The sequence below is a fragment of the Ptiloglossa arizonensis genome, chromosome 11, assembly GCF_051014685.1.
Source record: "Ptiloglossa arizonensis isolate GNS036 chromosome 11, iyPtiAriz1_principal, whole genome shotgun sequence".
Classification (NCBI taxonomy): domain Eukaryota; kingdom Metazoa; phylum Arthropoda; class Insecta; order Hymenoptera; family Colletidae; genus Ptiloglossa; species Ptiloglossa arizonensis.
The window spans coordinates 11701559-11845737 of NC_135058.1; the positions used below are offsets into that span (position 1 = coordinate 11701559).

At 41.5% G+C, this 144179-nt stretch overlaps 1 protein-coding gene across 1 annotated transcript; it reads right to left on the bottom strand.

The window, feature by feature from the left end:
* Positions 1-3391: 3391 nt before the first annotated feature.
* On the bottom strand, positions 3392-119724 carry Gycalpha99b (guanylate cyclase 1 soluble subunit alpha 2). The gene is made up of 12 exons (XM_076323028.1): positions 119316-119724; positions 118483-119245; positions 76667-76740; positions 75360-75442; positions 10275-10620; positions 7487-7868; positions 6184-6363; positions 5571-5709; positions 5274-5440; positions 4668-4811; positions 4204-4358; positions 3392-3840 (listed from the first exon to the last, which is right to left on the bottom strand). The coding sequence occupies exons 2-12, from the start codon at positions 118714-118716 to the stop codon at positions 3642-3644; spliced, it is 2103 nt and encodes a 700-aa protein (XP_076179143.1). The 5' UTR covers positions 118717-119245; positions 119316-119724; the 3' UTR covers positions 3392-3641.
* Positions 119725-144179: the final 24455 nt, after the last annotated feature.

A 144179-nucleotide genomic window follows, 5' to 3' on the forward strand; every position in this document is an offset into this window, starting at 1 on the left:
CCACGATGGATCGAAAGATTCCAGAGATCTCGAATCCATGATATTTTCTTTTCTAGAATCTTCTGGCTCGCCATAAAATAATTTTTTGTACGCGTTAATATTATTGACCGTAGAAGAAATTATTTCTATCGTAAAATTGTCGCCTTCAAATTATTCTCGAACGGATTGAATTCAATTCTAATCAATTCTTCGATGGTTTAAATTTAACCACCGTTGAGATATTCTCCCTAATGCCAGCTTCGACCCAAGAATTATCTTCCAGTTGGAATTTAATGGTTTTACGATTGTACGACGAACACTATTCATCTTTAATTATTAAGGCTCGACGATAGATCTTGATTCGAACGAAATGCAAATTCAGTTTCCAATCAAGAGAATGTGAATTTCTCGTTGAAGGAAAGAAGAAAATAATATCGTCGAACAAGACGCGTTCCCTGGGCAATACGCTTCTTTAATTTACGAATTCCATAATATCAATATTGAAGGGAATGAAGCTCGCAATATCAGCGATTTAATATAATTAATATTTACGGGTGAATGTAACGACGTCGGGAGAGTTCGCTCGAAGAAGACTTTAGAAATGAATAGAATCTGTATTTTCGTTCCTAAAGTAACATTTATTACGGAAGATTCCTTGGAGAGGTGAAAATAATATAAAAATCTATATATTATAATAATACAGGATGTACCGTCAACTTCTGATGTAACTTCTTACCAATATTTGGCCATAACGTTCCTTATAATTCATCAAATTTTCTTCTACTCTACAAGTGATCCACGTATGTTCGTAGAAACGTACAAGTATTAATTCCATTGCAAATAATCGGAATAGAAAATCTTATTTTACTCGAATTCTCTCGCAACGCACCAAAATCGTTGAATACACAAATAAATCCTCGAAGGAATTTATTTCGATAATTTTTGCGCGCTAACATCGCTCTCGAGGTTACGTGTACACATTTTACGAAACGCTCCGTATAATCGAGGAAACGTAATTACATCCTGGAGGTACATCGCGAGAGACAGTTGCTTTCGATCGATTACAAAACCAAAGGTGTGTTCATAATTCATTTCTAGAAAGCGAAGCTAACTGCAAAGACAGAGCGGCAGGAAGAGGAGAGATATTTTCCACTTTTTCAAAGTTCGAACGTCTCGGTGTAACCGGGTACTTTGGCTCGGTGGCGCGTGTTTTCTTCTTTCATTTCTTCCTTTCCGTGGCGGGGCTTACGCAAACGAAGCGGTGTCCTCAACGCCATGGCTAAACAGCAGAAATCAAGGAAAATTGCCCCAGCGGGTGGAAAGCGGAACGGACGTGTTCACGGGAATATAACGTTCCCTGGTAAATAAGTAATGTCGCGAAGAAAGTGCACCGATGGAGTTTCATTTCAGCCACGGGGACGAAGAAAAAGCAAGCCGGACAACGCTCGCTGAAGCTGTAACGATTGCCAGGTGCAGTTCGGTAAAGAATACAAATAGTTCTATTATTTCGCGAACAAAGACCAGCTGGGTATGAGATTCGTATCTGGAACGAGCCTTATCAAAAATAAAAGCTGCCGGCCGGCCGGCTTCAAAGAGCCGCGGGAAACTAAGGAACTGGGGAAAGAATGACGCTGTATAGACTCGTGGTAACCACTTCGAGATATTAATGTGCCTCGTGTTTCCTTCCCGGAATGGAATTTTTACTAGCGCAAAGCAATTATCAGGAGGGAACTGCGAACCCGTGACAACGGCCGCGCGAATTGTTTAATTTTTCAAACAGGACCCGTCGATGGAAACGTTAAAGAGGATTATCGACGCGCTGACCCCTACGATGGTCACGTGGATATTTGGGACGTTTATTTACAATCTTTACGTGGAATAATTACTACAATGTCTCCTAAACATTTGACTTACTGTCGTTAGTAACGTTGTTAAATGTAGTACCGTTTTAACGTATCGAATACTTTTGTTTTACATTGTAATTTGAACAGACGATGTCGAGGATACGATCCTCTGGATAAAGTAGACTGACTCACGAGTAAACGTGTTAAACATGGATTTGAAAATTATTCGCGACTGCCAAGAAGATTTCGCGACTTACAATGATTTTGTAAAATTTCTAAGGAAATTAATAAAATGGCTTTGAATTTAATAATCTTGTAGTTATGTGAACGATTTCTTTGTTCAGTTTCTAGTTCTTGAAAGCTTTCTCATTGTGTTGCAAAGTGTACTCGTGTATCTATCGGTATCCAAAGACTTTGTTGAATATCGCTTAGAGAATTTGGTCAACAGTTCATCGGTTGATACATCAGGATAATTGAAATAGAGAATTTAATGTTCTTGACGAGAAATAAGAAGAAGATGCTGTACTCTGTATAGAGTACTTAAATAGTACCCTATATTTTGAATTTATTAAACATGTTCACGAAAGAATTGAAATTTATTCACATTGATTTATTTTTAGCTAACGTAGTAGCTCATTGTCTAAGAAATATAATTTTTACCAAATCGATACAATTTACAAAGTTTGCTTCGTAGATTATGATAAATTATAATAAATCTTCCGATCGAAGCTTTCTCTCGCTCGTTGTTACAGGTACGGTTATTTCTGATAAAGTTTTCATCTCATAACCTGATTTGTGGTACATGTAGGAAATGACTTTATCTAAAGGCGACTACAAGGAGATCTTTTCCTTCGGATTAGTAATGCGTCTTAGTCTTTCGAAAAAACGTAAAAATTTGTAACCAAAGCGTAGGAAATAATATTTACCGATATTTCTTCGCACAGAGTGATTCGCAGTGAACAATACGATCAAGAAGAAAATGATTCCGTATGTAAAAAGAAATCGAAAACGTGTAATAAGATTTTCTTATCCGGGATTTCATTTTCTGAGAAAGTACTCGTGATTTCACATCAGAATTCGATACTCTCAATATTCCTCGTCTTTCGTGTTCGTAAAATGTACAAAGTTAGTCACGAGGAAATATGGATTACAAGAAAATTTTTAGTTACAAATTACTGCTCTTCCATATTGCGCGCGAACAGGTCGGCCATCTGTAGAGTGATTTATGAAACTGAATTTTGATTAAATATACCTCGAGCAATTTCGAAATTAATTTTCTCAAAAACGAAACATCGAGCAAAATTTCATTCTACGTTTTTTGTTTAATTTCTTCCAAAGATGTCTTCTAATTCAGAAATGCACGATTTTCAGATCCACGTTTACGCTAAAGCTCTTTCTATTAACGTTGTTGAGCTACAACACGTCCCTAACATTCGACAGAGTATTTTCCATACTTTGTACAATAAAAACGTATTGTTGCTGATATCGGAACGTCAGTTGGAAGAATTAAATGCACGTGTACGTCGCAATGTGACAGGTAGACCGTGGAATAAATGTAAGAAATACGATACTTTATCATACAGATTTATTTGCTCATATGGTCATAAGTATATAATAATTGTAATCTAAAACTCTGCGTATAAATATTATCGGCTCGCGGGTCGCCGTCAGGCTGGTAGAATTAGCGTCGTTACACGGTGCCGGTTGGTGAATTCATACAATGTTGCCGAAATTATTGTGATTACGGACAGTAGCAATTGGTACAGCGACAATTCACGAACGACGCGCACTTCATCGGTATAGTTTCGTATCGAATATCTACATGGTGGTACCGAGTCCGCATTGCCTGATCGCGCTCTGTATGTGTAGATCAAGAGGGAGGCTTGCATCGACGTCCTTGTGCTTGTAATCATTGAGAAAGTACGAGGGTCCTTCTGTGTTAGCTAAAAACTCCTTTGGTAAGACATCTTTGCTTCGTGGTTCCAATTCGAATCCTGATATGGGATATTTCAGTAAACTGCAATAAACAGACGTCGATGTTAGCAACGTGAAGTACATGTACAATATATAAATATATATATGACAATAGATAACAATAATAAAACACCGAGTGAAAATGTTTGCATTGTGTCGAGACAAGTGTGTCCTCTACTATTGGTGAACACACTAGTGCGACATTGAAGCAAAATTTTGACTCGTTGATACACGAATACAAGAATGCCCGCTTTCAAGCGACAGACCGTTAAGTTACTAGAAAGCGGGGAACAATTCCATCGATCGAATCCAGTGTAGAAATTGTTACTCGAAAGCGGGGATCAATTGTATTATCGGCACAAGATTAATTGTTCTATTATCAGTGTTAAGAATAACGGTTACTTACTCATACGTCGTTGGACTAACATGGATACGAAGTGGTTCGCTTAAAGATTCGAATTTGTTCGCTAAGGTAACATTGTGCCCGAACAGACAGTACCTCGGCATTTTCTTCCCGACAACCCCTGCCAGCACCATTCCAGTATGAATACCAATGCGCATCTGATAAATTGATACACAGTGCATGAACAATTGAACTAGTAACTTGAAACTTAATAATCATCTTTTTGATAATTTACGAACGACGAGATTTTGTTTTGACACTAATGAAAAAGAAGATAGGAAAAGTTTTATGGACCTTCTTCAGGATCTTTAAATTTATATTACAAGTTTATAAGTAGAGTATCAAATCTAAAAAGATTTTAAATTCTCGTATGAGTTTTTATAAATGGTCGCGAGTGTAATTGATCAAATATTTGATAATATGCAACACAAATATTATTAACGACTTAAACGCAAATATTTCCTTACCCTTATTGGTTTGCCCTTATGGGTCAAATGATGCGAGCATGCTTGTATCATTTTCAGAGCCATCCAAGCTATTTGTTGCGCATGTATGTATGTATCACGATGTAGGCCACATGCAACGCAATAGGCATCTCCGATTGTTTCCACCTGAAATGTTCATTTTCATTAATTAGTAATAATACGACCAGTTAACAAGTATAGAACAGATCATCGTCAAACTTACAATTTATTTCATACCCAAAACACGAAAATGTAACTTGTTGAGTAAATTTTATGACTCTTTTCATACTAATGTATTCTATCTCCTTAATAAAACGTTGTTTCAAAAGTATGGAAGTATGCATTTTACATTTTACATTTTACATTCTACATTTTACATTTTATATTTTACATTTTACATTTTACATTTTACATTTTACATTTTACATTCTACATTCTACATTTTACATTTTACATTTTACATTTTACATTTTACATTTTGCATACTGCATATTGTATATTGCATTTACAGTTAAATCTCGTTAGTTTCCCATTTCTCGTTTAATATCAGCAGTACTTCAAAGTTTTACGAGGATTACACGTACGTAAAGAATACTCAAAAATGTTCACCTTGTAAACGTCCAATTGGCCACAGAACGAGTCGAATTGCTCGTAAAGGTTTTGAAGCATATTGATGACCATCATTGGTGTCGCGGTGGAACAAATTTCCGTGAAACCGACGATATCGCTGAAAAGCATCGTCACCTCGGGATAGGTTTTCGCCTCGATAGTTTCTCCTGAAATCGTACATTTCGATTACTTCGTCGAGTACCATTCTCGTTTGTAAAAATTTAAATACAAAATGTAAGAAATGTAAAACGCGAGAAGTAAATTGTACTCTCGTTGAATTAAGGTTGCATAACTTACCTAACCACAGGCGTTTCGCTATATCTGGAGGGAATATAAGATGAAGCAAGCTGACATTCTTTTCCCTTTCCGCGGATACCGCAAGATTTGCTTCCTCTATGGAACTCTTTAGTTTGTCCATTCGCCTTCTCAAACCGTCCTGTATCGGAAGGATATCGTTATCGCAACCGTTTGAAAGAGAGAATATAAAAAATAATTAAAAAAACGAAACAATTCGTAATCCGTTGACTCGTAGGAACGATCGTATCGATATAGTTTGATTCTGACCGCCGTTTCGTAAGATGGCGCCATCTGGAGTACCGACTCCGTAAGCTGGCGCCCTCTAGGTTGGAGAAACGAGCTCGGGAAACGTGGACATATTCTTCAAAATGTATGACGTTCAACGGATTAAAACTTGAAACCCTCGATGAATATTTGAACAGACACATTAAAATTTTCGCAATCGAATCACCATGGGGAAACGAAACTGCCCAATTAGAGTCTATCCGGCGTCGTATCGATCCGTGTACACGGAATATATCATTCGGCGGAGTACACGACGGATAGTCAATTTGTATGAATTTTATAAACATAAATGTAACGATATTCTAATAGAATGCAAATTTGATTATACCTGCGCTCTGGCTTGTTCTCCCACTAAAATCACGTCCCTCGTAGCGTCGTGTAATGGAATATCGGATATAAAAAGTCCTCTGCCAGTCAGCCCTTCCAGACCGTTCAGGAATGGCGAGCTCACGAATAGGATGGAATCCGATTCGGGACAATGGACCATTTGACCTTTCATCTCTAAGCCCTGGAATGATTGAAATCCTATCGGTATAAAAATTCAGAAAACGTCGTCCGATAAGGATAATGTATATACTATTCGAGCGAGGACCTCAAACAAGTATTTCAAAACTACATTCAACGAAATGTGATATTCGTATATCGATGGAATTAAATTTGCATCAATTTTCCGAATAATGACTCTCAACGGAGTACAATTGCATTCGATCGTTGCGACACAATTATATTAATTTCACGAACTTACGTAGATTACATACGAGGAACGTATTATTATTGTTATTCACATTTCACTCGATGTACGCGCATATTCTAACAAATCCGTGTTAATTTTGTATTTTTTTTTCGACAGATTTCACCACCTTACCAGATACAAAGACGTCCATTTAATCATAGATGATCCTTACAATTAATACACCGGCCGCGACGATTAAAGGACTGCTTACCTTAATCCCACGGTCTGGCGCCTCTAAACGCTTCAACATGCTATGTAAGTCAGACGTTTAATTTCAATATTACTGTATTAAATATATTAAACATTTCCTTAATCCTTGATATTCGATTCAGTCCCAAGTTACCTAGAAACATGATTTCCCAATTGGTTCGAGCTGCGTAATATACGTGAATTGAATTTCATTCTACGATACCAGTGTACGAACGGTACAGTACCTTGTTTCATGAGAAATTAGCTACCATAAATTAAAGAGAATCACTAGGCTCGCGAAGACGGTGATCTTTATTAAAATCGAGACTCCTTGGTAACAAGTTTCTTTCGTTACGTTTACAGGTACCTTTAATTTCATAAATGTTTGCGCAAACAATTTCGAAGTTTCGTCCTGCTCGTCAATAAGGGTTTGTCGACGAAACTACAACGTATCGAAAAGTATGCAAAAAAAAAAAATTGTTACTCGTCTCGATTTCGATAAAAATCACGATCTATGAATCCAAACCGTGTCACCTCGGCTCGGTTCGTAATTTTTGAACACACGGTGTTTGTAAAATTCTATTTAAATTTCAAATTAGCCACCGTACAGAAATACATGTTTGCAGGAGTACTTATGAGCGCCATCTGTTCGCCGCGAACGTAACGGTAAAATATTTCCGATCTCTGTACGAATAACGTATTCATTTACCTCGGCCGGGTATTTATCGACGTCCTGCGGTCTCTGTAGGGTCAGCACGAAAGGTGTGTTCGCGCGTTTAAGTATCTCGTGAAAGGTCAGAGTAACCCCACGTGGTCGTGTAAAAACGAAGTACGTCGATATCTCTCGCCCCAATCGGTTCAGATGGTGCCCGAAAATCCTCATGAATCCGACCCCGAGCTGCACGAGCTCCAATTGTCGATCGACGACGAAGTGCCATGGAAACGCTTTGCAGAAACTCGCGACCCCCATACGAAGATCCGCGGCCTCGGTCGAGAGTGGACGGAAAGGAGACGTGACGGTATCGAGGTTGTTGTCGATCTCCGAATCGACGACCAAGTTCCCGCTGTAACGTTCAGGTGTGATGAGATACCTGTGAAAACAACACGTTTTCGTCATCGAGACTAACGCCGGGTGAACGAGTGTTCGTACAAGGGAAATTTCGAACAATCGAATTGTTAACACTGGGCTATTATTGTTCGTATATTTAATAGAGTTGGGACAATTTTTACGACAATTATATCGCTCCAAAATGAACGAGTTGGGTATCGTTGGAAAAATCGTTGCTCAAAGTGCCTTTTCAAGATATTAAGCTTTGTCTCTTGATAAGATAGCATTTTTTTAAATTCTAACGTTTCAATTTTTTTTTCCAAAGCTACAACAGCTTCGAAAACAGAATCTTCGATCTCCCTCCTCGAAGTGATCGATCTCGTGGATCGTTCGAACAATTAAAAAAATTTTTTCGAAAACAGCGTCGGATATTCTTCTTTCGAATCCGCTGCGCAAGAAGGGAGAGTGCAACGTTGCAGAAAGAAGTATATTATTCGAACAGTAAAACGTTTGGACGAGACGTAATGGAGCTTCTATTGTATTTCACAACGACGGTGCTTTATTCGTATAACCGAGAACTCGAACAGTGGATCGGTCGGATAAGGGACGATTCTACCGTAATTCAATCGTATAACGAGCGTGTCGCGACTCTATTTTGTCATTTATCCGCATTACGTCGCTATCAAAGTTACGTAGCTTTTCTTTTTCCATTTGCTGGAACTACAAACAGGTTACTCGACTTGCCACCAGCCCACGCACACTCGACTCGAAAGACTCTCTTTCGGCGAACTTTTAATTGAATCGGACCGTGTACCAATTACGAAACTTGCGTCGAAATACTTTCCCCGTTGATACTACGGCAGACGTAAATAGAGGGAAATCTGCACTCGAATGTACGCTCCTATCCGCGCGAACGTATAATGAGACGACGTGAATCGGCAGGGCATAGTGTGTTCGATGCAAATTCTCGACGAACATCGACGATCAATATTTGTTCACTTTATAGTCTCACGATCCTCTCGGAACTTTTTCCGTGTCCGTGTCAATTGAATTCCTCTTGTGTAACAGGATGTCGGCGCATACGGTATCGATCGCCGGTGCAAACACTAAATATTGTTCTTTTCGGAGTAACATCAAAGTGCAGTAACACGTATTATACGGTACCGTGGGGATCGATGGTCAAAGAATCGACAATGGCAGTCGGTGCAGTGATTTCGAACGTGCGTATTATTGTTGGTAAAATAACATCGAGCCACCTTTTTGCATCGAATTTCGTTGTTCTACGTTTCGTGTATTCGGGGCGTATCGCGAGTCCCGCGTAAATAAAAGGATAGCGTTGAAAGCGAAATAGCGAAACTGCACTCGAACCGTAAAGGGTACTACGCAAAATATAAACGCATAAATCCGTGTGTCGTCGTGACAATTTTTTACCGAGAGCGTATTCGATCGAACGTTTGCGATCATCTTCCGAACGACAAACCCATAATTCTTCAGGATACGGGAAAAGTATGCGTCAATTTCGTTGGTATATGAAAAAACGTAGTTCACGTTTGATATTTTTCGGTATTTTCCTATACACGTTAAACAATTCAAGATGTTTCAATTTTTCGCGCACTTGCAATACGGTACGTACCTCTCTTCATTTTTAAAAAAGAGAAATTTTACTATTTTCGTCGAATATTTATTTGAATAAACGGCACACTATTTCACTACAATATACGCAATTTTATCGACGCGCTTACAACGTTACACAAGCCACTCTCCATTCTCAGAAAAGAGTAATTTCAATATTTCTTCGAAGAATTTATTTTAATAAGCCGTGTACCATTTTATTCTATTGCACACAATTTCACCCGTAGATGCGTATTATGTGGGCCATGACTAATGCTATTAGTATGGCACGCGCGCGAGGAGATTGTGTCTGGAGTTATGGCGCGTCCTATTCGTTCAGGTGCTATCTCTTCAGGCGTGTACGAATAGGATCTGTCATAACTCTAAACGCAATCTCCTCGTGTACCATACTTATATATTTTATGCTCCGATTTGACTTATTCCCATTTATGCTTCGAATCGACCCTTCGTAAGTCGTCTACTTCGATCCACAATGTTTACTTCCCTTCGATCGAACATCTCTACCCGATGGTTCCTTTAAATATATTTAAATCGCTCACCACGACCAGAACCACGCTTCGTGAATATTAATACCTCGAGTCTTATTTCCAGAGATACCCATTCGTTTCGTCGAAATAAAAGACAAGTAACAAAGTTCAATTATTATTCAACCAGTGACGAACAGAAGATTCTCTTTTCGTCTCTCTTTCGTTGCTCGAGACTTTCGTTCGTATAAAAATTGTCCATTTTCCGTTTATTCTCCATAAAAAAAAAAAAAGAAGAAATAAGTACTATTGCCTCGAATGGAACGAAGTCAGCGAAATCGTTCACGACTTACCTAAAAAATTTCGGATTGTAAGGGTCGCGTAGAATGTACACTTTCGCATTGTTGTTATAAAACTTCCTCGCGATGCCCTTCAAGCTGCCAACCAGCAAATAGGCGACAGACGGGCGGTCGGTTGTAAAGTGCAGTTCTATCGCTTCCGGCGTAGCGATGCACACGAACTCTGCCTCTGCTTCTGATCCGGACTGGTGTTGTACGACGTCGTTTACGCCGTCGAGAGTGGTCAGGAAGGCTGTCAGATCGTTCCCGAGGCAACGAAATGCTCGCTCGAGAATACCCACGCAGACGTTGTAGATCAGCTCCTGGCCGAGGTGATCGAGAAACCAAGTCTCGGTCACGTCTGAAAAAGTTACAACGAATTAGTTTGCGTCCCACTCTGATGTAAATTGCATCGAATTGCACACTCGTAGCGAGCGCACTCCGTGAAATTGATTTTCTCCGAGTAAAATGTTTAAAGGAACTTTCAAAATTTGCAAATTAATTTCAAAGGTCCTCGAGTTACGTTACTTCGGAACACTGATCCACAATGGAGTTTCAACGTACGTGAAAAGTGTTGGATGAAAGATTCGTGAGTAGGGAGGTGAAAATGTACAGTACGCGCGCGAGAAGATTGCACTTGGAGTTACGGCAGGTCCTACTCGTTCAGGGGCCATTCATCGAAAAGGATTTGGCTTGTGTGGAAAGTCATTTCCTTTTCCAAAATGGAGAATATATTAATTTGATAAAATGTTTATACACTCTGAAAAAATCGTATTCCATTTTCACCAAAAAAAAACGAAATGACTCTTCGAACAATATTTATCTGTTTACTCTTCTGGAAAGTTAGGTCTTCAATGGAACCTGTCGCAATTTCGTGTGTAATTTTTTAGGTACTGTGGATAAAGACGAGGACGAAGAGATTCTAGAGTAGTTTAATCGTCAGTAGTCAGCCGTGGCTCGTACATAAATGAAACGGTAGCTTCTTGAATTTAGTGTTTCGCGAAAGAAGCTTACGATCGAGGCGAGTGAGTTGGGCACGAGATTACGTATAAAATTTAAACCAGGATAATCGGATCCTGGAATATTATAACTGTCCAACAACCGGCCATTTTACACGCGAATTAAAAAATTAATTACACCCTCCCGACTTTTTACGATTGAAACCGTAACGTTCCGTTGTAAGCATATCAGACCCGTGAAAGTATTTATATATTATCGACAGTCCAGGTGCGAGAAAGAATCGACAAAAATTTTAATAAACGTTGACCCAACATCGATTCTGTCGATAAATTTTTTAATCCGATATCGGAAACGACCAATCTAGTTCTATTTACGATAGGTTTCACGGAAACCAAGATTATCACGAATAGTTATTTTTACCTTTACGAGCGATGCTTCAACCGTTGTTGTGCTATTTCGTTTCGCACAACAGTATTACCAACAACTGCTCTTTATCTACACGCAACAAGTCGTAAATAGAAAAGGGGTAGTTGTTTGCGATGTTGGAACGGATTATCCTAATTTACTCCGACAGGGTTGGTTCGCGAACCTATGTTAATTAAGCACATTTAGCGAGCACTGTACGATTCTGTACTCTCGATCTGTCCCTTAACCTTCTTTCCAGCACAGATTGAAAAGTATTATTGTTATCCAGTTGGTGACGTAACCGAAAAACATCCACTTCTTCTCAATTTTTTACCAAAGAAACCACTAGACCTTTCGGCACGGGGGTTCCTCGAGCGTATTGGTCTACATTTTGGGTAGGTCCACGATTTTTTACAAATGAAAATAATAAAAATCACCGGAGCTGTGGAATCTTATCTGAAGAGTGGTAAGAGTTTTGGTGACCTAACCGAAAAGCATCCACTTCTTCTCGATTTTTTTCCAAAGAAACCACTAGACCTTTCGGCACGGGGGTTCCTCGATCGTATCGGTCCACATTTTGGGTAGGTCCACGATTTTTTACAAATGAAAATAATAAAAATCACCGGAGCTGTGCGATCTTATATGAAGGGTGGGAAGAGTTTTGGTGACCTAACCGAAAAGCATCCACTTCTTCTGGATTTTTTTCCAAAGAAACCACTAGACCTTTCGGCACGGGGGTTCCTCGAGCGTATGGGTCCACATTTTGGGTAGGTCCACGATTTTTTACAAATGAAAATACTAAAAATCACCGGAGCTGTGGAATCTTACCTGAAGAGTGGGAAGAGTTTTGGTGACGTAACCGAAAAGCATCCACTTCTTCTCGATTTTTTTCCAAAGAAACCACTGGACCTTTCGGCACGGGGGTTCCTCGATCGTATCGGTCCACATTTTGGGTAGGTCCACGATTTTTTACAAATGAAAATAATAAAAATCACCGGAGCTGTGCGATCTTATATGAAGAGTGGGAAGAGTTTTGGTGACCCAACCGAAAAGCATCCACTTTTTCTCGATTTTTTTCCAAAGAAACCACTAGACCTTTCGGCACGGGGGTTCCTCGAGCGTATCGGTCCACATTTTGGGTAGGTCCACGATTTTTTACAAATGAAAATACTAAAAATCACCGGAGCTGTGGAATCTTAGCTGAAGAGTGGGAAGAGTTTTGGTGACGTAACCGAAAAGCATCCACTTCTTCTCGATTTTTTTCCAAAGAAACCACTGGACCTTTCGGCACGGCGGTTCCTCGAGAGTGTCGGTCCACATTTTGGGTAGGTCCACGATTTTTTAAAAATGAAAATACTAAAAATCACCGGAGCTGTGGAATCTTATCTGAAGAGTGGGAAGAGTTTTGGTGACGTAACCGAAAAGCATCCACTCCTTCTCGATTTTTTTCCAAAGAAACCACAGGACCTTTCGGCACGGGGGTTCCTCGATCGTATCGGTCCACATTTTGGGTAGGTCCACGATTTTTTACAAATGAAAATAATAAAAATCACCGGAGCTGTGCGATCTTATATGAAGAGTGGGAAGAGTTTTGGTGACGTAACCGAAAAGCATCCACTTCTTCTCGATTTTTTTCCAAAGAAACCACTAGACCTTTCGGCACGGGGGTTCCTCGAGCGTATCGGTCCACATTTTGGGTAGGTCCACGATTTTTTACAAATGAAAATAATAAAAATCACCGGAGCTGTGGAATCTTATCTGAAGAGTGGGAAGAGTTTTGGTGACGTAACCGAAAAGCATCCACTTCTTCTCGATTTTTTTCCAAAGAAACCACTGGACCTTTCGGCACGTGGGTTCCTCGATCGTATCGGTCCACATTTTGGGTAGGTCCACGATTTTTTACAAATGAAAATAATAAAAATCACCGGAGCTGTGCGATCTTATATGAAGAGTGGGAAGAGTTTTGGTGACCCAACCGAAAAGCATCCACTTTTTCTCGATTTTTTTCCAAAGAAACCACTAGACATTTCGGCACGGGGGTTCCTCGAGCGTATGGGTCCACATTTTGGGTAGGTCCACGATTTTTTACAAATGAAAATAATAAAAATCACCGGAGCTGTGCGATCTTATACGAAGGGTGGGAAGAGTTTTGGTGACCTAACCGAAAAGCATCCACTTCTTCTGGATTTTTTTCCAAAGAAACCACTAGACCTTTCGGCACGGGGGTTCCTCAAGCATATGGGTCCACATTTTGGGTAGGTCCACGATTTTTTACAAATGAAAATACTAAAAATCACCGTAGCTGTGGAATCTTATCTGAAGAGTGGAAAGAGTTTTGGTGACGTAACCGAAAAGCATCCACTACTTCTCGATTTTTTTCCAAAGAAACCAATGGACCTTTCGGCACGTGGGTTCCTCGATCGTATCGGTCCACATTTTGGGTAGGTCCACGATTTTTTACAAATGAAAATAATAAAAATCACCGGAGCTGTGCGATCTTATATGAAGAGTGGGAAGAGTTTTGGTGACCCAACCGAAAAGCATCCACTTTTTCTCGATTTTTTTCCAAAGAAACCACTAGACATTTCGGCACGGGGGTTCCTCGAGCGTATCGGTCCACATTTTGGGTTGGTCCACGATTTTTTACAAATGAAAATAATAAAAATCACCGGAGCTGTGCGATCTTATATGAAGAGTGGGAAGAGTTTTGGTGACCTAACCGAAAAACATCCACTCCTTCTCGATTTTTTTCCAAAGAAACCACTAGACCTTTCGGCACGGGGGTTCCTCGAGCGTATCGGTCCACATTTTGGGTAGGCCCACGATTTTTTACAAATGAAAATACTAAAAATCACCGGAGATGTGGAATCTTATCTGAAGAGTGGGAAGAGTTTTGGTGACGTAACCGAAAAGCATCCACTTCTTCTCGATTTTTTTCCAAAGAAACCACTGGACCTTTCGGCACGGGGGTTCCTCGAGCGTGTCGGTCCACATTTTGGGTAGGTCCACGATTTTTTACAAATGAAAATAATAAAAATCACCGGAGCTGTGGAATCTTATCTGAAGAGTGGGAAGAGTTTTGGTGACCTAAACGAAAAACATCCACTCCTTCTCGATTTTTTTCCAAAGAAACCACTAGACCTTTCGGCACGGGGGTTCCTCGAGCGTATCGGTCCACATTTTGGGTAGGCCCACGATTTTTTACAAATGAAAATACTAAAAATCACCGGAGATGTGGAATCTTATCTGAAGAGTGGGAAGAGTTTTGGTGACGTAACCGAAAAGCATCCACTTCTTCTCGATTTTTTTCCAAAGAAACCACTGGACCTTTCGGCACGGGGGTTCCTCGAGCGTGTCGGTCCACATTTTGGGTAGGTCCACGATTTTTTACAAATGAAAATAATAAAAATCACCGGAGCTGTGGAATCTTATCTGAAGAGCGGGAAGAGTTTTGGTGACGTTACCGAAAAGCATCTACTTCTTCTGGATTTTTTTCCAAAGAAACCACTAGACCTTTCGGCACGGGGGTTCGTCGAGCGTATGGGTCCACATTTTGGGTAGGTCCACGATTTTTTACAAATGAAAATAATAAAAATCAGCGGAGCTGTGGAATCTTATCTGAAGAGTGGGAAGAGTTTTGGTGACCCAAGCGAAAAGCATCCACTTTTTCTCGATTTTTTTCCAAAGAAACCACCAGACCTTTCGGCACCGGGGTTCCTCGAGCGTATCGGTCCTCATTTTGGGTAGGTCCACGATTTTTTACAAATGAAAATAATAAAAATCACCGGAGCTGTGGAATCTTATCTGAAGAGTGGGAAGAGTTTTGGTGACCCAACCGAAAAGCATCCACTTCTTCTCGATTTTTTTCCTAAGAAACCACTAGACCTTTCGGCACGGGGGTTCCTCGAGCGTATCGGTCCACATTTTGGGTAGGTCCACGATTTTTTACAATTGAAAATAATAAAAATCAGCGGAGCTGTGGAATCTTATCTGAAGAGTGGGAAGAGTTTTGGTGACGTAACCGAAAAGCATCCACTTCTTCTCGATTTTTTTCCAAAGAAACCACTAGACCTTTCGGCACGGGGGTTCCTCGAGCGTATGGGTCCACATTTTGGGTAGGTCCACGATTTTTTGCAAATGAAAATAATAAAAATCAGCGGAGCTGTGGAATCTTATCTGAAGAGTGGGAAGAGTTTTGGTGACCCAACCGAAAAGCATCCACTTCTTCTCGATTTTTTTCCAAAGAAACCACTAGACCTTTCGGCACGGGGGTTCCTCGAGCGTATCGGTCCTCATTTTGGGTAGGTCCACGATTTTTTACAAATGAAAATACTAAAAATCACCGGAGCTGTGGAATCTTATCTGAAGAGTGGGAAGAGTTTTGGTGACGTAACCGAAAAGCATCCACTTTTTCTCGATTTTTTTCCAAAGAAACCACTAGACCTTTCGGCACGGGGGTTCCTCGAGCGTGTCGGTCCACATTTTGGGTAGGTCCACGATTTTTTACAAATGAAAATAATAAAAATCACCGGAGCTGTGGAATCTTATCTGAAGAGTGGGAAGAGTTTTGGTGACCTAAACGAAAAACATCCACTCCTTCTCGATTTTTTTCCAAAGAAACCACTAGACCTTTCGGCACGGGGGTTCCTCGAGCGTATCGGTCCACATTTTGGGTAGGCCCACGATTTTTTACAAATGAAAATACTAAAAATCACCGGAGATGTGGAATCTTATCTGAAGAGTGGGAAGAGTTTTGGTGACGTAACCGAAAAGCATCCACTTCTTCTCGATTTTTTTCCAAAGAAACCACTGGACCTTTCGGCACGGGGGTTCCTCGAGCGTGTCGGTCCACATTTTGGGTAGGTCCACGATTTTTTACAAATGAAAATAATAAAAATCACCGGAGCTGTGGAATCTTATCTGAAGAGCGGGAAGAGTTTTGGTGACGTTACCGAAAAGCATCTACTTCTTCTGGATTTTTTTCCAAAGAAACCACTAGACCTTTCGGCACGGGGGTTCGTCGAGCGTATGGGTCCACATTTTGGGTAGGTCCACGATTTTTTACAAATGAAAATAATAAAAATCAGCGGAGCTGTGGAATCTTATCTGAAGAGTGGGAAGAGTTTTGGTGACCCAAGCGAAAAGCATCCACTTTTTCTCGATTTTTTTCCAAAGAAACCACCAGACCTTTCGGCACCGGGGTTCCTCGAGCGTATCGGTCCTCATTTTGGGTAGGTCCACGATTTTTTACAAATGAAAATAATAAAAATCACCGGAGCTGTGGAATCTTATCTGAAGAGTGGGAAGAGTTTTGGTGACCCAACCGAAAAGCATCCACTTCTTCTCGATTTTTTTCCTAAGAAACCACTAGACCTTTCGGCACGGGGGTTCCTCGAGCGTATCGGTCCACATTTTGGGTAGGTCCACGATTTTTTACAATTGAAAATAATAAAAATCAGCGGAGCTGTGGAATCTTATCTGAAGAGTGGGAAGAGTTTTGGTGACGTAACCGAAAAGCATCCACTTCTTCTCGATTTTTTTCCAAAGAAACCACTAGACCTTTCGGCACGGGGGTTCCTCGAGCGTATGGGTCCACATTTTGGGTAGGTCCACGATTTTTTGCAAATGAAAATAATAAAAATCAGCGGAGCTGTGGAATCTTATCTGAAGAGTGGGAAGAGTTTTGGTGACCCAACCGAAAAGCATCCACTTCTTCTCGATTTTTTTCCAAAGAAACCACTAGACCTTTCGGCACGGGGGTTCCTCGAGCGTATCGGTCCTCATTTTGGGTAGGTCCACGATTTTTTACAAATGAAAATACTAAAAATCACCGGAGCTGTGGAATCTTATCTGAAGAGTGGGAAGAGTTTTGGTGACGTAACCGAAAAGCATCCACTTTTTCTCGATTTTTTTCCAAAGAAACCACTAGACCTTTCGGCACGGGGGTTCCTCGAGCGTATCGGTCCACATTTTGGGTAGGTCCACGATTTTTTACAATTGAAAATAATAAAAATCAGCGGAGCTGTGGAATCTTATCTGAAGAGTGGGAAGAGTTTTGGTGACGTAACCGAAAAGCATCCACTTCTTCTCGATTTTTTTCCAAAGAAATCACTAGACCTTTCGGCACGGGGGTTCCTCGAGCGAATGGGTCCACATTTTGGGTAGGTCCACGATTTTTTGCAAATGAAAATAATAAAAATCAGCGGAGCTGTGGAATCTTATCTGAAGAGTGGGAAGAGTTTTGGTGACCCAACCGAAAAGCATCCACTTCTTCTCGATTTTTTTCCAAAGAAACCACTAGACCTTTCGGCACGGGGGTTCCTCGAGCGTATCGGTCCACATTTTGGGTAGGTCCACGATTTTTTACAAATGCAAATAATAAAAATCAGCGGAGCTGTGGAATCTTATCTGAAGAGTGGGAAGAGTTTTGGTGACGTAACCGAAAAGCATCCACTTCTTCTCGATTTTTTTCCAAAGAAACCACCAGACCTTTCGGCACCGGGGTTCCTCGAGCGTATCGGTCCACATTTTGGGTAGGTCCACGATTTTTTACAAATGAAAATAATAAAAATCACCGGAGCTGTGGAATCTTATCTGAAGAGTGGGAAGAGTTTTGGTAACGTAACCGAAAAGCATCCACTTTTTCTCGATTTTTTTCCAAAGAAACCACCAGACCTTTCGGCACCGGGGTTCCTCGAGCGTATCGGTCCTCATTTTGGGTAGGTCCACGATTTTTTACAAATGAAAATAATAAAAATCACCGGAGCTGTGGAATCTTATCTGAAGAGTGGGAAGAGTTTTGGTGACCCAACCGAAAAGCATCCACTTTTTCTCGATTTTTTTCCAAAGAAACCACCAGACCTTTCGGCACGGGGGTTCCTCGAGCGTATCGGTCCACATTTTGGGTAGGTCCACGATTTTTTACAAATGAAAATAATAAAAATCACCGGAGCTGTGGAATCTTATATGAAGGGTGGGAAGAGTTTTGGTAACCTAACCGAAAAGCATCCACTTCTTCTCGATTTTTTTCCAGAGAAACCACTGTACGTTTCGGCACGGGGGTTCCTCGAGCGTATCGGTCCACATTTTGGGTAGGTCCACGATTTTTTACAATTGAAAATAATAAAAATCACCGGAGCTGTGGAATCTTATCTGAAGAGTGGGAAGAGTTTTGGTGACCCAACCGAAAAGCATCCACTTTTTCTCGATTTTTTTCCAGCGAAACCACTAGACCTTTCGGCACGGTGGTTCCTCGAGCGTATCGGTCCACATTTTGGGTAGGTCCACGATTTTTTACAAATGAAAATAATAAAAATCACCGGAGCTGTGGAATCTTATCTGAAGAGTGGGAAGAGTTTTGGTGACCCAACCGAAAAGCATCCACTTCTTCTCGATTTTTTTCCAAAGAAACCACTAGACCTTTCGGCACGGGGGTTCCTCGAGCGTATGGGTCCACATTTTGGGTAGGTCCACGATTTTTTACAAATGCAAATACTAAAAATCACCTGAGCTGTGGAATCTTATCTGAAGAGTGGGAAGAGTTTTGGTGACGTAGCCGAAAAGCATCCACTTCTTCTCGATTTTTTTCCAAAGAAACCACTAAACCTTTCGGCACGGGGGTTCCTCGAGCGTATCGGTCCACATTTTGGGTAGGTCCACGATTTTTTACAAATGAAAATAATAAAAATCACCTGAGCTGTGGAATCTTATCTGAAGAGTGGGAAGAGTTTTGGTAACCTAACCGAAAAGCATCCACTTCTTCTCGATTTTTTTCCAGAGAAACCACTGGACCTTTCGGCACGGTGGTTCCTCGAGCGTATCGGTCCACACTTTGGGTAGGTCCACGATTTTTTACAAATGAAAATAATAAAAATCACCGGAGCTGTGGAATCTTATCTGAAGAGTGGGAAGAGTTTTGGTGACCAAACCGAAAAGCATCCACTTCTTCTCGATTTTTTTCCAAAGAAACCACTAGACCTTTCGGCACGGGGGTTCCTCGAGCGTATGGGTCCACATTTTGGGTAGGTCCACGATTTTTTACAAATGTAAATACTAAAAATCACCGGAGCTGTGGAATCTTATCTGAAGAGTGGGAAGAGTTTTGGTGACGTAACCGAAAAGCATCCACTTCTTCTCGATTTTTTTCCAAAGAAACCACTAGACCTTTCGGCACGGGGGTTCCTCGAGCGTATCGGTCCACATTTTGGGTAGGTCCACGATTTTTTACAAATGAAAATAATAAAAATCACCGGAGCTGTGGAATCTTATCTGAAGAGTGGGAAGAGTTTTGGTGACGTAACCGAAAAGCATCCACTTCTTCTCGATTTTTTTCCAAAGAAACCACTGGAACTTTCGGCACGGGGGTTCGTCGAGCGTATGGGTCCACATTTTGGGTAGGTCCACGATTTTTTACGAATGAAAATAATAAAAATCACCGGAGCTGTGGAATCTTATCTGAAGAGTGGGAAGAGTTTTGGTGACGTAACCGAAAAGCATCCACTTTTTCTCGATTTTTTTCCAAAGAAACCACCAGACCTTTCGGCACCGGGGTTCCTCGAGCGTATCGGTCCACATTTTGGGTAGGTCCACGATTTTTTACAAATGAAAATAATAAAAATCACCGGAGCAGTGGAATCTTATCCGAAGAGTGGGATGAGTTTTGGTGGCCTAACCGAAAAACATCCACTTCTTCTCGATTTTTTTCCTAAGAAACCACTAGAGCTTTCGGGACGGGGGTTCCTCGAGCGTATCGGTCCACATTTTGGGTAGGTCCATGGATTTTTACAAATGAAAATACTAAAAATCACCGGAGCTGTGGAATCTTATCTGAAGAGTGGGAAGAGTTTTGGTGACGTAACCGAAAAGCATCCACTTCTTCTCGATTTTTTTCCAAAGAAACCACTAGACCTTTCGGCACGGGGGTTCCTCGAGCGTATGGGTCCACATTTTGGGTAGGTCCACGATTTTTTACAAATGAAAATAATAAAAATCACCTGCGCTGTGGAATCTTATCTGAAGAGTGGGAAGAGTTTTGGTAACCTAACCGAAAAGCATCCACTTCTTCTCGATTTTTTTCCAGAGAAACCACTGGACCTTTCGGCACGGTGGTTCCTCGAGCGTATCGGTCCACACTTTGGGTAGGTCCACGATTTTTTACAAATGAAAATAATAAAAATCACCGGAGCTGTGGAATCTTATCTGAAGAGTGGGAAGAGTTTTGGTGACCAAACCGAAAAGCATCCACTTCTTCTCGATTTTTTTCCAAAGAAACCACTAGACCTTTCGGCACGGGGGTTCCTCGAGCGTATGGGTCCACATTTTGGGTAGGTCCACGATTTTTTACAAATGTAAATACTAAAAATCACCGGAGCTGTGGAATCTTATCTGAAGAGTGGGAAGAGTTTTGGTGACGTAACCGAAAAGCATCCACTTCTTCTCGATTTTTTTCCAAAGAAACCACTAGACCTTTCGGCACGGGGGTTCCTCGAGCGTATCGGTCCACATTTTGGGTAGGTCCACGATTTTTTACAAATGAAAATAATAAAAATCACCGGAGCTGTGGAATCTTATCTGAAGAGTGGGAAGAGTTTTGGTGACGTAACCGAAAAGCATCCACTTCTTCTCGATTTTTTTCCAAAGAAACCACTGGAACTTTCGGCACGGGGGTTCGTCGAGCGTATGGGTCCACATTTTGGGTAGGTCCACGATTTTTTACGAATGAAAATAATAAAAATCACCGGAGCTGTGGAATCTTATCTGAAGAGTGGGATGAGTTTTGGTGACGTAACCGAAAAGCATCCACTTTTTCTCGATTTTTTTCCAAAGAAACCACCAGACCTTTCGGCACCGGGGTTCCTCGAGCGTATCGGTCCACATTTTGGGTAGGTCCACGATTTTTTACAAATGAAAATAATAAAAATCACCGGAGCAGTGGAATCTTATCCGAAGAGTGGGATGAGTTTTGGTGGCCTAACCGAAAAACATCCACTTCTTCTCGATTTTTTTCCTAAGAAACCACTAGAGCTTTCGGGACGGGGGTTCCTCGAGCGTATCGGTCCACATTTTGGGTAGGTCCATGGATTTTTACAAATGAAAATACTAAAAATCACCGGAGCTGTGGAATCTTATCTGAAGAGTGGGAAGAGTTTTGGTGACGTAACCGAAAAGCATCCACTTCTTCTCGATTTTTTTCCAAAGAAACCACTAGACCTTTCGGCACGGGGGTTCCTCGAGCGTATGGGTCCACATTTTGGGTAGGTCCACGATTTTTTGCAAATGAAAATAATAAAAATCAGCGGAGCTGTGGAATCTTATCTGAAGAGTGGGAAGAGTTTTGGTGACCCAACCGAAAAGCATCCACTTTTTCTCGATTTTTTTCCAAAGAAACCACTAGACCTTTCGGCACGGGGGTTCCTCGAGCGTATCGGTCCACATTTTGGGTTGGTCCACGATTTTTTACAAATGAAAATAATAAAAATCACCGGAGCTGTGCGATCTTATATGAAGAGTGGGAAGAGTTTTGGTGACCTAACCGAAAAACATCCACTCCTTCTCGATTTTTTTCCAAAGAAACCACTAGACCTTTCGGCACGGGGGTTCCTCGAGCGTATCGGTCCACATTTTGGGTAGGTCCACGATTTTTTACAATTGAAAATAATAAAAATCAGCGGAGCTGTGGAATCTTATCTGAAGAGTGGGAAGAGTTTTGGTGACGTAACCGAAAAGCATCCACTTCTTCTCGATTTTTTTCCAAAGAAACCACTAGACCTTTCGGCACGGGGGTTCCTCGAGCGTATCTATCCACATTTTGGGTAGGTCCACGATTTTTTACAAATGAAAATAATAAAAATCACCGGAGCTGTGCGATCTTATATGAAGAGTGGGAAGAGTTTTGGTGACCTAACCGAAAAACATCCACTTCTTCTCCATTTTTTTCCAATGAAACCACCAGACCTTTCGGCACGGGGGTTCCTCGAGCGTATCGGTCCACATTTTGGGTAGGTCCACGATTTTTTACAAATGAAAATACTAAAAATCACCGGAGCTGTGGAATCTTATCTGAAGAGTGGGAAGAGTTTTGGTGACGTAGCCGAAAAGCATCCACTTCTTCTCGATTTTTTTCCAAAGAAACCACTAAACCTTTCGGCACGGGGGTTCCTCGAGCGTATCGGTCCACATTTTGGGTAGGTCCACGATTTTTTACAAATGAAAATACTAAAAATCACTGTAGCTGTGGAATCTTATCTGAAGAGTGGAAAGAGTTTTGGTGACGTAACCGAAAAGCATCCACTTCTTCTCGATTTTTTTCCAAAGAAACCACTGGACCTTTCGGCACGGGGGTTCCTCGAGCGTGTCGGTCCACATTTTGGGTAGGTCCACGATTTTTTACAAATGAAAATAATAAAAATCACCGGAGCTGTGGAATCTTATCTGAAGAGTGGGAAGAGTTTTGGTGACGTAACCGAAAAGCATCTACTTCTTCTGGATTTTTTTCCAAAGAAACCACTAGACCTTTCGGCACGGGGGTTCGTCGAGCGTATGGGTCCACATTTTGGGTAGGTCCACGATTTTTTACAAATGAAAATAATAAAAATCAGCGGAGCTGTGGAATCTTATATGAAGAGTGGGAAGAGTCTTGGTGACCCAACCGAAAAGCATCCACTTTTTCTCGATTTTTTTCCAAAGAAACCACGAGACCTTTCGGCACGGGGGTTCCTCGAGCGTATCGGTCCACATTTTGGGTAGGTCCACGATTTTTTACAAATGAAAATAATAAAAATCACCGGAGCTGTGCGATCTTATATGAAGAGTGGGAAGAGTCCTGGTGACCCAACCGAAAAGCATCCACTTTTTCTCGATTTTTTTCCAAAGAAACCACGAGACCTTTCGGCACGGGGGTTCCTCGAGCGTATCGGTCCACATTTTGGGTAGGTCCACGATTTTTTACAAATGAAAATAATAAAAATCACCGGAGCTGTGCGATCTTATATGAAGAGTGGGAAGAGTTTTGGTGACCTAACCGAAAAACATCCACTCTTTCTCGATTTTTTTCCAAAGAAACCACTAGACCTTTCGGCACGGGGGTTCCTCGAGCGTATCGGTCCACATTTTGGGTAGGTCCACGATTTTTTACAAATGAAAATACTAAAAATCACCGGAGCTGTGGAATCTTATATGAAGAGTGGGAAGAGTTTTGGTGACCCAACCGAAAAGCATCCACTTTTTCTCGATTTTTTTCCAAAGAAACCACTAGACCTTTCGGCACGGGGGTTCCTCGAGCGTATCGGTCCACATTTTGGGTTGGTCCACGATTTTTTACAAATGAAAATAATAAAAATCACCGGAGCTGTGCGATCTTATATGAAGAGTGGGAAGAGTTTTGGTGACCTAACCGAAAAACATCCACTCCTTCTCGATTTTTTTCCAAAGAAACCACTAGACCTTTCGGCACGGGTGTTCCTCGAGCGTATCGGTCCACATTTTGGGTAGGTCCACGATTTTTTACAAATGAAAATACTAAAAATCACCGGAGCAGTGGAATCTTATCCGAAGAGTGGGATGAGTTTTGGTGGCCTAACCGAAAAACATCCACTTCTTCTCGATTTTTTTCCTAAGAAACCACTAGACCTTTCGGCACGGGGGTTCCTCGAGCGTATCGGTCCACATTTTGGGTAGGTCCACGATTTTTTACAATTGAAAATAATAAAAATCAGCGGAGCTGTGGAATCTTATCTGAAGAGTGGGAAGAGTTTTGGTGACGTAACCGAAAAGCATCCACTTCTTCTCGATTTTTTTCCAAAGAAACCACTAGACCTTTCGGCACGGGGGTTCCTCGAGCGTAGCTATCCACATTTTGGGTAGGTCCACGATTTTTTACAAATGAAAATAATAAAAATCACCGGAGCTGTGCGATCTTATATGAAGAGTGGGAAGAGTTTTGGTGACCTAACCGAAAAACATCCACTTCTTCTCCATTTTTTTCCAATGAAACCACCAGACCTTTCGGCACCGGGGTTCCTCGAGCGTATCGGTCCACATTTTGGGTAGGTCCACAATTTTTTACAAATGAAAATACTAAAAATCACCGGAGCTGTGGAATCTTATCTGAAGAGTGGGAAGAGTTTTGGTGACGTAACCGAAAAGCATCCACTTTTTCTCGATTTTTTTCCAAAGAAACCACTAGACCTTTCGGCACGGGGGTTCCTCGAGCGTATCGGTCCGCATTTTGGGTAGGTCCACGATTTTTTACAAATGAAAATAATAAAAATCAGCGGAGCTGTGGAATCTTATCCGAAGAGTGGGATGAGTTTTGGTGACCTAACCGAAAAACATCCACTTCTTCTCGATTTTTTTCCAAAGAAACCACTGGGACCTTTCGGCACGGGCGTTCCTCGAGCGTATGGGTCCACATTTTGGGTAGGTCCACGATTTTTTACAAATGAAAATACTAAAAATCACCGGAGCTGTGCGATCTTATATGAAGAGTGGGAAGAGTTTTGGTGACCTAACCGAAAAACATCCACTTCTTCTCGATTTTTTTCCAAAGAAACCACTAGACCTTTCGGCACGGGGGTTCCTCGAGCGTATCGGTCCTCATTTTGGGTAGGTCCACGATTTTTTACAAATGAAAATAATAAAAATCACCGGAGCTGTGGAATCTTATCTGAAGAGTGGGAAGAGTTTTGGTGACCCAACCGAAAAGCATCCACTTTTTCTCGATTTTTTTCCAAAGAAACCACCAGACCTTTCGGCACGGGGGTTCCTCGAGCGTATCGGTCCACATTTTGGGTAGGTCCACGATTTTTTACAAATGAAAATAATAAAAATCACCGGAGCTGTGGAATCTTATATGAAGGGTGGGAAGAGTTTTGGTGACCTAACCGAAAAACATCCACTCCTTCTCGATTTTTTTCCAGAGAAACCACTGGACGTTTCGGCACGGGGGTTCCTCGAGCGTATCGGTCCACATTTTGGGTAGGTCCACGATTTTTTACAATTGAAAATAATAAAAATCACCGGAGCTGTGGAATCTTATCTGAAGAGTGGGAAGAGTTTTGGTGACCCAACCGAAAAGCATCCACTTTTTCTCGATTTTTTTCCAGAGAAACCACTAGACCTTTCGGCACGGTGGTTCCTCGAGCGTATCGGTCCACATTTTGGGTAGGTCCACGATTTTTTACAAATGAAAATAATAAAAATCACCGGAGCTGTGGAATCTTATCTGAAGAGTGGGAAGAGTTTTGGTGACCCAACCGAAAAGCATCCACTTCTTCTCGATTTTTTTCCAAAGAAACCACTAGACCTTTCGGCACGTGGGTTCCTCGAGCGTATCGGTCCAAATTTTGGGTAGGTCCACGATTTTTTACAAATGAAAATAATAAAAATCACCGGAGCTGTGGAATCTTATCTGAAGAGTGGGAAGAGTTTTGGTGACGTAACCGAAAAGCATCCACTTTTTCTCGATTTTTTTCCAAAGAAACCACCAGACCTTTCGGCACCGGGGTTCCTCGAGCGTATCGGTCCTCATTTTGGGTAGGTCCACGATTTTTTACAAATGAAAATAATAAAAATCACCGGAGCTGTGGAATCTTATCTGAAGAGTGGGAAGAGTTTTGGTGACCCAACCGAAAAGCATCCACTTTTTCTCGATTTTTTTCCAAAGAAACCACCAGACCTTTCGGCACGGGGGTTCCTCGAGCGTATCGGTCCACATTTTGGGTAGGTCCACGATTTTTTACAAATGAAAATAATAAAAATCACCGGAGCTGTGGAATCTTATATGAAGGGTGGGAAGAGTTTTGGTAACCTAACCGAAAAGCATCCACTTCTTCTCGATTTTTTTCCAAAGAAACCACTAAACCTTTCGGCACGGGGGTTCCTCGGGCGTATCGGTCCACATTTTGGGTAGGTCCACGATTTTTTACAAATGAAAATAGTAAAAATCACCGGAGCTGTGGAATCTTATCTGAAGAGTGGGAAGAGTTTTGGTGACGTAACCGAAAAGCATCCACTTTTTCTCGATTTTTTTCCAAAGAAACCACTAGACCTTTCGGCACGGGGGTTCCTCGAGCGTATCGGTCCACATTTTGGGTTGGTCCACGATTTTTTACAAATGAAAATAATAAAAATCACCGGAGCTGTGCGATCTTATATGAAGAGTGGGAAGAGTTTTGGTGACCTAACCGAAAAACATCCACTCCTTCTCGATTTTTTTCCAAAGAAACCACTAGACCTTTCGGCACGGGGGTTCCTCGAGCGTATCGGACCACATTTTGGGTAGGTCCACGATTTTTTACAAATGAAAATACTAAAAATCACCGGAGCTGTGGAATCTTATATGAAGAGTGGGAAGAGTTTTGGTGACCCAACCGAAAAGCATCCACTTTTTCTCGATTTTTTTCCAAAGAAACCACTAGACCTTTCGGCACGGGGGTTCCTCGAGCGTATCGGTCCACATTTTGGGTTGGTCCACGATTTTTTACAAATGAAAATAATAAAAATCACCGGAGCTGTGCGATCTTATATGAAGAGTGGGAAGAGTTTTGGTGACCTAACCGAAAAACATCCACTCCTTCTCGATTTTTTTCCAAAGAAACCACTAGACCTTTCGGCACGGGGGTTCCTCGAGCGTATCGGTCCACATTTTGGGTAGGTCCACGATTTTTTACAATTGAAAATAATAAAAATCAGCGGAGCTGTGGAATCTTATCTGAAGAGTGGGAAGAGTTTTGGTGACGTAACCGAAAAGCATCCACTTCTTCTCGATTTTTTTCCAAAGAAACCACTAGACCTTTCGGCACGGGGGTTCCTCGAGCGTATCTATCCACATTTTGGGTAGGTCCACGATTTTTTACAAATGAAAATAATAAAAATCACCGGAGCTGTGCGATCTTATATGAAGAGTGGGAAGAGTTTTGGTGACCTAACCGAAAAACATCCACTTCTTCTCCATTTTTTTCCAATGAAACCACCAGACCTTTCGGCACGGGGGTTCCTCGAGCGTATCGGTCCACATTTTGGGTAGGTCCACGATTTTTTACAAATGAAAATACTAAAAATCACCGGAGCTGTGGAATCTTATCTGAAGAGTGGGAAGAGTTTTGGTGACGTAGCCGAAAAGCATCCACTTCTTCTCGATTTTTTTCCAAAGAAACCACTAAACCTTTCGGCACGGGGGTTCCTCGAGCGTATCGGTCCACATTTTGGGTAGGTCCACGATTTTTTACAAATGAAAATACTAAAAATCACTGTAGCTGTGGAATCTTATCTGAAGAGTGGAAAGAGTTTTGGTGACGTAACCGAAAAGCATCCACTTCTTCTCGATTTTTTTCCAAAGAAACCACTGGACCTTTCGGCACGGGGGTTCCTCGAGCGTGTCGGTCCACATTTTGGGTAGGTCCACGATTTTTTACAAATGAAAATAATAAAAATCACCGGAGCTGTGGAATCTTATCTGAAGAGTGGGAAGAGTTTTGGTGACGTAACCGAAAAGCATCTACTTCTTCTGGATTTTTTTCCAAAGAAACCACTAGACCTTTCGGCACGGGGGTTCGTCGAGCGTATGGGTCCACATTTTGGGTAGGTCCACGATTTTTTACAAATGAAAATAATAAAAATCAGCGGAGCTGTGGAATCTTATATGAAGAGTGGGAAGAGTCTTGGTGACCCAACCGAAAAGCATCCACTTTTTCTCGATTTTTTTCCAAAGAAACCACGAGACCTTTCGGCACGGGGGTTCCTCGAGCGTATCGGTCCACATTTTGGGTAGGTCCACGATTTTTTACAAATGAAAATAATAAAAATCACCGGAGCTGTGCGATCTTATATGAAGAGTGGGAAGAGTCCTGGTGACCCAACCGAAAAGCATCCACTTTTTCTCGATTTTTTTCCAAAGAAACCACGAGACCTTTCGGCACGGGGGTTCCTCGAGCGTATCGGTCCACATTTTGGGTAGGTCCACGATTTTTTACAAATGAAAATAATAAAAATCACCGGAGCTGTGCGATCTTATATGAAGAGTGGGAAGAGTTTTGGTGACCTAACCGAAAAACATCCACTCTTTCTCGATTTTTTTCCAAAGAAACCACTAGACCTTTCGGCACGGGGGTTCCTCGAGCGTATCGGTCCACATTTTGGGTAGGTCCACGATTTTTTACAAATGAAAATACTAAAAATCACCGGAGCTGTGGAATCTTATATGAAGAGTGGGAAGAGTTTTGGTGACCCAACCGAAAAGCATCCACTTTTTCTCGATTTTTTTCCAAAGAAACCACTAGACCTTTCGGCACGGGGGTTCCTCGAGCGTATCGGTCCACATTTTGGGTTGGTCCACGATTTTTTACAAATGAAAATAATAAAAATCACCGGAGCTGTGCGATCTTATATGAAGAGTGGGAAGAGTTTTGGTGACCTAACCGAAAAACATCCACTCCTTCTCGATTTTTTTCCAAAGAAACCACTAGACCTTTCGGCACGGGTGTTCCTCGAGCGTATCGGTCCACATTTTGGGTAGGTCCACGATTTTTTACAAATGAAAATACTAAAAATCACCGGAGCAGTGGAATCTTATCCGAAGAGTGGGATGAGTTTTGGTGGCCTAACCGAAAAACATCCACTTCTTCTCGATTTTTTTCCTAAGAAACCACTAGACCTTTCGGCACGGGGGTTCCTCGAGCGTATCGGTCCACATTTTGGGTAGGTCCACGATTTTTTACAATTGAAAATAATAAAAATCAGCGGAGCTGTGGAATCTTATCTGAAGAGTGGGAAGAGTTTTGGTGACGTAACCGAAAAGCATCCACTTCTTCTCGATTTTTTTCCAAAGAAACCACTAGACCTTTCGGCACGGGGGTTCCTCGAGCGTAGCTATCCACATTTTGGGTAGGTCCACGATTTTTTACAAATGAAAATAATAAAAATCACCGGAGCTGTGCGATCTTATATGAAGAGTGGGAAGAGTTTTGGTGACCTAACCGAAAAACATCCACTTCTTCTCCATTTTTTTCCAATGAAACCACCAGACCTTTCGGCACCGGGGTTCCTCGAGCGTATCGGTCCACATTTTGGGTAGGTCCACAATTTTTTACAAATGAAAATACTAAAAATCACCGGAGCTGTGGAATCTTATCTGAAGAGTGGGAAGAGTTTTGGTGACGTAACCGAAAAGCATCCACTTTTTCTCGATTTTTTTCCAAAGAAACCACTAGACCTTTCGGCACGGGGGTTCCTCGAGCGTATCGGTCCGCATTTTGGGTAGGTCCACGATTTTTTACAAATGAAAATAATAAAAATCAGCGGAGCTGTGGAATCTTATCCGAAGAGTGGGATGAGTTTTGGTGACCTAACCGAAAAACATCCACTTCTTCTCGATTTTTTTCCAAAGAAACCACTGGGACCTTTCGGCACGGGCGTTCCTCGAGCGTATGGGTCCACATTTTGGGTAGGTCCACGATTTTTTACAAATGAAAATACTAAAAATCACCGGAGCTGTGCGATCTTATATGAAGAGTGGGAAGAGTTTTGGTGACCTAACCGAAAAACATCCACTTCTTCTCGATTTTTTTCCAAAGAAACCACTAGACCTTTCGGCACGGGGGTTCCTCGAGCGTATCGGTCCTCATTTTGGGTAGGTCCACGATTTTTTACAAATGAAAATAATAAAAATCACCGGAGCTGTGGAATCTTATCTGAAGAGTGGGAAGAGTTTTGGTGACCCAACCGAAAAGCATCCACTTTTTCTCGATTTTTTTCCAAAGAAACCACCAGACCTTTCGGCACGGGGGTTCCTCGAGCGTATCGGTCCACATTTTGGGTAGGTCCACGATTTTTTACAAATGAAAATAATAAAAATCACCGGAGCTGTGGAATCTTATATGAAGGGTGGGAAGAGTTTTGGTGACCTAACCGAAAAACATCCACTCCTTCTCGATTTTTTTCCAGAGAAACCACTGGACGTTTCGGCACGGGGGTTCCTCGAGCGTATCGGTCCACATTTTGGGTAGGTCCACGATTTTTTACAATTGAAAATAATAAAAATCACCGGAGCTGTGGAATCTTATCTGAAGAGTGGGAAGAGTTTTGGTGACCCAACCGAAAAGCATCCACTTTTTCTCGATTTTTTTCCAGAGAAACCACTAGACCTTTCGGCACGGTGGTTCCTCGAGCGTATCGGTCCACATTTTGGGTAGGTCCACGATTTTTTACAAATGAAAATAATAAAAATCACCGGAGCTGTGGAATCTTATCTGAAGAGTGGGAAGAGTTTTGGTGACCCAACCGAAAAGCATCCACTTCTTCTCGATTTTTTTCCAAAGAAACCACTAGACCTTTCGGCACGTGGGTTCCTCGAGCGTATCGGTCCAAATTTTGGGTAGGTCCACGATTTTTTACAAATGAAAATAATAAAAATCACCGGAGCTGTGGAATCTTATCTGAAGAGTGGGAAGAGTTTTGGTGACGTAACCGAAAAGCATCCACTTTTTCTCGATTTTTTTCCAAAGAAACCACCAGACCTTTCGGCACCGGGGTTCCTCGAGCGTATCGGTCCTCATTTTGGGTAGGTCCACGATTTTTTACAAATGAAAATAATAAAAATCACCGGAGCTGTGGAATCTTATCTGAAGAGTGGGAAGAGTTTTGGTGACCCAACCGAAAAGCATCCACTTTTTCTCGATTTTTTTCCAAAGAAACCACCAGACCTTTCGGCACGGGGGTTCCTCGAGCGTATCGGTCCACATTTTGGGTAGGTCCACGATTTTTTACAAATGAAAATAATAAAAATCACCGGAGCTGTGGAATCTTATATGAAGGGTGGGAAGAGTTTTGGTAACCTAACCGAAAAGCATCCACTTCTTCTCGATTTTTTTCCAAAGAAACCACTAAACCTTTCGGCACGGGGGTTCCTCGGGCGTATCGGTCCACATTTTGGGTAGGTCCACGATTTTTTACAAATGAAAATAGTAAAAATCACCGGAGCTGTGGAATCTTATCTGAAGAGTGGGAAGAGTTTTGGTGACGTAACCGAAAAGCATCCACTTCTTCTCGATTTTTTTCCAAAGAAACCACTGGACCTTTCGGCACGGGGGTTCCTCGAGCGTATCGGTCCACACTTTGGGTAGGTCCACGATTTTTTACAAATGAAAATAATAAAAATCACCGGAGCTGTGGAATCTTATCTGAAGAGTGGGAAGAGTTTTGGTGACGTAACCGAAAAGCATCCACTTTTTCTCGATTTTTTTCCAAAGAAACCACCAGACCTTTCGGCACCGGGGTTCCTCGAGCGTATCGGTCCACATTTTGGGTAGGTCCACGATTTTTTACAAATGAAAATAATAAAAATCACCGGAGCAGTGGAATCTTATCCGAAGAGTGGGATGAGTTTTGGTGGCCTAACCGAAAAACATCCACTTCTTCTCGATTTTTTTCCTAAGAAACCACTAGACCTTTCGGCACGGGGGTTCCTCGAGCGTATCGGTCCACATTTTGGGTAGGTCCACGATTTTTTACAAATGAAAATACTAAAAATCACCGGAGCTGTGGAATCTTATCTGAAGAGTGGGAAGAGTTTTGGTGACGTAACCGAAAAGCATCCACTTCTTCTCGATTTTTTTCCAGAGAAACCACTGGACGTTTCGGCACGGGGGTTCCTCGAGCGTATCGGTCCACATTTTGGGTAGGTCCACGATTTTTTACAATTGAAAATAATAAAAATCACCGGAGCTGTGGAATCTTATCTGAAGAGTGGGAAGAGTTTTGGTGACCCAACCGAAAAGCATCCACTTTTTCTCGATTTTTTTCCAGAGAAACCACTAGACCTTTCGGCACGGTGGTTCCTCGAGCGTATCGGTCCACATTTTGGGTAGGTCCACGATTTTTTACAAATGAAAATAATAAAAATCACCGGAGCTGTGGAATCTTATCTGAAGAGTGGGAAGAGTTTTGGTGACCCAACCGAAAAGCATCCACTTCTTCTCGATTTTTTTCCAAAGAAACCACTAGACCTTTCGGCACGGGGGTTCCTCGAGCGTATCGGTCCAAATTTTGGGTAGGTCCACGATTTTTTACAAATGAAAATAATAAAAATCACCGGAGCTGTGGAATCTTATCTGAAGAGTGGGAAGAGTTTTGGTGACGTAACCGAAAAGCATCCACTTATTCTCGATTTTTTTCCAAAGAAACCACCAGACCTTTCGGCACCGGGGTTCCTCGAGCGTATCGGTCCTCATTTTGGGTAGGTCCACGATTTTTTACAAATGAAAATAATAAAAATCACCGGAGCTGTGGAATCTTATCTGAAGAGTGGGAAGAGTTTTGGTGACCCAACCGAAAAGCATCCACTTTTTCTCGATTTTTTTCCAAAGAAACCACCAGACCCTTCGGCACGGGGGTTCCTCGAGCGTATCGGTCCACATTTTGGGTAGGTCCACGATTTTTTACAAATGAAAATAATAAAAATCACCGGAGCTGTGGAATCTTATATGAAGGGTGGGAAGAGTTTTGGTAACCTAACCGAAAAGCATCCACTTCTTCTCGATTTTTTTCCAGAGAAACCACTGGACGTTTCGGCACGGGGGTTCCTCGAGCGTATCGGTCCACATTTTGGGTAGGTCCACGATTTTTTACAATTGAAAATAATAAAAATCACCGGAGCTGTGGAATCTTATCTGAAGAGTGGGAAGAGTTTTGGTGACGTAGCCGAAAAGCATCCACTTCTTCTCGATTTTTTTCCAAAGAAACCACTAAACCTTTCGGCACGGGGGTTCCTCGAGCGTATCGGTCCACATTTTGGGTAGGTCCACGATTTTTTACAAATGAAAATAATAAAAATCACCGGAGCAGTGGAATCTTATCCGAAGAGTGGGATGAGTTTTGGTGGCCTAACCGAAAAACATCCACTTCTTCTCGATTTTTTTCCTAAGAAACCACTAGACCTTTCGGCACGGGGGTTCCTCGAGCGTATCGGTCCACATTTTGGGTAGGTCCACGATTTTTTACAAATGAAAATACTAAAAATCACCGGAGCTGTGGAATCTTATCTGAAGAGTGGGAAGAGTTTTGGTGACGTAACCGAAAAGCATCCACTTCTTCTCGATTTTTTTCCAGAGAAACCACTGGACGTTTCGGCACGGGGGTTCCTCGAGCGTATCGGTCCACATTTTGGGTAGGTCCACGATTTTTTACAATTGAAAATAATAAAAATCACCGGAGCTGTGGAATCTTATCTGAAGAGTGGGAAGAGTTTTGGTGACCCAACCGAAAAGCATCCACTTTTTCTCGATTTTTTTCCAGAGAAACCACTAGACCTTTCGGCACGGTGGTTCCTCGAGCGTATCGGTCCACATTTTGGGTAGGTCCACGATTTTTTACAAATGAAAATAATAAAAATCACCGGAGCTGTGGAATCTTATCTGAAGAGTGGGAAGAGTTTTGGTGACCCAACCGAAAAGCATCCACTTCTTCTCGATTTTTTTCCAAAGAAACCACTAGACCTTTCGGCACGGGGGTTCCTCGAGCGTATCGGTCCAAATTTTGGGTAGGTCCACGATTTTTTACAAATGAAAATAATAAAAATCACCGGAGCTGTGGAATCTTATCTGAAGAGTGGGAAGAGTTTTGGTGACGTAACCGAAAAGCATCCACTTTTTCTCGATTTTTTTCCAAAGAAACCACCAGACCTTTCGGCACCGGGGTTCCTCGAGCGTATCGGTCCTCATTTTGGGTAGGTCCACGATTTTTTACAAATGAAAATAATAAAAATCACCGGAGCTGTGGAATCTTATCTGAAGAGTGGGAAGAGTTTTGGTGACCCAACCGAAAAGCATCCACTTTTTCTCGATTTTTTTCCAAAGAAACCACCAGACCCTTCGGCACGGGGGTTCCTCGAGCGTATCGGTCCACATTTTGGGTAGGTCCACGATTTTTTACAAATGAAAATAATAAAAATCACCGGAGCTGTGGAATCTTATATGAAGGGTGGGAAGAGTTTTGGTAACCTAACCGAAAAGCATCCACTTCTTCTCGATTTTTTTCCAGAGAAACCACTGGACGTTTCGGCACGGGGGTTCCTCGAGCGTATCGGTCCACATTTTGGGTAGGACCACGATTTTTTACAATTGAAAATAATAAAAATCACCGGAGCTGTGGAATCTTATCTGAAGAGTGGGAAGAGTTTTGGTGACGTAGCCGAAAAGCATCCACTTCTTCTCGATTTTTTTCCAAAGAAACCACTAAACCTTTCGGCACGGGGGTTCCTCGAGCGTATCGGTCCACATTTTGGGTAGGTCCACGATTTTTTACAAATGAAAATAATAAAAATCACCGGAGCAGTGGAATCTTATCCGAAGAGTGGGATGAGTTTTGGTGGCCTAACCGAAAAACATCCACTTCTTCTCGATTTTTTTCCTAAGAAACCACTAGACCTTTCGGCACGGGGGTTCCTCGAGCGTATCGGTCCACATTTTGGGTAGGTCCACGATTTTTTACAAATGAAAATACTAAAAATCACCGGAGCTGTGGAATCTTATCTGAAGAGTGGGAAGAGTTTTGGTGACGTAACCGAAAAGCATCCACTTCTTCTCGATTTTTTTCCAAAGAAACCACCGGACCTTTCGGCACCGGGGTTCCTCGAGCGTATCGGTCCTCATTTTGGGTAGGTCCACGATTTTTTACAAATGAAAATAATAAAAATCACCGGAGCTGTGGAATCTTATCTGAAGAGTGGGAAGAGTTTTGGTGACCCAACCGAAAAGCATCCACTTTTTCTCGATTTTTTTTCATGAAACCACAAGACCTTTCGGCACGGGGGTTCCTCGATCGTATCGGTCCACATTTTGGGTAGGTCCACGATTTTTTACAAATGAAAATAATAAAAATCACCGGAGCTGTGCGATCTTATATGAAGGGTGGGAAGAGTTTTGGTAACCTAACCGAAAAGCATCCACTTCTTCTCGATTTTTTTCCAGAGAAACCACTGGAGCTTTCGGCACGGGGGTTCCTCGAGCGTATCGGTCCACATTTTGGGTAGGTCCACGATTTTTTACAAATGAAAATAATAAAAATCACCGGAGCTGTGGAATCTTATCTGAAGAGTGGGAAGAGTTTTGGTGACGTAACCGAAAAGCATCCACTTCTTCTCGATTTTTTTCCAAAGAAACCACCGGACCTTTCGGCACCGGGGTTCCTCGAGCGTATCGGTCCTCATTTTGGGTAGGTCCACGATTTTTTACAAATGAAAATAATAAAAATCACCGGAGCTGTGGAATCTTATCTGAAGAGTGGGAAGAGTTTTGGTGACCCAACCGAAAAGCATCCACTTTTTCTCGATTTTTTTCCAAAGAAACCACTAGACCTTTCGGCACGGGGGTTCCTCGAGCGTATCGGTCCACGTATTGGGTAGGTCCACGATTTTTACAAATGAAAATAATAAAAATCACCGGAGCTGTGCGATCTTATATGAAGGGTGGGAAGAGTTTTGGTGACCTAACCGAAAAGCATCCACTTCTTCTCGATTTTTTTCCAGAGAAACCACTAGACCTTTCGGCACGGTGGTTCCTCGAGCGTATCGGTCCACATTTTGGGTAGGTCCACGATTTTTTACAAATGAAAATAATAAAAATCACCGGAGCTGTGGAATCTTATCTGAAGAGTGGGAAGAGTTTTGGTGACCCAACCGAAAAGCATCCACTTCTTCTCGATTTTTTTCCAAAGAAACCACTAAACCTTTCGGCACGGGGGTTCCTCGAGCGTATGGGTCCACATTTTGGGTAGATCCACGATTTTTTACAAATGTAAATACTAAAAATCACCGGAGCTGTGGAATCTTATCTGAAGAGTGGGAAGAGTTTTGGTGACCCAACCGAAAAGCATCCACTTCTTCTCGATTTTTTTCCAAAGAAACCACTAAACCTTTCGGCACGGGGGTTCCTCGAGCGTATGGGTCCACATTTTGGGTAGATCCACGATTTTTTACAAATGTAAATACTAAAAATCACCGGAGCTGTGGAATCTTATCTGAAGAGTGGGAAGAGTTTTGGTGACGTAACCGAAAAGCATCCACTTCTTCTCGATTTTTTTCCAAAGAAACCACTGGAAATTTCGGCACGGGGGTTCGTCGAGCGTATGGGTCCACATTTTGGGTAGGTCCACGATTTTTTACGAATGAAAATAATAAAAATCACCGGAGCTGTGGAATCTTATCTGAAGAGTGGGAAGAGTTTTGGTGACGTAACCGAAAAGCATCCACTTTTTCTCGATTCTTTTCCAAAGAAACCACCAGACCTTTCGGCACCGTGGTTCCTCGAGCGTATCGGTCCACATTTTGGGTAGGTCCACGATTTTTTACAAATGAAAATAATAAAAATCACCGGAGCAGTGGAATCTTATCCGAAGAGTGGGATGAGTTTTGGTGGCCTAACCGAAAAACATCCACTTCTTCTCGATTTTTTTCCTAAGAAACCACTAGACCTTTCGGCACGGGGGTTCGTCGAGCGTATCGGTCCACATTTTGGGTAGGTCCACGATTTTTTACAAATGAAAATAATAAAAATCACCGGAGCAGTGGAATCTTATCCGAAGAGTGGGATGAGTTTTGGTGGCCTAACCGAAAAACATCCACTTCTTCTCGATTTTTTTCCTAAGAAACCACTAGACCTTTCGGCACGGGGGTTCCTCGAGCGTATCGGTCCACATTTTGGGTAGGTCCACGATTTTTTACAAATGAAAATACTAAAAATCACCGGAGCTGTGGAATCTTATCTGAAGAGTGGGAAGAGTTTTGGTGACGTAACCGAAAAGCATCCACTTCTTCTCGATTTTTTTCCAAAGAAACCACTAGACCTTTCGGCACGGGGGTTCCTCGAGCGTATCGGTCCACATTTTGGGTAGGTCCACGATTTTTTACAATTGAAAATAATAAAAATCAGCGGAGCTGTGGAATCTTATCTGAAGAGTGGGAAGAGTTTTGGTGACGTAACCGAAAAGCATCCACTTCTTCTCGATTTTTTTCCAAAGAAACCACTAGACCTTTCGGCACGGGGGTTCCTCGAGCGTATCGGTCCACATTTTGGGTAGGTCCACGATTTTTTACAAATGAAAATAATAAAAATCACCGGAGCTGTGGAATCTTATCTGAAGAGTGGGAAGAGTTTTGGTGACGTAACCGAAAAGCATCCACTTCTTCTCGATTTTTTTCCAAAGAAACCACCGGACCTTTCGGCACCGGGGTTCCTCGAGCGTATCGGTCCTCATTTTGGGTAGGTCCACGATTTTTTACAAATGAAAATAATAAAAATCACCGGAGCTGTGGAATCTTATCTGAAGAGTGGGAAGAGTTTTGGTGACCCAACCGAAAAGCATCCACTTTTTCTCGATTTTTTTCCAAAGAAACCACTAGACCTTTCGGCACGGGGGTTCCTCGAGCGTATCGGTCCACGTATTGGGTAGGTCCACGATTTTTACAAATGAAAATAATAAAAATCACCGGAGCTGTGCGATCTTATATGAAGGGTGGGAAGAGTTTTGGTGACCTAACCGAAAAGCATCCACTTCTTCTCGATTTTTTTCCAGAGAAACCACTAGACCTTTCGGCACGGTGGTTCCTCGAGCGTATCGGTCCACATTTTGGGTAGGTCCACGATTTTTTACAAATGAAAATAATAAAAATCACCGGAGCTGTGGAATCTTATCTGAAGAGTGGGAAGAGTTTTGGTGACCCAACCGAAAAGCATCCACTTCTTCTCGATTTTTTTCCAAAGAAACCACTAAACCTTTCGGCACGGGGGTTCCTCGAGCGTATGGGTCCACATTTTGGGTAGATCCACGATTTTTTACAAATGTAAATACTAAAAATCACCGGAGCTGTGGAATCTTATCTGAAGAGTGGGAAGAGTTTTGGTGACGTAACCGAAAAGCATCCACTTCTTCTCGATTTTTTTCCAAAGAAACCACTGGAAATTTCGGCACGGGGGTTCGTCGAGCGTATGGGTCCACATTTTGGGTAGGTCCACGATTTTTTACGAATGAAAATAATAAAAATCACCGGAGCTGTGGAATCTTATCTGAAGAGTGGGAAGAGTTTTGGTGACGTAACCGAAAAGCATCCACTTTTTCTCGATTCTTTTCCAAAGAAACCACCAGACCTTTCGGCACCGGGGTTCCTCGAGCGTATCGGTCCACATTTTGGGTAGGTCCACGATTTTTTACAAATGAAAATAATAAAAATCACCGGAGCAGTGGAATCTTATCCGAAGAGTGGGATGAGTTTTGGTGGCCTAACCGAAAAACATCCACTTCTTCTCGATTTTTTTCCTAAGAAACCACTAGACCTTTCGGCACGGGGGTTCGTCGAGCGTATCGGTCCACATTTTGGGTAGGTCCACGATTTTTTACAAATGAAAATAATAAAAATCACCGGAGCAGTGGAATCTTATCCGAAGAGTGGGATGAGTTTTGGTGGCCTAACCGAAAAACATCCACTTCTTCTCGATTTTTTTCCTAAGAAACCACTAGACCTTTCGGCACGGGGGTTCCTCGAGCGTATCGGTCCACATTTTGGGTAGGTCCACGATTTTTTACAAATGAAAATACTAAAAATCACCGGAGCTGTGGAATCTTATCTGAAGAGTGGGAAGAGTTTTGGTGACGTAACCGAAAAGCATCCACTTCTTCTCGATTTTTTTCCAAAGAAACCACTAGACCTTTCGGCACGGGGGTTCCTCGAGCGTATCGGTCCACATTTTGGGTAGGTCCACGATTTTTTACAATTGAAAATAATAAAAATCAGCGGAGCTGTGGAATCTTATCTGAAGAGTGGGAAGAGTTTTGGTGACGTAACCGAAAAGCATCCACTTCTTCTCGATTTTTTTCCAAAGAAACCACTAGACCTTTCGGCACGGGGGTTCCTCGAGCGTATCGGTCCACATTTTGGGTAGGTCCACGATTTTTTACAAATGAAAATAATAAAAATCACCGGAGCTGTGGAATCTTATCTGAAGAGTGGGAAGAGTTTTGGTGACGTAACCGAAAAGCATCCACTTCTTCTCGATTTTTTTCCAAAGAAACCACCGGACCTTTCGGCACCGGGGTTCCTCGAGCGTATCGGTCCTCATTTTGGGTAGGTCCACGATTTTTTACAAATGAAAATAATAAAAATCACCGGAGCTGTGGAATCTTATCTGAAGAGTGGGAAGAGTTTTGGTGACCCAACCGAAAAGCATCCACTTTTTCTGGATTTTTTTTCAAAGAAACCACTAGACCTTTCGGCACGGGGGTTCCTCGATCGTATCGGTCCACATCTTGGGTAGGTCCACGATTTTTTACAAATGAAAATAATAAAAATCACCGGAGCTGTGCGATCTTATATGAAGGGTGGGAAGAGTTTTGGTAACCTAACCGAAAAACATCCACTTTTTCTCGATTTTTTTCCAGAGAAACCACTGGACCTTTCGGCACGGGGGTTCCTCGAGCGTATCGGTCCACATTTTGGGTAGGTCCGCGATTTTTTACAATTGAAAATAATAAAAATCACCGGAGCTGTGGAATCTTATCTGAAGAGTGGGAAGAGTTTTGGTGACCCAACCGAAAAGCATCCACTTTTTCTCGATTTTTTTCCAAAGAAACCACTAGACCTTTCGGCACGGGGGTTCCTCGAGCGTATCGGTCCACATATTGGGTAGGTCCACGATTTTTTACAAATGAAAATAATAAAAATCACCGGAGCTGTGCGATCTTATATGAAGGGTGGGAAGAGTTTTGGTGACCTAACCGAAAAGCATCCACTTCTTCTCGATTTTTTTCCAGAGAAACCACTAGACCTTTCGGCACGGTGGTTCCTCGAGCGTATCGGTCCACATTTTGGGTAGGTCCACGATTTTTTACAAATGAAAATAATAAAAATCACCGGAGCTGTGGAATCTTATCTGAAGAGTGGGAAGAGTTTTGGTGACGTAACCGAAAAGCATCCACTTCTTCTCGATTTTTTTCCAAAGAAACCACTGGAACTTTCGGCACGGGGGTTCGTCGAGCGTATGGGTCCACATTTTGGGTAGGTCCACGATTTTTTACGAATGAAAATAATAAAAATCACCGGAGCTGTGGAATCTTATCTGAAGAGTGGGAAGAGTTTTGGTGACCCAACCGAAAAGCATCCACTTTTTCTCGATTTTTTTCCAAAGAAACCACTAGACCTTTCGGCACGGGGGTTCCTCGAGCGTATCGGTCCACATATTGGGTAGGTCCACGATTTTTTACAAATGAAAATAATAAAAATCACCGGAGCTGTGCGATCTTATATGAAGGGTGGGAAGAGTTTTGGTGACCTAACCGAAAAGCATCCACTTCTTCTCGATTTTTTTCCAGAGAAACCACTAGACCTTTCGGCACGGTGGTTCCTCGAGCGTATCGGTCCACATTTTGGGTAGGTCCACGATTTTTTACAAATGAAAATACTAAAAATCACCGGAGCTGTGCGATCTTATATGAAGGGTGGGAAGAGTTTTGGTGACGTAACCGAAAAGCATCCACTTCTTCTCGATTTTTTTCCAAAGAAACCACTAGACCTTTCGGCACGGGGGTTCCTCGAGCGTATGGGTCCACATTTTGGGTAGGTCCACGATTTTTTACAAATGAAAATAATAAAAATCAACGGAGCTGTGGAATCTTATCTGAAGAGTGGGAAGAGTTTTGGTGACGTAACCGAAAAGCATCCACTTCTTCTCGATTTTTTTCCAAAGAAACCACTGGACCTTTCGGCACCGGGGTTCCTCGAGCGTATCGGTCCACATTTTGGGTAGGTCCACGATTTTTTACAAATGAAAATAATAAAAATCACCGGAGCTGTGGAATCTTATCTGAAGAGTGGGAAGAGTTTTGGTGACCCAACCGAAAAGCATCCACTTCTTCTCGATTTTTTTCCAAAGAAACCACTTGACCTTTCGGCACGGGGGTACCTCGAGCGTATCGGTCCACATTTTGGGTAGGTGCACGATTTTTTACAAATGAAAATAATAAAAATCACCGGAGCTGTGCGATCTTATATGAAGGGTGGGAAGAGTTTTGGTGACCTAACCGAAAAGCATCCACTTCTTCTCGATTTTTTTCCAGAGAAACCACTAGACCTTTCGGCACGGGGGTTCCTCGAGCGTATCGGTCCACATTTTGGGTAGGTCCACGATTTTTTACAAATGAATATAATAAAAATCACCGGAGCTGTGGAATCTTATCTGAAGAGTGGGAAGAGTTTTGGTGACCTAACCGAAAAACCTCCACTTCTTCTCGATTTTTTTCCAAAGAAACCACTAGACCTTTCGGCACGGGGGTTCCTCGAGCGTATCGGTCCACATTTTGGGTAGGTCCACGATTTTTTACAAATGAAAATAATAAAAATCACCGGAGCTGTGCGATCTTATATGAAGGGTGGGAAGAGTTTTGGTGACCTAACCGAAAAGCATCCACTTCTTCTCGATTTTTTTCCAGAGAAACCACCAGACCTTTCGGCACCGGGGTTCCTCGAGCGTATCGGTCCACATTTTGGGTAGGTCCACGATTTTTTACAAATGAAAATAATAAAAATCACCGGAGCTGTGGAATCTTATCTGAAGAGTGGGAAGAGTTTTGGTGACCCAACCGAAAAGCATCCACTTCTTCTCGATTTTTTTCCAAAGAAACCACTAGACCTTTCGGCACGGGGGTACCTCGAGCGTATCGGTCCACATTTTGGGTAGGTCCACGATTTTTTACAAATGAAAATAATAAAAATCACCGGAGCTGTGCGATCTTATATGAAGGGTGGGAAGAGTTTTGGTGACCTAACCGAAAAGCAACCACTTCTTCTCGATTTTTTTCCAGGGAAACCACTAGACCTTTCGGCACGGGGGTTCCTCGAGCGTATCGGTCCGCATTTTGGGTAGGTCCACGATTTTTTACAAATGAAAATAATAAAAATCACCGGAGCTGTGCGATCTTATATGAAGAGTGGGAAGAGTTTTGGTGACGTAACCGAAAAGCATCCACTTCTTCTCGATTTTTTTCCAAAGAAACCACTAGACCTTTCGGCACGGGGGTACCTCGAGTGTATCGGTCCACATTTTGGGTAGGTCCACGATTTTTTACAAATGAAAGTAATAAAAATCACCGGTGCTGTGGAATCTTATCTGAAGAGTGGGAAGAGTTTTGGTGACGTAACCGAAAAGCATCCACTTCTTCTCGATTTTTTTCCAAAGAAACCACTAGACCTTTCGGCACGGGGGTTCCTCGAGCGTATCGGTCCGCATTTTGGGTAGGTCCACGATTTTTTGCAAATGAAAATAATAAAAATCAGCGGAGCTGTGGAATCTTATCCGAAGAGTGGGATGAGTTTTGGTGACCTAACCGAAAAACATCCACTTCTTCTCGATTTTTTTCCAAAGAAACCACTGGACCTTTCGGCACGGGCGTTCCTCGAGCGTATCGGTCCACATTTTGGGTAGGTCCACGATTTTTTACAAATGAAAATAATAAAAATCACCGGAGCTGTGCGATCTTATATGAAGAGTGGGAAGAGTTTTGGTGACCTAACCGAAAAACATCCACTTCTTCTCGATTTTTTTCCAAAGAAACCACCAGACCTTTCGGCACCGGGGTTCCTCGAGCGTATCGGTCCTCATTTTGGGTAGGTCCACGATTTTTTACAAATGAAAATAATAAAAATCACCGGAGCTGTGGAATCTTATCTGAAGAGTGGGAAGAGTTTTGGTGACCCAACCGAAAAGCATCCACTTTTTCTCGATTTTTTTCCAAAGAAACCACCAGACCTTTCGGCACGGGGGTTCCTCGAGCGTATCGGTCCACATTTTGGGTAGGTCCACGATTTTTTACAAATGAAAATAATAAAAATCACCGGAGCTGTGGAATCTTATATGAAGGGTGGGAAGAGTTTTGGTAACCTAACCGAAAAGCATCCACTTCTTCTCGATTTTTTTCCAAAGAAACCACTAAACCTTTCGGCACGGGGGTTCCTCGGGCGTATCGGTCCACATTTTGGGTAGGTCCACGATTTTTTACAAATGAAAATAGTAAAAATCACCGGAGCTGTGGAATCTTATCTGAAGAGTGGGAAGAGTTTTGGTGACGTAACCGAAAAGCATCCACTTCTTCTCGATTTTTTTCCAAAGAAACCACTGGACCTTTCGGCACGGGGGTTCCTCGAGCGTATCGGTCCACACTTTGGGTAGGTCCACGATTTTTTACAAATGAAAATAATAAAAATCACCGGAGCTGTGGAATCTTATCTGAAGAGTGGGAAGAGTTTTGGTGACGTAACCGAAAAGCATCCACTTTTTCTCGATTTTTTTCCAAAGAAACCACCAGACCTTTCGGCACCGGGGTTCCTCGAGCGTATCGGTCCACATTTTGGGTAGGTCCACGATTTTTTACAAATGAAAATAATAAAAATCACCGGAGCAGTGGAATCTTATCCGAAGAGTGGGATGAGTTTTGGTGGCCTAACCGAAAAACATCCACTTCTTCTCGATTTTTTTCCTAAGAAACCACTAGACCTTTCGGCACGGGGGTTCCTCGAGCGTATCGGTCCACATTTTGGGTAGGTCCACGATTTTTTACAAATGAAAATACTAAAAATCACCGGAGCTGTGGAATCTTATCTGAAGAGTGGGAAGAGTTTTGGTGACGTAACCGAAAAGCATCCACTTCTTCTCGATTTTTTTCCAGAGAAACCACTGGACGTTTCGGCACGGGGGTTCCTCGAGCGTATCGGTCCACATTTTGGGTAGGTCCACGATTTTTTACAATTGAAAATAATAAAAATCACCGGAGCTGTGGAATCTTATCTGAAGAGTGGGAAGAGTTTTGGTGACCCAACCGAAAAGCATCCACTTTTTCTCGATTTTTTTCCAGAGAAACCACTAGACCTTTCGGCACGGTGGTTCCTCGAGCGTATCGGTCCACATTTTGGGTAGGTCCACGATTTTTTACAAATGAAAATAATAAAAATCACCGGAGCTGTGGAATCTTATCTGAAGAGTGGGAAGAGTTTTGGTGACCCAACCGAAAAGCATCCACTTCTTCTCGATTTTTTTCCAAAGAAACCACTAGACCTTTCGGCACGGGGGTTCCTCGAGCGTATCGGTCCAAATTTTGGGTAGGTCCACGATTTTTTACAAATGAAAATAATAAAAATCACCGGAGCTGTGGAATCTTATCTGAAGAGTGGGAAGAGTTTTGGTGACGTAACCGAAAAGCATCCACTTATTCTCGATTTTTTTCCAAAGAAACCACCAGACCTTTCGGCACCGGGGTTCCTCGAGCGTATCGGTCCTCATTTTGGGTAGGTCCACGATTTTTTACAAATGAAAATAATAAAAATCACCGGAGCTGTGGAATCTTATCTGAAGAGTGGGAAGAGTTTTGGTGACCCAACCGAAAAGCATCCACTTTTTCTCGATTTTTTTCCAAAGAAACCACCAGACCCTTCGGCACGGGGGTTCCTCGAGCGTATCGGTCCACATTTTGGGTAGGTCCACGATTTTTTACAAATGAAAATAATAAAAATCACCGGAGCTGTGGAATCTTATATGAAGGGTGGGAAGAGTTTTGGTAACCTAACCGAAAAGCATCCACTTCTTCTCGATTTTTTTCCAGAGAAACCACTGGACGTTTCGGCACGGGGGTTCCTCGAGCGTATCGGTCCACATTTTGGGTAGGTCCACGATTTTTTACAATTGAAAATAATAAAAATCACCGGAGCTGTGGAATCTTATCTGAAGAGTGGGAAGAGTTTTGGTGACGTAGCCGAAAAGCATCCACTTCTTCTCGATTTTTTTCCAAAGAAACCACTAAACCTTTCGGCACGGGGGTTCCTCGAGCGTATCGGTCCACATTTTGGGTAGGTCCACGATTTTTTACAAATGAAAATAATAAAAATCACCGGAGCAGTGGAATCTTATCCGAAGAGTGGGATGAGTTTTGGTGGCCTAACCGAAAAACATCCACTTCTTCTCGATTTTTTTCCTAAGAAACCACTAGACCTTTCGGCACGGGGGTTCCTCGAGCGTATCGGTCCACATTTTGGGTAGGTCCACGATTTTTTACAAATGAAAATACTAAAAATCACCGGAGCTGTGGAATCTTATCTGAAGAGTGGGAAGAGTTTTGGTGACGTAACCGAAAAGCATCCACTTCTTCTCGATTTTTTTCCAGAGAAACCACTGGACGTTTCGGCACGGGGGTTCCTCGAGCGTATCGGTCCACATTTTGGGTAGGTCCACGATTTTTTACAATTGAAAATAATAAAAATCACCGGAGCTGTGGAATCTTATCTGAAGAGTGGGAAGAGTTTTGGTGACCCAACCGAAAAGCATCCACTTTTTCTCGATTTTTTTCCAGAGAAACCACTAGACCTTTCGGCACGGTGGTTCCTCGAGCGTATCGGTCCACATTTTGGGTAGGTCCACGATTTTTTACAAATGAAAATAATAAAAATCACCGGAGCTGTGGAATCTTATCTGAAGAGTGGGAAGAGTTTTGGTGACCCAACCGAAAAGCATCCACTTCTTCTCGATTTTTTTCCAAAGAAACCACTAGACCTTTCGGCACGGGGGTTCCTCGAGCGTATCGGTCCAAATTTTGGGTAGGTCCACGATTTTTTACAAATGAAAATAATAAAAATCACCGGAGCTGTGGAATCTTATCTGAAGAGTGGGAAGAGTTTTGGTGACGTAACCGAAAAGCATCCACTTTTTCTCGATTTTTTTCCAAAGAAACCACCAGACCTTTCGGCACCGGGGTTCCTCGAGCGTATCGGTCCTCATTTTGGGTAGGTCCACGATTTTTTACAAATGAAAATAATAAAAATCACCGGAGCTGTGGAATCTTATCTGAAGAGTGGGAAGAGTTTTGGTGACCCAACCGAAAAGCATCCACTTTTTCTCGATTTTTTTCCAAAGAAACCACCAGACCCTTCGGCACGGGGGTTCCTCGAGCGTATCGGTCCACATTTTGGGTAGGTCCACGATTTTTTACAAATGAAAATAATAAAAATCACCGGAGCTGTGGAATCTTATATGAAGGGTGGGAAGAGTTTTGGTAACCTAACCGAAAAGCATCCACTTCTTCTCGATTTTTTTCCAGAGAAACCACTGGACGTTTCGGCACGGGGGTTCCTCGAGCGTATCGGTCCACATTTTGGGTAGGACCACGATTTTTTACAATTGAAAATAATAAAAATCACCGGAGCTGTGGAATCTTATCTGAAGAGTGGGAAGAGTTTTGGTGACGTAGCCGAAAAGCATCCACTTCTTCTCGATTTTTTTCCAAAGAAACCACTAAACCTTTCGGCACGGGGGTTCCTCGAGCGTATCGGTCCACATTTTGGGTAGGTCCACGATTTTTTACAAATGAAAATAATAAAAATCACCGGAGCAGTGGAATCTTATCCGAAGAGTGGGATGAGTTTTGGTGGCCTAACCGAAAAACATCCACTTCTTCTCGATTTTTTTCCTAAGAAACCACTAGACCTTTCGGCACGGGGGTTCCTCGAGCGTATCGGTCCACATTTTGGGTAGGTCCACGATTTTTTACAAATGAAAATACTAAAAATCACCGGAGCTGTGGAATCTTATCTGAAGAGTGGGAAGAGTTTTGGTGACGTAACCGAAAAGCATCCACTTCTTCTCGATTTTTTTCCAAAGAAACCACCGGACCTTTCGGCACCGGGGTTCCTCGAGCGTATCGGTCCTCATTTTGGGTAGGTCCACGATTTTTTACAAATGAAAATAATAAAAATCACCGGAGCTGTGGAATCTTATCTGAAGAGTGGGAAGAGTTTTGGTGACCCAACCGAAAAGCATCCACTTTTTCTCGATTTTTTTTCATGAAACCACAAGACCTTTCGGCACGGGGGTTCCTCGATCGTATCGGTCCACATTTTGGGTAGGTCCACGATTTTTTACAAATGAAAATAATAAAAATCACCGGAGCTGTGCGATCTTATATGAAGGGTGGGAAGAGTTTTGGTAACCTAACCGAAAAGCATCCACTTCTTCTCGATTTTTTTCCAGAGAAACCACTGGAGCTTTCGGCACGGGGGTTCCTCGAGCGTATCGGTCCACATTTTGGGTAGGTCCACGATTTTTTACAAATGAAAATAATAAAAATCACCGGAGCTGTGGAATCTTATCTGAAGAGTGGGAAGAGTTTTGGTGACGTAACCGAAAAGCATCCACTTCTTCTCGATTTTTTTCCAAAGAAACCACCGGACCTTTCGGCACCGGGGTTCCTCGAGCGTATCGGTCCTCATTTTGGGTAGGTCCACGATTTTTTACAAATGAAAATAATAAAAATCACCGGAGCTGTGGAATCTTATCTGAAGAGTGGGAAGAGTTTTGGTGACCCAACCGAAAAGCATCCACTTTTTCTCGATTTTTTTCCAAAGAAACCACTAGACCTTTCGGCACGGGGGTTCCTCGAGCGTATCGGTCCACGTATTGGGTAGGTCCACGATTTTTACAAATGAAAATAATAAAAATCACCGGAGCTGTGCGATCTTATATGAAGGGTGGGAAGAGTTTTGGTGACCTAACCGAAAAGCATCCACTTCTTCTCGATTTTTTTCCAGAGAAACCACTAGACCTTTCGGCACGGTGGTTCCTCGAGCGTATCGGTCCACATTTTGGGTAGGTCCACGATTTTTTACAAATGAAAATAATAAAAATCACCGGAGCTGTGGAATCTTATCTGAAGAGTGGGAAGAGTTTTGGTGACCCAACCGAAAAGCATCCACTTCTTCTCGATTTTTTTCCAAAGAAACCACTAAACCTTTCGGCACGGGGGTTCCTCGAGCGTATGGGTCCACATTTTGGGTAGATCCACGATTTTTTACAAATGTAAATACTAAAAATCACCGGAGCTGTGGAATCTTATCTGAAGAGTGGGAAGAGTTTTGGTGACCCAACCGAAAAGCATCCACTTCTTCTCGATTTTTTTCCAAAGAAACCACTAAACCTTTCGGCACGGGGGTTCCTCGAGCGTATGGGTCCACATTTTGGGTAGATCCACGATTTTTTACAAATGTAAATACTAAAAATCACCGGAGCTGTGGAATCTTATCTGAAGAGTGGGAAGAGTTTTGGTGACGTAACCGAAAAGCATCCACTTCTTCTCGATTTTTTTCCAAAGAAACCACTGGAAATTTCGGCACGGGGGTTCGTCGAGCGTATGGGTCCACATTTTGGGTAGGTCCACGATTTTTTACGAATGAAAATAATAAAAATCACCGGAGCTGTGGAATCTTATCTGAAGAGTGGGAAGAGTTTTGGTGACGTAACCGAAAAGCATCCACTTTTTCTCGATTCTTTTCCAAAGAAACCACCAGACCTTTCGGCACCGTGGTTCCTCGAGCGTATCGGTCCACATTTTGGGTAGGTCCACGATTTTTTACAAATGAAAATAATAAAAATCACCGGAGCAGTGGAATCTTATCCGAAGAGTGGGATGAGTTTTGGTGGCCTAACCGAAAAACATCCACTTCTTCTCGATTTTTTTCCTAAGAAACCACTAGACCTTTCGGCACGGGGGTTCGTCGAGCGTATCGGTCCACATTTTGGGTAGGTCCACGATTTTTTACAAATGAAAATAATAAAAATCACCGGAGCAGTGGAATCTTATCCGAAGAGTGGGATGAGTTTTGGTGGCCTAACCGAAAAACATCCACTTCTTCTCGATTTTTTTCCTAAGAAACCACTAGACCTTTCGGCACGGGGGTTCCTCGAGCGTATCGGTCCACATTTTGGGTAGGTCCACGATTTTTTACAAATGAAAATACTAAAAATCACCGGAGCTGTGGAATCTTATCTGAAGAGTGGGAAGAGTTTTGGTGACGTAACCGAAAAGCATCCACTTCTTCTCGATTTTTTTCCAAAGAAACCACTAGACCTTTCGGCACGGGGGTTCCTCGAGCGTATCGGTCCACATTTTGGGTAGGTCCACGATTTTTTACAATTGAAAATAATAAAAATCAGCGGAGCTGTGGAATCTTATCTGAAGAGTGGGAAGAGTTTTGGTGACGTAACCGAAAAGCATCCACTTCTTCTCGATTTTTTTCCAAAGAAACCACTAGACCTTTCGGCACGGGGGTTCCTCGAGCGTATCGGTCCACATTTTGGGTAGGTCCACGATTTTTTACAAATGAAAATAATAAAAATCACCGGAGCTGTGGAATCTTATCTGAAGAGTGGGAAGAGTTTTGGTGACGTAACCGAAAAGCATCCACTTCTTCTCGATTTTTTTCCAAAGAAACCACCGGACCTTTCGGCACCGGGGTTCCTCGAGCGTATCGGTCCTCATTTTGGGTAGGTCCACGATTTTTTACAAATGAAAATAATAAAAATCACCGGAGCTGTGGAATCTTATCTGAAGAGTGGGAAGAGTTTTGGTGACCCAACCGAAAAGCATCCACTTTTTCTCGATTTTTTTCCAAAGAAACCACTAGACCTTTCGGCACGGGGGTTCCTCGAGCGTATCGGTCCACGTATTGGGTAGGTCCACGATTTTTACAAATGAAAATAATAAAAATCACCGGAGCTGTGCGATCTTATATGAAGGGTGGGAAGAGTTTTGGTGACCTAACCGAAAAGCATCCACTTCTTCTCGATTTTTTTCCAGAGAAACCACTAGACCTTTCGGCACGGTGGTTCCTCGAGCGTATCGGTCCACATTTTGGGTAGGTCCACGATTTTTTACAAATGAAAATAATAAAAATCACCGGAGCTGTGGAATCTTATCTGAAGAGTGGGAAGAGTTTTGGTGACCCAACCGAAAAGCATCCACTTCTTCTCGATTTTTTTCCAAAGAAACCACTAAACCTTTCGGCACGGGGGTTCCTCGAGCGTATGGGTCCACATTTTGGGTAGATCCACGATTTTTTACAAATGTAAATACTAAAAATCACCGGAGCTGTGGAATCTTATCTGAAGAGTGGGAAGAGTTTTGGTGACGTAACCGAAAAGCATCCACTTCTTCTCGATTTTTTTCCAAAGAAACCACTGGAAATTTCGGCACGGGGGTTCGTCGAGCGTATGGGTCCACATTTTGGGTAGGTCCACGATTTTTTACGAATGAAAATAATAAAAATCACCGGAGCTGTGGAATCTTATCTGAAGAGTGGGAAGAGTTTTGGTGACGTAACCGAAAAGCATCCACTTTTTCTCGATTCTTTTCCAAAGAAACCACCAGACCTTTCGGCACCGGGGTTCCTCGAGCGTATCGGTCCACATTTTGGGTAGGTCCACGATTTTTTACAAATGAAAATAATAAAAATCACCGGAGCAGTGGAATCTTATCCGAAGAGTGGGATGAGTTTTGGTGGCCTAACCGAAAAACATCCACTTCTTCTCGATTTTTTTCCTAAGAAACCACTAGACCTTTCGGCACGGGGGTTCGTCGAGCGTATCGGTCCACATTTTGGGTAGGTCCACGATTTTTTACAAATGAAAATAATAAAAATCACCGGAGCAGTGGAATCTTATCCGAAGAGTGGGATGAGTTTTGGTGGCCTAACCGAAAAACATCCACTTCTTCTCGATTTTTTTCCTAAGAAACCACTAGACCTTTCGGCACGGGGGTTCCTCGAGCGTATCGGTCCACATTTTGGGTAGGTCCACGATTTTTTACAAATGAAAATACTAAAAATCACCGGAGCTGTGGAATCTTATCTGAAGAGTGGGAAGAGTTTTGGTGACGTAACCGAAAAGCATCCACTTCTTCTCGATTTTTTTCCAAAGAAACCACTAGACCTTTCGGCACGGGGGTTCCTCGAGCGTATCGGTCCACATTTTGGGTAGGTCCACGATTTTTTACAATTGAAAATAATAAAAATCAGCGGAGCTGTGGAATCTTATCTGAAGAGTGGGAAGAGTTTTGGTGACGTAACCGAAAAGCATCCACTTCTTCTCGATTTTTTTCCAAAGAAACCACTAGACCTTTCGGCACGGGGGTTCCTCGAGCGTATCGGTCCACATTTTGGGTAGGTCCACGATTTTTTACAAATGAAAATAATAAAAATCACCGGAGCTGTGGAATCTTATCTGAAGAGTGGGAAGAGTTTTGGTGACGTAACCGAAAAGCATCCACTTCTTCTCGATTTTTTTCCAAAGAAACCACCGGACCTTTCGGCACCGGGGTTCCTCGAGCGTATCGGTCCTCATTTTGGGTAGGTCCACGATTTTTTACAAATGAAAATAATAAAAATCACCGGAGCTGTGGAATCTTATCTGAAGAGTGGGAAGAGTTTTGGTGACCCAACCGAAAAGCATCCACTTTTTCTGGATTTTTTTTCAAAGAAACCACTAGACCTTTCGGCACGGGGGTTCCTCGATCGTATCGGTCCACATCTTGGGTAGGTCCACGATTTTTTACAAATGAAAATAATAAAAATCACCGGAGCTGTGCGATCTTATATGAAGGGTGGGAAGAGTTTTGGTAACCTAACCGAAAAACATCCACTTTTTCTCGATTTTTTTCCAGAGAAACCACTGGACCTTTCGGCACGGGGGTTCCTCGAGCGTATCGGTCCACATTTTGGGTAGGTCCGCGATTTTTTACAATTGAAAATAATAAAAATCACCGGAGCTGTGGAATCTTATCTGAAGAGTGGGAAGAGTTTTGGTGACCCAACCGAAAAGCATCCACTTTTTCTCGATTTTTTTCCAAAGAAACCACTAGACCTTTCGGCACGGGGGTTCCTCGAGCGTATCGGTCCACATATTGGGTAGGTCCACGATTTTTTACAAATGAAAATAATAAAAATCACCGGAGCTGTGCGATCTTATATGAAGGGTGGGAAGAGTTTTGGTGACCTAACCGAAAAGCATCCACTTCTTCTCGATTTTTTTCCAGAGAAACCACTAGACCTTTCGGCACGGTGGTTCCTCGAGCGTATCGGTCCACATTTTGGGTAGGTCCACGATTTTTTACAAATGAAAATAATAAAAATCACCGGAGCTGTGGAATCTTATCTGAAGAGTGGGAAGAGTTTTGGTGACGTAACCGAAAAGCATCCACTTCTTCTCGATTTTTTTCCAAAGAAACCACTGGAACTTTCGGCACGGGGGTTCGTCGAGCGTATGGGTCCACATTTTGGGTAGGTCCACGATTTTTTACGAATGAAAATAATAAAAATCACCGGAGCTGTGGAATCTTATCTGAAGAGTGGGAAGAGTTTTGGTGACCCAACCGAAAAGCATCCACTTTTTCTCGATTTTTTTCCAAAGAAACCACTAGACCTTTCGGCACGGGGGTTCCTCGAGCGTATCGGTCCACATATTGGGTAGGTCCACGATTTTTTACAAATGAAAATAATAAAAATCACCGGAGCTGTGCGATCTTATATGAAGGGTGGGAAGAGTTTTGGTGACCTAACCGAAAAGCATCCACTTCTTCTCGATTTTTTTCCAGAGAAACCACTAGACCTTTCGGCACGGTGGTTCCTCGAGCGTATCGGTCCACATTTTGGGTAGGTCCACGATTTTTTACAAATGAAAATACTAAAAATCACCGGAGCTGTGCGATCTTATATGAAGGGTGGGAAGAGTTTTGGTGACGTAACCGAAAAGCATCCACTTCTTCTCGATTTTTTTCCAAAGAAACCACTAGACCTTTCGGCACGGGGGTTCCTCGAGCGTATGGGTCCACATTTTGGGTAGGTCCACGATTTTTTACAAATGAAAATAATAAAAATCAACGGAGCTGTGGAATCTTATCTGAAGAGTGGGAAGAGTTTTGGTGACGTAACCGAAAAGCATCCACTTCTTCTCGATTTTTTTCCAAAGAAACCACTGGACCTTTCGGCACCGGGGTTCCTCGAGCGTATCGGTCCACATTTTGGGTAGGTCCACGATTTTTTACAAATGAAAATAATAAAAATCACCGGAGCTGTGGAATCTTATCTGAAGAGTGGGAAGAGTTTTGGTGACCCAACCGAAAAGCATCCACTTCTTCTCGATTTTTTTCCAAAGAAACCACTTGACCTTTCGGCACGGGGGTACCTCGAGCGTATCGGTCCACATTTTGGGTAGGTGCACGATTTTTTACAAATGAAAATAATAAAAATCACCGGAGCTGTGCGATCTTATATGAAGGGTGGGAAGAGTTTTGGTGACCTAACCGAAAAGCATCCACTTCTTCTCGATTTTTTTCCAGAGAAACCACTAGACCTTTCGGCACGGGGGTTCCTCGAGCGTATCGGTCCACATTTTGGGTAGGTCCACGATTTTTTACAAATGAATATAATAAAAATCACCGGAGCTGTGGAATCTTATCTGAAGAGTGGGAAGAGTTTTGGTGACCTAACCGAAAAACCTCCACTTCTTCTCGATTTTTTTCCAAAGAAACCACTAGACCTTTCGGCACGGGGGTTCCTCGAGCGTATCGGTCCACATTTTGGGTAGGTCCACGATTTTTTACAAATGAAAATAATAAAAATCACCGGAGCTGTGCGATCTTATATGAAGGGTGGGAAGAGTTTTGGTGACCTAACCGAAAAGCATCCACTTCTTCTCGATTTTTTTCCAGAGAAACCACCAGACCTTTCGGCACCGGGGTTCCTCGAGCGTATCGGTCCACATTTTGGGTAGGTCCACGATTTTTTACAAATGAAAATAATAAAAATCACCGGAGCTGTGGAATCTTATCTGAAGAGTGGGAAGAGTTTTGGTGACCCAACCGAAAAGCATCCACTTCTTCTCGATTTTTTTCCAAAGAAACCACTAGACCTTTCGGCACGGGGGTACCTCGAGCGTATCGGTCCACATTTTGGGTAGGTCCACGATTTTTTACAAATGAAAATAATAAAAATCACCGGAGCTGTGCGATCTTATATGAAGGGTGGGAAGAGTTTTGGTGACCTAACCGAAAAGCAACCACTTCTTCTCGATTTTTTTCCAGGGAAACCACTAGACCTTTCGGCACGGGGGTTCCTCGAGCGTATCGGTCCGCATTTTGGGTAGGTCCACGATTTTTTACAAATGAAAATAATAAAAATCACCGGAGCTGTGCGATCTTATATGAAGAGTGGGAAGAGTTTTGGTGACGTAACCGAAAAGCATCCACTTCTTCTCGATTTTTTTCCAAAGAAACCACTAGACCTTTCGGCACGGGGGTACCTCGAGTGTATCGGTCCACATTTTGGGTAGGTCCACGATTTTTTACAAATGAAAGTAATAAAAATCACCGGTGCTGTGGAATCTTATCTGAAGAGTGGGAAGAGTTTTGGTGACGTAACCGAAAAGCATCCACTTCTTCTCGATTTTTTTCCAAAGAAACCACTAGACCTTTCGGCACGGGGGTTCCTCGAGCGTATCGGTCCGCATTTTGGGTAGGTCCACGATTTTTTGCAAATGAAAATAATAAAAATCAGCGGAGCTGTGGAATCTTATCCGAAGAGTGGGATGAGTTTTGGTGACCTAACCGAAAAACATCCACTTCTTCTCGATTTTTTTCCAAAGAAACCACTGGACCTTTCGGCACGGGCGTTCCTCGAGCGTATCGGTCCACATTTTGGGTAGGTCCACGATTTTTTACAAATGAAAATAATAAAAATCACCGGAGCTGTGCGATCTTATATGAAGAGTGGGAAGAGTTTTGGTGACCTAACCGAAAAACATCCACTTCTTCTCGATTTTTTTCCAAAGAAACCACTAGACCTTTCGGCACGGGGGTACCTCGAGCGTATCGGTCCACATTTTGGGTAGGTCCACGATTTTTTACAAATGAAAATAATAAAAATCACCGGAGCTGTGCGATCTTATATGAAGGGTGGGAAGAGTTTTGGTGACCTAACCGAAAAGCATCCACTTCTTCTCGATTTTTTTCCAGAGAAACCACTAGACCTTTCGGCACGGGGGTTCCTCGAGCGTATCGGTCCACATTTTGGGTAGGTCCACGATTTTTTACAAATGAAAATAATAAAAATCACCGGAGCTGTGGAATCTTATCTGAAGTTGTAAATCTCAAAATGTTTGCTTACAGCTGGTCTCGTGATATTTATATCTATTGACAGATCGATTTCTCTACAATTTTTTCGTTTACATCGATTTCTGGAAAGTCCATCGTAGATCATCGTTTATTTTATCATTGACAGGGAAAGTGATCTATCCCTCTTCGTGGTCAATATGCTTACTCCACCCGCGTCAGCTTTAACACTGCAAAACCTGAACGAGGTTAGGTCTATAGACCCATCGGCACTCCCATCTGTACGGAATCGTTCACAGATGCGTGGATATGTGTGGAAAGAGAGCTCGGATCAGACCGGAGCGACCCGTTGAATAAAATTTTGTCGTCCTCGTGTCACTCCTGAGATTTATCTCTTACAAGATTTCACTTTTTCCATTTGAATAATTTTCCAAGTCGGAGAGAATCGAGACCATATTTACCGACTAAGGGTACAGAATCCCATTTGAATAGAATCACGAGGATTCAAAATTTTCAAGTATTCCATCGTAAACGCTTGGATAGTGTTTTTAATTCGATCTGAAAGAAGAACATTTCGCGCGTTACAATGGAACGTAGACAGTACACGGTATTTCTCCCGTTTCTGACACAAAGACTCGCAGAAGCACGACATTTGCATCGTTGTTAACAAAACCATGCTGAAAGGAGCTCGTTCGATTACCATATATTTAGAATCTTATTCCAGAAATAATTTTCTTTGAACGAAAATATCGACTAATAATAGAAGACTATTCGTTTCGGTATTCTTGCAGCAGAAACGCAAATTTATTCGCACGAGCTTTAGACAAATAAACAATTATGAGAATTATCGCGTTCTCTGCCTTCTTACCCGTGTGATTATTATTCATAGCGCCGGTCGTCTAGTTTCACCGATTCCATCGCGAAATACAAGACTAAATGTACAATCTGGACGAAACAATATAATTGTCTCGTGTGAACGAATCCGTGAGTCACCGTAGTTGCTTCCTCTTCTTGGATTACCCGGAAACGCGACCTTATAATTGTTCGAAGCGCTAAACCTCGCTATTGCGATGACTGTCACGTTATCACCTAGATACAACTTTTCGTTACTTTACGAAAACTGTAAAATATCTGCACCACGCCTTCGAAACATCCCTTGTTTATACGTGAATCTCTACCATTAGATAACTATAATTATATTTAACGACCTAACGAAGATCGTTATCTTTCGTAGATATCGTACTCGAGCACCTGTATCGAGTAGGATATATCAGTAATAGCTGGTCGTGCTTCATTTATTTATTTATTTCACAGAGAACGTATCCTCTGTTACACACGATCGTGTACAATTTTAGAACGTAGCTTTACCGATCGCGAGATAACAATTTCCGTAAATTCGACGATGAAACCCGATTAGTTCTCTGAATCTGAAAAATCAGGATCCATATGTTGCTTTAATTCACCGATTACTGCCGCGGGGTCTCCAAACGGATTTCGACATTTTTTACGAGCGAGCAAACGAATCCCTGGAAACGTAAGAAAACGTATAACGAGTTTTTATAGACGTCCGGAATGATATTTTTCTTTGCCGTGTGAAATTGCTTTACGAGAGATTACGTCCGATACGAGTTGGCCGAAGTTCTCTCGCCGACGGTTGCCTGCAGTCAGGATTTTCTACTTTACAGCCCAGCCTGTTCGTGTTCCACGCTCACCACTGTATTTCGAACATTCAAAAACGCCAAACGCCTCTACCGACTGTGTATCCACGCGTTTCAACGCTTTCGTTACGAAAACCATTAAGGGATCTGCCCGGTTCCGAGATAAAAGTGGTGTTTCTGCGTTCACTTCGAGTTTCTCAAAAACGTACAAGCGTAGGTAAATTAGTAAGAAAATAGAAGCAAATTTAGATTTTTCAAAATACTAAAAGGCACTCTATTGTTTCGTAAACGTGCGTTATAATATTATAACGAATATTTTACACTATCGTCCTTGGGATTAATTAAACATTCTACGATGTTCGGTAGCTTTATCTTTGGGTTATTTTTTAATTAAGTTTTTAATAAACTAGGTTTAGGTAATAGTATTTGTTAATTTGTCTTAAGAATCTTCTATATATTTTCTACGACGATAGCCAACAAGGAAAAGATGTCAAAATTTTACGAAAAATCAAGCTTCCATCTCTGGTAGGTTATTTCGCTCCGAATGATCGTTTCTTTTTATTTAAATACAGACGATAGTTAAGCTTCTGCAGATTTTCACGTTCGAAACGAGAGGCACCCTCTTTCGACGTACAACTTCGATAAAATCGATCGTTGGTGCTTGAAAAAATTCACGACTAAGTACATCCGCGAAACTTCTCCGTTTTATAGTTCCTTTAAAAGAGAAAAAAATCTAAAAATTCAACTTTTATTTCTCAAAAAAAAAAAAAAAAACGAAACCGCGAGAAATCTACACGTCCTCTCGATAACCTCCCGATAGAAAGAAGAAAAAAAAACAATGACAGAATGAAAGGACCACGGGTATAATACCGCGTCAGTTGCCCCCGTGGATCGACCTGTTCGATTTCAGCAGCGCGTTGAATGAGAACCGTAATTTCGCTGACGAGGCAACCGACGACGAATTACTCGAGTCCTTCCCGGTGACTCCCTCGGGAAACGAAACGGGGGAAAAAAAAAAAATAAAACTCGAATGCAAATTCCGATCGTTGCACGTACAGGGAAGTTTCTAATCTCGGGGCGATCCCGCTTCCACGAGCTTCGAGAATGCGCGGTTCGTCTAACTGCCCCGCGGGCGTTATCCGATAACTAACCGAAACGTGATTTCCATCGGGGGATGGTTTCTCGTTCTTGTTCCGCTTAACCGGTCAGAACGACGCTTCGAAGTTCATTAATACATAACCGTGTCCGTTCACACGTTCTGTAAGTGTCTCGTCGTTTATTTCAAATTTAACGCGATCAAATCTTTCCGAATCGCAACCTTGGTATTAATTGCTCTTCGTTGCAAATTTTAGTTTCCCGTGTCTCTTCGTGACCGAACTGGCCCCGGTGGTTCGGTAATTCGCGATTAATAGGATAGATGTTGAAAGAAATATTCCACTTAAATATAACAATAATCAACCTACGGGCTTTTTTAAGAAACATTGTCGGTGAAGAAGATCGACCATCCCATCTTGGGATGTGTTTGAATCGTGGAGAAATAAGTGGGTCAGTATATCGGTTTTAATAGGTCACGATTAATAAAATCGATGATAAAGCAAGAATATTTTAATAATAACTAATACAATAGTGGACTTCCCTTGGCAAAGAATATCAATCATACCGGATGTGTTTATCATGGTGATGTAAGTGGGTCACCGTGTTTGTTCTAATAGGTTCGTCACGATTAATAGGATCGACGTTGAAACAAATATTCTATAATAATAACTGATACAACGGTAAACAAGCTACATGGTCGTTTAAGGAGCTCCCTTGGGACGGAAGGTCGACAATCTCACCTTGATACGCGAAGGGTTAACAGTGTGGATCGCCAAACATCGCGCGCTCGCGAAAACGCACACAAAAGTTACGTATTGAGAAACCTCGAGAAACCATGGTCGATAAACATCCCTCGATGGATTCCTATCGGGCTAAACCAGCGGTTAGCTCCCTTGCAAATCCGGAAATCGACGCGGTCCAGCCTGGGTCGTTCTAATGCCTGCGCGTATTATTTCCCACCAAATGTCACTGCCAGAACACGATAATCAATAACGGTTGGCATTCAGCTATATAATGTGGCCGGCCAATCGCCTGGAACGTCGAGCGATGTTTCTGCGAGGGACTGCCAAATCATCCGGGAAACCTTGACAAATCGATGGCCCTTTGGCGGGTCGCGGTCCGCCGCCATGAAAGTATCGGGGGATAAACGCGAGCGTGTGCACGGAGAACGAGGGGACGTACGTGTAGGAAATGCAGATGCGCAGGGGCACACCGCGTTAATTACGGGGAAATTGATGACGAGATACCGAAAGAAAGGGAGGCGATGGGAACTGATCGAATTATGGACGATTTCGGCGACCAAAATTTTAATTAGAGGATTGTCATGTGGGTGCGCAGGAATTGCAAAAGTATAATTCGAACGGTTCGGTGGGGAACATCGTTCGGGAAATTTTGACAGGAAGCTTAATTATAGGAAAATTAACGAGACAATACGGAATAAAGGAGAGTGGTGGAATTACGAGTGGTTTTGGCGATGAAAATTTTAATTAGAGGATTGTCCCGTAGGTGCGCAGGAATTGCAAAAGTACAGTTCGAAAGGTTCGGTGGGGAACATCGTTCGAGAAATTTTGACAGGAAGCTTAATTGTAGGGAAATTAACGAGGCAATATGTAATAAACGAGAGTGGTGGGATGTGGTGGAATTACGAGTGGTTTTGGCGACGAAATATTTTAATTAGGGGACTGTTACGTAGGTGCAGATGAATTGCAAAGGTACGATTGTTTACACGTTTCTGTGGACGAACGTCGAATTATTTTGCAAGTTTTGACAAATCGATAACCCTTTTGGTGGGTTGCGATCGTGCCTGGGAAAGTATTGGTGCAAGTAGCCGAGCGTGGGCGAGAGGGCGTGCAGGAAATGCAGATGCGCCGAAGGACGCGCCTTAATTGCAAGGAAATTGACTAGGCGATTTCGTAAAGGAAAGAAGCTTCGTGGACAGTGGTGAAATTTTCAGTGGGTCTCGAGAAATGATAAAAGTAGAATTATTTAAATAAAATACAACGAGAAAGTTAGCAACGAGATATGGTAATCGATCAAAAACAAATGTAGTTCGTTCATGTATTATTGCACGAAAGTAGAAGCAAACTTTTTCAATCGTTGGACATATTTTTCGACAGCGATCTTCAATTTGTTCCACTTTTTTTCAACACTCCCTAGAAATCGAACTTTATCGATATTATCGTTACCATTGATCCGAGTTTCTGATACTTGAATGTACTCTCTTTCGATCTCGCTCGTCTCAATTTCTCGCGAATTCACCGAAATCGAATCGAGTTGCAGATTCCCGTGGAGTATTTCTCCTCGTCTATCGTTTAATTTCGATTCTCCTTCGAACTTATCAAGATGGTCCATACACGAGCGATCTCTAATACGAATCGGCAACACGAGACGACGATCCAGCAAAAAACCTAGATACCGAGTCGAACGAACCCATTACTCGATCCAACGCGACAGGGTTAAACGTGTGTAAACACCGGAGATAAGGCGACGAGAGCGAAACGCCGGTGAGTACATACTCGTCGTTCGATCGCCCGGCACAGAAAAGGGTTGCACGATTCTGCGCCGCGATTACTCGGTTGGCAAGATTTCGATGAAGCCGCTCGATACAACCGAATCGAGAGAACATTGATATTCACGCCTGATTAGATTGGGACAATGCGTCGAGGTGGAACACTTTGGGAATCGATGTACCGTACCGGTGCTGTTACATACACCGGTGCGCATCCATAGCGACGATCCCGTCGGTGATGTACGCTTTGCGAAGTAAAATTACGAATAGAACCAGAGGGATCGTGTAATTGAGTTAAAAATAACCGGTGCTTCCGATTTTCCAAACCGTAAACGTAACATCCCTATAGTCGCTTAAAGTAATTAACACTTCAAGTTCGTTACGAGAAAATGAAAACCACAATATTTCGTACCGTAGGTAATATCGTACAATTACTTTGAAAAGTGCAACGCTTTTATTGAAACAACCGATGACGTTCATTTTCAAATTTTAAGCGAAACGTTACCGTACTCGATCAAAATAATCAACCCCTTGTTCATCGAAGTTCTTTCGTTACGAGAAAGTGGGAACCGTAATACTTTATTAAAGTAAAGATAAATCGATTACTTCGATACGTACGAAGATATTTTATTTCAATATTCCACGCATTGCAACGTTTCATCGCGACACGGTATTTCGATATCTGGTAAAATTAGACTAAATTGGATACCGATCGAGAGTCGTACTCCAGATAGAGATGGTTACACGTTCGCGGGGAGGATTCGTATTTCGCGACAATCCGGTTCGATAAATTTCGCATCCCCGAACGCTACAGCATATCGAACGTACGATCGGAATTGTGCTTCGGCGAGTCAATAGATGGAATGGGTCAGACACGCGCGCCCTTTCGAAGCGAAGTAACTCAAGGCATTCTCGGAGGTTCCATCACCGTCGCACGAGAAGTCCTTTTTGCGCTTCGGCTGCTACCGGGAACGATCTCGTGCTACTCGCCGGGAACTACCCCTTTTTTACTTCTTATCGCTGATAGCGGCTGATCACGCCACGAGAGACAGGGCGTACCGTGAACGGCCCCCTTTTTTTCCTATCTTTTATATCCGCTTACGAAAACGGTTGCATTAATCCCCTTGCCCTAGAACCCTTACCCCGAGACCTCGAGAATAGTTAACACTTACAATTTATCGACATTCGACCGTAATTTTCTTTTCCTTTTTTCTTTTCCAATTCGTGTTTAAGAGTCTCGATGTCCCTAGGCAATCGCTTAGGTTCACGAATAGTAATAAATATTGTTGCAATATTAGTGGTACGTATCGTATCCGTATCGATGCTAATGAATTATTCTTCGGGTCGATTACAATGTTTTTACTTCTTATAATTCTTGTGCATTGTTCGACCAAATTTAACTATTAATAATCTTTCGACAGAATATTCAATTCGCACAACATTGACTCACTCGTATTTTGTGCACTGGTATTGTACAAAATACAATACGCGAGATGGTGTTTCAACGGAATGTATATTTCGAAGAATAACAATAGTCAGCGTAGAATATAGTCAGCGGTCGATTGAGCGGAATACAAGCTGGAAGTAACGATACCAACGATCGGAAGAGATATAACGGTTAAGCGATACAGCAACGCTCCGATGTTCTGTTAGAGTTTGAGCATCGATGTACGCCCGTATAGTAATGAACTGGTTCTCCGGGTTGAGGAAATGCAATTTAGCTTAGGCTTTTAAGTTTAGAATGCTTCGTCTCGGGTAGCACAATGTTCACTGTAGTCATTATTTACGAATGAGGATCGCGCGTGAATCAGGACGGGTACTCTACAATTTATACGTTAATAAAAGTCGATAAATTTGACCCGAATTGAACATTTTCACGGAATAAATGACAGAATCGATATTCTTTCGTATTTAACGTTGCTCGGTCATCGAATTATTTGATTTTTGAAATAACAATCAAAGTTTAATTAATATTCGAGTTTAATTCGCAACAAACTAAATTATTTCTGGACTCGACAGTATCGTGTGCGCGAAACGATTCGTTCAAAATATATGTGGTCAAAGTTTGAAACAACTGTGCTTGTGGATTTCTGAGTTGCAGTGAAAAACGCGGACTAATTAAATAGAGTAATGATAAATCGCACGTTTAAATTTATAAGTACTTGGATACGCGTTATTTATTACGCATATTTGTCTGTAATTAATTAATAATTCATCGAAAATAGATTACCGGCACTGTTAACGACCGCGACCACTTAATCGACAATTTGTTCAAATTTTCGGTCAAACACGATAATTAAATACAACAAATACATTTATCGGTGAACCGATAAATACGGGAAATTAAAAATACGTTGTTTTATTAATATGTATCTGTTTGATTTATCATAAAATTCATTAATAATTTTGATAAATATAAAATTACAAGAGAAGACCGATTTTAACGAGACAGGTTGAAAAATATATTACAATAAATGTAAATTGTGTCATTTAATATTCGACGATCACTAGGTAACGAATGGAAATAAACAATTACCGATCGAATAAACGCAAAATATCAATTCTTATTTAAAAAGTTCCAAGAATAATAATAATAAGAGCAACGTGTTTATTACATATTTAGATATAAATATATAAAAGGACAGAAACGTGACAGATTAGTAGTACTGTAAAGGGCGAGAGTCAGTGATATGAGTTCGCTGCTATTAATCCTGAGGGATTTACATATACAACAAGAAACGTGCGACATTTCGTGTAGAGTAGTTTCTGAAAAATGTCGCTGGAACATTTTTAAAGGTTAAATACGGGGACAGAGACATAACGGAGACAGACAGTAATCGTAGCAATTTATTCAATTTAAACAAAATTTTCCGTAACCATTTCCTTTGCAATTGTTTTAAACGGAGTAGATTTTCTAGTAGCCCGGAGTGAATTAAAAAATTTGAAACAAAACGAGAATATAGTTCTACTTGTTCTCTGTATGGACAAATTTTTTTAAATACGTAAATTTTAAAAATGGTCGTACCAAAATTGTGTATTATTAGTGGCAAGGCGTTTATATATGCCATTATTAATTAGCGTACGCGACAGCTGCAAAATGTTGGACAATTGGACAATGCGGAATTGTTTATAGTACGGTCGGTGGATTTCGGGAATTCTTTATCGACAGAATTAATTCTCGTAAATACTTCTCCGTCATTTGTCAGTACTATAATTACGGTTGAAAGTTTCGCAATACTCGAACCTCGACAAGAGTTACGAAGAGATTAGACGTGTTGCGGAAACAGTGCAAAGGAAGCATCCAAACCCAGAGGTGGGTGAGTACATTTGCAGTAGTTGTTGGTAAAAGCGTTTGTCTAATACTTCAGGAATTTCGAACGCTCTTACGGAAGAGCAAACCGAAACTTCCAAGTGTAGTTTTACGCCATTGGAAGATCCAGACAACGATGTGGATTTCGATGAAAGCCCATGGATGAATAATAATTTCAATTCTTGATCGTAAAGCCACCGAAAACAATTTTAAACTCGGTTCTTTATTCGATCGACCACTTACATTGCCATTATTTCATACATTATAAATTGCAAATTAATAGTAGCCCATAGTAAAATATTTCACTCTATAATTCACTTTCTAATGTTCATTAACCGAATAGAATTTTGGTTCACTTTTATTCATTATTCGAAACGTTTATTCAAACAAAAGTTCATCTTTGGTTTCTTCTTAATAAATATTCTCACATAAAATGCACGTTCTTGCAACACTGCAGATGCACCGCAAATAGTGCACTCGAGTCTAAGAGAGGTAATTTCGATCCTTTATTCGAGGCTTCAATTTTACTCAAAAAAAAAGAAATTTATGCATATATTTTACCGTTAACATGAAATTGTGATACAATAGTAATACACCCGAACATGAAACATCGTTAGAGCAGGTCTGTGATCTTTCACAGCGGTGTTCCATCTAGTTGGGAGCGCGAAAGCTACGTCATCGTGGTGCAGCTTGCTTACAAAGGGACGGGCGGTGTTATTGCATTAGCCTACGGTTGTGTCGCGATAATGAGCAATAAATTCTTATCGTCGTGTCACCGTAATGTGCGCAACCACTTTGCGGCCAGAAGAAATGCTTTGGAGCTATGTGGCGCGGGAGTATCGATATCCACGAATAAATTGTCCCGGTGGTCTCGTATTGCGATTGGCCGATACTGGAGGAAATCGTTGATAAGTTCCGACATCGAAGTCGAATCTGAATACGTTACCGTGCATATTGATTGTCCATGATGATTAATGGGACGTTCACCGAGCATGCTCCACTGTAACTATAGCACTTGACAACCGAATGCAAATTAGGTTAACATGCCCTCGAAGATGAAGGATCGGGAGGAACCACCTGACAACATATATTGCATCTCGCCCAACATGGTAGCCAGGAATCTCGGTGGATCATTAAGATCCATCGTTGCAACGATGACAAGGCCTATTATCGCCCAGCGATCCCGATTTTTCATCGACGGGACGACTTTACCAACGGGAAATTATGGTTTCGTCGAGGTGAAATATGTGGAGGAATTTTTCCACGTTCCGAGATCATTTCCGTGTTCGTGATATTTGTAGGTGGACTGTGCGAATTGGAAAATATACGACGGAAATTAATAGATTTACGTTAATCGAAGGCGTCCAGTTTAGTTTGGCGTGTCGTTCGAAAAAAGGAAAATGGATGCTTCGAAAATATATTCGAACGTAAATTTTGCACCGATGCGAATAGTAATGTATTTGACCCGTGTATGAATTACACTCGCACGAGTAATTTCGTGCTTTGAAATCGCGCGAATAGCTAAGAGTAAAATAATGTCTCTGATCATTGGTGCATAATTTATTTAACGACGATTACAATCGTAACGAAGACGTAAATATTTCCGATCTATTGTACGGTCATTTACGGACGGTTTAACGATGTATTTACAAAGAACAAAGTTTGAGATCGAACGTTAGTAACGAGCAATTTGCTGAGATTGTATCGTTCACTTTTAGCGAACTCAATTAGTGAACGTGGCATAGAAAGTCGGATAAATATTGTCGACTCATTGTTGCAACGTGATGCATCAACAGTGAGCTACTGCCTTCGTGTTTAATATTTTTTTTCGCAGCCCTTTGACGAAGCATTTATCGACCCAAGTTTACATAACTCAATAGTTTTCTTATTTTCACTCGTCGCAAACACTCGGAATAAGTTGAAAGTTTTTATAGGGCAAAAAAGAGAAGAGGGGAAGGAAGGAAATTTTATCCCAACATTTCTGAAGCATAATTTAAAAAAATTTGTATGCGTAAATTGTAGGCGATGAACTTTCTAAATAATTCAGAAAAGTAAGTGAAATATTAAGAAAAGTCGTGTAGCAGTAACAATCAAATACATAATAATTTTGAACTCTTTCTATTTCGTACATTTTTCGTACAGAAGCTTCATAGTGTAAAATTTGAAAAATATATTTAATTTTACATCACCCTAGAAATGTTCAAACGAATGTTTCTCTTTTTTTTTCTTCTTCGTCTCTGCCACACTAAACGTTCAACTTTCATTCGATTTTCTGAAATCTAGAAATTGAATCGTCTACAATTCCTGTAACGTGTTTCTGCTTCCTATACCCTGAGAACGTTTAAATGAATTTTACTTTTCCACGTGCACCAGGAACCGTTGGTATCAACACGACTGATTAATATTGAATGGAAAAAGCAAGAATTAGGTCGCTCCATTACAGCGTCGAATTCCATCATCGACGTGTACTCTGCAGTAAGTTTACTTATGAACTGCAAATTAGATTGTACTCCGTTTAACGTCCCTTGTTCACCGAGTTATGGTTTTAAAAGTTCTGTTTGCTCAACTTACAACCACCTGCAAACGTAATAAATGTCTATCACGGTTAACTGCGAACGATAATTGCACTAACTAGTTTCGAAGTACTCCCGAACAATATTGACTTATTTTACAACGAGTCGTTTCAGCGTTTTAATTAATGCTTCTGTAGATCCACCGGGTAATGCGTTACGGCCACTCGATCTTTACGGATACATAAAACTGAGAAATAGGAGGCTGTAAAAGCTTTCGAGTGAACTTTAAATTATGCAATTGATTAAGCTCGTTTTCACGAAATTGCGTAATCCGATCGAACGTGTGTACAAGTTCGCGAGTGTTTCTCTTGCTTTTCGAACTTCTTCTCACTTTATACAAATCAGGTATAACAAGGAAGAATGTTTGAGTATAATCTACGTTTCCTTCGAAGTGTGTCTTTGTTTAATATTGGAAAAATATAACCGTTCTTGCTTAAGTATTTCTAACGGATGAAAAGTAACGTTTCGATTGTATTATTCACGATTCTCTGTAAAAAGAGGTCGAAAGTACCGAAGTTAGCGCTACCGGTGTATTAAATAGTCGGACGGCAAGCGAATATTAAATAATTGGGTAAGAAATTCAGGAAACAACTTTTTCATTTATCATCTTCGAATAACCCGTTGTTTAATAAGCGGAAGAATTTTTAATCCGAAGGAAAAGTGCGTTTAAAAGTTGAAATAAAATACCGAACTCTCTCTCTTGTTAGTTTTAATAAATCTTGGTAGTACGATGACTTAAGCTTTCGCTAACAAGGCAAGATTCCCAACTCAATTACGAAACTTTCGGAAGACGTAGGAGGTATCCAGCTAAATAATACGCTACTTTTCTTTGCCGCCCGAATTCCCTTTCAAAAGGACAAAGTCAACTTTCCTAGAATACCGGTTAATTTCAAGTTTAATTTATTCCTATCGGTTAATCGCTTCGCTAAACGGTTTTAGCTTCCAGTAGCGATCGGTCGGAATCTTTCGGCTCTTGTTCACCCTTTTGTCAGAATTTAACGTTCGTTTCTCGCGTTACCTGCGCGCTGCGATATTTACGGAATAAATTACCGTTATTTACGCCATTCCCGCGCGACGCGTTGAATTTCGAAAATAGAATAGTAAACACGAACGGATTCGATTCACTCCCTCGGTTCTCTTATCCGGTGTGTCTCTCGATGTTTCGTCGATGAAATATTCAGTTTCGTTGGACGTGCATTCGTCCTACTTTTCGTACCAAGGAGACAGAGGTCTCGGTCGAATTCGTAGTCGCTTCCTCTTGCACTTTCTTCGCAGAGATGGGAGTAAGGCCGACGGGAGTAGGTATTCTCGACAGCGAAATGTGTCGAGAACCGACTATTCGCGTGAAACGTTCGAGGCCGTTGGGCAAGCAAGATCTGTCCCGAGAACTCGATAGAGAAGCGACTCGTTCCGGCGACGTACACGATGGTTATTTGGCAGTAGCGACGTGACCGATGGCATATTCATTAATACGGATACGTATTGATGTGGCGAGCATTGGGTCGAGGCACCGAACAGGTAATCAAATTGTCCTTGGCATTACTAACTTACAAAAATTACCTTCTCTGAGACAGTGATCCACGTAAGAAGTCGGTCACAAATTTAAACTTACACGCGACGTTCGCAAAATCTATCGAACAGATATTTAGAAAAATTTAAAAAATCGTAAATGTTAAATTGTACACACACAAAAGTAAAATATACCTAAAACGTGCACGCAGGTAAAAGACGAGATGCAGCCGGTGTCAAATTAAAAGTGTTGTTAAATTTCACGACTCGTGTCTCAATCGTTCATATTTCGTCTGCTGAAAAGTTATCTCTCGAGGTATCAACTTACTTTAAGAGTCATCGAGTTGTACTATACGCTCGGAAAATTCGACTGAAGAAATATTTCGTCAAATTTTAAACTTAATACCAAATATTAGAAGGCGATTCGGAGTATTTAGGTGTCGATAAAAATAAAGTATTTCCAGCGTGTGAGGTAGAGTTAGAAGTGCTGTTTTTAAAACGTAACCTGAAACGTGTAATTCGATGTAACAATGCTTTCATAACTGTGTTTGAATCGATTCTGTAAAATATTGTATACGGTTGGCGGGCGATCCAATAACGCGAATGTGATTCTCTCACGCGAGTTCGTTAATCTTAAACGTTAGAAATTATGTATCGCTGCTATACCGCGGGAAACTTTCTTACGCGATCGTTGGTTGCACGCCTCGATCTCGTTAGGACTGCATCATCGAGATACCGTCGCGCGTGTCTGGCATAGTTGGCCGATGTTTTCGCGTTATCGCGAATTTGCCTTTCCGCGCGTAATTGCGCGCCAGGTGGCTCGCACTTCGAATATCGCGACACGTAAATCGCGCGGACCGTTTCGGTGCATCACGGTGCGCGTGCATCACGGTGCGCGTGCATCGCGGTGCGCGTGCATCGCGCTAGTTTCCGACTACGTGAGCTGGGTGCAACAGACCGAGTGTTTTTTTCCACGGGAAAAACGATCACGGTCGTAAGAAATCAGAATTTCGATACTTGGGAAAGAAATTTCGTTAACATATTACAGATATATTCTTAGCGGGTTTTTGAATATTATTAAGAACAAATATTTTTCAAGAGTCCATTCGTAAATTTTGTGGTCTGGACTTTGATGAGAAATTAAAATTATTTGGAAAAGAAATTTCGCTAACTCCCCAATTATATACATATTCTTACACAGTGTGTATTTGAATATTTTTAAGAGCGTAAATATTCTTCAAAAGTTCATTCGTGAATTTTATTCTCCGGATTTTGATCCAATGTTATTTCTATCGATCGTCCTTCCCAGTATATAGAAAATTATTCCTTTTATTTCTAGTCTCGTGTGACCTGGAACACTATTATGTCATACATATATCAGTGAGTTTATCGTGTTTTATTCAACAGTAAAAAAAGTAAAAAAGTACGACACTATCGTTCGAAAGTATCAAGCTGATTCGGAAATTGAGCTTCGTGGAAGAAAAGTAAAAACGTAATTTCGAGATTATCGAAACTTAGCAAATAAAAAGATTGCTCTTTTTTCTATCCCGTGAAATTGGTAATCCGTTTCAAGAGGCATTTGTTTTAAATTTATTGTACAAATCTCCCCCGAAACCTTGCGCCACTCATTTTTCAATATCGCGAGTAATTTGTTGTGTAGCGTACGAATCCTCGTACTCGTAGAAAAAGTTAATTAACCATGCATCGCAGTTGAAAACCTTCATAAAAAGCCCTGTCTTCTTTTGACAGATGTACGAACCTTTCTTCAGCTGTTCAGGAAATTACCCGTAAAATCATCATTTTTAATATTCTTTCTCGCGCGATGCGCACCATTTCAGCGAGATTAAAAAACCAACCCGAGAGGAACCGTGACGTACGTTTTTATACAGGGTGGTCCAATTACTCCGTCCATCTATCTCGCTTTAAACCGTGGGAAGAATCGATGTTTACACAAGTTTTCCGAGCGGAGATGATTTAAGGATTAACCGTATACTTTTACACAGAATGTACATTTTTTCGTCGCGGAATTCGACAGTGTAAATGAATCGTAAGAATAAAAATATCAAGGTACGTCCATCTCGAAGCCAACGAGTTTTTTATCGATTTATTCCACTCTGCTTTTATTCGCAAAATGCGTTATTACGTCGAGTTCAGTCTCAGAGAGCTTCTCTTTAAGAAAAGAAACGCACTTGATCGTCGTTTCTACTCTACACCTTCATACCGGAACTCGACACCTGCAGTTTCGTTTCGTCAATTGTGCATACAGACGATTTGCAGTATCGCTCAGGTTGCATTCAAACTTAGTGGTACCCGACTCAGCGAAATTACTCCAACTAGAACCGGATGTTGACACAGCAACCGAGGGCCTACGAGTAAGCGACTTGGCAAAATTTGCTGACTGACGATCGTACTCGACTCCGTACTGTAAAAGTATTGTTAATAAAAACCACAGACAGAGGTACTTCCATTCATTCGGTAGATCAATGCGTGTAATTTCTGATACTCGATTTCGAGGGAACGATAGAACCTGGATGGATGCAACCTCGATATCTTCGTGCATATCTCGTTTGCTACAATGGGTTAGCAAGCGAGAGAGACAGTTGCTTAGTGACTCGGTGTAATTAGAAGTGGATGGATTGGTCACTTAGCAACTTAGCGGAACTCGAAGTCGCATGATTGGTCGCTTAGCAGCTTAGCGAGACTCGGAAGTGGAAGAGACGGTCACTCGGTAATTTTAGCGAAATTGCGAGTGAAAATTATTCCTTTTGTAACTGAAGTAAATCGTTGACAAGAAACTCGCGATTACTCGACGGATCGAGCGTTGCATTGTATAATTTTAATCCGTTGAATTTTGGATGCTGCGCGTGTAAGAAATGGAAGCTGCGAGGAGTGTGTTTTACCGACCCCTGAGAGTTCTTGCAAAGTGCTCTTGTCTTGTTTCGAGTTATTTTCGAATCCTCTCGATCTCTCTGATCTTTTTGCGTTTCTTCTTCGGTTTAGTCCATTCTGACAAGTCTGTCTCGACAAATTCGTATCGAATCCAGTTGTATCACATCGACAAATTCGTACTGGACTCGGTTGTACTACCTTGATAAATTCGTATTGGATCCAATTGTATTACCTCGACGAACTCGTATCGGATCCAGTTGCATTACCTTGACAAATTCGTATCGAATCCAGTTACATTGCCTTGACAAATTGGTATCGGATCCAATTGTATTACCCTGATAAATTCGTATTGGACTCGGTTGCATTACCAATGGCAATTGGATCTCGATAGTTACAGGCACTCGAGGCTGGAAATTCCTGCGTGCATGAAAATTTATTCCAAGAATGTTCGTTCTCGAATACCTGCGACTATGAGATATTACAGCATCGTAAAGTACGCCTGTATATCGCAGTTTGTCTCTCCCCGTTAGACACACACAGGAATTTCCCACACTCCTTGCACTGTTTGCAAATCTCCGCGCGGATACTGTCATCATCTTGGCGAAAATTCCGTACCGCGAGTCTCGTCGATAACGCACGCGTGAAGGATCATCGCACGACAGAGCCCGGAGACCTTGGCGAACGACAACCTCGTCCGCGGGGTTCTTAATACGTCAGAAATTCACCGTCTAACACGGTAAACTTCATTATTGTACAGTGTCGTTGAACGAGGCTCGATCTAACGCGTACCAACAAAGAGACGTGTTGCCATTTTAACGAGACTTTGTAGGCGCACGTCGTACCGAAAGATTGGGAAGTTAAGACACGGATGTTCAGCGATAAGGATCACGATTTTTCGACCGGTTCCTCGACTCCTCGCGATATCGCTGTTCTATCGATGAGGGGGAAAAAAAAAAACGGAGTTGCATCGGTGTCAAGGAGGACAATATTTTTGCTTATTTTTGCGAAAATACGTGAAGGAAAATGAGAAAACTCACTTCGGTGAATCTCGTTTCAGGACAAAAACGTGTTCAAAGTTTAAGTATCCTCGCCGGAATACTTCGGCACTGTGTTCTCAAAGTATTAAAAGTTGAGAGAACGCGAAAAGTGTCGAGTTCCTCGAATCGAAAAGTCTTCGCCCTCGAGCTTCCATATTCTACGGAAAATAGATAATTCTATCTAACGCGTAAAGAACGAATCGTTTGCAAACGCGACAGAGTTTCAATCCGTGTTTCTTATCTCCCCGACGACATTCGTACTCGCGGTGCAAATGTCTCCTCGTGCGAGGTGTGTAACTTTAATTATTCGTATCTCGAGAATTATCGAGTTTCTGCAACCAATATTTCGCACACGGCAACAGGAAGCCGTAATTCAGCGTCGTTGAAAAGTAGGTTAAAATCGAAGGGGGGACAGGTTGAGTGGTTCCCTCTTGTTGGTCGCGTTATTTTCGCGCGGGGCCTCGTGGCCCTCATTACCCGTGAATCGTGCAAGTTTCTTCCCGGCTTTCGGGGAGGCTCATCGATCCATTGACGATGACCGGCGAAAATGAGAGGATCGGATAAAATTGGGATTACAAATTGTGGTCCTGTTACCAAGATGGAGCGCCTCTGAATATTTTATATCCGCGAGGCTACCGTATCGATTGGTTTTCGCGCTATTCTGCGGTCATTCAATTAAAAACTCGGTCAAGCCCGTATTAACGAATCCCGCGTTATCAACGCCCCCGTGTGAAAGAGTAAAGCGGCCGAAGACGCTTAAAGGAGAACCGCGGATGGTACCGGGAGCTCAACGAAATTAGCTCCCGTGGAGCTTCTGTGAATGAATAGATACGCTTTCGAGCTGACCCTCTACCCCTTACCGCGCGTTCAGTTTCAATTTTTACCATTCTATTAAGAGGATGGAATGACACCGGTGGCGAAGATAACTCTTTGATATGAATTGTACGAGACGCAACAGCTATTCATTAGAGGGCGTAATAATCTTACAAATTGGATCGAACTTTCGTCGTGTAACCATCTTTGTATTATTTTTATCGAAGTAACTATCGATGCTTCCGCTCAGAAGAAATCGAATTAAGTGCATTCGTTTTTATCACCTATTACCAGAATTTGAACTACATTAGGAACGAAGACAACCCTTTGGGGGAGAATAAATTGTTCGTGACCCAACAGCCATTCATTAGAGGGGAAAGTAATAATCTTACAAATTGTATCTTCGCGTAAATTCTGTATCGAACTTTCGTCGTGTGATCGTCCCTGAATGATATTTCTGAAAATAACTATCGATACATTCGCTGGTAAGAAGTCGAATCGAGCGCGTTCGTTTCAATCGACCCATTACGAGAATTTGAACGATACTGTAACGGAGATAACCCTTTGATAGAGGAAAGATTGCACGAGACTCGATCTCGAACGAGAAGACGAACGACTCGCTAACTGTTGCCAGTCATCCCTGAAATGTGGCCGCGGATATGATCGCGAGAGGATGCTCTACGCGAAGCGCAGTCGATTTTGTTTTACGAACCGCTTCTCGAGCCGTAACTCCTCGTCGTAAACTCTTTTCCTCGGAGAAATACGCGCGAGATTGTTTTCCATGGCGATCTCGTTCCCCGCAGCCAACGATAACGAACCCAACCAGCGCGCGTTCCACCCCCGAAATTCAATATTCTCGAAACGGAAACGAATCTCCCGTCGTACGATAGGGAAATGGATTTCCTTCGATGGAAATTTTATTTCGCCGGTTACGTGGATCGCGATCGATGCGTAACGGGAAGTCTCTCGCCGTGTAAAGCAACAACGTGACGGAATCTATAAGCGTTGCCGGCTATTTCGTCTTATTGCCGGCGAGCGGGGAACACGAAGCCCGCGAAGTATCGCATAACTGTTCAACTCTAGACAAGAGAAGATTTGGCCGGGTACGGCTTCGGAAAACGGCGAAACGCCAATAATCATCGTGCGTTCTTGATTTGCCACCGGGAAGCTCCAAACAGTGGTAAATAAAAGAACGAGCGAGCCTGGTTTCGTTCGAACGAGCTGAGGGGAAAACTTTTTTCATGGAAACGATGTACATTTTTTCAACGATTTTGGGAATAATGGTGGCTAGTGTGCGAGAGTGGTAATTGGAACGGTAATTGGAAGTTACGATAATTATTTAAAATTCGTAACGGGGAAAATTTTGCAACGGTGAAGGGAATTAACATTGACTAATTGTGTGAATATATTCGAGAAGTTTTGAAAGGAAGTATTTAAGTATACTCTGCTTCCGGTTCGGAGATTGTCAATCGTTCTATTTGAATTTTATTAACGCGAATGAATGTACGAATATGAAATTTTGTATTTTTTTATGGAAGTTAACACTTTGTAAATGTATGAAAAAATTGACGTGCTAAAAAAATTGATAGATGAAAGAGTTTTATCGTGTAACGTTTATTTTTAATTTCCGTGCTTTTTCAATCTCGTGGAGATAAAAAAATGTTCGTAAAAATCGGGAATAACGTCGGATATTTTAAGCTTATTTTAAATTAAAAGTCGTTCCGAGTGTATTGTAAAATTTCTCATTAAAAAGTGTAATCTACGCTTATATTATTATTTCTTCCAAAGAGAGACAAAAAATTGACCAGAGCGTTAAAAATATCAGCATTGTTTGCTCGTACAATCGAAATATCTGTAATTTCTTATCGTATTTTATCAACGAACTACTTATCCACTGTCTGGTTTACGACTTCCGTACCAAGGGAAGAATGGCACTATATCTTTGGTAAAAAGACGAGAAACAATCGTAAACAACTACTAAATTTACGATTTAGGAGATAGCCAAGGTTCCTGACCGAAAAGTTAAATCACCTTTGCAATTTATTCTTTACTGACTACTCCAATCTATTAACGTATACAAAATTCATTCTTCGTAGAGCATTGTAGAGAAGAAACCGTAAAAAAATATAAATTTTACATAAAGTTATCTGTCGTCGAAATTTATCAGTATATCTTCGGATAATTTTTATATTTTCTAAGCAACATTTATCAAATTGTGCTTTACGTCCAATAAGAAATGAACGACTTATGCAGCAACCTAATTCTCTAAAATGAAATTTATCGCGTACGTTCCGCACTAATAGACACATCTCTGCCGAAGAACTCGAGGAACATTTATCAACGTTTAACGTATACCAATACTTTGTTAAGCAATAACAAATCTTCTTACCGCAGTGATTAGATACTGTCTCGTAAATGTCCTCCAGTAAGTTATAGTTCTCCTTGATATCGACGATGTACAGGAGTGTCTCGCTGAAATATCGAGGAAAACGGTTTATAGTTAGCGACGGAAGTTGTATCGTTTCACTATGCATTTTCAATGTTGAATTGTTTAGGTCGGATTCTGGGCCGCGTGACGATTCAAATTTACCGAACGACAACGAACGAACAAGATTCAGAATAGATTCATTCACAATACATTTAGTCAAAATTGTAAAAAGGTACTCGCTAAAATATTAATTAATTTCTTTTAACGAACCAGTAAAAAAGTAAGCAATCTTTTAATCTACTATTTTTCCTCGTGTTTTTTCCACTAACCAACTAAGAAAAAAAAAGAATAACGCGCGAACTATAGAACATACCTTCCCGGTTTCCAAAAGTTCCAAAAGAATTTCTACTCTCCAAACAACTAGTATGCAAATTTTAATCATACATTCATTATACGCGAAAAGATTCATTTTACCTACAATCCCTTGGAATATTTACTTTACGCGATTCAAAATCAAGAATATTTTACTTTATCATTTTCTACAAAACTTTTCACAGTATTGGTACAGTACGTGAGCGAAAAAATTGCATCTGGAATTACACCGGACTCTATTCCTCTATTTCTCTTTGATCACGCACAATGCACGTGTCTGTTACACGCGCGAGAAGGTTGCCCCTGAACGACTAGAACCCTTCGTAATCTCAAATGCAATCTTCTCGCGCGCGTACTGTACACACTCGACCAATCGTTCGATCCGCTCGTGAATGTTGCTCGAAATTCACAGTTCCCGTTCGTTCGTTCACGTTCGGTGCATGTACGGTGCAATCGGATAGGATACGTGATCGAATCGTTAGGAAAATTCGAGGTACGGAACGTGTTTCGTTCGATTTCAGTGAAATTCAATTAGTCGAGATCAGCCACTCGCGGGACGATGTCTCCTCGTTTTCATCGTCGAGCTCGTTATCCGACCGTCTAATTCGTCGTATCGCTCGTTCCGGGGATTGAAATTTCACTTTGGCAATATTTTACAGAGAAACGCGAGCTCCAAAGGTAGATGGAATTGAAACGAAGACAGCGTCTCCGGTAGTCGGTGTTATTACATTTAAATACTTTATCGATAATGTTTCAAAGGGACCCAAAATGGTCGACGAGACGGATCAGGGACGCGAGAAGGGGAGGGGACGCGATCCGTGCAGACGAGGTTATACATTACTTTCGAGGGCAACGCGTGACTGTGGATGTTATATTTACAAGACAGGAATACTTACAGACACCTTGCGAATAAAAGCGATACCACGCCTTTGCTCAAAAGGGCCTTCAGAGCCACGGCAACCACCTCGTTCTGTAATAAAAACAAAACACCGGGTTGTATACATCGACGAGGCAGAAGATATATTTGCTGGATGAGAGTGTTCAGACGCTGTGCGTGCAGAATGCGCGCGCAGGTTGTGGAGGGGGAGAACGGGAGGTGGAAATGTACAGTGACTCCCGCTTACAAGCATCGAATCGGGGAACGCTCGTTTTCGTGTCTAGGGAGACGTTTCTCTTTCAGGAATAAATACTTTTAAGCGGTTATCTGACCCAGGTAATATTTTCTTTTCTTACCTTTTTAAATCTTCAAGCACTCAACGTTTCGTTACAAGATATCCTTGTCGATACAATAAACGCGGAACGATGAATTGTCGTTCTTAAGTAAATCATTTATTGTTCAACGATTTGGAGAGAGAAGATTGAAAGTAAAATATATTTCGTTCACATTTTGAATGCATTTAAATTGTACGGGATTCTTTATTAACTGCGTGTGAATTTACATTTTGAGTTGTTTGAAATATTACGACAAGAATGGAAGTATCAACGTCGTTACAACATCGATAAACGACACGATAAATTTCAATCGGATTTCTTCGTTAATTTGAAGCAAAGTAATTTATCGTTGGAAAGGTTAGGGGTTTGTAGTAAAATTTGTAATAATACAGTCGCAGGATCGTGATGTATATTCCGAATCGCAATTATCGTATAAATAAGTAACTATCTCCTTCGGAACTGGTCTCTGATGTATATTAATTAAGAACCGTCGAGAGACTCTTCCAAGTACCGAGATTTAATCTTCCGAAATAGTTTCAGTTAACCGAGTAAGTTGGTAGTTGTATCGATTCGACGCAATTCTCACTTATTGAATTGCATTTCACCCAATTCAGAAGCTCCGAGAATAAAGTAAATTGCTTGCAGCAGACACCGGCTTGATGTTCGTGGATGCACTTCGCGAAGCAGATTTTTCAAAATGTATGCATAAACTGCACCCGTCGCTGGAGAGCGCGAAGCATAAAGAATGTGCTTCCGAACTCTTCCAGGGAACTTATGCATAAACCTGTCCCTTGAAACTACAGCGCAAGGAAAAGTTCTTTCGCCTCCTTTTCCACGAAAATGTTGAATATTGTCAGATAAGGCAGAAGCATATCGAATTGGTTCAGCTCGACAACAAAAATACGTATCAACGGTGACGCAATTGTTATTCATTAAAGGAGGCGAGAATCCTTCAAATTGAATTTTCATTAAATTCTCAATCGAACTTTGTGATAAATATCGAGACTCGATAATCGATAATAATTATATAATAATTAGATAATAATTGGATAATAATTAGATATAAAATAACTATCGAGAGAAGAAAGAAATCGCATCAAGTGCATTCGTTTTTACATATTCATTTTTAACCGAGGTACACTTATGCAAGTATTTACCGAGCACGGAATAAATCGTCCAATGAAAATTAAAATTTTTATATTTTCCATTATATACCTTCATGGTAGTATTATCAATGAATTGGCGAGATTTTCCCGATGAAAATGAGTCCAAACACGACCTCGTTCGGACTATTTTTAATTAAACGCACGGCTCTCGCGATATTGTCGTTCGAAGTATGCGAGTCAGTCCGAACGAGGTCGTGTTTGGACTCATTTTCATCGAGCAAACCTCACCAATCCATTAATAACACTCTCGCGAAGATATAATGAAAAATAAAACAATTCTCGTTTTACATTATTCCACATCGATACACGCGGAACATCGCTTTAAACTTTTAACTATTGTTCCTTTCTTTCACGCTTGGTGTATCTCGTTCGTTCTTTTTTTTTTTAAATATTTCTTCTCACTGATTTGCATTCGAAAGGTTTTTAAATATCTTCCGTAATTTACGTGTTACATATGCCTGGATTTCTTTCTAAACGCTACTACCGACGATGAACATATTTCTCTTTGTCTCAGATCACATAAGTGTCTTCGAAATTAATTCACGAGTACCATTGGTTGTCCATTTCGATAATTGTCCACCGATATTACAGACAACATTCGCGCAAAGTTTCGTTAAAATCGACGTCAAACTTCTCTTCCCTTGTGAGAGAATTTTTATATTCTTCGTTGCATCTATTTTTTTTTTTTTTCTTGCCACGGTAACCAACAGCGAGTAGACCGTCTTCGATATTAAAATCGACGTCTAACGATTTCCTCTTGCAAGCGAATTTTTATATTTTTCATTACGTCTCCTCTGGCACGGCAACCAGCAGCGAATAGACTATCTTCGAAATTGGCTGTTTTTCGTACCGTGTCACGAGGCTGCTAAGCGCTCCGAAGCCTTAACAATTTGATAGGGGTGGCTCGTACCCAATCCTGGTTTTAATCGTAAATTATAATCGCGCGTTTCGCGGCAGAGAATTTATCGTTCCACTTGGTGCTCAGCTACGGGCAACTATTCTCGAGAGAATTCCTATCCGAAGCGGTTATGTGGGACATTACTTTGCCTACGCGACCTTCGGCGCACACCGGGGTTAAATGTGGAATCATTTTCTGACCAGTTTCTCGCGTCGAGCCAGATTGAATTACGATCTGCATTATCCGTCCTCGACTACGAAGAGGAATTCTGCCCCTAATTTCGTCCTCTCTTCGTCTTCGTTAACCATCGGGTCGTAAACCATGTCCTCGTTAGAATAAAACGGGACGCGTTCTAATCAACTATATCATTTCCCTTATCGTTTACGATCCTCAGGTTGGTGCAGCTGGCCCACGAAGGAAGGGAATTCTTGTTTTTCAATCAAATTTCGTTCCCGGCGACGCGTACTCCCGTGACTGTGGATTAAAATTTTCTTTTGCTCGATGCAATTTATCCGGTTAACGGACACGCTAACCTCTTGCAAAAACGATGCAACGAAACGCACGGGATCTCGCGAGAGCCGTATTAATTCTCGTCGATCTCGCTTAACATTATTCAAGTAACCATCGTACAACTAAATTCCAAGCTTCTTTCGCTTGCACATGCTTCCGCTGTTACAATTCCCTTCCTCCAGAAGTACGTGCACCATCGACCTACTTTGTACTTACCCTCTATCGGAGCACTCGGTGTATGTGTGTGTTTAGGTCTAAACTTATTCGAAGTATTGTAACACGGAAGTGAATACCAAAATCGCGTATGAATATTCATGATTAAATTTCTTAACAATATAATACGGTGGTTGGACGAAGCTGACGGATATCATTGGTTTGAGCTTCCATTCGTTTCGCACAAAACAATACTTAATCCTTCCTCTATCTTCGACCAACCTTTTTACTTCTCTCGTCTCATATTTCTTCCATTATTTCCTTTCGCGTAATAATTTCGAGGTTACGTTCCATCTTTTGAATCTTTCGCGCATTATGCAATAACTATCTCTCTCTCTCTCGTAAAATGTACACCTAAGTCGTACCTGCGCAATAAAACCGCGATGAACACGCAGTAAGATATTTAACAATAATGGCGAGTGGTTCTGCGAATGAAAGAACACGTCGCGAAGAAACGGTCAAAGTTTGTGTCACGGTGCACACTTCGCGGAAGAAAAGAAGGTCACGCTATCGTGTGTCTGAAAACATTTCCTACCCGAGTTAGAAACACCCTTTGTCCGCTATGGCTTCTGTCGTGCGACCTTTTCGTACACAAATTCAATGAAATAATCTCCGAAAGTTCAAACCGGCGGCCATTTTCGACGACGCTCCTCCGAGAGCGAGAAGCTCGCTGGTTAAGGGAGTCTTCTACGGTAAAGCGTGGTTCTTCTTTGCTTTTCTTCGTATATTTTTGTAAAGAAACTATGCAAATTTTTGCATCGGCGTTTCTCATGTATATTTATCACTCTTTCGATAATACTTACAAATTTGTACAACGAAGAATAATCAAAATTAGTGGCAGCACAGAGCCTCGAAAGCAATCGTGTTCCGAAAATATGTTTTAATGGTTTCGTTTGTTCGGGCATCAAAACGAGGCAATAATTTCTATAGAAAATTCACTTTCGAGATGGTAGTCGACGAGAAGGGGGGCACCGCCGTTGAATTTCGTAGAAATCGTAAACGGGTGGGTTTCTGGTGGCGATCTAACCTCTCGACGAACAAAGAGGAGGGAATCACGACGAAGAAAACACGGTTAAGTGAAAAAGACGCGATCGTACAGACGCTCTGGCATTCTGCGATGGTGGATCGATCGGTTTCTCTTTGTACACTGTTCACGGCAATTGGATAGAGAAGTACGAGTTCCTTCGAACTGGGGACGAGATAACGGTGGAAATATTCACGATACCGTCTGTAATATAATCGTCATTGTCGATCGTGATGCTAACTTTTGTTTGACTTTTCAGCTGCGACGATCGATCGAAGTTTCCACGGATTTGAGAGAGAGAGAGAGAGAGAGACGCGAACCAGGGAAGTATTTGCACCGGCATCGGGCTGATTAAATTTCTTTATCACCGTGGAACTTTGAAAAGCAGGGCAAACATACGAAGAATAAGGCGAGTGGGTGAAAATTTTATTTCACGGTGCTCTGTAGTTTCGGCTCGTAGTCGAGAACGTCGCGGCAATCGAGTTTCGAGAGGAAATTCACGCCCTGGGACGACGGCCTCTTCGCGGTACACAGAATTTGTTGCCCGCACGAACCGAACCGCTCCAAGATCTCGAACACCCAGCTCCTCCACGGACGCCATTTTAGTACCCACGAAACATCGTAAACCGAGATTCTCGGACGCTTCGAGAGCATCGGGCCTCTTCAAACGTCAGGGGTTGCTAGCGATGGGATCGAGCGTGTTCTCGACTGCTTCGAAATTTGTAACAATTAGAGGAATGGATAGTTTTCGCGGGTAATTTATGAATTACGAATCATTTATGGGTAATTTTATAGTAATCGATCTATTTTTTTTTTTTTTTTTGTACAAGGTAGTTTAATCTGGGGGATGCATCATGGAAAATACGAATAGATATTCAGATCGATTAATAGAAAAAGTAACCGATCTTCCTTTAGTTAAAAAGGCTTAGCTTAATTCAAGAGGCTTGTTTTGGAAAGTATGTACGAATAGAATCGAAAAATTGAACACATCGAAGATTGAAATACCTGTAACAATCATAATTAGTCAGCAGTTGCTGGAAATGGGATTGAGTATATCGTGGGCAATATCGATATTTATAACCTCGAATGGAATGGATAGTTTTACCGAGAGGAAAAAGATGATCGATCTGGTTTTTATTTTACATCGAAAAGTTTGATTTGATCCAGGAGATGTGTCTTGAAAAGTAGGTCGAATCGTAAAATTGAATTTATTAGAGATTGGAAAACCTATAAAAATCGTAGTCAGGGATTGCTAGCGATGCAATCGAGCATATTGGAGATTGTTTAGAAATTTGTAACAACTGGAGGAACACTGTGGTCGCCCTGAAATGGATAATTTTACCAACAGAAAAAAAGTAATCGATCTACATTTGTTTACACGAAAAGATTCGATTCGATCCAACGAATAATTATTACTTGGATCGTTTTTTGAAAATTATATCTAATCGAAAAAATTGAATCTACCGAAGATGAAAAAGCCCGTAACAACCGTAACCACATAGAAAATTCTAAACGCGACAGAATGAATAATAACATCGATAGAAAAAAGTAATCAATCTACTTCCAGTCGGGGTCCTAGGAAGATGTCTTTTTTCCCATAAATGGATAAAACCCGCGGTCCATCGACAAGATATCACACTTTTCCAAGAAAAGTAACAAGTCTCGCAGAATATTAAAAAGAGTCTTATCTACTTTGGCTATTAAGGACAACTTTTCCTTTAGAAGAATATTTTTGTTTGTACCACAGCTCCAAAGTAGAACGATATAAATTAAATAATGTCCGTTTTATTCACCAGTGGAAAGTTTAATTCGTCGCAACGAGCAAATCTATCGTAACAAGGATCGTGCGGTATCCGATTCGAGATTAGGTTTCTCGATAGAATTTTTATCGTCTAGAAGACTTCGACGAGAGAAAATGTTCGACGATCGCGCGACGACAAAAGGTGGGGAATTCGCCATTTCTGGACGAACACCTTTTTCCGTGTTCAGAATTTTATATCCCGGAATCCTATTCGCTTGTCCATCAGCCGCGATATATGGAACGGTTATCAAATTTATTATATTCTATGCTCGCCTTCATCTTTTACAATACCGCGGATACATGACAGTTTTTCTATGTTGTCCGTAGTGGTAACGGTTTGGTATGATGGATGGGGGCCGTTTGTATCTTCGTGGGGCGTACATTTCCACACGCCGCGTTTGGGAATCCGATCGAAGAGTTTTCCCGAGTTTCAGTCGCCCCGAATCGCGTTATTAATTGCCCGATATCAAACGTCGCATAATTAATTGAGCGGTTAGCTCGTGCTGAGCCTCGATCGATACGGATTTGGACCAAGAATTTAATCGGAGATTTCGAGTCGAGTGAGATACTTCTCTCGCTAACCTCCCGGAGATCAACAACTTCCTGTACAAGGTGTCTCGTGCAATTGGGATTAATCGCACCTGCTGATAGATCGATACGGAAGAGATGGTAGAAGAGATAGCTAATCGGTACCAGGTCCGTTTCTTTATGACCTCGTTCGTTGCATATGTGCAACGATGCAAGTTGCACTTTTTTCTTTAACGATAGCTTACATTCGCGTATAAAAGATATCATACAAATTGTACCATATAAATGGTATTATACGGAGAGTACCGTATATACTGTACTATATAAATGGTACCATGCGGATAGTACCATGTAAACGGTACTCTTGTAAATGGATAGTCTTGTAAATGGTACTTTATGTTTAGATATCTTTTTGAATGATACTTTACGTTGAGATATCTTTTTAAACTGTACCTTATATTTAGGTATCTTTTTATATGATATTTTATGTTTAGGTACCCTTTTAAATAAATCGATTCTCCCTCTCTTTCTGTGTATCAAAACGTTTGAATTTCTATTTAAATAATGCACGTGCCTTTGAAAATAAATTGTCAAATATTTCCTTTGCACCGCCGAATTAAATAAATATGTTTCGTTCTTGAGAAATCAAGAATATTGTTTGTGAAACCTTTTCTAAAAAAGATCTTGTAAAGTATCGGGTATCTGGGACCACTTGTATGCAGGGGATGACGAAAATGCAACTTTGCACTTATGAAATAAGTTCGTCTGAGTGGATGTAGCACCTTTTCATACAATTCGATCTTTCTCCGTGTTACATTCTTTTGTCTTCGACGAAAGTGAGGATGCATCCAATATGAATTGCGCGACTCACTCGAGTGAGCTCGTTGCGAATCAGCAATAAAGATACAAGTACGGACTACTTAAAAATTAGTCCAGTTTCATGGAAATGTACAATTAGCCGGGTATGGCACGCTAAATCGAATTTGGCAGACACAAGCATTGCTCGAGAACACAGCGTCTGGATAGTCGTGTTCCAATTGGAGCCAAAATCGATAGAGAGGCTCCTTTAGACTGATAGTGGAAGGTCGGTCAAACCATTTGCGAAAAGCATGCGTCTTCGTGAAACGGTGTTTGTAACATTTGTTTCCGATAATCCGCAGAAAGCCCGTGACACGTCTCACGGATATTAAAAAACATAAAAAATAATAGTCCTTGATAACCACTTCTTTTATTTTCCGATTTATTCCCTATAAGGATCGAATATCCTCCTATGGTGCATTATTCTTAAAGAATATTGACAGACATAATTTTGAATTACTTAAAGAGTAATGGTACAATTACGAGAACGTTTGATAGAATAGAATAGCAGTGAGGGAATATTTTCGAAGTTGATAAAAATGGAAAATTTTCATTTTGATTTTTCCACATTTAAGATCGAATACTTTTTGTTTGAATTATTCGACGAATAACGTGGAGTTAATTTTATTACAGAAAGATTATATCTATCGACAAATTTCGACGAGATCTTTCATTTATATAAATTGAGAATTATAACTGAACAGAAAACAGTACGTTTGCAAACAATATGCTGTAAAATGTGTTGCACACATACTCCTATTATGCTGCGTACAAACTTAGTTATCAGAAGGGCTGGACCAACCGCAACCATTGTGGGCGGCTCATAAACTAGATAGTTTTATAAACGGAAAAAAGTAATCGGTTTATTTTTCACGCGAAGCATTTTAATTCGATGGAGTGGATGTCACGGCAAATACGTTGAAATTGCAAAAAATAAAAGCCGTGGAAAATTGAAAAACGTCGAAGCGATTATTGAAATTCCGTGGAAAAACATCGGTCATTGGAAGAACGAAGCACATTTGAAAGTAGACTCCATTTCTTCAAACGAGGCGATAAAATTTTATTTCGCAGAAGCTTATATCGTATCGATAAGTCGAAGGTCGAAACTTTGACTATCCACCGTGAAGAATAATGACACGAGATATAGTTTCAGGATCGCTTCTTTACGAGCTCATGATCGCGAACGACCTTACCTCGTAGGCCATTGATCTCGTCGTAAAAGTATTTATCACTCTATATTCTACCTGCAAAATTTGTTACAGCGCGCCGAGACGTTTTCTTCGACTTTTGAAAACTTGTCTCCAGTTTTTTTGATTCGCGACTAGATCGTACGAATATTAATATCGAGAATGAAACGGAGGGAATAGAATTCCGAATAAAATGGAGGAATGTGTCGCGCAACTCGAAGTGCTCCCTTTACCTTCTCGGTGTCAAATCCAACGGAATAAAATAAGATAACACGACTGTTACCGATACAAACTAAAATAGACAGCCTCGAGAGATATTCTACCTTACATCCATCGATATAGGTCTAAGAAAATATTCCAACAAGTTTCATCCATTCTCGAGCTTCATGGAAGAACGGATAGTGCTTGGAACATTTCAAAGATATCAGAACAGATGAGAGTTGGGAAATTTTAGTAAGCTGTTAGGGTATCCATAACATTGAAAATATTCCGAAGCTCCATCTGCTCTCGTATCAAGTTATGAGAATGGATGAGACTTATTGTTGGAATATCTTCCGAGACCGATAGGATAACCACAGACGATATACGTACGTATATCAGAGGTTTCCAAATTTCTTTAAAGGCGCCCTTTCAAAGAAAAGAGAACATTTCTGCGTTGAAAATAATTCAAGAACAATATATCAATTAATAGAAAGTTACATTTTAGTCGACATTCCTCCACATTGATCATTTTCTTTCACGTTCTTCATTGGATCGTAAGATGCCCTCAACTTTGGAGAACATTGACGAATAGGGTCGAGTTCTCCACGTTTTCTAACTCTATCGATTTCAATTATTAACTCGAGCGTGATTCTCACTGTCACCAGCCTTAAACGTACAGACAGCTATCTCGACCTAATGATCATTTATCGTCGAGTAAAAATATCGTCCAAGTGGATTCTGCTGTTCCTTAACATCGTTTTATCTCCAAGAATGGTGTATTTGCGTTGCAATTTTCGTTCGAATATATTCCAACAACGATAGACGTTCACCGTAATTAACGACGATACACGAACGATCGTACGCCACGAATCACTTCGATTTTCCCGAAAAACGTTCGTCATCGATAAGAACCGTCGAAAATTGCGAACTGTACACTTTCGAGTAATTCGATTCGTCGCGGGGACCTGTCCTTCGCGAATTCGTTGACAATATCCAACGCGAGTGAAGCGTTCAGGCGAACAACGGAATTGGATTCCGCGACGTCAGTGTTCCCATTGAAAAATACGTCGACCGGTGTCATCGTGAATTCTGGAAACGTGCCGGACGTTAACGCGAAACTAATTGTCGCACCACGAGTGACGCGAAGACGAGCCGCGCACACTTTACGCGTCCCGGGACGATGTGTAAATTAACGGGTCTCTATTCCGTTCCATTCGTCGAATTGGATGGACAGGGGCCCCGAAACTTCGTTACTTAGTTAAATTGCTGGATGGTTTTCCGCGCGCGTGCACTTACGGAATCGTTCCGTCTGTCACGACGAGGGCGGATTTTCCGAAACGTGGCCAAAATTCAAACAACCGGTTCATCGATATTCCGAGTATTAATTCTTTCGTGACTCGGTGCATTACGCGTCTGAAATAATGCAAGAGAAGTATCGATAGTCACTGTTGCAATTATTTTCGCATGTATAGTACGCGTGTGAGAAAATTGCACTCGATGACGGATTTTATTCGTATATATATTGTGCCTAGATGTGTCGCTAAAAATTATTTAGTTAAAATCATTTTAAATATACTAAAAAATGACTTTAATTTTATTCAAATATATTCGAATATAGAGGAAAAAATCTTATGTAATATTATAAGTATGTCCGAATATTTAATCGACGATTAAGTCTAATTTTTTTTATAATTCAGTATGTATAAAATAATAGAAAAGAAAGTAATTAATGTTACCTACTTGTAAACGAAAATACGTAGTTTAAATTATTACGTACCAGAAATTTCGACTATTTCAAACACATGTAGAGAACGATAATTACTCAAGTATCACGCTGTCGGAACATTGAATCGAGTAACTCTACCTTTAACTTTGTAGCGACCTTGTCCTTTGTATTCAGACGCACCTGGCGGGCGACAATCTGTTTACGTTTTCGGGTCTTATCGCGTTTACAAGGGTATGTTCGTTCAGTCAGTCAGCTTGGCGCCGTGAGCGAGTGTAGTCACGAGTTCTTGCCACGATTTCGGAAACGCGAAACGTCTCTCACTGTTCATGCCAATACGTACCTTTGATTCTCACAATCGACAACGAGGAAAGCTAATTTTCATACAACGCGAAGAGGGACGTAAACTACTTACAATACGGTCCGACGAAATAAGGAGCACCCGTAACGGATCCTCGTTCGCAATTATTCTCGAAGCTTTCCGAGCGAAGTTTCAGTAGAAAGTTTCGAGCCCTGTTTCCGACTTCTCGAGCTCCCTCGGATAATTGATCAATAGGTAAGAAAATCCACGATACAATGGTAGACTCGTGAACGAATAATTTACGAACGAAACCACGAATAATCTTTCACGTGTACAGTACGCGCGCGAGAAGATTGCTCTCGAGCGAATGAACCTTTCCGTAACTCCAGATGCAATCTTTTCACGCGCGTACTGTAGTTCAACCGACTCGTGGTTATAACTGCGAAGTCTCTTGACTGTAAGAGCTGCGACGAAGGTTAAATCTTCCTGGCTTTCGTACTCGCATCGTAAGGGAACTTTTCGTTTAAAAAACATGGCGGTGGTTCGTGCGATTGAATAAAGTTTCCCGTTAAAGAAATGTTACTTTACCGCAGGTTCTTAAATATATACCGTTGCGAGGTAAATTTATTTAACACCGTTAAGGATCGAATGGTAAAATTTCAGAAATTGAACAAGTACCGTTTAACTCGAGCGTTTAACATTTATTGGCTGTCGGGGGAGACGAAATAAATTGGTTATTGGACGATCGTCTATTTCGGGTGTATTGTTACTGGTATAAACGAGAACCCGAATAACCAGTGTTGTCAATGGTTGTAATTAAGTTTGTTTAAAAAAAATTTCACAATTACACATTTTGGCCACGTTTCGGGGATTTTGTACCAATGTGGTCCGATGCATTTACCGAAAACGCGACCTCGAATTCGGCACACCGCTAAACGACATTATGCGCGGTCGTGGCTTCGAACGCTGAAGCGACGAAATTCCATTTCTTGTCGATGTCGACTGTGCCGCGTAATTCGATACGGATAGATATATTGGATTTATTTACGAAGCGCGTGCATGGTACTTGAATGGTAATATATGGGATGTGCGCAGTTTATATGGCTGGAAGCCTCCGGGGAGAAGTTACTTCCTTTCAGAGAAGCGTTTTGATATTTTCTCGGTATCGCGGAGAACTTCATTAGGAATCTCACAAGGGAACCGCGTAAAGTGCGACCCACAGATTTTAACGAAACTTCGTGGACGGACAGGGAATAGAGAAACATATTTCACCTAGGTTCGATTGTGAGTGCAGGTGCTCCATTCACGAGATATTTGACCATAAATGTTACTACAACTGTCTATAAATGTAGATGTTTAACTGTAAATATTAACCATCAGTGTGTTGATAATCTGTGACTAAACTTTTTATACAGAACGTATTACTGTAGTTGTTTTTTCGACCATAATTGATATTGTTCGAGGACATTCGACAAATGTCCAACGTCAGTTTTTACGAAACTTTACAGATTTATAGAGTAGCCAAAGGGGACACATATTATTTTCAGCAGCGATAACTCATATTTAAGAGGTGAAACTACCCTCCAAGGTTTCACCCCTCTGATGCTATCTCGAAAATTATTGGTGATATAGATTTTGTACGGTTTCTGGTGGAAACGAACGCGATGTAGATGTAAATAAAAAGAATTAACGAGACAGTCGAGACATTACTCTTATTTTTATTTTCAGTATTGATATACGGACGAAATAACGAATTATTTTCATTCTGAATCTATAGTCGATTGCAAGTATTTTCATTTCGTATTAGTATTGTACACGTATCGACAATTAATAATATATGCAGCAGTGATTATGATAAATAAAATTTTATAACGAAATTTTGATAAATACAATGAAAGTACATGTTTCAAACTCTTCTTGAAATACGAAACACCGTTTCTCAAACCTATAATTAATGTTCGTTCCGGACGAGTTATACACGAATTATGAGAGAACAATTATAAAGTTCGAGTGCAGTTTCCGAGTAGACATATATATTGAACTATTTAGTATGGAGAGAACAGCCTTAGTTCTTACTTGCCGGCCAGTGAAACAGCATTTTCTGCCAATGCAAACTTCGAAATAGAAAGTGAGAACCGCGATGAATAGTGTCCCGGGAAAATAGTTTCTAAACAAAAGCTTCCGGTTGAACTTTCTAGTGATTCAGGACCAACAGAAGTCCGATAAAAACAGCAAACACTTGAATTTAAAGACAAATAACGTTTCCTTGGACTTCAAACAACAGATGACTCCGCGAAAGGACAACTGGCACAACAATTTGCACGGGGAGAGGTGCAATTCGTCCTAATTTAATCTATAAGCTGACATTTATTACAATTTCACAAAGGGAAGTCGTTAAACGGAAGTGCGAAGAATATTTGCATATATGAATTTATGCATTGCTGCGTCGAAAAGTTACGGACATCAAAGCGTTCTCTAGAACGTTTCGAGCGTTCGTTCTCGAATGTGCAACGGAGTCCGTGCGTGTAGACCCCGAATATAGTTGTCCGTGCGTGTAGACCCCGAATATAGTTATCCGTGCGTACTTAGCTGTACTTAGCGACTAAGCGCTATAAATACGAATATAATCGAAACGACTGACCAAAATTCTCTCGTAAAATCAAATTTACTTCCTCCGTCGTTGTATTATATTCCATAACCTATAAAATCGCTTCGACCGGGGCACGTTCGAGACAATATCACGAATCCGATAACCTCGAAACGCAGAAATTTGTTCCGTGCATGGTAATCTGAGAACAAAGTAACTTGCGATTGGTCGAACAGTAGCTTGGAATAATATCGGGTTTTAATGTTCCGTTGAATTAATATTTTAAGAAGGAAAATTTTCGCAGCGGTTTTCAAGTAGTTTCTTATGCGGGAGCGCGGCACACCGCGCCAAACGGGCAAATATTTGTTCGGTTGCACCAAAGGCAAGTTGTAATATACGCGACAAGAGCCGGGCGAACGTTGAAACGAAAAAGAGGAAACGCGCGAACCGAACGCGTATCGCGCGGGCAAAAAGAAAAGAGAGAGAGAGAGAGAGAGAGAGAGAGAGAGAGAGAGAGAGAAGAAAAAAAAAAGAGAAAAATGTAATTCAAAAGCCGGGTTAATTCGGGGCACAACCGCGGAAAGGAATCGCGGCGATGAAAGCACAATGTGGTAACAATTGCTCGCGGTGGAATAGTTTCAACATGCACGCTCCGTTGTTTGTCAGAGTTGAACTGCAACGAGAATTCGTTTTGGTAACCAAAGAGGGAGATACAACCAAGTGGAGGCGTTTTCCTTGGAACTTGAACGTGCACGAATGGCCGATTTTATCGTCCCCTCCCCGCCCGTTTCTCCCTCCCCGATTTCTGATTCACGAAAGCCACCGGGTATACACGGTAGATTTTTCCCGGATGTCCCATTCTTTCCGATGCGAAAGCGGTGCCGTTCCACGAAAATATCGCCGCGTATCATGGCACCACCGTTGAAAAAACCTTTGTAATGGGCTAGGTCTCGAAAGTGAATCGCTGTGAAAGCAGTGAAACGCAATCGAAATCAGGTCGAGATGATGGAATTACGATGAAAAGGGATCTGGCTCGTACGTCGGATAATACATATTTATTCGAGCGTTGATTCTTTTCTTCTTTTCCCCTTTCAATCGAGCACGAAATGGAAGAAGGGACCTCGTAAAGCTTGCACGGCTCCTAAGTATTACGTCGGTTCGGTAACAAGCCCTCTACGGATTTTTTTTTACCAGGGTATTGTGCCATAACTTATTTTACGTCCGCGGAAGGAACGTCTAATCACGGATATGGATATAAGCGCGTTGGAACTTTATAGTTCTACGTTGTATTTCTGCTTGTTTGTAGATTTTATTACCGTAAAAGCTTTCGGCTTTTGCCGTTCGGAGAGCTCGTATACGACTCCTACCATACGCGGGTGAGAAGATTGCGTGTGGGGAAGTACCAGCCTCGAAGAGATGTAATCTTTTTATACGCGCATAGTAGACGTTCGTAGGTTTATTGATTCATATTTCGAAAGCATAGAAAAGATGCACTCTTTTTTGGGGTTCGTTTATCGAAACAAAGAGTATACATAGTTAGTTTCTCGTACGTGAAATATGAATTACAACGAACACAGAAACGACGAATAGAGTTTAAACGAGGCGTTGAGACAGTTCTGTAGCCTTTTTAACAGGTTCCATTTGTATAACTTGAATAGGACTCTTTCATAAGGAACAGATAAACAAAAGTTATTCATTGTACCTTGTCGAAAATAAAATGCAATTAAACGACGAGAAACGATACATATAGTATACCTCGCTTGAGATTATCGAAACATTACATTTCAAGCGTTTGTCAAAGAAGTATTTTATCGTTCGACATTTTGCAATTTTAATCTTAAGTATCGATTATCTTCCGATGTAATAATTAAACGCAAAAGAATCACAAATTGAACCTCGTCTCTCCTAAGAAGAACTCGGTCCACAAACCGAGAACATCGAACGATAAAATACTCGTCACGATCATCGAGAAGTCGCGTCAAGAAGGGAGTAGTCCCTTCAAGACCATCTTCGCCTGGCACCTAAATCAAAACCGGCTGATGCAACGTGCAAAACACCCTGTCAACAACCGAGACTCGATCTGTTTACAGAAATCAAAGCTCGTCGGGAGCCTCTCGAGATAATCCTCCGAGAAACGTTACCGTTACCCAAAATCCGTACGAATCTGTTACTCGGTGTTGATACACGCCTGCGACGTCATCGGAAATTCCAGGAATACGCATTCGCGGGAACCGCGGACGAGGGATTGCGACGCAACCGATTAATTAACAAACACGGTGCACCGAAGGTGGTCGCTATCCCGTCGATTTCAATTTGTTTCAATATCGTGTTCGTAACGAGCGAATCGAGTCTATTTAGCGCGCGATTAAAATTGTCGCTGCGATAATAACGCGCTGGAACGCGATACGAGGAAAGAAACGCGATAAATTGCCCCAACCTACCTCCTTCCCTCCGTAACGTTGAACGGTGATTTCCACTGTTCCAGGTAATGATATCAGCGCCGGTTAATGATCCGTTTTCAGCCCTTTCGTTGTGCATTAAAATCCCGTTCCCATTTCGCGACGCGCCCGATGTTTCCACCGTGATGTGCAGCTGCGCGGACCCGAAGAAATTAGTTACGGAGAAACGCGCGAGGCAAAAAGTTTATCGGGTAAATAAGAGCATCCACGGGTGGCAGGGGGAGGTTAGGGGGGGACGGTGGCCGCGATAAACGTAATTGAAACGATGCTGTACGAAAAACAACCAGTCTCGCCGCGCGCAGCCGTTGCGGTAACGCCGTGGCGTCTTTATACGGTCGAGATGCGGTACACGTAAAGGTTCGTTTTCACGCGACGCGAGAAACGACCCTGCGAGATGTCTCGAAGCGACATTCTCGATCGAGACTCTACGACAATGGATCCGTTTGCGTTCAAGAGGTGACGAATTTCGCGACGTTCGACACGCGACGTGAAAACAGGACCTTAAGTCTCTGATACCTCGGTATCACGGCGCGAGTAAGATCGTTGGAAATGGTACCCCGATATCGGTATCACGGCGAAAATAATATCGTGGGAAAATATACTCCAGTGTTATTCTCGCTACGAAAGTTTCCCCCCTGGAGATCCGATTTTCACGGTACGTTGTACATCACGAAATTCGCCATCGGGAAAATATAAACGTTCCATTGTCGTGGGATTCCAATCACGAATATCGTGGGACTTCGTGTCGCGCGAAAATCGAACCTTAAAGTGAGAAAATTTTGGAACAAAAGCGATGCTGATGTTCGAACAATTGTTTTTCTTTTTTTTTTTTTTTCAAAAATATGGAACGATACAAAGGTCCGTTTTCACGCGACACGAAGTCCGGCGATCCTTTGACACGACACCCATGCGTGGAATGCGACAACAGCCGGACGTTTATATTTTCGCGATAACGAAATTCGTGACGTTCGGTGTCACGTGAAAATCGAACCTTAAGTAGGCTATCTTTCGGTGCGCAAATAATAACCGTCTATTTGGCAATGTTTTTTCCAACGACACGGAATCTCTAACAGAAATATTTCGTACGCGTATTGGAGCTACACACTTGGAATAACACTCCTATTGATTTTCCGAAAAAAAGTCTCGACAAAATACATCGAACACGATTTCACAATTATCGAGATTTCGTTTCGAAATACTTTTAACGATCCATTCCGCTGTCCCAAACGAAACGATCGATTTTATCGCGAGTTAAAAATAGGTGCGAGGAACGAACAATGCGCTCTCGAGTCATAGTTTCTATATAAAAAAAAAAAAAACAAAAAAAGGAAAAAAAAGCGATCAAATATTTTCGTGACAATTTGTGTCGTTTGTTCTCGGTATTCGTGCCCTACGCTCGATCTTTCGTGCACTCGCTCGAAGCTCGACTCTCTCTGCCGGTGGCTTTATCTGGAAGCGATACAATACATACGTGCGACTGTTCATTCAGCCCGTCGCGGGTTGAGGATGCACGTTTCGTACCGCGACTCGATAAAGCTTGTATCTCTTTCCGATGTAGTCCGCTGTTTATGATTCCCGGCAGGAACGGACGCCCGGTGAATTATGAGCGCCGCGACGCTAAAATTCGCCCGGCCAAGAAATTGCGTTCTTATTTCGCGACAACCGCGACGAAATTAGATTCCTTCGCCGGTGGGACGTGTTGTTGCTGCTTCTGGTGCTGCTGCTGCGCCCAACGAGAGTAGTTTCCTGTCTTGAGAGGGCCGAGGGGAGGAAAAGGTAACTACAAATATTCCGTTAGCGGTTGCGGGAAAAAGGCACAGGATTTTTGATGAGAGTTATCGACGATGAGAAGAAAAAAAATATAGAAAGGATAAATATAGACGATAAGAAAGGAGAGATTGGAATATTTTGAATAAACGATATACGTAATTAAAAAAATTCGTCGTATTTCGCAGTGTTGGAAGTGCCTCGGAAAATTTTTCAAGCACCACGTATTTATTTTTATTCCCCGTACGGTGACGCGAAATCGGTCGAAAAATAAACGGAACGATACTTTTCGTTCCAAGTGAAATAACTACGGAAAGTTTGTTGCTTTTACGTCGGTTATGGAACGAAACGGAACGTATGTTTTTGACGGTTACACGGTAACACGTGGAAAACCAGAGATACCGGGTTATTACACCGAATTCGTCAATTGCACGTGTTACGTGCATGTTCAACTTGCTCGGAGTGTACAAAAAACGGTTGTTTCTGCTTTCGGATAAATTTACACGTCAGGGTAACTTTATTGAAATTTTTACAGAAACCGTTACTCTCCCTTTTTTTTTCTTCAATCTTCACTGACCCAAATACGTAGATTCGATCCCGAAAGCCACGAAAAACATTTATTCGCATTCTGCATATTTTTGCGAGCCGTGACTTCGTTGAAAAATTAATGAGCAACGAAGAGCATCGGTATAAATAAGCCGTAGAATTTCGATTTTCGTTATCGCTGTACCCGACGATATTTCACGGATCCGGTAACGAATAATCTTTGCAAAGTTGGGGAACAGCGCGGAATCAGGGGAAGGTATTCTTTTCGGTTGCGATAACTCAAGTTCATGAAGCGAAACTACCCTTCCGAAATTTTGTCCCACTTTGTTATCTTGGTTACGAAACTTTAGATAGTTTCACGATTCCGACGCTATCGCGAAAACCATCCGGGAATACGCGAACGATTCGTAAACAAAGTATCTATTTATTTTCGTACAATTCACAATCGCGTTCTTGCAATATTTCCGACGGACAGATCGATTAAAATTTATACACGTTTAATGGAATTTCAAGTACGTGTATTTCGAGAGCGACGGCATTTCGAGATCGTCGAAAATGTTATTACGTTTTATTCGGGTAACGCTTATAAATACGACCGCATCGTAAATATGCGCGCAACGAATCAGAGGTTTCATCGTGTCAATTACGAAGAGTAACCGAATATATGTTATCGTTGAAACAATAGGAGATTTTTCGGTCGTAGGAGAAAAATATTCGTGGCACACGTTCATTGCGAACTACTTCTCGAGAAGATTACCGAAAAGTTACTAATTGTAGCAAGAGCGAAATTTTTTTCCAAAGTTGGTAATTGTCGAAGAATTTTATATTAAACGCATCCTTTGAGCGTTTTACTCTTACAAGCAAGTAGCAAGTTTCGAAGGGACGGTGAACATTTTCCTCCCGCTGTAATTAGTAACGATAATTTTATTACGGAAAAACTTCTTTTGATATTCGACAGGCGAAATTAAATTTTGCCCAAGAAGAGAATGAGTATTCGAACACGACCCTTTAACATTAAATATCCTTATTATTACTTCAGATACGTAGGTCGAAAGAATTTCAGTTGCGTTACTTCTAACAAATTTTAAAAATTAATTTACGTACAACGACTCGACACCTTTCTGTTCGTTCCCTCTATTTGAAATTTGAAACAAATCCTTCAGAATGAAATCACACACATCGATTCGATGTGTATTTCTCTTTCTTTTCTTCGTTCTCGTTTCCTCTATTCCAAACTCGCAACAAAACCTTCGACTCGATACCCTCCTTTTCATTTCCTCCGTTCTAAATTCGCAACAAAAACCATCGAAATTAATTCGCCCACGTCGACTCGACGCCTCTCTCTCTCTCTCTCTCTCTCTCTTCTCGTTTCCCCGGTTCTAAATTCGAAACGAAAGATTCTTTCACCGAGAGTTTCGCGTACACGAAATACGTCTCGAAATCACGATCGAAGGGTCTGGATTCCCCATCGGTACTAATGCATAATGCTTGTACAGAGTGCGCGGTAACCTAGGGTACTTGGAGGGTTAACATATTCCCCAGGAATGTTGCGCCTTTGTAGCCGACGTAACCCGCAATGCCGAATCGATCACGAGGTTTCCACAGGTTCGCGGTGGGGCCACAATAGTCGCTCCGGCATCCGGTTCGAAACGCATCACAACCCACCCGCCACCACCGCCTCCTCCTCCTCTTCCTCCTCCTCCTCCTCCTCCTCTACCCGCGATTATTCCGAGACGCGGAAGCACCGTAAAAGCCCGCGTATCGATCGCTCGAGTATCGTGTGTTTTCCATTTGCACCTACTCAGACGCTCCCAGTGACGGCTACCGGTCACATATTTTCATAGTACGTGGTGGATCCACGTTTTTCGTATCTAGTTTCCGTTCCTCCTCGAACTCCTCGTTTCGCGCGGAGAGCCCCAGTTGGCCGCGTTAACCGCCCTTATCGAAACGATAGATCGTCCGGTTCTCGACGATCGTTTTGGATCTCGCGATAAAATTTCCCTCGAATACGTTAACGTTCCTCGTACACTCTCGCGAATCCTCCTGCTGGAACAGCGATGAAATTTATTCCACGGTCGAGTAGATCGGGACAATCGTAGGGCGATAAAGAAACGTCGTCGTTCAATTCTCTCGTGATTAGCAGACGGTTAAAATCTTTGGCGAGCTCCACCGGCATTGTTCTTTTATGCGTATCAAATGGATCGTAAAGTTCAATTTATCTCGGTACGAATAACGAGGAGATCCTCGTCCACCGCGATCCGTCCCGATCCACCTTCGCCGGTTATCTCGTTAATGGCCGGTTCTCGTGCCGCCGTTCTATTTATCCGTTGCCCGTTTATTAATCGAACGAGAGTCCGTTTTTCCACCGGCTCGGTTACTCGCCCGCCGCGGCTAAAGTATCGTCGAGGCCGAGAGGAAATTATCGCTACACCCTCTCCAGCCGGTGATTCTATTTGTTTCGATTTGTATGATCGAGAAAATTCCGCTTCGGGAAAAATTATCGATCGTTGTCGCGTGTTCGTACGTTTCGAGGCTTCTCGGTGTTCGGAGCCGATTCGGTGCGAGTGTTATCTATTAACCCCTTCGCTAAAACGCCTAGAGGACTCTGTACCAGGCAATGCGCCAAAAATGCACTTACATCGCACGCGAGTAGCAGTCCTTGGCTTTGTTTTACGTCTGAACGGTTGCGATGGTTTTTGGAAAATTTTTTGGTCGTAGTCGAAACTTTTCTTCGATATGAAATGTCTACGTTCTTGAGAAATTTGTTTCGACGAGTTGAAAGTATGAATAAAATAGTTGCGATTTTTGGGAAAGATCTTTTCTCTCGAATAAGATTTTTCTAAGTTCTTGAAAAGTTGTTCCAACGCGTTGGAAAGAATTGCTTCCGCAGCGATTTCGAGAAGAACTTTCTTTGAAATTGTAAGTTCTCGATGAAGTGAATTGAATGCGTTGGAAAAAAATTGCTTCTGCAGTGTTTTTGGAACAGAATTTTTTCTTGAATGCAAGATGTTTTTAAGTACTTGTTACACTTATTTTAATACGTCGAATGCCATGGTAGTCATCGGTGACCAATTTTCTGAACTTACATTGTTTTCTTAAAGGAATATTCGAGTTACAAGGAATAATGTTTGTGAACTTTCAAGTAACGTTAAAATCGTTAGAGATGCTACAAAATAATAAGTATACTTTTTCTACTTTTCACGTTACACTTTGGTCAAATGTCGAGAATATCCTTAAATATCGAAAACCGTCGCGATAGTCAACATGTTGATCAAATATGGGCAAATGCTCGTTTTGTGTCTCGTGAAGAGCGATTATAGTCGCTGGTCGTACATGAATGGTATCTTTGTCAAGAGCTGCTATAGTCGTCTATCGTAGAGAAAGGGTTAATCCCCGTCCAGCGGGCTCCGAATCCATTTTGACCCGTGTAACGTTTATGTCAGTCGCGAAACAACAACCGTAGGTGTTGACCCACTTTCGTGCACGTAGCTATTGTATTAAACATATACAGAATTTATGAAACTAATAACGCGAAACTTCGATCAAAAGCGAATTTATCAAATTCGAATTTGGATCTGAATTTTAATTCTATATATATATATATATATATATATTAATGTCCGTAGAAACTACGTTCTTAAATGTACAGTTCATCGAATACGTATATAGATATATTAGAAATGTGATAGAGGTAATAAATCGTTTCGTTTTAATAACGTATGTATACTCAGAAATATCGTCGTATCGAATATTGTCGTTTTCTGGTCGAATAATCGTAATAACGGACATTGATGTGCAATTTACTGTACCAATATTCGACGTGATCGTTCGAGTCACCGTTTCGCTTACAACATGGACTGATTTCATTTTGACACGGAAATTACAAGCGTGTAACCGCTTCTGTATAAAGTGCCTGAAACGTGGGAAACACAGCTCCCCGAGAACAATGTAAGAGTGCTGTAAATTGAATGTTGCTCGGCAAACCTCTTGGGCTTCGCCGTTTGCTTTGGTCTCAAGTTTATATTCATAGTGCAAACACGCGGGAATAACGAGAGTTAGCAACGGACGTTTCGAACCGACTTTGAATGAAGAAAACGAGGGAAGCAAAGAGAACGAACTCGTAGAATAAATTAGCTTACTTTTGCTTTCCACGGTGTTATCGGGCAATACCGAACGAACTTTTCAACCACTTAATAATATAGGCAGGTGATTAACGCCGCGATAGCTCTTACTTACAGGGAGAGAAAAACCAATTTCTACGTTCTTTCATTTGCGAGGGGACCAATTAAGATATTCAGGCCACCGACGGATAGTTTTCTCACCGAGTGTAACATTCTCGGCTAAGAACTGAACTCGAAATTTCAGCCAAGAAGCAAAGTCAACCTAAAAGCACGAAAGCAATCCCGGTTATAAAAGTCCGAGTAAAAAGAAAAAGGATCGATCCATTAGGTTCCTGATTCTGGATTGGAACTCGGATTTCTTCTTTCCTGGACAACTATCGTAATTAATTACACTATCTAGGTCGCTTTTGGATTCCTTTTAAACCCAATGAAAATGGGATGTTTCGGAAATAATTGACAAAAATTTAAAACGTTACTCCGTTCATTTTGAAAATTAAAAATGGTGGCACAAAAGTAATGTAAAATAAAGGTACTTAGAATTCGAATGAAGATACGGAGTAACAGAATTTCCTCTACATTTACTTATTTAGTTCAAAATTTAGACCATTTTCTCGAAATTATCTTATAAATAATTTTCGTTCGTAGTGGAATATTGGCAAATCGTGTTACGATTTAAATTATTCGCTTTAACTAATCAATTACAGATGCGTCCAAAAAGATCACTAGTGCTGCTCGAAGCGATAGCCAGCCGGCCATGTTGAAGTTCAATTGCCCATTGCTACACAGAGGCATTGTAATCTACCCCTAAGGGATAGTACCACCTGCGGTCCAGATCTATTAGCACTTCGTGACTAATTCTATGGACAGCACTATTATAGATCGTAACATTCGTTGAATAGGTAAATTATTCTGCAGTGTGGACTTTGGTAAGAGAACATACTAGGAAATATACTATCTAATATTCAAGAAAGAATTTCTTTCGTGAAAGAAAAGTTTTCCTATTATATTTGATAGAATTATTGACTCTACAGTTATAATTGTTACCTACTTTTCTTCATTTTTTCGCTACGAAACGTTGGTTTAAACGTTAGCAATTTTTAGGTTAGAATCGAAGCAATTTTAAATTTTAAGCAATTAAAATACAGGCGTTAACCGCACGAATTCTACCGAACAACTGTGCAAGTGCTTGTAAGTGCCCGTAGCACAATGAAGATTAAATCTAACGCGAACAATGAAGCTATAAGGGGTGTACCGCGTAATTTACGAAAATATTAAACAAAATTTGTGCATCTACCTAGTTGCAGCCAATTTTGTGGTTTAATAACTCTCGTTACAAATTGGGTCAGCACAACCGATTACGTACCGACACTTGCAATTAACAATCTATACTTTGTGTCTGACTTGGTAAAATTAACTTGCAATATCATTGCAAATCTGTAAAAGAAATTAATTCTGAACTTGTACCAAATTTAAGAAACTTTATTTCTCTTGATTAAAGCAATATTCAATTGAATAATTAGAACATTGTACCGGATAGAAATGAGTGCATTTTTATCTACATAAAAATGTCGAATAATATTTATACTTATTCCTATTCAATGATACCTGTTTACGTGATATAAACATATATACGTCCGCGTACAATATTCGAGGAAACTTTTGTTCCAGTAGAAACTTACTCGTTGTTGACGAATAGAAAGTTACCCGTTATTTTTATTTGTTATTCATTCCCTGAAGGAAATTGCACCAAACACTGATACTACTTCCACTTCAAGAATCAGGAACGTTCGAACCGTTTCAAGTATTGGAACTCTCGAACTTGGAAACATTTGAACTCTTGCCAGAGAACTTCACGAACTTTGCAACTCTACTACAAAACCACTTGAACTCTTGCGAATTCTCCACCTTTCAAACACTCGAGATTTATCAAAATTCTCAATTTTCAAAATGAACAAACGTACAATTCTATCAAAGCGCAACTTAATACTCGTGGGTAGAAAATAACGATTTTGTCGCAAACAAAATTGTCATTTATGTTATTATTTCTCGTTTCACATTTCACAATTATCTTAAAATCAACTTCCACTATTCGTGCATCGATTTTTCTCAAAATTGAATCGAGTTTCGAGACGAGAACACAAAACTTAAATATAAAATTTCATTGCAATCCATTGAGCTGTTTGGACACAATCGTGCCAGAAGACACTATGTATAATACGCGCACGAGAAGATCGCGACCCGCCACAACTCCAAACGCGTACTTTACATACTCACATTCGAACCCAATTTTTCTCTTCAATAATCAAAACTCCCCCAAGGGGATCTTGAAACGTTTCTTTTATAAAAAAACATTCTCGAAATTTTTCTCAGTCAAAATACTTTCTCGTTTGAAAGTAGTGGACAAACAGGATTACCTATTCGCGACTGGAAAAAATCGTTGTTCCGATTCCACTTGAATATCACGGGTCCGTGTGATATATCACCGAACGGATGAAAAACTTTTTTCGAAAAGAACGTCGAGTGTTTGCAAATTGGTGCCAAATTAGCGCAAATGCCCGAACAAGTTCCCCGTGTAATTGTATAAAAACGTTGAGGGTTCGAATGTCGGCGGTAAGCTCACCGTATTCGAGGGTGCTCGAAATCTTTTTGCAGATTCAGGGACGGTATGAAATTTCGATGGGACGTTAACACAAGCCGTGGTTCGAACGTCGCTTCCAATTGCATTTGCATCGAGCGGTCATTAACGATTGCGCGATGGAGACTTGCTCGCGCGAACGACCTCGCAGCTGCGGAACTTAAGTAGGCGATGTAAAAGCTACTCGGTTTAATTTGCCGCGCTTTCAGGATTAGACGACGTAATCCGTTTAATTTCCGTTTACGAGGCCACTCTTTTCAGCGGCACAAAGGAAGCGCTCTCGTTGAAAAATTCAACGCCCTCCCCTCCCCCTCCACCTAGCCCGCGAACTATGCATCCGCAACCAACCACCTGGAAAGTTACAACCCAACCGTGATATTGACAAGTCAATTTTTCAACCGCATTTTTCGATCCGAACGTTAAGTTTTTTTTCTCCTATCGTTCGCTGCGGTTTCACATCGCTTTTCAATCATTTTTAACGCGTTTACTGTCCCAGAGAGAGACAGAAAGAGAGAACGAACGAAACTTACAGGTTTGCGTGGGAAGTCGAGCAACTCGGAAATTCGAAACATTCTAGAAGTATAATTCGAGGGATAATAATAAAGTAATTGATTCTTATTTTGATGATGAAGGTATTCTAGGGCCTACTATTTTTAATTGGTGTTTTTAAAGATTTTTATCTTTCGTACGTGTCGCGTCAACTCGATACACCGTCATTTATAACGTTTGTTGTATGCAAAAGCTTGATATACGCGTATCAAACGCTCGATGTAAACCAGCTCAATTCCGCAGTGGTCGCTTGTCTTCCATATTTTCAACTCGTACTACTTGCAACGTGGATAATGAAGTGGGAGCGTTAGGCATGTAACCGATGACAGACTCGTTATTTTCAATGCAAATCATTCTCTACACTCGAACATCGTGTTGAGGTATCAATCAACTACCGAAGTTATCCTTGGTGTTAGTAAGATATACCTGGTGGGACTTTTGAATATTAATAAATATTTATATAAAAAATCTTTCGAATATCAAATATCATTGAAACCTCAACAAGACAATGATGAAGTCAACCCACGACCAAAGTTGCGAATTATTTGCACAATTCCGAATAAATCGTCCAAACAAGTATTCGAATTATTTTGAATTATTTATCGCGTGGTATATTCGTGAAATTCAAATTTTATAACAACAGAAACAGACCATAAATCGCTTGCACCAAATCAGAAGAATACGACTAATTACTTTTCAGCCTTAACGTTGAAATACAATTCCACGTCTATTAATAATTCCAAGCCATTTTAATGGTTACATTTTACTTCTTCATTGGCAATTGTTTTTCGAAACAATGGTTTCATTTTCCATTGAAATCTTACAATACACCGAGCCTCTTTTACTCCATTTTCTTCCTCGATATACGAGGTATTTCGTTGATCGTAACCGCATTAATATTTCCGATACTTTTGATGGTATCGTATTTATACGATTGCTAAATATTCAATTTTGAACGAAATAATCTATGCCAATTATTGAAAAGAACATTGGAATTTTATTTACAAATATCCGCAACGAAAACAACGAAAACGAACCTCGGTAAAACTGAAACATATATTCGAACTTGCGTTAAAGTTAATAGAAATCATTTCAGATATTTTCAAACATAAATATCTTACATAGAAATTCTAAATCTTAAATTAGCGCAATTTACTTTATTCCAGGCCAGTTGAAAGTCAGTAAATATATATGTTGTCAAGGTCCCTTTCTTCATCCCCGCCACATTTTGCTCGAAAGCGATTCTTATAGGCCTCGTTATCGGATGAATATCGCTACCTAGCTCGCTTTCAAGCAAACTGGCGGTATCGATTCTGTTTCTTGAAACTACTGGGTACATCTCCCCATTAATTTAAAAAATTTTGTACATTCTTCAACAATCACTGTCGTCTCGATACCCATTTTCCAGCAGGGACACATTAAATGTGAGTTCAGTACAGTAGCACTCAAGAATACCGAGACTTAAACCCATAATCTCTTTGATTGTACATATATGAAGGTATATAAATGAAATTTCCCCCTATTGTACAAGTATTAGGCTCTGAATAATTTAGCCGTATCATCGTTATGCAAGTTGCAGACTAAGAGTTACGTAAAGTTCTAGATTCCACTTTCAGTAGTTCTGAGAAGGTTTTCTCTTGGGTAATTTTTACTGCTAAAGTCTGATACTGTTCCACGAAGCATATAACCCAGAAGTCAACAAACGGACATTGAACGTAAGTTCCGTGTCGTAGAGCTCATGGACACCTAGGCTACTTAGCCCCATTAACCCCATTGATCGAAGTTCACGACCTACTATACTACCTATCTACCTCACTTCCCCTGGTAGTCACTTTTGCCTGGGGAATTTCACTCGGAACAACTTGCTCTCTCATCGTATTCGAATTATCGAGGACAGCTACGGAATACCCTTAACTTTACACTCCGACAGTTGCAAAGATGTTTACTCTTGGGTATTTTTGCTGCCGGAGTTCAGCACAATTCCAACGGGGATAAGACTCCACTGCGAAAAGAACATTATCCGTGCCATTTTCCGCGTCGTGGAGCTCGTAAGTTCAGAAGCGTTTGCCTGTTACTGCATCTATCACGTGAATCACGAATTAAATGTATCTACCCCTTAACAGACACTTCTATCGGTACGGAGTTCGCTTAAAAATAACGAGTCCTCTCATCGTATTCGAATCATTGTATTCCAGGATCTTTTTCACTGCTGAAGTTAAACACGATTCCATTGGGGATACGATTCTTTTACAAGAAGAACTTTGCGTCATTTTCCATGCCGCAGACTCGTACTCTTGAGTCATTTGGGTTGGGTTTAACACAATTCCATCGAGAATAAGACTTCTTTTACAAGAAGAACATTGTCTCTGTCATCGTCCACGTATCTAGAATCATTCGCTTATTGCCGTGTTCACCGAAGACCGCGTACTAAATATATCCACCCCTTAGTAGCCACTTCTATCAGGATGGAGTTGACTTAGAGTAACTAGTCCTCTCATCGTGTTCGACTTATCGAGAACGAGTACGGAAGAAGACCCTTAACTTCAATCTCCAACAGTAGAGATATTTACTCTTGGACCAATTTTGCTACCGGAGTTTAACACAATTCTATCGGGGAACGGGACTCTTTTATCCGGACAACATTGTGTTACTTTTCACGTCGTATCGCTCACGAGTTTAGAATCTTCCGCTTCTTATCGCATCGACCAAAGATCACCAATTAAATACATCTATCCTCCGGTAGCTTTCTCTACCAGAAGGGTTGATTTAGAAATAACTGGACGGATATTTACACTTGGGTCAATTATATTAAAAATTGTTCGACTCTCAGTTACACTATTGTTATACACGTTAAAGATTTATCGTGCTCTATCGAGGATGTCGGTAAATAGAGCCATGCAGCTATTAGTCGTTCGTAGGACAACTAACGAGCTGTTTGGGAGTTGCTCTGGAGATTTCAAAGGGATACGACGTTTTATTGCTTCTCCGTTAATTTATTTATCCGATAATGTCGTACTGTGAAGGAAATAACACGCGTCGTGCGGTTGCACTATTTTACAGCGCGTACGATAAACCGAGAAAATCCGTGCACCAGCTCGAGGTTTCCCTCCCATACTGTGAAAGTTTCTCGACAAGCAGATATTTCATCGTTCGAGATCGATGCGAACATTGCTGGTAGGAAAAACCAACGGTGAAAAATATCCTCCAATAATGGGTCACGGTCCTGCGGCCGAGAAGATTACCGTAACCTTTTTAAGGTAAGGGCTGATTGAATTAACGCGCCCGTAAATCCAGCAAATTAAACGGTTAAAGCGGCGAAGAATATGACGTTTTCTGGCACGATGAAATTAAAAGTGGAACCGACGAGCACAAAAATAATATCTCGCCAACCGCGCCACTTCCTATGTTAATTGCACTCGACCTTTTTCGGTCGAAGCAGGCTACTTCACGCTCCTCTTTAAAACCGTTCGATATGGCCACTCGACTTCGAGGATTTCGACAAAGGAGATGAATGCATTATGAATTCCACCGTGGTGATCCAAGGAAATTCGGTCCTTTGTTATTTATTTTCTGTTTCACAATGCTATTCTGTCCTTTCTAGCGTCCATTTTCAATGAGTCAGCTGCGAACGAGTGGTTCGAACTATCTGAAAATGTGCCTGACACGACGAACATTCTGGGTTAGGTTTTTCGACATTACGTGTAACAGACGTTGGCCTCTTAAATTGGCCAATTATTAGAAAACGATACGTTCGCTTCGTGGACATTCCCTGATCGTTTCTTCGGGCGCCTATGTACTGTGCGTAGTTGAGAAGTTGACTTACGGAAGGAATCACGATTCATAATGGGTCAGACGTTTTAATTTGCCTCTAAAGGCCTGTGACTAAGCAAAAATTGTTCAGCACTGTCCACATTCCCTTTACATACAGTTCTACAGTTCTTTTAATCCAGGAGTCGTCTTTCCAGGTTCCAACTATACATGTAAGCGTATTATTACCTTCAGCGTTAACACTCGTAACACCTTCCACAGTAGTTCACTTTTCTGAGCGATAAAATCGAGTCTCCAATGTACTTGAAAACGGGGTGTGCAGTTTTATTTAGAATTGGGGCCAATAAAAATCGCTCTCACCTATGATTCGATAGATGGCTGATACTACATAAATAAAAACTTCAGGGTAGCATCACTCCGTTATTTGAATCGGACGTAAAAATTGTCACTTGATAGCGAGAGTAATGGGAAAAAATTCCGTTTGTGGAAGTAAGCAATCCCGAATCGATAGACGCTCTTCTGCCCCCCTAAAGTAATGAAATTTGTTCCGTTAATTCCGATCAGAGAGAGAGATCGAAGTGCAAATTAATAAGTTTGTTCATTCTTTTTGATTTCCGAGCAAAGTGCTCCGCAAATTGAATGGCAAATAATTTATTTCCATTAGATTGTACGATTTTGTTACTTTTCGGACACGCCCCCTTTTATATTCCGTGATCAAAATGTGAGAAATATGAGACGATTCTTAATCGTGTATCGAATATTCGTTGAACGGCGGAATTAACGTGATTATTATCGAGTACAAGATAAATGGAGAAAGTTTTAAAAAAACACAATGAGTTTTCAAAATCGATTTCTCTCGAAAAAGAAATCACGTGCGCAGAAATGTTATTATACGTTTAAAAGAGTTAGATTTATTTCTACTCGAAGAAGTACTTGGTTTTGTGCGATACAAATTTTGAATCATCCGGTATAACATCCAATCGTACATCGATGCACCATTATCCAAAGTCTCTGCACCGCTATCCAAAGTCTCTGCACCGCTCTCCTTTGAAACTGTACCGTTCTTTTAACGATGCTTCGATTTGCTCGCTTCGCGTGATCAAAAATGGGAATCCTATAAGGCACATTAAACTGCAACGTGTTCTTCGATGTGCTGCCCTCGCGGTGTTTCTATGCGAGCAATTTCGAGTACGAATGCAATCTCGTGATGCATCCTCCGTGCGAGTACAAGTCTGAACACGGAACCGTTCGTCGAAACTCGAAAAGTTAATAAACCACAGTAGAAAGCACCGTTAATGAAAATCCAATGCAACGAATTACCTTCCAAACGAAATTTAAATTTCAAGAACAAACCGCGGGATAAACCGAAACCTCGCGTCGATCCCGATTCGAGTGCAGTGTACTTTATAATTTTTTTTTAATTTAGGAAAATTCCGCGATAATTCTCGACGGTGAAATTTCAATCATCGACCTCGTAATTCTTTCTCCGAGATTTATATTTATTTCCCGTACCTTGTAAACAGAAAAACCTGATTTTTCGTAAAAACAAACTTTTCATCGTACAGCGTACGGTATAAAATAATAAGCAACGGTATTCGAAGCTTCTGTAAATATTTTTCTTGGCTCAAAAATCACAACAACCATGGATGGAATCAATTTCATTAATCAGAATCGGAGAATAATTCAGCTCAGAAGAACCACTGAAGTTATTCCCAAGTATTTGTCAATTACAGTAAATCGTAAAAAAGGGTAACAGAAAATGTACCGTGCGCTTCATCGAAGTCTTCGTTCCCTAAAAGTCGCAAAAATATTCAAATAAATTCGACCACCGATAAGAAAAAAAAAGCAAAAAACTTTTTCCCGTATCTTCGAACAGGACACCGGTACCAGCGGTGTTAAAAGTGTCGACAATCGGAATTTACGAGCTCGAATCAACGTACAATTGGAACCGTGGAGTCCTCGATATTTCACTCGGTTCCCCAACAACCCTTTCTTTCTTCGCGAGTCCTCTGAAAGCGTGAACGAACCAATCGACTAATGGACGCTCGTGTACGAAATCACTTAGCAATTATGATACATCGATTCGAAGTTACTTCTAGCCGCATCGGTTGTTCCGACCGAGGTGGCGTGGAAACCGCAAAACAACCCTCCCCACTCGCCCCTATAGAGACGCGGCTTGCGTTCAAAGCTTGTATTATTCGTTCGATTAAACAACGAACCACTCCTCTTTGAGAGGAAACGAAAGGCTATCCGCAACCGGAGCCAAGGATCCACCGGCGCCTTCGTTAATATCGTCGCGATTCTATTGATGTTTATGCCAATGAAATGTCGACGACTCAACAGGTTACACTTGTGAACGACTATTAAGCATCGCCGACAATGGAGTTTTGTCTCCGCCGAGCGGATGCGGACTTCTTTGAAGTGGTTCTTTCGAGGAAGTACTTTCAGTGGCGAAAACAGATTACACTTCGGAGTGGAATATGCGGGGATAACGGGTGATGATAATTGCTTTCCCCGCGTTCCAAGAGACCGCCGGAATTCTGGATAACGTCATTGTTTCGATAGCAGCGTTTCTGCTTTATTCTATCTGCCGCTGAACGGGACCATTCAACTTTCTTAATTAACGCGATTAATTCGTTGGCTCGACGATGAAGAGGATCGACCATTCCTAGATCTCGAACTATAACTCGGAGATAACTTGCAAAACTCGCGGATAAGGATTCTTCTAACGGTGGAAAGGGGGAGGTATTAACTCGATCTTTCGACCGAATTGTTCTCGGTTGCATCTTGAAACTTGCTTGTACGTTTGATGAAAAACTAGAATTTACGGAAAAAAGGAGACGAAATGGCTTTTGAAAATTTAACGACCGTGTTGCGATAAAACGAAGGGATTGCTGGTGGAGGCCACGTCCACGATCGTAGACGCAGTTGAATGTGACTTTTACTTTATATACACTTTTCTATGTGCGACAAGAAACGTGTGTCCGATGGATTGCGCGAGGAGATGGAAAATGGAGCAGTGGGTTAGCCTAATGGGTGGGGAGGGGCGGTCTATGGCCTTGAGCAGCCAATTTGTTGCACTCCGACTTGGATCGTAGACTCACGTCTTTCTATTCGATTACATTACGATCGATTATAAATTGATGATCCACGATTATCAACTAAAAAGTCGAGGATGATTTAAATATACCTCTGACGCTTCAAAATTATCGTACAAGCAATTGTACGTGAAACGAACTAAAACGAACGTAGGTACGTATAAGCCTAAAAAATGAAAAATTTTTCTCTACTGCTCGGAACAATTAGGCGATCGTTTTTTAACAATTCAACGGAGCGAAAGAAACACGAAGATCCGGAGAAGTATTGTTACATTCTGTTACCGTCGCAAATATTTCCACGGTATTTAAAAAAATATGAAAACCTGTTGAAGAGAGATATTGTTCCCCTTCGCGAAACTATTGTCGCAGAAATGAAACCTGTTTGAACGCGAAGTTAAACGGAGCGAGCTCCGTAGTATGTTGAAGGCTTTCAACTATTGAATGTCTTCCAGAACAATAAATTCATTTGAGTAAGTGCTCCACCAATTACTTTGAGTAATTTACTTCTGCATTCCTTTTCCATTGTTCGCGTTTTTATAACACAAAAGTCACGTTGAGTCGAAGATTCGTACGAAAGGCCGAAATCTTTGAAAATAATAATCGGTAACTCGTTCGTGTTGCTGAAATAAAATATTGCGAATTCAAAATTTTTTATAAAAATTCGAGACGATTAGTTTCAACCCACTTTTTTTGTGAAATCTTTGTTTCTTCCCTGTATCTACCAAAGGAATATCGAAATACCCCACAGTATGTAATACGTCGAGTATTTTACATATATTATTTGAAGTATTTGACAAATCAACTTAGGGGCGCTTAATGCAGGATCTGTCGAGCAAAGCCTCACTCGAGTGTCCAACAAGCGGATCTAGGGCCAAATGCTCGGAGATTGGAAACGCTTACGTGTTTCCAGAGACGCTTTGAAATCTTTAGGCCCATATTCGATCGTATCCTATCCTCGATCGATGCATTACACAATTTAAATATACCTTTAATTACCACAAGCAGTGTATTACTCGAACAGTATCGATCTACTTTCATGAATAACGTTTAAGGTTATGTTCGTATCCAGTTTCTGACCAGACCCCGCCTTCGTGCAATATTCTTCCATTTCTTACACGACACACACTCTTTCTTCGTTTTCGTAATAATTTAACCATACAATATTCCAATTACCCCAAATAGTGTGCCACTGTAAAACTATCGATTGTTAATAAAACTTGAGGCTAGATTTTAAGTCTGGAACCTCGCCTCGCCATCGTTTGCGTAATAAAATCGTTATAACGATAAAATTGTCCGGTCGTGAAGTTAAACGATCAAAGTACGCGATCTTCCAAGTAACCCGAGCGAAGTACTATAAAAATTACGATCCGGTCTTATCACCGGCTCTAGACCGTGCCTTTCGTTGGCGTAACGACCGGTACAATTAAATAATTCAACACGCGCGTTGTTTCGTTCGACGAAGAATATCATAGTTGAAAAGTAGGTACGGACGGGCGCGAATATGAATAGCTCTCGTTGGTTGAAATTTCGTTGCGAAAAGTTAGGCCGGGTGCTCGAAATGTAAATGAAAAGGGGGACGGTGGGTGGAGTAGTTGGTAAGTTCCGGGGGTATCAAATTCGAATTAAGTGACGGTAGCTGAAACGTATCGGGCAATATGCGCAATTTTAGCAAACGGGACGCTCCTAATTTGAAATTCATATTACGTGTTAGCCCGTAGTGTTCCGTGCCCGGGTAGACGAACAGCCAAAACGCGTGGATCGCCCCGCGAATGTTAAATGTTCCCGCATTATTCGAGATTTCCGCGCGTGGAATCGATAACACCACGGACGAACACGACGGATTGATGCAAAACTAATGGCAGTTTCACGATGGGGTGAGAAAAAGAAGCGCGGCCCGGTTCGAACGACAATACCTTTTTCGCTCTCGTCGCGCGCCGGGACGATTTTATTCGAGTTTGAACGACGTCCTCGTTAAAAGCTCCGCCGGTTTTAGGGCGAATCTTTCAACGTGGCAACCATTAATTTTTCGATCAATCGTGTACGACCATTAGCGGGGATTACGCTCTTTATAATTCCGTATACGCAAACGGACGAAAATTCGCCACCGTTTTCTTCCATTTTCCTCCCTCGTTATTTATTTCCGAACGTACTACGAAGAAACCGAGTGTCGCGTTCCGTGAATACTTTAGTCTTATTTTTGCAAGAGATATTTTCGCAAAATATTGTTACAAAGATGCAACGTATAGTAAAGGGTGCCTCGTGTAATTTTAAGGTTGTTTATTCTATTCGAATCGTAGAATTCTTTTGTTTCTGTTATCTTGGAATCTATAAACGAACGTTACATATATTTCTTTCTTGAAAATTAATTCAGACTTTTATTTAGTACTTAGACTGGAGTGGATACTCGGAAGTGCTCTTGTACTTGGGTCACAAAAATATTAAATTATCAGATAAAAAGTATCTCTATCGAATCCAATGAATTATATTCGACTGTTACTGTATCCTATTTCCTATCGCTGTGTTTCTACAATTCCAACACGAAGGAATAATATAACGTGTTAAATCTATTTTTAAAAAGTAATCTCCGCAGTTAATTAAAATTCTATTTCAAGCTTACAGTCTTTAGCTTATGCAAGGCGCCTTGCATAATTTTAAGACCTCCCAGCAAGGAATTGTTTTTCAAAAAACGAGCAACCGGATTTTTCTATCCGTGTTTCGTCAGAGGGTACGAAGGTTACTTTCGTTTTTTTTTTGTTTGTGACACGAATGCATCATCCTCTTGCGCAAGCGTTTTGGCAATGATTCAGGAGAAGATTGTGCATATAGTGCAAAAAGGAGAGCGCAAAAACAACATGGTTAATGATAACGCGGTTGGAAATATATAATGCTCCGTTTTACGTAGCAATTCCCTCGACTTTAGCACATTTATCGAATACTGTGCAACTTCAAAAAAGAAATTTACGCGCGCGAGATCAATATTTTCGCGCGACCGGCGAAACAATGGCAGAACGCGCGATGTTTAATATCGAAGGGCTTGAAACAATATAACGAGGAGACGAATTTTCAGGAAGGATTGTTTTCAGGGTCTTACCGTGCGATTAAAAACGGTATGGTCGCAAAATGATAAGGCAGATTGCCGTACGTCATATTCCATTGAGTACAGTTCGTGGAAAATCTGAAATTCAAATATTGGCGCCATTATAATTACAAAGTGGTAGACGGGAAACAATGGATTCCAGGATTATATTCCGATTGGGGACGAAAATGTAGATTTAACGTTAACGAAACGAAAGTTTTCCGTAGAAAAATGATCGTTCGAATTATTTGAAAAATACCCGAACCGTGTGTCTCGTTAACGGAGAAATTTGAAAAAGTTTCGCTTATCTGAAAAAATTCAAACGATTCCGACGTTCATCGCGCGTTATCGGGACAGATCGAACGTTGCGCAAGATGAAAACGAAAACTAATAGCAAACGTATCGAATGCTCATTTGTTTGCGCTTAGCAGTGCCGTTGTTTGCTACTTAATATCCGAACGAGCAAATATTTACGTCACACGTACGTAGCCGTACGTACTCACTTGTATCGTTATTTGCTTGTCTACTTTCGTGTTTGCTTTTACCTTTTGTGCCATCTCTACGGTGGTCTCTGGATTCGGTTCAAGTTATACAAAAATGTAACCACCGCGGAGAAAAGCCGATATGGTCGCGCGGAAAATACAAGAAAAATAACGAGAGCCAACCGGGCCGCGTTCACGCTTGAAAATACCAGCGAAGGAATCTTCAAATCCCGCGAACACGTTATTCGAACGTGTGCAACGATCTCGGTCGGTGAAAGTTTCGAATTGTTTTTCGAAATTGTTTACAAAAAAGCGGCACGCTTTTCGGGTATTTTGCGTCGGTCCCGTTGTAAGCTTCGCCGCTGCGAAAACACAGAAGCGTAAAACGCATCGAGCGCGAAGCCATTCAGCTAGTTTACATCGAGCGTTTCATACGCGGTACCGAGCACTTGATTCGCATCATGCACGCCATTGAAGCAGACTTTTTTCTCTTATCGCGTTTTGAAGTTAAAAAGCAAAAAGAAAACAAACAGCAAAAATTCCTTCCGGGCAAATAAATGCGGAATGCGCGACGCGTAACGACGTAAGGTAAATTCTTCGATATTCTACGTGGAAAAAATACTGTAAAGAACCTTTACTTTTCGGCTCGAAATATCGGACAACCTTCTCGATACGTGTATTAATTATTTGCTTCGTATCGAACGCGCAAAATTGTCAGATTTCGAATTCGATGAAATTTTATGTAAACATTTATCATTATACTTTTTCATTCGTTTTACGAACTGTCGTATTCTCTTCTTACTATTTTTCGATTCTCCGAACAAATCCCTGTAAACGTTGTACGGTTTCTACCGGACCTGTAAATTACTAAAAAAAAATGTTGGAACTTTTTTCTTTTTTTTAGTAGTCTAGCGTACTAAAAACTACCGTTTTGGAGTACAACTTTTAAATGAAAAATATTCCAATACCTTTTGTAATTTGAGAGTCGTAGAGGCACGAGTAAAATCGATAACTGCGATGTAAGGGGAGGTTCCTCCCTTAAAATTCAAAAGTAGCAGCTACGAAATACGGTATACTTCTTTGATCGAAGCAATTTACACTTGCGAAAAGTTTCGTCAAAATGGACGTCCAGCAGTTTGCGATATCTCCCACGGGAGCCATTGATCATCCAAGGGCTCGCGAGTAGTGACACTTCGAGAAATTATTGGCACCGTTATTCCTATTCAAGTATAATTTAATAAAATCACAGCCCACTAAAGTGTACAATGTACTTAAGAAACCTTGGAAATATTTTTCCGAAAACTACGTTTAAAACACAATTAAATTTGCCCAAGGGTAGTATCATTCCAAAAGTATGTAAAAAATTTTGGATTGCTGGGATTTTTTACAAAATGGGAGGACATTTAAATTGTGGGCTCAGGTAACTTTCTATTCTAACATAATTCTACAATTTTCAAATGTTATTTTCCATAGTATATGGAATGATAATAATACCCTTTGGAAACCTATATTTTTCAGAAAAATACATTTCACGTCACGTCTCGATTCCGTCAATACAGTTTCTACCTCAAATTTGCTACGATAACGATACAATTCGAAAAGTATGCCAAACAAAAATGGACGACTCGAATAGCACGATTACGTAGATTATTTTTTCTAAAAGGTAAAACTAAGAAAAAGTTACGTTACACCGGGGGTAGGTGTCTCGTTTTCCCGGTTAATGTAAAAAAGCATCGCGGAGTTCTCACCACATGTGGCGCGAGAAGATCCCTCGAAGTATAGTTTCGTGACCGTATAAACATCGGTAGCTGGTTGTTAATCGATGCCCGCGGCGAGATGCGCGCAACGAAACTTTTCGAGCCGTGTTTTTCGCGAGCTGGAACAAAACCGGAACAACCCTTGGCGCGCGTTTATTGCACGCTTCCGACCCGATTCTCACCGCGGAAGAATTCTAATTTCTATTAGACACGGAGCGTGTTGCCGGTGTTTCCGACGGAACTGGGCCGACGGATCTTGCCGCGTTTAATAACGAAACGGCCGCGAAACGTTCGCGGTTATTATTCGTTCGTATCGCGCCGCGTGAATTAATCCCACGGGTACGAAAATTTCCATCGTTCGAGTTCCTCTGTTCGCTCCAATCGGTACGAGTTGTCAACGATGATCACGTACTCAGAGACGAGTATTTTTCGGTGTATACCTCGATGCTCGAGTGCCCGAATTAGAGCCGCTATTAAATCTTTACGGGCGTATTTTGAGACGATCTCGACGAAGGTATTTACGACGGTTTGTTTCCAACGAAGAGCACCGTAGTGGAAGAGGAAACTACTTTTCCGGGGAGGACTTGATGTTTCCAATGGTGAATTTAATCGTTCCGAAGCGTTCGATAAATAATTACTTCTCTTGTTGCGTGTTGTACGGAACAAACGATACACGTTTTCTTTTTTTTTTTTACATTTAGTATGTTCGTACGGGTCGTTTCAATTACGCGCCCGATGGCAGAAACTTAGTACTTTGTTAATTGGAAATTTCTTTTATAATTGAAACAATGGGTATTTTCATCCACTGTGTATAGTTACAGGACGAAATATGGAGTTATGATGTCTCAACTGTATTTGTTTGCAATTGTCTATTTGCGTTTGTGTAATAACGTTGAGGTTAGGTTCGAAAGCAGCCTCTGGCTATACTTCGCCATTGTGTAACTTATTCCACGTATGACGATACACCTGTACACTGTATCTTCCTACATATGCGTGCAATAAAGGCGAAAATATAATTTACTCGTTATGTACAACGATTAAGGAATGTCGAGTACATCGTTGGCAAACCGAAGACAGTGCACACTATCTTTCGTGTCAGGGAGAGTGTACACTTCCGTATTACGTTTAGATAACAGTGTCCATTCCCAGTTACGTTCCATTGCACGATAAATAGTCGCTATTTTGTTTAATCAGACATTGATCGATAACCGAGGCAAGGGACGCACGTAACCCTATACGGGTACCACCCGAAGGGACGACACCGCGATATCTCTTGATTCTTATTCCCGAGGACCTCTAAGAGGATCTCCGAGGCTGAACGAATCGGAGATGAACGCGACCTCATCATTTATATAGCTTTCACTCTTTACAAGCGTATCTACCCGGCAACAATCGCACCGAGACGACAAAGAATGCCGGGGAAAATTGAATCGCGGAGTTGTATGAAAAATTTCGAGAAATATGACAAACTCGGGTTATAAGGAAGTCGCATAAATTCCCGCCTCCCTGTCCCCTAACTGGAAACTTCTCTGTTCCAAGTTTCGCGAGTCGCGTTCTCGTTTCCCCCCCGCCGATGGAACCAATCGTGAAATGTTCCCGACGTGATGCGCCCAAGATGTTCATATTCTCTTCTCGAATGCGAGTTAATGGTCGAGGGACAGTTGGGTCCAGTCCGTACAATGGTACCTAACTTTCCAACAGTACCGTTACGAGTGAAACTTTCTTCGAACGAAAGTTTCCCCTTTTTTCTCTCGCCGGTACCATTTTATACGCGCTTCGACTCCCAACAATTCTATACATTTCCTAACACGACCGTCTATAGGTGAACGGTGCACTTGTTAATTGATTTTTTTGCGGGTAACTCGAGCTTCGCGTTTACCGAAATAGTCGTTCGGTCCACGTTGTAAAACCGAGTGATATTTGGTTATGAAAAATTAATCATACGGTAGACGGTTCAGTATCGGGTGCAGGTAACGTAAAATAATACCTTGTATCGGAAATGAAATGTTTGGAGTAATCAACAATTTATAGATTTAAAATATTTATTACTTTTACTAGGTAAAATAAACTAAAGTATTCCGATCGTGAAACATTTTTCACGGATTTCTTGTACTTGGTTATTTCCTTTTTACAAATTTCGTTACAATGAGTCGCGTAAAATGGCAGGTATAGTAATTCACGAGGTAGGTAGCGATTTCTGTCTCCAGATGAGGCTCAGTCTCGCACTGTACGAAGGAAGCGTACGAGATGCGTCGAAAGTGAGAGAGATAGAGCAACAGCGAACGAGTCTCGCATTACATACGCTTTTATGCGAAATTCGATCCCGTCCGCACAATCGTCGCTCTCGATCGAGACCGTCGGCTGCACAAATCAGTCGCTCCAAAGAAACATAAACAACGAGGGGAAACGAAGCTTTCAATTATCCGGGGAAAAATGATTTCAGTTTTCCGGAGAGTGTAATTCGTATAAGGTCGTGTTTGTGCTCATTTTAATCGAGGGAATCTCGCCGATCTATCGATAACGTTCCTCGTGGGAATGGAGGAAAAATGTTCAATGATATATGTGACATCGCACGAAAGCGCACCCTATTGTATTTGAAAATTTCCGAATCGAGTGCAGCATCTGCTCGCGAAAGATTGGAACCAGAGGCAAGTTATAGATTGCCGAGTTGTGTCAATAGGAACGAAAAAAGTGGCTAGACGAACGTTACGTCCGTCCCATAATCACCACATCTCCCACAGATCTCGAGTTTTTTTACACGTCACTCGGATCAACAACGGTAATTGTTCAACGTTGTTCGCGGAACGATATCGAGTCGCGTTTTATTTACAATGATAGAGAAATAGTTCGAAAGGATTTCCAATACGAATTTTACGCGAATTTTAACCGCAACTTCGAGAAACAACCGAACCAACGAATCGGTTGTAATTTAGAATTGGTTCGATGGAAGAATGTTTTTTTTTTCATTGTGCCAGTCGTCGAGCAACAAATTCCATGAAATTGCCCTCGCAACGGAAAGACTTTCGCTGGAAAAATTATTACGAAAGGAACGAAATCGAATCCTCAAAGACGTCGTTTAGTCTGCCTCGGAAATAGCAAGAAAATGTAAATAAGATATTGTTGCGCAGACTTCGACGCGGGGCTGCGGATAGCCGAGTGCTTCGACATCTGTCGCGCGAAATTTAATTTCTTAAGGTATTAGGTCGTTTCGTAAGTCTCTGCGCTCTTAACTGTGCAAACTTTTCGTTCGATGTAAGCATACGTAAACATAATCCTGGCAATTCAAACTGTAAGACTGTTATCGATACTTAGTATCGAGTTTCTTTTACCTCGTTCGACGAAATCGATTTAAACGAGACGATTGATACTTTTCAGTTGAAGACCAACGTAAGGAAAATTTTTATTAGGTATTGTATTCTTCTGTTCGAGTTCGACGAAGAAGTACACACTCTTCGCAATTTGATGCAAATATCAAATTTGTAACAACATTGAAAGGTTAACGAACGTAAACATTCGTTGTTATTTTACCTACGTGTACATCGTATCTTCGTACACTTCCCGACAAATATTTAAACTTTTCTTTCGGTATCTATGACAATATTTCTAAATTCCACGCGCCCAAAATTTCACCCACGTGCGTCGATCTATCCATATCGCACCGATACTATTTACTTGCATCCGATACAATATGTTAGGAACCTACTTTCGGAAGATTAAACATCGAAAAAGTATTTCGTCCCGATACAATACTATAGCAACCCACTTTCGAGAGATTAAACATCGAAAAACTATTTCATCTCGATACAATACCATGACAACCCACTTTCGGGAGATTAAACATCGAAAAATTATTTCATCTCGATACAATACTGTAGCAACCCACTTTCGGGAGATTGAACATCAACAAATTATTTCATCCCGATGCGATGTGTCGGGAGCCGGTGTTCGAAAGATGGAAGTTGAAAAAAAGAAAAAAAAAAAATCGCTCCATTCCGAAACAATATTTTGGGCAACCGCGGTAACTACATCAAAGATCGAGAATCCATTCGGATACGATATCGTGAGCAACCCCGTTTTCGAAGGATTAAAAATCAGAAACCAATTCCATCCCCGGGTGGAGTATTTCGGTAACCGTGGAGTGTTCGAGAGACTAAATCACGAGACCGAGCCACCGTGTTGTAAAAAATTGTACTCTTTCAACCCCTCGTAAAGATCGTTCGAGATAAAGAAACGTGATTCAGTTACCGATGGATTGGTTAGCACGAGAACGGCGGCCCTCAGGTGCTTCAAGTTGAGCGTCTGCGTGTCCTCCGGGTCCTCGATCTCCTCCCTCATGAGCAACGACGTGACCTCGAACGACGATTGCCTGGACTTGTCGTCCTGTCCCAATCTGCCGATTCTCGCGCGGCTGTTACCCTGGGTGTCGCTACCCTCGTCGTGCTCCGCTTTGAAGCGTTCCCGTGAGAACGGGCATGCCATTTTTTATTTCTTTTATTTTTTTATTTTTCGCTTTTCTGGCTTTTCGCTGGCTGGTAACGAGAGGGGAGGGGGTGCGGGTGCGGGACGGTTTCACCGACGATCTACTGACGGAAGAAACGCGCGGCTGGCACGTTTACGGCATCAATCGAGAACGGACGCGTCACACGCGGCGGGCACTCTCATGTTTATCGGCGATCAGCTGTGCAGTTGACACGGGGGTCTCTGTCCCTCTCTCTCCGCTTATCTGTCTTTCTCTCTGTTGGTCTCTTTCGCTCTAACTTTCTCTCTCTCTCTCTCTCTCTCGCTCTTTCGTTCTCTCTTTCTCTCTCACTCGCTCTCACGTCACTTTTTCAGCCCCTCTGCTCGGTAGGGGGGGATTCGAGGGATGTGTGCGCGTCCGTTCGCTCCTCTCTGTCCAGTCCCGGTGTCGGGCGATCCTCTAGCATCGTTGCCTCTCACAGGCCGCATCGGACCAGACACCTGCCGCGGCTGCCATCCGCCCTCGTGCTCCGTGCCGGGGCTAACGACGCTATCATTTCACTTATAACTGGCGCGCGCTTATCGCAGGTCCGTGCCACCGCAACGCAATCAGCACTTACCAGCCCGGTCTGTCTACTCCCGCGATCTTCTTCCGGCACCGGTTAACCGTCCACGCGGCTTTAAACCGTCTCTTCCAATTCTCCTAGCTAGCCCCACGGGTACCCCCTCTCTCTCTCTCTCCCTCTCTATTACTCGGAAAACAATGACCGATCCGGGAGGGGGGTTTCACCTCTACTTTCGCGGTTCGTTTACCTTTTTTTTTTTTACCCGCGCGAAACGAGCGTTACTCGGTCACCGTGTCCCGCGGACCTGACCCCGGATTCTTGTCCCGGTTTACAAACAGCCCGGTACGATCGGTCCGGTGGAACGTTTCACGGTCGCGCGGCTCCACCGACGCGTTTACAATACGCACACCGTGTAACCGAGGTGCACGATACGCCCGTTGATCCGAGGAGCACGCTACGTACGATGCCGTGTCGGAGCGCGTAGCGCCATACTAGTCGCGGATTGACCGAGGCGCAGCGAGCAGCGCCGAGTCGTCGCGTTCGTCGACGGGGGACGCTCGGGGAGGAACGGGGGTGGGGAGGGGGGGTTACCGTCGACGCGGATAGGCGCTCGGAGCGGCGGGGGGTCACGGCGGGGAAAGCGTCGAGGCGCCACGATGGACGGCGTTGGAAACGCCTGCGCGAAATTTTCAGCCCCTCTCGACCTACACGGGGAGAGAGACCGGCTTTTTCTCTTAACTCGCAGCTCTTTCAACCGCAAACGAAAACCCCGCTTTGCCCTAGTTGCTCGCTCGTTCGCCGGCTCGCTCTGTTCTACTCGCGCGGCGAGTATCTCGCGATCATCCCCCGTAACCGGGCCGCTCGTACCGCGTGGGATTCTACGCGGAATCTACCACCACCGCGGACTCACTCCCCGTACATTTTCCGTGCGCTCTTTTGCCTGCGCCCCGTTCCGAATATGCTCGTCCAACCAGGCGATTGACAGCCACCATCCACGCTCGTTCGACGGGGGTTCCCCGCGCGCGAAATCCTTCTCGTCGGTGAACCGACGCGCGCGAGCGAACGCGTCGCTCGTTCTGTCACCGACGAGAAAAGAAAAAAAAATAAAAAAAAAACGCGACACCCGGGGCACAAAAGCGGTCCAAAGCGATTGTAAACGGGCGGGGGATCGGGAGGACCGAAGGGGACCACTTTGACGGTTTTCGCGACGGATATCTTCGCGCCTTCCACGGATATCTTGGACCTAAGGGTCGCGGGATGCTCGTGCAAGGTCAGTGGTGCGCAACCGACCCCGTTTTGGGAGTTGAATTTCATGGAATTAGCACGGGGGAATATCTCTTCTAAGACCAGAGAACTTTCGTGAGATGCTTTCCGGAGTTTCGGGATCTTTGAAGGAATTTTTCTTTTCTTTTCTTTTTTTTTTTGGTATTTAGGGTACTTGATTACGGATGGATTTTGAAGTGTGTAATTTTTACCCCAGTGTACAGTCAGGGAACGAATTTTTAATCACTGATTCGGATTGTGTATAATTGTAGAGAGAATTTTCAAGGAGAGATTTATTTCTTGACAATGGAATCTAATTATGGAGGAATCCTGATTTTGGTAATGCATAATTGTAGAGAGAATTTTGAAAGAAAGTAACGAGGGTGAGTTTTACTTCTTGACATTGGAATTTAAATACGAAGAAATCGTGATTTGGATAATATATGATTGTAGAGAGAATTTTCAAAGAAAGTATGTCAAGTTATTTCTTGACATTGGAATTTAAATACGAAGAAATTGTCTATTGGATAATATATAATTGTACAGAGAATTTTCAAAGAAGGTAACTGAGATTTATTATAATACGTATCTGATTATGGAAAAATCCAAAGTTGAAGAACTTTGGGAACTTTCGTTCTGTTTAAGTTGTGGAAAGCATTTTAAAAACTCCAATTCGCAGTAGAAACGATAGCAGCACCACCGTTGCGAGGAACGGGAGACTTTGTTTCTTTAGAGATACAAATATTTACAAGTACTTCGACAGAGTACGTACGCGAGTGAGCTCTACTCCGAATCCTTTTCAAATCCTCCGTGCTCTGTGTACAGGCTTGTATGCAAAATATTCAGAAGCTCGCCGTACCGAGAATGTAGATTTAGTTTACTAATTTACATCTCATTGGTTATTAGAACACTTCCTACCGCTGTGCTTTTTGACAAAGCGGTAGGAATTATGTTCTTGGATTTACGAGCCGCGCTCGAAACGCGTGTATGCCAAATATTTACTAGCAACACTCCGTATACATCGAATAATTTTTATAACTTACTTGTCTTTGAACATCACGGACGAAGAACGCGCTCCTTTTTGACAATCTCGAACGAGGTGCGCAAAATATTGAAATTTACGATTAAATGTATACGGGAGGACGAGTAAACACAATATGCAAATGTGAAAGGTCGCAGTAACCAAATATTAAAAGAAAATGTAGCGAACAGCGACTATATAACGATCCGTGCTAATTGTAAATACATCAAATGTAAATGTACTGCGTTTTTCAGTATGTTTTGCGGTTTAAAATTATTTCAAATGTAACGAAGAAGTTAATTTATATTTAATATATTCGATACAGCTCTTCGATGTTAATTTATATCGAAGAAATACGTTTTTAAATTCAATTTGTTCTCTTTCGAAACCGCAGAAAGAATCTTCTCAAAGATCCAAAATGTCTTATAACCCAATCACCTCTGTCGTGTAATTTCACTTTTGATACCGTTCAACTTTTATTTAAAACACTTTTTTAATGTCGCTATTAATGTCGACGTTATTTGCGTTTGATCGATCGGAACGTAATATCCGATATAAAATATTCAAATATTTACAATGTGATTTCAGAATATTGAGGTAAATATACAATACGTTAATAAAGGTACAAAATTGAAAACACTGGTACGAGTTTTGCAACGTTATAGAACCGTTCGAGCGAAAGAAATAGTTCGGATAAACGTTTCGTCGAAAATTGATCATTTTGACAATTCGACCTTTTCATTTGTAAATTCATAATATAAGTATCTGTAATACTTCGCGCGATTATACGCGCTGCGAAATGACCGACATCTTGAGAATTGTGTCACAACTAATAGATGGTCGTGGTCTGGATATGTCTGTTATAAATTACTTCAACTTGGTTTTCGAGCATTTAGAACTTTTTATGAAAAACGCACAGCGTGACCTACAGTACGTGAAATATTAACTTAGTTGCATCGCAAAGCCGTATATAAGCAAGACTGTTTCGAAACGTACGATCGTTATGGTTTATTGCACCGATCGATGAGGTCTTATCTACGGTGCACATTCGATACGGTATTTAAATATTCGTCAATGTGTCGTATCGTTTTTCCGAGTTTCCTCTATTTTGTACCACGAAAAACGGCGGAAAATTCAAGAGAACACTTTCAATAGGACACGAACGAGCTGCGTTACTCTTTCGCTGTATTTAACCTCTCGAAACTTTTTTTTTTATGGAAAAGTATAGGGTATGGAAAATTACCAACTGCGCCACGAAATGTGCAATAACGTATTACGATAACTTTTTTCATTATAGGAACCGTTGTATGGACAGTCGTAACCATCGTATCGAACAGCTGCCATAAACGAGATCCTTGCATAAATAACGTTTCCGAATTAAACGTTTAAATGCTTCTCCTCCTTGAACTAAAAATCCTCTATTATTCATAATTCTGCGGCATTGCAAAGGAAACCTTAAATTGCAGTAATTTCGCCTCGAAATAAGAAAATATTTATTTCCCACTGTGAAGCTCTGTATATTGTTCGATTCGGTTGATTCTGTCGCGAGCAGGTAGATGGTAACGTTAATTAGAAGCTAATTAACTAAAACATTATTATCGAATCATTTGATCCTCTGTATTCCAAAGTTACAACGGATAATGTGCGTTGTTAATTTCGTGTAATATTTCCCGGTTCGATACTAGATTCCTGAAAGTAATTACGCGATAATTCTGTTCGAAATTTTCAATAATTTTTCGCAACCCTTTGAAAATCCTCGAAGTAAGATAAACCACTCGAAGCGTGCTATTTTTTTCTTTTTTTTTCATGCACGCCGAACACGAAGAAAAAATACACCCCGATGATAGAAATTTCGCCCGAGAGGCAGAAATTGAGAAAAATTTTGAACGAAAGCTACCCGAACCTGGCTTACATAAGTTAACCCCGAGTTATGAAGCGACTTTCGTACCTACAAAGCAACCCCTTTTACGAAGAAATCCTGACAGGCTATATATAGAAATCCACGTATAAAGAAATCCCCATACGATGGCGACTTTGCGTGGAGTGCGCAACTTTATCGCGATAAATTCTTCTTATTTCCCACCCCGGTGCCCATCTTGTCGGGAAACACTTCCCCTTTCCTCGCGAATAAAACCAGAGAATATCATCGATCATCGGAGTTCGTCGAGTTGCACGAAAACTTCGAACTTGCGAATGGTCCAGGGGTAATAACACTCCCGTTCCACGCCTTTTGTTCCCCAGAATCTCGGGGTTCTCGCCGGGTTTCGTCCATGGCGTGTACATATTTTCCACAGTCGTATATATTCAATGGCAACGAGTCTGCGACCTGGAACTCCATTCTGCTCAAAAGCAACGCCTTAAAACGACACTTCCTTTATAACTAATAACTCCGTCCAACGAAAAAAAGAAAAAAAATGTTTAGAACATGTTCGATGGAATGTTTCATTCGACGTTGTCCCAGTTCCTTTTCCCGAAACCTTCGAGTGTATTAAAAACTGCAAAAAATGGTTGGGAAGTAATAATTACAGTGTAAGAATATGAACATACGAATATTGAAATATGGTTAAAAAATACGTGGAAAATGTAGGGAAGAAGATTGTACAATAATATGAAAGACACCATTTTTGTTGAATGGAAAAATAGAATAATAATCAAAATAATTTGTACAAACATACTGTACAATAATAACGTAGAAACGTTTCGATGCTGGTCAGGATCATTCGCAATGGAAAATTAATAAAATCGAAAACATACTCTCTCGCGATATCTACGAAGACATTAACAATCGAAACAACTTGTACAAGCGTACCATCTGCATAAAAAAATAATATACAAAAACGAGTTGACTCGAACGTGTGGATCTCTCTCTCTACACGCGCAAAAAATAATCACGAATAGAAGGAAAGAAATTCGTCTACAGTGAAGGAGGAACAACGGACAATTAAACGTATTAAAATCCAATAAACTCCGCTTGGTTGGATACTTGTTACGAATCGTGCATTGTTAACGGTCCGCGAGGTCCATTCTGCTCGAAAGCAACGCCTTAAAACGACAATTTCTTTGTAACTCTAATAACTCTGTTCCGTCGCCGCCTTCGGGCAATGTGAATCTTTATCTTTATTCGAGGGCGGGAGAGAAAGGGGCGGGAATAGAGGGTGGCTTTGCCGTTGCCAGCAACCCTGCACTTACTTTCCGCTATTTTTTTTTTTTTTTTTTTCCACCGTCGGAGCAAAACCTTCCCCCCCCTCGCGTTATCATAAACGCGCCGTTGCTTTTTCTTCGGCGTGGGCCCCCCATCTACCCCCATCCTGACTCGCAATTTGAGCTAATTTTATGAGAGTGGCTCCGAAGTCTGCAATCGACACGGACATTTCTGAATATCTCGCGGTAGGAATTCCTCCTACCCCCCTTTCTACCCCTCAGGTCCCTCCCCGGTCCCCCCCGCCGGCGAGAAAATGAAATATCCCCGCGAAGTGGGTGTACCTAATGCTTCAGGCCTGCTAATGGAATCTCCTGATGGTCAGACCATTTTCAGTAATGCGGAACGAAATGCGCGGCTTGCACGCGACGCTCTTGGACCACTTAATTTATTATCATCTAATAACGACACCGGAACGGTGTTTACAAAGATTGCTGACATTTGCCGGTAATTCCCTTATTTGTCCACCCTCCCCCCGCCTCGTTAATGCACCGCTCGAGATTTAATACGTACGCGCGTTCGGCGATAGAAACCGAGAAACTATCGTCTTGGATAAGAAAATATCGAATTTCTACGAGAGACTCTTGGAGAATGAAATAAAATTTGTATTCCATTTGGTTCGTTCGAGTGGAGTTTGATCGGTCGAGGGTAAACGATTTTAAAGAGAAGATCGATTTAAATGATAGTAGGTAATGTTTCAGAGTGTTTCGGTAAACAGAGATACACGATCTGATGTCTGTTCTAGATTGATCGTAGAATAGAATATTTTCTTTGTTTGGTTTACGATGGAAGTGGAATATTTGTTCTGTGTTTCACAAATTTGATATATTACCGGTTTCGGCCTTGCACGCTTGTAATTTTCGCGAAATTCAGTTTGTCACTTTCGTACAGTCGCGTTTCAGTATCGTGTAAAATGAAATGTCGCGTTCTGTGCACGGCAAATACGAAAAATATACCGACGATACGGATTAAAGTATAAATACGGTGCTGTTCAATAATCCAGCACCGATGGTATATTCCAGCGTTAATAAAATATATAGAATGTTACAGAGCGAAATATACACACGCCGAGGAAGGTAATACATTTACGGAGATCGAACGGAGAATTGCATCTTATTCGCGCGAAACTTGAATTTTTCAATTACACGATATTACGTAATGTTTTCGTAACGGTTTCAGGGAGCACCGTTTACACGCGATTTCCCGAACGGTGTTCCAACGACACATGATATTTATCCTTCGCGACTCGTAATTAGTTTTCATGTTCCGAGATGTAGATGCACGCGAATTTTCATAGGTAATTACCCCGTTAAGCTACACGCTAAACGCTCCTCGCACCGAAATCGATCCACCCAACGATGAACGTTGCTGTTCGATCCCGCGAACTCATTAAAACCGGCTTGTAAACGTCGAGCGGCTTCTGATATCTTAAACTTCCACTTAAAAGTTCACGTTCTCTTGTGAAAGAAACCGTCCCCTCGGAGAACTCGCGAAATCTTCCGCGAAGACAAACCCTGTAATTGTAAAAGTATATTTACGTTTCCCACTAGCCACGAACAACTCGAACAACGCTAATTACGAATAATAGGCAACACGTTAAATCTTATTCGGGTCGGTCGCGATGCAGCTGACTTTCTTCGCGATTCGTCCTCTCGAATTTTTCATCTCGCGAACGCTTCGAAGAGAACTGTAATTTTACTACTTATTTATATTTTAATATTCTATTCTTCGAACAGCAAATCTTTAATTTTCTCACAGAATTGCGTAAGTTCCTACGAAAAGATATCTAATTCCGAATTTATACACACAAAATCTAACCGATAGTGATCGATAACCCCGAACCAGAAATGGGCTGCTTCAGGATCCCCAGAAAGATACAATTTCCAAGCAAGGGCTTTCGTTCGATGTATGACACCTATCTTGTTCGCATTAGGGCACGTGCTCGTCACAACTGTCGCATAGCTGTCCCTGTTCTGTTAAATATACAGACAATAATTACTAATCGAGTTTCGTCTACTGCTAGGTCCGTAGAAGGAAACAAATATTATCGTTTCGGAAGACGTGCAGACATTCTGACAACCTTGTCAGTTTCCACTCGCGTTTTTGTGTCACGTATACCTGTATATATGTTCGTACCACTTGAGCTTCGCCAAGCGGAGGAAGATCGACGTACCCTAATTAGAGGTCTCTAATATTCCCTTCCGTTTTCTATTCCTGGAATCTCTGCAATTAGACGCTTGTGTGTTTCGTGTTCCGTGCTCGATGCACCGAAAGAAAATGCGTATCGCAGAATCCGAGAGATTAAAGCGATGGGGGAAGATAAAGGAACATAGTTGTTCCGGTTTGTTGTGTTGCGCAGTAACGATGTTAAATCGCCATGCGGACAATAGTTTCGCGCGATCGATACTATTGTGTTACATCGAGATGCAAACATCTCCGCGAAAACATTCGAAAATACGACGAAAATAACGAGTGGATGTCACGGATGTAAATTTCATCGGGACGGTCGAAACGTCGACCCTGCTCCGGTTCGTTTCTTTTTTGACCTAATTCACCGCCATAATTATCCGAGCAAGAGAAAAGAGAAACGTGTTTACGTTACTGGGTTGTAAATACGTACCAAGAACAATATTTATTCGACGATTTTGTCCGCGACAACGAAAAATTTGAAATCCAAGAACAAGTAAATACGGTCGCGAGTCAATGTTCCCTCTATGTTGCGCGCTTGCGCGGCGATCATTAGATACCCGCATAGTTGACTCACAGCGCATTGTCGAGTGAAAGGTTCTATATTTTGTTCCTTGAGTTTCGTTTTGATAACATCGATCCGGTAGTTTTTATTATTTTCCTGGCGATGCGGCGGTAAAATTATTGCAACGAGAATGCAAAACGTTCTCGAAGATAGCATTTCGCGTGATCATTGATCGGTGAAAGGGATCGAACTGGAACGAAAGGATCCATCCTTTCTCCTTTCGATTTTGACGTGTTTTTGTACGATGATGGAACAGATGTCCCTGCTGGGGAGTGCAGAACATTAGATACAGATGCTCGATAATTTTAGAGATACAGGTAATTGAAGTTCAATGTATAGTTATACGGTGTGTACACGATTCTATTATCGAGATCGCAATGGCGCAAATGTAAAATCGATTAATTATTCACTGAACTTCATTATTCAGGAAAAGCCACGTTAGAAGGGAAAGTAACGTAATTTTGTAATATGTTAAACGATAACACCTGGAGAAAGACAAGTGAGGTCTTTTCTTTATCAGATATAAAAAAAACCTCCACTTTTCTCAATTTTTAAATAATAAAATTGACAAAATCTATAACCATTCTATATTATCATTAATACAGTGTTAGAAAGTAACCATCGTTCATTAGACTATCAAAAATATATACTTTTATTATCCCTCGACGCTTTAATGCTCCTAATTTTAGGTATCGGAGCACTAGAAACGTTCAATGTATATTATTATTCCCATAAAAGTTTCACGTAGATTAGAATTATAATGAAACGATTTAAAATTCATATTCGTTGTTCAATTTTCCATTGCTTCAAGTCCCGTAAAACTACAACACAAACGGTACACTGTATTGCAAAATCCACTTTCCAGACGACCTAGAATTAAGGTCGAAGTATCTGAAACTAAGGAAAATAAATGTTCTGGATAGTCCCCGGCTATAATTGTTAATGTTAACTTTCGTCCGTGAGTGTACACGCTGGTGTCCATGAAGACGTTAAGCTCCCCGTATACTTATGGACGATAGCGTATAATCGTGTAGCGAACCGAGCGTAGTGCAGCGCGGAATGCAATTCAATGCAGCTGCACACAGCTGCGGAGGAGCGTTTAATTTTTCTTCGGCGTAACGGAGGGCCCGTGTTGCATAGAGAACAGCATTGGGTATTAGTTTAATTAAGAAGCCAATATTTCACGTGCAACCGGAACGCGAAGGGCACGGGGAGGTTCGTTGGGGCCCTCGTTCGCAGTAAACAGCAACCAGTACAATAATCTCTCACCGGAATGGAGCTGCGAGAGAGCGCCTAGAGCAGACCGTGGATCGTAGAAGTTTGCGGCCAACTAAACAGCGACTCGCGACCGAGAGAGGCTTTAATTGCGCGAGACATCTCGCTCGTAATAGAAGTCCATTGTCCGTGGGATCTATAAACAAGTCGGTGCTCGCGGTAATACCGGATGTACCGCGTCGATGCTACGCGCACACATGTTTACCGAGAAAATACCGCGAAAGGGTCCGCTAAAAGTAACCGTTCTTACGTACATACTCTACGTGTCGGTTGTCGTGCTCAGACAACCAAATAGAGGAGGGTGTACACGGACCACGTGGATACGTACCTCCCTCCATCGTTACGTTGAATATAGTTTGTACGTTGGTACAGACGTAGCCTCTAGAAATGCGATTGAAAGTATACGGAAAGCGGCAAGAGAGAAGATTGTTCGTCGTGTATAAAGTACAAAGAAGAGGGGAGAAAGTATATAATATTTAACGGAAAGTTCTTTTTGCTTGGAAGTATTTTTTCTTTTTTTTTTTAATCTTAGATCAAAGTAATTAGATTAACGCTCGATCTCGAAGTAATCGTTCTTCTTTGACACCGACGATGGGAGCGTGAAATTCCAGCGGGAAATGGAAGTACACGAGAACGGTGGGCAAGCACGCGAGCGCTGCCCTAGAGAATTATTAGCCATCGTGCAAATCCTGAAACTCGACCATCGCGCGACAAATGAGTGTCGCGATGGTAAATGTTTTGTGAAAGTTCGTGGCGTGCGACAACGGAGCATTCGATCGAAATGGTATTATCGGGACCGTGATAATGGTTTTATACATCGCGGAATGAAAAATACGAAGGGATCTGAGATACGGTTCATAGAATTTAGGGGTGTATAGTGGTCGGACAAATGAGAAGCAGCAGAGGGTCGCCGCATGCGGGGATGGTAACCATCCTGGGCCAAGCATCATAAATCCACCCCCTACTGTAAAGTGGTTAGAAAGAAGTAAAAGTTTCGATAAGCGTATTAAACTTATTATAGTAACCACACTGCACACAGTTTATTGCAAAGTTGAGAAAGAAGGATCGTTACACGGTGAAATAAATTTAAAGCATTGCAAAAAGGTTTGACAATGTTTGTTTGTATATTTCATTATAGAATTCTCACCCTTTGGAGATTCTCTGTCGAAAAATCGTATTATTTAGTAATATTATCATTTACCTTGCACGGTAGAGATAAATCTGTTGAAATGCATCGTGAATCGTTGAATGAAAAATTATTCCAGTGCATTTTGATACGTGACGTTTTTCGATATCTCGATTACAGTCGCGAGTACCAAAAATTTTTTAGGGTCAAATGTTTTCAAATTTAATGTTTGATAAAAATTTTTTATACAAATGTCTGCCGTAAAAGCAACGGTAAACGAGGTAGTGTAAATAGTTTTTTGATCGAGGCCTTCTAAATCCCTCCCCTTGCCCAGATTTTAAATCGGGATGCTCTATGGATACGCAGAAAATTTATAATTGCATTTCACCTGTACGGATAACACAAAAGTCACGATACATATAAAAACAAATATGTATCGTACATTTATAAATACAAACATTGACCTACATTTACGAGAACTTAACAGAGAAACTGGAATCACGAAAGAGGTAACTGTGAATGAGTTTGATCTTAACTAAACTACATTGGAAGGGTTTGATACTAAATTCTTACGAACTAGACCAACTCTGATACAAGTGTTTGATACTAAATTCTTACGAACTAGACCAACTCTCGAGAGTGTAAAGCGTAAAAACAGTTCTGTATTTTATCACACGCTCTTGGGACCCATCCCTTCGAACAGCAATAAAACGAAGCTACGGCTTAAGCCTTTGGCACCCATTGTAGTGAAAAACAGAATTTCGACTTCAGCTGTATACAAGGAGTACCATACAGCTCGTCCACTTTGATTGTTTTCCTTGTTAACGAAAAACATATAAATTTGTAACTTTTAATACTTCAATTTGGAGTGTTTGTAAGGTTATTATTTACTTTACGAGTTACTTGTATTTACATTTTTAGATTCCTCTGAAGTAAATAATCTACGATAAAAGAAAGTATATCTTTTCCTCACTCTTTCAAATATTTTATCAAAATGATGGGTAATAATAGTACAAGTCAATCAAATGGTAATTTCGTGCTACAAACATATCTGACGTCGAGAATAGTCACTAATGAAAATTGCAACGGATACTCGGTTGCCATAACCTCTGTCACGAGAAAATATTCATGATACAAACTTGTTATACTGCTATGTAGCTAAGAGAACAGTTCCTCCCAAGACGCAAGAATATGTTTCTTCTTATTCTTCTTATTCTTCTTATTCTTATTCGAAAAAAGTGGATACTTAGGATCGTGAATAGAATATTTAAGACATACTATGTTCTAAGAGTAGTATAGGAATAATTTCGATATAAAAATTCCTATCGAGGATTATAAATGTATCGATAAAATGCACGAAGCACGAGTGCGTCAAGAAGTACAAGGATTACTAATGGATTAACGAAGATATTCGTAGTTGTACACAAATACTCCAGTGCTCGCAACAGATTAACAGAGGGAGAAACATCGCTTCAGCATCACGTGTCTCGTATATTGAATCGCATGGAAAAACAATAGCGAGTATCTGCAACGCGCAAATTTCAATATCCGGCTCCCGTCTAATAGTCTCCCACTTGAAACTTTCATCGAAACGTTGTTCATTGTTGATGGTAGAGCTTTCATCTAGAAATTACAGCATTTCCAAAACCGGCAGTTTTATCAAAGAAATTAACCAACTCGTCGCGTTACGTTACGTAGCACTCGAAACTGTAATCAGCTACATTCCGAGCAGTCGCGAACAATAAGTGGCCCGCTTCCGGTAGCGAGCTCGGTTCTTTCGCTAAGACCCTCTTGTGCCGTTGACGCGTCTCGCGCCATGCCCGGAAACTTCGACAACGCCGAGGGCGAAACTTTCGACTGTGCTTCGTTTCACTCGTAATGCATCAGAACTTTGAATTTGATTGGCTGCGAGACGGCTCGCGAGTTTATCTCCGCGTCAAGAAAGCACGACAGAATGCCCCTGAGGAATGCTTCGTGCGCGACGTCTACGCATCTACTGCGACGATTTGTAAAAAATGCAAATAAAAAGAGGAATGTCAGCACTGATCCTCACCGATTGCGATCAAATTTTGCAAACTCGTAGATATACACGGAAAATAATCGTAGGAAAAGTTATAGATGTAGATGACTTTACAGTTGTAGATTCAGTTATAAAAAGAATAAGTGTAAAATTTAAAAAATTTTCTTCTTTAGATATATTCGAGTAGTAGTCACAACCAGCAGTAGCTGTAGCATAGTGGCGAGCGTAGAAATGTCCTCTTCATGCGCCTCGTCTATGTATGTACTGTGACGATCTGTAAAGAATGCCTCTGACAATGGAAATAGCACTAACTTTCACCGATTGTATTCAAATTCTGCAGACTCATAGTGTACAATAATTGTAACTGAAAAAAATTAGCGTAAAGTCTGGGAAAACTTTACAGTTGGATATACTCGAGTAATATACCTTTCCAGCCAACAGTAATTGTGGCGTAGTGGCCAGCGTGGGGGACTGGTAATATTCTAACACGAAATGTTCGCGGTGTAATACACACTTATGAATTCACTGCTTCTATGAGAATTTCGCCCAAATTCCTACGTTTGCAACTACCCCACAGTAACCGTTGGTTGGGACGCTCTATTATTCGAGTGTATCCGACTAAGCGATTTTTCCAAATTTTACACTTACTTTTTTCATAACTGGCTGCTTATCTATACTTATAATTCCGGTTACGATTATTATACACGCGAACCTATGAGCATTCCAAATTTTATTAAAATCGGTGATGAACAGGTTCGATCGACACGATAATGCTATTAAATATAAACTATCCGAATGATCGCATAATTTTTTAAACTAAAAAATATACTCGGATCTTTGAAGTATAATTTTATCGAATAATTGGTTCTCGTGTCGCGTACAGGGATGATTAATAGCGTTGCTCGGAATTAAAGAAGGTATCAAGTTCGTCCGTGCATACACGACGGATAAAAGTGTACCTGGTGGGACGTTAATGCATTTTTAACGATGGTGACGCTATTAGTTGTCACTTTGTACGAATAATGGTGGAATAACCATTGTCAACGTTTCTGAAAATCAGACTCCATCTAGAGGCAATCTCTCCGGCTCCACGGTATACAAATACAGTTTCGTTCGGTGCGAGTTCGACAACAGTTCCATCCGGCAATGAATCAAAGCTCGCTTAAGGGACGATCGATGCCCCGCGTTGATTCGCCGTTGCTGGGAAGTCAGACGAGGAACTTAAATAATAGACAATTTCTGGCGAGGCTCCAGAAATACGAAGCATTCAATTTTCGGCTTCTTGCAACGTCGATGAATGCTTTCTCGGGAAACCGAGGCAGAACCCTGTTGTGTATCGTGTATCGATAGTCGCTCGCTCGGTGCATCAAAGACAGTGCGATGCATTATGCAGGAGCCTGGACTTCCAAAATATTAGTTCCGAATATTAAAGTGGATTAAATTGCACGATCTGTACGGGATTTTGGTGACACGTAACGGTTGTTCGATCGACGTGTACAAGACTCGGAACAAGATTACGTTAGTCCAACAGAAGATAACACAATGCTCGTACCGTTACTCGACACTATAATGGCCGTTAACGTCGCCATGGCGTCACCTTAGTAAATTGAGAATTAAATATTGCTGATGCCTTTTTCATATCTTGGCATTGGTATACGGAACAGTTCGTTCACCGGCTCATTTTACCTACCAATTTTCCAACCACGTTGGTTGCAAATAAATGACGGATACTTGAACAAACATTTTTTCATGCATTTGACGAACTTAGTATTTTCGACAGGTTGTCTCGCAAGAAGATAAATTTAATAACACGATAATTCAATATTGTACACATATTTTTATATTTATACGTCTAAACAAATTTTATATTCCGTACCTCTTTAAATATTAACATGCATTTACGAATCACCTTGCACAGGTTGATCGATGTGGACAGAATATTCGGTTACCGAATCTGGTGCACCAAAGGAAATAAATTCAACTGGTCCGTGCTACATTTAGGCTATCTCCGTCTCGTAACTTCAACTGTCCCCACCATTGACACCTCTAACTCAATTTCTGCATATAAACCTGTAAGTACACTATATCCTTCAGCCGGAACGATAAAATGACATTTCTACTCAATTATAGATAGCCTACGACCTCAAAATACATTTCAAATGTCACTTTTTACAGGAGTGCGATCAAATAGAATGTAAATTATTCTCGCGTAAAAATGTATAATTTGCGTGCGAGAAAATTGCGTCTAGAGTTACGACAGGTGAAATTTATTCAAAGATCATCTTCTCACACGCAAGAAAGATACGTGTACACTCTGTATCCGTTTCGTACGCGAGGCTGATCGTGGAGAACCCGTCGCAAATCCAAGTGTAATCTCTTCGCGCGCGTACTATACATTAACCGTAGAAAAGGTACGGCGATGCGAGCGCGCGGTATGTAGACGTTAATACAATCAATTAGGGAAAGTTTGGCGATCGGAGTTAGAAACTCTGGGCTAGCAGCGCGAAGGGTCCGGTAAACTGAGTTTATAGCGGGTGTACACCGAACAATCCCTACCAATCCCGGCTTTAAAAGTGATCGTGATTCCGCGCGTTGCACCGTTTGCTTAAATAATAAGATTAACCGACGAAACGAATGTTCCCAATTAAGGGACAAACTCGCGAGTATTTGGTTCAAGTGATTGCCGACGTACGCCAAATAAATTGTCCCGTGTTTCCACGTTACCTCATGTTTATGTATCAGGGGTAGATAGCCGTGCGCAACTTATCTAAATGTCCTCGATCGACTTAGACCTTCGTTGACTTAGCTGGACACGCCTCGAACCGTTTCGATCGAGCCCGGTTCATCGGTAACGGTCCAAGGCAAGTTTCCATCGGCTCAACCTGTGTCTATACTTCCGTAACTTGCACCTATTAGCTCCAACCTTGCCAAACCGATCTCTGATAAACCCGAACCAAACTCGATCCGTTCCGCCCGGACCATCACCGACTCGCATCTGCCTGCTCTAACACGCTCCGATCGACACGAATTAGATCCCGACCGCTCTCATAACTTCCGGACGAGATTCTACGCGTGTAGGGGCCATTTTCATGCTTCTCTACGTACGTATTTCACTCGCTGGAGAAACCTTCGGAGCGGAAGACATGGACGATCGATCGAATCGGGTAACGACGACTCCTCGTTGTATCGCGTCCGGGTCTATTACGACCCAGAGAGGGTTTATTCATTGCTCGATTATTTATTTATTTATGTACGAATGGGACGAGTCTCGTTTGTGTACAGTCGAGATCGAACGTATGGAAATACAAAGGGAGACGAAGAGTATTGACAGTGGACGTGACGTGGAAAGATATTATGGTGGTTTATCGATGAGTTTTTGAACGATGAAATGAATTTAGAGAAGAAATACCCGTAAGTTGGCAGCACGACGAATGCGAGTTACTGAACAGACACGTAAAGGTTCGGGAGAAAGGTCTTATTAGCAGAGATCTGAGAGACATGGATTAGAAATTAATTTTCTCGGGAAACTGAGGACAAGATGTTGTTAATTAATTCGGAAAGTAAAAGCATGTCGTTAATAATCCTACGAGATTCGAGAGATTTTATGTTCAATAGCGAGAAGCCTTATTACATTTTATTATTTAGTTGTTTTCAGTGTCTGTCAAATCGACTCTACGATTCAATTGTATTTCGGACAAATACGACTTACAATTGTGAATAAATAGTTATAATTGTGAAAGCAACTCGATCGGAAAATTTACGACTGTCCTGGCTTGTTATCAATTCGATTAAATTCTGCGCCGAAGATATTAACGTAATTAATTACAGCATAAACGATACGTACACTCTGTAATAGCCCTGGATTTGTTCAGTTTGTCGTAATTTTGTTAAAGCTTGCTTGACGTGCTTTCGCACGACGAAGTCCTGCAAACTTCTAACTTCTCCCGATATCTTTTAATTCGTCTTCACTCTGGTCTTGGATCTCCTTACTTCGGTTGTAACTTCGGTCCCCTTCGCGGGTCATTTTCTCTCGCCAAGAGCTTCTTAAAATTAATTCAGTTTGCTTCACGCCTCTCTAAAAAGTCTCGAGCCCGGTCAGTCTTCTTTGTAGCTTCGATTCGTCTAATTTGTTTCGAGAGTTTAGAGTATCTCGTAGCTTCTATTTCTGCTCGGTCGAACTTTTCGTAACTTCGTCATCGGCATTGTTGAACCCTTTTGTAAACTTTGCTCGAAAATAGGATACGTTCTACTGGTGGCTCGACTAGTTGGAAGGAGATTTGCGAACCTGGAGCCAAATCGTCTTCCTAGAAGTTAGACCAAAGAGGACCTCGAATGTTAATCCAAGTTAGAGAGAATCGGTGTACACGTTACATCGAGTCGAGAGCCAAATACTTCGGTTAAAGCGAAATCAATTTGAAAAAGAAGCTCGCGTACGTACGTCCAATGTCCAACGGACGTTGTTAATATTCGTACGCGTCCCGTTTGGTTAACGTTTAGCTAATAAAAATGGTAGAAATGTTTCCCCGGCTGCACATTCTCGAGCGAATCGAAGAAAATCCAAAGCGACGCGACGGAGCGTTTATAAGAAAGTTTTAAAACTTTGAAGTTATTGAATCTAGTTCGAACAGACTCCATCCACCTTGGGAAATATTCAGTACGCGTCGAGTACTATTTGAATAATTGAATTATTAAAACCCGGGGAAGGAGTTAATCCAAGTTGAAACGAATTCGCGACAAGTTATCGCGTGTCTTACATCCCAGCATCGGATAAGACAAATGTTTTACGTAATAGTGAAAATTACAATCCGTGGAAATGGTGGCAGAGGCGAGAACAAGAGTTACAAGGGAGTCTGAAAATTGAAACGGTTGATATACCTCGATGGAGTTCATCCGGGAAGAGGATCTTGGATTTTGAGATAGGTTTCCACGCGTTGATATTGGTTTGATCTAGTTCACGCGTGTTCCCGTGGGTGGAGTGGATCAGGGGAAGTTAGGCAGGTAATTAAACGCACTTGAGAAGATTCTCCTCCGTGATCTTGTATTTAACGATAACCTTGGAGCAGAATCTCTGACTTGATTTCTTAGATTTCACGATAATAAATCGATAATTAATGATAAAATGTACGAGTACAATATATGTAACGGAATATAAACAGAAACACTTGTAACTAGCAAATACAAGCAAATAGAATAGAATTTGCGAATAGAATTGTGCACAACTTGAACTTGGATCGAACGATACTAAAAAAATAATAGAAGAATCGTAAAGTACGCGCGCGAAAAGATTACTCTTAGAGTTATGGCAGCTTCTATTCGTTCAGGGGCAATTTCCACAGGCGCGTTATGACACAAAACGCAATCCCCTTGCACGCGCACCATACATAACAAATCAGACATCTCATTAAATGACAAAGCAAACGAGACGGTACACGTCGTTGATATTGCAGGAACAAACACGTATAGTATTCAGACATTCACGATAGAAACATAGAAAATCCTCCAACAATTTTACAACGAAAGTCATCAGCAGAGTTAAAAATTTTAGAAAAAGATCCCGGATTGCGCTGATTCGCTGGAAGAATTTCAAATTCAGAATACGTTACAATATTACGAGAATTATTGTCGTGTGCTACCATAATATTCATAAAAAACGCAATTGCACTTCTATTACCTGAAACTCGATCGAATTCAAAATTTTCCTTCCTCTGAATTATACAATGCACCGAGTTTGACCAATATCGAGGTAAAAGATATTTTAACGCGAAGAAAGTGTTCTTCTTCGAAAAATAAACTTTCTCCGTTTAAAGAACCATCGGTTTCGATTTCCCGCGAGAAGTTTCAATTTTAATAATACATTCCTACCGGGCCCCCGTAATAAGAAACTAAACGAGACGATAAATAACGAGCAACGTCGGAATGAGCGTCAACTGTAACGCAAAGGGTGATATTCAGCGACGAGAAGAAAATATTACACCGATATCAAATTCAAGCCTGTATTGGGACAGGAGGGACACACCGGGTGAGATTCTTCTTGGCCCTCCTTTATACTGAAAAATGGTGGTGGCAGTATTCGTAAGAGGTTGTATTGAAAAATGTTTCCCGTAGGAGATATGAAGTAGATACGAGTTACAGACGAGCACACCAGATTTCCCCATTGGATATCAGAGGTTTAGCAAACGTTGTCACCGCACTTATTTCCTGTTAGCGCATGGCAGCCTTCTCGAAATACCGATTACACTCGCCACGAATACCGAATCGCGATCGATCGATCACCGTGCGAATTTAATCGTTCGCAATTCTAACCGTTTCGACGTATCGGGTGAATTTTGTCAAACGTGTACTCGTATTTCACAATTTACGCGCGGCTCGTACCGAAACGAGGAGATATAATGAAATTCCGTTTGAACGTATTATTGAATATATCGGGAACACCCGCTGTGAAATATTACAACCGAAATTCATTTTCGAGAAAGTAAGCGCGACGGCTGCGCGTCCAATCTGTCTGACACGGATTTAAACATTTCTGAATATGAAAACAAATGTCCCCGCGAATTCACCCCGAAATAAGAATGTACGGGGTAGTTTCGCGCGATGCGAGTCAAAGTGAGCTTACACGGGGTGGGTGAGGGGAGGGATGGTTCGTGGATATCAACGAGCTTTCGAGAATTCGTTTGTTCAAGTATTTCACAGTAACGACTGCGCCGTCATTTTTAACGAAACGAGTGGACAGCCCTGCGAGCGTTTCGTATCTTAATGTATTCGTTGTACAGGGTGACTCGCGATCGGGGATAATTGTTTCCAATGTTTCGGGTCACGAACGATAACTTTAATAAAGGTAAACGAGATACGAAATGGTCAACAAAGTATTTGGTGAATACGTGTACACTTTTGAAAGCGGTGGTACATTATTGAAAAGATTATTTACACATTCTCTGCGTCGAGTGTTACCTTTGGGAAAGTTTGCAATTAGTGAATGTAACTCGCGAAGAATCTTTTATCGGGAGGAATATATACGGTGGAAATAATAGTTTTACAGGGTCGAGTGACATTTTGGAGTTATCTTTGTCCTTTGAAATGTCACACTCTTTATGCAATAGTGGGGAAGATTGTTATGGAAATCGAAGGTCATTAAAGGTCACAAACGAATATAGTTGCCACGATGATTTTTGAGATTTCTTTATTACACCTTTGCGATTATTTTACGAATAGATCACTAATCGTTACAAACTAGGGTAAGAGATGGAATGTTTTATTTAAAGCAACGAAACCGATCTCGCGAATTTTAATCAACGTCTTCATAAGCGAATACTGTTTGCACGAGGAGGTTTTTCGCGAGATGTCAAATTTTAGGTCACGTTGCACAAACGATGCGGTGCATTTATGAAAACAATTGCGTGGAACTCAATTACCACGGTATCTTTGAAATTATGCATAATAGAAAAAAAGTTCGCAACGGAATAATACAAAATAAATATCGTAGGGCTTAGCAGAAGTCGCCCTGCATAATAAAAATAAAGGACACTTTCGTTCACCCTCTGGAATCTAGAACGAACGAAAATCATATACATTTGCAACCTACAGGGTGTTTCGAAAAAGAATTTACCGTACCACGATGATGTATTCTCAAGCGTGAACAGAGCAGAAGATTTATATAAAAATGGAAACAGAAATGTTTCGTTTCGCAACTTGGAGCCCCGAGAGTACGTAACAGTACGAATACTATTTTTTACTTAACGAGGTAATTTTCTTTATTCTCTAAGTAAAACGTTTCTTTGCTTGTTTATCTTACATTTTCCAAAGCAGTTTAATCTTCCGTTGTAGAAATAAATCGTGGAACGTACACGAGAAGTGTACAACAATTAAAAAATATTTGTTCGACAATGTTCGAAGAAGATGCTCTATTTTAACGACCAAAGATAATTTATAAAATATTCGTATTCATTTTCTCCGTACTTTTATAAAGTTTGCTTCCACGTTTTCTATCCTTGTACTAAATCGTTCGATAAGTTTTGTCGTATTTTCCATTGTAAAAAAAAAAAATACTACGACACTTCAACTTCGAACGAATCGACAGATCGAATGGTAGTACCATTTTTAGAAAAATGAAACAACGAAACTAATAACTCCATTTCTTATCGAGCAACCTATCGTTAAATTCTTCTGTTCCTACGTTTCTATGATATCGTCCTCCCTGACAGAATTCCATCGCGCTACCCTGTAGATGATATAACGGCGGGATACAGTTAAAAAAGCCACGATTGTAAAGAGAACCTAATAACATTTCGAGCGAATCACCCCGCGCAGTCTTTATTCGCAGACGGTTGCCATGAGCTCGCGCGGCACCACGGTGTACGCATTATTCCGTTCTTTGTAGGACAGTAAATATTACGTCGTAGAAATACTCGCATAATATCTACCTGAGCAGCTGCCTACATTTTTCCTCGCATTAGACTTTCATATTTCGCGAAACAATTTCCTCGCGTGCAAATAACGCCACGTTTTGCATTCTTATCGTGTCACTTCTGCTTGCCAGCGCGTATCGATCAAAATCGCGTGTCACGCGCCTCGAATGACAATGTATCACGTAACATGAGATTCGTCTCTTCTTTACGACCGGATTAGCCGATCTTGTCTGAGTTTCGATTATTCGTTCTGTGCCGACGCGTCCCCTTTGCGAGCGTTCTGGGTCAGAACCGGCAGAAGTGTGATTCATCTTATCAGAAATACTTCGAAAACATCTGTCGCGATCTCTGCAATAAACCGGAGCGTAAAGTGACGCGCGAAACTGTTGCTCCCTGCGAATCTTTTACAGAGTAAAAATAATATTGAAGAATAAACGCGGCACGATACAAGTACACCTCCAAGTATACTTATCGATATTTTATTACGCTTCCAGGTTGCGTTTGGATCCTCTTGGATCGATAATAATATTATTTTACAGAAATGAAAGAAGAAGGGAAGTGTAATTAAACGTAATTGTATTATCTAATTCCGTTAATTTGAATGTAGCGAGTACAGCACGCGCGGGAGAAGATCTCGTATGTACGATCTGTCACAGATACTTACTTCCAGATGCGATCTTCTCGCACGCGCATTGTACATTTCATTCAAACTTTACCGGTATCTTAATTGCTCCGCTTGGATCGCTCGCTTTGCGCAAATCGTAGTTTCTTTCTCCTCTTGTCCCGCGTATCTTTCTTTTCATCATCGAATAGAATTCTACTTGTTATCGAACCGGATCCAATCGCTAGGTTGAACCGTTTAAAACGTTAGCGAGTTTATAAACGTGCTCGTATCGCGCCGGCATCGTTTGTTAAACCGGATTTAAATCCCACGAGCACGTGTCATCGAATATTCGAACACGACGAAGCTCCCGCGGCTCGATTTATCGGCCGCGGGAACTTTCGCGAATTATTACTCGTTACTTTTGCGACGAATCGTTCTTTATACCATCGCGCGGAACATTTCGTTATCGTATCGCGCGATCCAACGGTGTTTTTACGGCCACGCAGAAACGAAACAAAGTAGTTTTCACCTCGACACACTTCTCCCCGGGTTTACTATAGCGTGTATCGGGTGGCACGTACCCGGTGCTTCTCTCGACCGAGGCTCGATACGTTCTTTCTGTTCCATTTCATTAATGGAATATATTAAAATATCCCGCGCTTATTTCTTTGCAATTCCAATCGAGGACGCCGGGCTCAGCCGAGTGTAAACGAAGAAGTGCGACACACTCGCCAGGCTACCGCGATACGTCGGTTAATTAACGTTACAAACGCTTTATTAATTAACATCGAATTTGAAGTTCCCAATTCCCCGGATATTCGTATTAGTATTCAACGATTCTGTACGGGGCTTATCGAAACACGTGGATGCAAATTCGGTGGTCAATTCGAGGGCGCGTAAACATTCGTCCCTTTTCGATCTTGCTTTCGCGAGTTACGGACAGTTTCGTATATTCGAGCGTTCTCCCGGATGTTTCTCTTTTCTAAAAATGTTCGAACACTTGGGTTTCGTTTACGATTTTCTTAACGTTTTCTCACTGGCCTGCCAATACGTTCGAAAATTGTAGCCAATCTTCCGGACGACGATCTTCTCCGATACCCTTAGTCGTTGCATTGTAAATCTTTACATTAGTCCAACCCGCATATGGAAATCCATTCGATTTAAATCCAATCCCGTGTTAAATTTAATACCGGTATATCATTGAACGCGTCCTTTGTAGTACGGATAACATTGTTCTGGCTATCTCTCGCTATTATTTTATTTCTCTTTTTCGTTGCATTCTTTGTTACAATTGACACGTATCTGTTTGCAGCAGACATTCATGATTATTATTCGACAGAGGAGTTTGTATGTCGTTTTATTACGTACATCGATACCTCGCGTGTACCAAAAATGACCATAGCCATTTTTCGTCGAATATTGACCGCACGCTAAAAGCGAGTGTAGTCGTGAAAATTTTGCATCGTACTGCTAAACAATTTTTAAATTCGATTCTTGCGATGTAGATTTACCTTACAATTCCTTGTACATCGATTCGCTGCAACTCGAAGAAGAAATCAATAATTTGCACGGTGCGACGAAGTATAAATTCTTACGCTTCACGGTAGAATATACCTTCGAGAAGGTTTAAAGGGTGTCTCGTGTAACCTTTCCTTACGACGCAGAGACGATAATCTTACCTTCCCGGAAACAAGCTCGAATATATTTATATTAAACGTGAAACTTTCTATCCAACATCTTCCCTCGAATCTTTGATCGATCTCGTTCCTCTTTCGTAGAACTCGCAACAATACAACGCAAACAGTCGAAGAAGTTTCCAACGATTCTTTCAAAATGATACAGAATTTCGTATCGTTGTAAATCCAGCGAAACGATCCTCTCGGTACGAAAGAGTTACAGCAGTCGTGCTTCCTCTAAAAAAATCGTGCTCGATGTTCACAGACGCGTGAATCTTATCGCTCGCGAGACTCGGTACAAGCTCGTCGGCGTTACACCCGCTTGTTTTGGAGCACTCTGTACACGTACACGGATTTCGCGTTACCAGGCGCAGGTAGCGATTATAAAGTTCACGGAATTTCCAGCCAATCCGACGATCGACCGATATTCACCGGTGTGCCGATGGAGCGTCGCGACGACCGAGTTCTCCGACTTGTATTTCCGTACGTTCGATTTCCATTGGGGACGGAAATAAAAGACTCGAGGCGGCAGCGGGCTCCACGGAACAGGTGCGCCTCTCGGAAATGTTAAACCCGTGTCGATCGATCCACTTACATTGAACTTCAATCGAGTCGCGTATCTAATCGTACCCGAGCTCACCGAAACGGACAGGGGACAACATTGGGAACGCTGGGCGCACCGAACGACCAGAAAAGGGGAACGCCGCGCCGGAGCGAGAGAAAAAAGAAAAACCGCGAAAGTCGACATTAATCTTTGCCCACGGACGAGATCATAGAAAGTAGAGAATCGATGGTCGTCCTGGGATACCCTAACACGACCACGTTCCGACGATGGAGTGCCGTTTCATTATAAAAATTGACAGGCCCTGCGTAATCCCTCGTCCCACCGGCGGTGAATCGATAACGCGGCTACTGACAACGAACATCCGCGGAGTGTAACCCCAGCCCGCACCAAGATTTTCACGAATTCGCGCAGGCCTGGCAGGAATTGTTAGGAACGACTTTAAGGGACGCGTAGTATTTTCGTTAGGGGTGAGGGGTAATTAAATTAGAGGTGGAGAAAGGACCCTCGTTTCGACGAGTCTAGGCAGGGCTGAAAGGGACTCATTGAAGAGGAATATGTGTTTCAGTGATTTCGGTATGACGAAGGAACTTGAGTTTAAGGGATGAAATTACACGTGACCTGAAAGTTCGGCTCGAGGTGGATCGAAGAAGGGGAGAAGAACGTTAACTTCAGTTTGAGGAATGGAATTGCATATAATTTGAAACTACCCTCTAGCTTCACATATTTATTAGTCTGTGCTGGGACTCGTGGAGCGGTTAAAAACGAGGGATATGTATTCTACCTCCAGCCCCCTGATTTCGATGAATCTATACACAGGGTTTACAAAATGGTAACAAACGAGGAATACATATTTTATTACTTTTGTCAGCGGCGGTGACTTAAATTCAAGAGGTGAAACTGCACGTAACCCGAAACTACTCCCTATTTTAATGAATCCGTAGAGGGTTCGCGGAGCGGCCACAAACGAAGGATATATATTTTAGTATCTTTGATATCACCGGTAACCGAAATTTAA

Bases quoted from the DNA above. Each gene is read 5' to 3' on its own strand.
- Gycalpha99b (XM_076323028.1), bottom strand. From the start codon at position 118,716: ATGGCATGCCCGTTCTCACGGGAACGCTTCAAAGCGGAGCACGACGAG. The intron at 7,869-10,274 runs GTAAGTCGTGAA...TTGTTTTCACAG, and splicing joins TACAATCCGAAATTTTTTAG to GTATCTCATCACACCTGAAC. The intron at 5,710-6,183 runs GTATAATCAAAT...CTTCCGATACAG, and splicing joins GAGAACAAGCCAGAGCGCAG to GACGGTTTGAGAAGGCGAAT.